We start from the raw sequence: 144,179 nt of genomic DNA, 5'->3' as shown, positions 1-144,179 counted from the left end.
TCTATCAGATTCCTTGTTTTTCTTATATCAAAGGTTTAGTGGCCTTCATCATTTTATTGTACTATTTGGTACTGAATTTGAATGTTTTCGTACTTAATTGGATTTGATAATGGATTGTTTTAGCTTAAGTATTGTTTTGAGTATGATAAAATTGATTTGCCGAGCCTTCTTTTTGAGGTTTAGGTTCTGAGATTGCGCAACCAGCAAATATGGATCAGCAAAACACCAGAGAAGCAGAGCCCGCTAAACCTAGTTCAACTCCATCAGTATTTGTAAACTCCCAACCGATGAGGGAAGAACAAGTTCAGAATGCTGTGAAATTTCTGTCTCACCCAAAAGTTAGAGGTTCACCTGTCATGTATAGGCGATCATTTTTAGAGAAGAAGGGCCTTACAAAGGAGGAGATTGATGAAGCATTTCGGCGAGTGCCAGTATGCCTGTTTTCTTAAAATTATTTTACCAGTCACCCAAAATTTTCTAGGTTGTTCTATCACAGGCAACCAATTGATTATCAGTGTATCAATTTCCTACATGTTCATTTGTTTTAATCCTTACCTTTGGTTCCAATCACAGGATTCAGCTCCAACTGTGCAGACAGGCGGTGTAAATCAAGGTGAAGTGTCTAATATTGAAGTTTTCCTGCGTAACTTTGGATCGAGTCAAATTGCATGTGAAATCTCTGTTTTTCTTTGAATAAATGAAGTTGTTTCTATGCATGGTTTCCATTATTTTGTTCAATGGGAACAAGAGAAAAAACATGACATGAAATCTCTGTTTACTTGATTTTCAATAAAGCTGGATAGGTATTGTTGGGTTTCACTTTGAACATGATTTATCGTAATACTAACAGATGGGCAACTGAAATCATCATCAAACAATCAGCAACAAACTCAGCTAAAAACATTGCAGCCGGTTTCACCTGCTTCTACTGGTGTTAATACTTCATCTGGAACATTACCACGGTCAAGATTTCACTGGTCCCATGCCCTTATTGCAGTTGGATTACTGGCTGCTTCAGGTGCTGGAACAGCTATAATAATTAAGGTATAACTCTTACCACGTACTGTCATGCATAATGTCAGATATTTTAAGGGGTGAGTACTTTTAATGACATTTTACATCCTTTCTTGTGCTTGATATATTGCTTTGTCTACAAGTTTTATCATATTGCTGTTTGATCTGCATATAACCTTCAAAGTTCACTTCATGTTTTAGAAATCTCTTCTCCCTCGGTTAAAATCTTGGATACGTAAGGTTGTCCTTGACAATGATGATGAAGAATTGAAGAAAAGTGATGACAAACCAACATTGATGGAAGAAGCTGCACAAGCTGCAAAATCAGCTGCAGCTGCAGCTGCCGAAGTGGCAAAAGTGAGCCAAGAAATTCTAGCTTCAAAAGGTGAAGGTGGGTTTATAGAACTTTAATTTGCATGCTATAAAATGTCTTTGATTTGTTTTAGTACTCCTACTCTCCTTGGGCTTCTTCTATTTATGAGAAATGACTGTAGTTATTATTGCATCTGGTGTTATAATTTGCAGAGAGGAGATACTTTGTGGATGTTGTGAGCCTTTTAGACAAGCAAGTACAAGAAATGAAGTCAATGACAAATGCCATAAGAAGATTGGAAGGTAATTGACCATTACCATTTAATCTATTAGACTGGCATAATAGCTTTTCAATGCTTTGAATATTTTATACAGGGTTTGATTTATAATTTTCCAAACTTGTATATTTATAACCCCTTAAGAGCCAAAAAAGGGGCTCATGGTGACCAAGAGTTTTGACAAATATTATGCACATTTTAACTATTCTAATTGGGTTCTAGCTTTATGATTCCCTTGTATTCGGCTTTCATCCAATTGTAATTATTGATGGCTTATCATGCCCAAAATTTTAGCAGATTTATGCTGGAGGTTTTAAACAATATTTCAGATTTTTTTTCCTTTAAAATTCTTATTTATCTGTTTGTCAATTTGTGAACAATATAACTTATAACGGAGTTCCGTCTCAGGGCAAGAAGATCTTCAAATCAGTCAAACAAGTTCAAAGGTCAGATATAAATAGACTTACATGGGACTGTCTCAGCATCTTTAATGAACTTTGTCACAGCTGATCCTCTTTTAAGTTGTTTTAAATAAAATTTTACTTTTGATGACTGCAACTTTTTTAAATATATGCAGCAACTGATTGTGAATGGCAAAGCGGATTATGACATGCGTTCAGGTTTTCATATTAATAATTAAGTCTCAGTTAAATTATTCTTATCTTCTGGACTATTTACCTATCATCAGAATATCATGTGCAGTGAGATCTTCATCTCCACCTGCATCTGTTCAACCATCAAGTGGTCTTCATCCAAAGTCATATATGGAGGTATTAATTATCTTGTTTTTTTCCATCCACTGCTTTATTTATGGGTCATATCAGAATGTTAATCGTTTTCCATTTTTGGTTGTCTTGTAGATTACTTGAATACTAATCAAAATATAAAGTTTAGGCATTAAATACTTTGGGACATGACTATAGCTTTCCTATTGTGGCCACTGACAGTGCTCAAGTCGGCACTGTTTATTTAGTGAACACATCTGATTTTTTTTTTCTTTTGTTGGATATCTTATTTTCTCTTAGCTGTATCATCTCTTCCGTCTCTAAATTTCTTTAAACAACTATCCAATTTATTTTGAATTTTTGCTAAAGTAGATAATTGAAGGAACAAAAGCCCATAAGAATATTTAGATGCTTTTTGTAGGAACTTCTACCCATCATATTCATAAATGTGAAAACAGAAACGATAAGTTATAGTGTAATTGTACTTATAGAGTTATTGACATGTCCTACGGTCCAAATTATTGAAGTTAACTTTTGCAAATGCTCATTAAGAAGCAAATTGGTACCAATGCTAGGAGGAAGAAATATACGATGCCATCAAATTGGCTGAATTTAGCTGGCTGGGTTTCTTGTGTTCAAAGGAGGAATGAGGTTGGAATTAGAGGGATTGTCACTGCTCTCACAGTAGAGAAGAGGACAAGTTTGTAAATAGTCAGGATAGTTGGCATGATGAGATTGGGGAGGGAATGGTTTGTGGGTGTAAAAGAAACTGAACAAGAAAGAATCTTGTAACAAACTGAATTGTATACATTTCATTAACATGTAAAAGAGGAAGGATACAAGTGAATTTATAGCTAACCTCCAACAGGGGAGATACCTGTTAACAGTAATTAAGAACTTTATTTAATTGATACAGGAGATAGTTGTTTGCAGTGGCTAAAAACTCTGACTATGTATACAATATTTACATACAAAATATAACTAAATATAAACTCTAATACCCCCCTCAAACTCAAGGAGAGAATTTTTCAGGAGAAAAACTCTTCACATTGAGTTCGCCTCTGTGAAAAGAAAAACGAGCTGGAGAAAAGGGCTCGGTCAGCACATCTGCCCACTGATCCAAGGCTTGTAATGTGATAGATGAAACGCAATTTGGTCACAATCTTTTCCCACACAAAGAAAACGTCAATCTCCATGTGTTTTGGTGTGGCCATGATGCGCCAGATTATGAGCAATTGACACAACATTCTTGTGGTCACCAAGAATAATCCGAGTAGTGAGTGAAACAAGCAACTCAATGAGCAAACCAAAAATCGATGTTAGTTCGATAGAAGTTTGAGCCAAACTTCTATACTCAGACTCATTATTGGAGCAAGTAGTAACTTTGTTTGCAGGACCACCAAGGTATTAAATTGGGGTCAAGATAGATGGTTGTTCCTGAAGTAATCATCAACATCATAAAAGGCTTTGAGTGACAGATTATGCAAGAGATGCAGGCTGAAGATGTAGTCCATGAAACAAAGTACCTTTAAGGCACCTTAGTAGCCGTTTAACCACAACCCACTGTGATTCTAGTTGTTTGCCCATACTTTGACAGAATTTGTTAACAGTGAAGCTAACTTCTGGTCTAGTGAGAGTAGCATATTGCAAAACACCTACCATTGAACTATATAGTGTATGATTTGAAAAGAGATTAACCCCAAATTTTAGATAGTTTGTAATTAACAGCTTTATTTAATTGATAAAAGAGATAGCTATAGGCCAACAGCTCTAACTGTGTACTGACAATATTTACAAACAAAATTAACTAAGAGGTAGGCATGAATTGTGAGGTTTTAGATAGGGAATTCTCTTTGCATCAGGGGCCCATTATTATCATTTTCTTTTCTGCATTTTTCCTGAGAATTATTTACTGATCTCTGAGTAATGGAGCTAGATCTCAATATATATATTCCTGTAGTTTCCAGTTCCCATCATTCTAAGGGTTTGTGTAGTGCATCCGTAATGCTGAAAACGTTGAATATAGACTATTATTAGCTATTTTCTGGTGAGACCCCCAACTTGTTGAAGGGGCTAATCCAGTCTGAGTGGTGCAGCCTTGCTTTTAAGAAAATACGTGCACTTTTTGCTGGCTCTAATAAATGCATCACCTTTTGAAAAGTCATCTACTCAAAATGATTTCTCTTGTTGTCTGTCATCTGGACAAGGACGTAAAGATTTGAAAAATCTCATGTAGAGCAGCTCTTGTAGTACACATGAAAGTGTTAATTGCCTCAGTTTTGAGAACTTCTTACTAGTAGTTAATGATTTGTTTGTAGTTTCTTCATATGTGATGGAATGGATACAGAGTGCTATCTATTTTTTTAAGATTTTGTTGAGTTTTACAATTTTTTCTTGCAGATAATGGCCATGGTCCAAAGAGGAGAGAAGCCTTCTAATACTAGAGTAAACCTTCATGCTTTTTAATCTAGATAAAATTAGTTGCTTAATAAATTATACACCTCGGGCACCATCAATATAAAATTATAAAATTGGTTGACTTTAAAGTTTGATTTGTGAGGAGAGGTGTTAATGTGGAGAAGACTATGGTGTGGAAATAAGATTACACGACAAGTTATGTTTATATTTTGAGTTTATTTCTCTCGAGACTATTAATGTCTATCATTAGAGAGATAGACACTGGATTTGAACATGCAACAATAGCGCCAAAAGATTTAAACATGACCCTGTCATACTAATTAGAATTTGACATGAGAGGATTCATTTCTACTCCCCTATATACTGAATTTTCAAATTTTATGTGGCCACTGTTAGTTTTATATAACATTGGGTTTTAGTGCAGGATATCAGTCATTTACCCCCCAACCGTAGTCAACAACCATCAAATCCACTCTTAGTGCCTAGATCCAAGCTTTATTACAAAATGTTTTGCGTTTCCTAAATATTTGAGGTTTATGAAATTTTTTATCTAACTGACCGACCCAAGTCTCAATATTTTTGAACTTTATTTTGGTAATCTGAGGATTTTCAATGAACCAATCTACAGCGTGGTAGTTTCCCGATTTTGGTAATCTAATTACGGGCCATATCTGTTAAAATATGTTCTGCAATTGGATCATCAAGGAAAAACTATTGATCTAGTTATAAATTAATTTCTAGATTTTGTTGTCAAGATCATAATATTTCAAACTTAAAGAAACTGAATTCTCTGGTAATTTTGTAATTATCTACTGTTTGAAAACATCAAATTACTGGGGGCAGTTCTAAATAGGTTTTTATATCTTTTAGAAATGAACTAAATTGTGTCGTAGTGCATGCCTTTTATACTTGGCCTCTACTTCTGGCTGAAGTTTTATTCAGGCGAAGATAGGAAAAAGGATTGGAAAGAACTGGAAAATGAATAATTTATTCGTTATATTTATGAAGACATGCCAAAGGCAGGTTTTTATGTTTCTAATCTGAAAGATATAATATTTGTTCCTTCTATTTAACCCATGCAACGAACATTGAGTAATGCAATAAAGTCACAAAAACATGCTTATGAAACGGTATATTCCTTTCTCAGTTGTATTATTTCAAATGAATCTGATTTTATGCTTCAACTTTTCTTGGTATATATAGCCTTGGGAGGTTGGTCAGGTGCAAAACACGTCTACTCAGATTCTTCAATCTCAAGTAAATGGTGAAGACCTGAATACCAAGACCCAGGATACGTCTCTAGTAAATGGGGATGACCCATTGCCCTGGTGGCAGAAGAAAAATGTGAGAATCACAGAGATTGACAATGAAAATGGGTCTAATGGAGTACCTTATGCTGCTGCAACCAGTCAGCAACCAGTTCAACGTGTATGGGTTCCTCCTCAACCTCCACCCATAGCTATGCCTGGAGCTGCAGAAGCAATCAGACGCCCAAAGCAGGTGGCCCAAAAGGAACAGAAGTCAGATAATCAGTCAGTGGCTCAATCTTCTGACACCTCTGATGACGTTCAAGGGGTCTCAAAACCATTGGAATCTGAAGGTGCAGTAGAGAGCAGCAATGTCAGCTCAGTTCCGAGCTCCAATGAGATACAAGAGGAGCATGAAGTCAAATATGATGAGAAATGAAGGTGAATCATAATGTATCACGAAAAACAGAAAGTTGGAACTAGCACTTGAAGTAGCCCGTGTTCTGAATAAACATGTCAAAATCTTTGTCAATCATATATATTTGTACTTTGAACTGGACATCAGCAAAAGATGCAAATGCACGTGTCTTTCTATGCAAGAAAAATGTTGTCTACGATTATGGATGCAGCCAGTCTCACAATCCTAAATACTTGTGGGGAATATGATGATATCATGTATTGTAATATTTAGAATTTAAAATATCTTAAAAACTAGTATTCTACTTGAACAGATCTTTAACAAACTAGCGGCAATTAATCTGAGGAGGAGCAAAGAAAATGTATCTTCACAGCTTAGGATCTCAAACAGTATGTTACCTCATAAGAATTTTGTTTCCATGAACTGCATCTTGAGTGGCAATTGGTGACTTGTGACATCGAAATTTGTGACGAGCAAAGATCGAGATTTGTGACTTGTCACATGTTGATATGCACTTTTAATGGAAAAAGATATATGTTGTTGTTTAGTGCACTTTTACTTGAAATAAATCTTAGTTTTTGGTGCGACAACTGATTTGGCAGTCATCTCCACATAACTGTGAAAGGAGATTTGTTAGGTTTTTCTATCTTCCTTCATTCTCTAGTCAAAAGTACTTAGTATGATCCCTAGTTCTTATAATTAGAACATCATGAATTGGATGTCTTTGCTCATGATGAAAGATGCATTTTATAGGTTTTGGTTGATTGTTTTTTGTTATCTGCATATAAATGGTATTCTCTATCTCTTAAAATGACATTAATTTTCCAATTGATTTCAAGTACCACAAGCAATTATTTCTATTATGTTTGCTTAAGATTATGGTAGTTTTATTGAACTTCTCTATTAATTATTACCAAACCTTGCAAGTGACTTGACATGTCGATTATATTTCCTTTTAATAAGTGGTTTAACTCTCTACCTATATACTTTCTTATGTAAACCATCCAGTCACAAGACAATTAATGGGCTAAGAGTAGAATAATGAGATTTTCTTTCTTCTTCATAATCTTCTACAAATTGTCTAGATGTAGAATATCTTTGTATTTTTGTGAGAATTTGTACGAGTATAAATGGGTTTTCTTTGAACTTAAATTAGACCTTGATTAAGACTCGGATAAAAAATCATTCAAAGAACACTAGAAAAACTCAATTTTTAAGCCATACATTAAAGGATGTCTTTTAACTAGAAATCTTATGTCTTGGTGATAAGATTATTCTTCTTTGTTTTCTTGCTCTTAGTGTTACTCGTATATTCTTGAAAGTTATAGACAAATTTATTCTAATACTTGTTGTTCTATTATTCAATTATTATTTAGTTATTTTGATATATCCCATTAAACGAACATATAAGAAAATTTCTTACAGTACCCGTTATATGAATTTGCCCGCGATAGGAGGGAAAGACATCTTTAGCCAACAAAGAGACATTGACCGGTGGAAGTCCTTTTGTTATTCATCTTGCTCATACAATAAAAAATATTTGTGCTGATTCAGAACATTGGAGGACCATTTTCCAGGTATGAAACCAAATAATCTGTAGCGTTCTCTCTCTTCTTCTGCAGTGGTGGTAGTGATGATACGGTGCAACGGGAAGGGTGTCCTGTAATTGTAGGGTGTAGTTATTAATTATGGAGGTGTAAGAAACAACAACCTTTATACTATACTCTATGAGTTTCTTACCTTTGTGTCTGACATGGGTCCAAATCATTGTTGACTGAAATCTTAAATGAGTTATTAACGACATAATCAGTATTAACGAAGTGGTTTTTGTGTAATTAGATGATTATGAATTATTTTAGAGATGTTGTAGGATTGAAGGGTAATGAAGATGTGTTCTCATGACTTGACTCATCTGAGTATCAGAGTTGTATCGTACACTTACATATATTATTGTAATACATATAACACATAGAAATCGGAATAGAAGAAAGGAGAAACATCATTTAATGGTTCTTTAGAAGCCTCTATTGTTGAACCAAATTTTACTAAGTCCATTTTGAATTGTCAATGGTTCTTTTTTTAATGTTCAATCATTTGTTTTTTGTTTTCCATTTTGGCTCCTCACTACAGTTGCAGCAGCGAATATAAAATACAGAGAGCCAGAACAATGTCAGCAAATTAATCTTTCTCAAACATGTGTATACTAGTACTGTTTTTTGTTTAAATATTGTGAACTAAAATTAATTTATTTATAATTAAAACTATTTTATGAAGATCCTAAAATAAAGATCTGAGAATGGCAAAGTCAAAGGAATAAACACATGAGCAAAAAGTTTAGTAACTTTTTAATTACACTGTGTTTGCACGGTAAATAAGGAGAGTGAATTAATACTTATGTGGATCTCTCTGTGCTCTTGAAAAAGTTTTACTTAAGTCATGTTTTCTGCGTTAGGAAGGAAAAAGTCCCTTCAGATTTCTATTTAAGAGGCGTAAATGTTGACATTTTTCGATTTGGATTGCGTTAAGAGAAATCCTCAAACGAAAAAAAATAAATAAATCTTACTATATTAAAACTACGTTGAATTCCTGGTTTCATGATAAAATTGGGTAATTTTGACCATCTCTAAGCAAGTAACACTAACCCACAGAATTTGATACATTCTATGAACATAAAATAAAGATGAATATATATAAAGCCCACTGTGTCGGCGTTCAAGAAATGCCGAACTATGAAGCATCTTTTTCGTTCTTAATTGATTTATTCCTTTGCTAACTTTTATGTCCAACAATTTGACCTTATAATAAATAATTGTAAGGAATAGTAGATAAGGATGCATAATCATTTATTTTAGTTAAAGGGTTTTACGATTCTAATCTGCTAAAATTTAAAGCTATACTTTGCTCAAATACATATTATTGTAAACTATTATTTTTAACTCAAATTTTAAAACTTATTTACATTTTTAAAATATTGCAAATGACTTCATATATACTATTATTTACTTAAATGTAGAAATACGTAGTGATTATGTTTTTTCTTAATAATAAATTACTTTAAAATACTTTCATAACTAGATGTAGTAAATGCGTCATCTTGCGAAATTACTGTCCCAAGATAACGCATTAATGTTTTCGAAAACGAAAGGTTGATAACGTATGTTTAGTTTGACTTAATAAAAGAAGTGATACAGAAATATCTTAAATCGAGGTCAATGTTTCTAATTAAAATCGATTTGAATATTATTATTGTTTTATATTATATTAAGTTTGAATTAGAGACCAGTTTGACAGTTTGAATTGGAGACCAATTTGAGGTATAAATTTGCAAATTTTATATATAGCAAAACATTTGACTTAGAAGTAATATATTTGAACTTTGAATGTTTACCACCACGACGTCGTTACGTGGTTGCTGGTATTTATTCAATCTTTATCCTGTTCTCAATATAATAATATAATAAAATGAGCGTTTTATTGTTTTAATTATGATTGATATTACATGAAAAAAGTCACAATTGATCATATTATTCATAATATTTTTTAATTACTTTATTTCTCATATGCTATCATTTTATTTTTATTTTAGGGTTAAATATGTTTTTGGTCCCTCAAATTTCAGCGAAATTTGGAATTAGTCCCTCATCAAAACTTTTGACCAATTTAGTCCTTCATCTTTCAAAATACGTGAATTTAGTCATTTTAATCAAATTTTGTTAAGTTTATTTGACGTTTCAAGCGCATTTCATGATAGTATTTAAATTATTTACACTGTTTGACACATTTTTGCTTCAATGTTAACTTAAATACTATCATGAAATATGCTTGAAACGTTAGATAAACTTAACAAAATTTGGTTAAAATGACTAAATTCACGCATTTTGAAAGATGAAGGACTAAATTGATATAAAGTTTTGATGAGGGACTAATTCCAAAATTCACTGAAACTTCAGGGACAAAAAACATATTTAACCCTTTATTTTAATATTATCTTTTTGATCCGCTACCTATCACTTGCCATATTATATGTATAACTGGTTAGATAAGTTTTCATATGTTAGGATAATATAATTTTACTTGTATACCAAGTTAAATGGTATAATACAATATATATATATATATATATATATATATATATATATATATATATATATATGAAGTAGTTATTAAAGCATGGGGTACTCCTACTTGAACATTTATTTTGTCAAATTTTAAATTTATCTTTTTGTTGGGATGCTAGCAAGCACCATACTCATCTTTTGCAGTGCGACAGTATCAATCATTGCATTACAACGATAGGAGTGCTCCAATTAATTTAAAAAAAAATATTGAAAATTAATCTTAAATGACTTTATTTTATTTTTGAATTTATGTTTTCAACTGATAATCTTGATTTGGAATTAAAAATAAAAAATTTAATTTGTGTTGTAGTTTTTATATATAAAATTATTTAATTTATTTATAAATATAAAAGAAAATTAAAATTACAAAAAAAGTATAACATATCTTTTTATTTAAAAAATTGTAACTTGTTTTGTGTATGTTTCAGAATCTGTGACAACTCAAATTTCTTTTAATATGTATATTCATTAAATATTCAATAATTATAAGGTTATTGTAATATTAATAGTTGGACATGAAACTAATTTATAGTACATTTTTTAAAGTTAGATCATATTGTGTTTTAAAATATATTTAAAATGAACTCATAAATATTTCAAAACATGAAATAGAAATTTAATATAATTTTGTTTAAATAAATTATCTAAGATATATTAAAAAGAAACTAATAAATACACAAATGTAAAGGTAAGTTAATGCATGAAAGAATGATTGAGTAATAATATACCAAAAATAGTAGTATATCAAACTAATTATGAATAATATCGAAATATATTTCATGGAAAATAAGTTTCTGAATTATCTTACCTTGTTTCTTCATATATTAGTATGCAAGTACTTACTCGGTAACTATTTTCTTTATAAAGACCAATATATAAACTCACATAATGCATTTAAAAGAATAAGCTTAATATAAAAATAGTAATAACTTATAATAAAGATTATCAAAATAATTTTTTGCTAAAAATCAATCATTAACTTGTCTTTTTTTTATTATTTATACAACTCCATTACTTAATTCCTAAATTCCTATAACTCATTCAACAATACATATTATTACATGAATCAACCAAAAATGATAATTATTTCACATTCATCAATTCAAATACCACTTATTAGTCCACATGGCTCAGTCTAATGGTTCAAATAAACATCATTCCAAAGCTAATCAATAACAAAATAAACACAAATATCAGTTCCAAAAAACTAGTGTATTGAATTGACTCATGAAACTCTGCACATGTCATGCTTACCACCATCTAATTCTTTTTCTACAACTTGTTATCAAATGGAACTCGCATATCTCATTCAGTCATGACATGGTTAACCTCACTAGCTCCTCTGAGTATAATCATCTTTCATATCATATCGTGTCCCAAGTGAAGCTTCTTTTGATTCACACACCTAGTTATCGTCCTCTATGTGAGTTAGATATTAGTAGAGTCAGGATAGTCTTATATAATAAATCTCTTCAATACATTTTGATTGACCCTATATTCATAGTTCCTCTTTGAAAATAACTAATTTAAACTACTATATCAGAACCAAAATATCTCAAACAAACATACATCAATGGACGCAACTCAACCCAAACATCATTTCAAATCGAGGTATGAAAGCATCATTATAGATTTCTCTAACATAAAATTATTAAATTCTAGAAATTTCTTGAAAAGCACGTGTTTGTAATCGATTACACTCGATATGTAATCGATTACCAGAGAAGATAACATATGTATCCATGTTCCTAATTAGCCCATCAATTAAACAAAATTTAAAAATCACAAATTCTAACTATGTAACCCAAGTCAAACAATGCCAAAATAAATTCATAAATTTCTCAACAATAGATACCTTAATAAACTTCATATTCCTTAATAATTCATTCCTCATATCTTTATATTCATATTTTTTTATGCTTCTACTCTATAAGTGTTACCCTTCATATAATAATAAAGTCATAAGTATAATGACAAGTATACTTCTCTTAAAAAGTTCTCATTTTTTTTGCAGCAACATTCAATCAAAACAATCATACCATCAATTAATATCTTTCCAAAACAAAAAATTAGATTATAAAAGAACAAAAATAGCTTATCTTACTTGATAAAGTTTATCTAACTCTGTTCTCCAAACCTAAACAATCTCACATGTGAAAAATCACTATCTATATGAAAGGCTTGATCAACGATCAAGGAAAATTTTTCATGATTATAAACATATCAGGATTCCTTAAGAACGAAAGAGGTAACATGAAATTGAATATAAGCTTGCATGCAAGGAAAAACAAATTTCTCTTTGAGAATGGATAAAATTTTTACCATTAAGAGAGATTGACTGAGGGTTTTAATAGGGTTCTTCGCGTAAAGTAGTTCAGTAGTGTTGATTCTTAAGGATGAAAGCTGATTCAAAATTTTGGAAGAGAAAGGAAGATTTTTGGGGAGATCTAAGTTTATAGAGAAGAAAATGATCCTTATAATACTAGTATGAAAGATTGTATTTAACAAAATAATAAATTCCGTACAAAAATTTAATGGTACAAAGTATAATTTCGTACAAAAGTTTAATTGTACAAAGTTATTATCGAGGAAATCTACTAAGAGTAAAATTTACATCCTAATCCTATCAAATTATGGTATATATTGTTGAGGAATTTATGAATTTATTTTGACATTGTTTGATTTGGGTTACATAGTTAGAATATGTGATTTTGAAATTTTGTTTGATTGATGAGCTAATTAGGATTATAGATACATATGTTATATTTTCTAATAATAGATTACATGTTGAGTGTCATCGATTACAAACGCGAGTTATTCAAGAAATTTCAAGAATTTAAAGATTTTATATTAGAGAAATATACAATGATGCTTTCGTACTTTGATTTGAAATGATGATTGGGTTGAGTTGTGTCCGTCGATGTATGTTCGTTTGAGAAATTTTGGTTGTGATATAGTAGTTTAAGTTAGTTATTTCCAAGGAGGAAGTACTAATCTAAGGTCAGTCGAAGTGTATTGAAGGGATTTGTTATACGAGACTACCCTGACTCTACTGGCATCTAACTCACATAAAGGAAGATAACTAGGTGACCAGTGGCGGATCTTCAGTCAATATGGTGGGGTTGCCCAAATTTTGGTTGAATTACTTTTTTAGTTTATTTTTTGGTCTAAAAATATTGGTCGTCTAAAAATATCAAGTTGACCGTCTAATGTTTTTTAGTCTCAAATTGGTTTTGATTTTTTAAAAATTTATACAATTTGATATTTTTCGTTAAATTTCTTAAAGCGGAGTAAAAAAATTTCACCAAGATTTATACTAGGATTATGTCAATTACACAAACAAAACAAACCATTCTTATTCACAACTTCAATTTTGATGAAAAAATATTGGTCCGATTCAAAAAAAATTATTGAAAATATGACAAAATTACATCATTTTTTTCAAAATCGGGATGAAATTAAGAATAAAAAAATTCGATGACTAACTTATTATTTTTGAACGAAAATAGAAACCAAAAGAGTAATTTTAAAATTTTTATATAAATTAATAAAAACATTGTATTTACTTTTTTTTATAATAATAAAAAATAATAAAATTATAATTATTGTTATCATTATAATTATAAAATTAAATATAAAATAATTTTTATTTTATTATAATTAATTTTCATTAATAATATTTAAGTTTGAAAATAATCAAATAAAAAAATATTAAATTAAATAAATAATCACTTAAAAAGTAATATTAATAAAAAAAATTATTTAAAAAATAAAATTGAAAAATAAATGTGAAAAAAAAACTATTCCTAATCTATAAATATAAATATATAAAGTTTATTAAATATAAATATATAATATATATTAAAATTTTAAAAATTTAAAAATTTTAAATATATATATATATATATATATATATATATATATATATATATATATATATATATATAAATATAAGAAAAAATTGGGGGGCCATGGCCCCTATACCTACACTAAGGTTCGATACTGTAGGTGGCCAAAGTCAAATGAAGCTTCACTCGACAGACAGACGATATAATATGAAAGATGATCATACTTAGGGAGCTAGTGAGGTTAACTCTGTCATGACTGGATGAGATATGTGACTTCCATTTGATAACAAGTTGTAATGAGACGGTGGTAAGTATGACAGGTACAAAATTTCATGCGTCCATTCAATACACTGGTTTTTCAGAATCGAGATCTGTATTCATTTTGTTGTTGATTCGCTTTGGAATGATGATTATTTTAACCATTAGGCTGAGGCACGTGGGCTGATAATTGGTATTTGAATTAATGGATGTGAACTAATTGTATTTTTTGTTGATTTATGTAATGAAATGTATTGTTGAATGGGTTATTGGAATTAAGTAATGGAGTTGTATAAATATAAAAAAAAGAAGACTAAGTTAAGAATTGGTTTCTAGCAAAGATATGTTTTGATAATCTTTATTATAAGTTATTACGGTTTCCATATTAAGCTTATTATTTAAAATGCATTATTTGAGTTTTTATGTTGGTCTTTAAAGAAAATAGTCACTGAATCAGTATTTGTGTAGTAATATATGGAGAAATAAGATGAGATGATTCAAAAGCTTATTTTTTTTATCAATATACTTCAATATTATTCACAATTAGTTCGATATATTATTGTTTTTGGTATATTATTGCTCATCATTTGTTTTATGCATTAGCTTAACCTTGCACGTGTGTGTGTTTTTTGTTTTCTTTCTAATGTGATGATCATTTATATTTTTTGGAAACAATGTTAGGAGCTGAAGGTGACAGTAGTGCAAGAACTGGAATGAGAGACTCAAGAATTAGTATAACAGTATCCTAGATAATCAATTTTAAAATAAATATATTAAGTTCCTATTTATGTTTTGAAGTAGTTATAAATTTATTTTTAATGTATTTTGAAACACAATATGATATAGTTTTAAGAAATGTAGTATGAATTAATTCATCTTCAATTATTAATATTACAAAGACAGTATGATTATTGAGTACTTAATATATATATATATATATATATATATATATATGAAGAAATTTGGAATATTTACTATTATTACATTTACAATAATAATAAATTTACAAATTATTATTTTAATAATATTTTATAAATATATTTATTAAATTTTGGAATATTGACAATTAATTTATTATATTTTTGTTTGACTATGAATTCCACATTTTTTTTATCAACTAGATTAAATTTCTCTCATAAAACTTTTGGTATGAAATGATAGGACCACAAGGTTAGAAGGAGAACTTTATAAATGAATTTAAAACGTGAAAAAGAAAAAGAGTAGGTACGTGGACTGCTGCATTATTATCAAAATTGAATCTCAATGTATCAATTTTCCGTATCCTAAAAAGAGAATATATTAAATGCAAACAAGTTTCATTGAAAATAATGAAAATAAAATAAATATACACACCGTTTGATTAAAAAAATAAAAATAAAAACAATAAATCTCATCATATTTTAAAATTATATTTTAATATATAATATTAGAAAATAAATTTTAAATTAACTCAATCCTAAAAAACCGTGTTCCAAGTTTGTATCCATAATAAAAAATTTTAGATATTAATAGTAATTTAAAAATTAATTTCTAACGATCAACAAATCTTATTAAATATGTTTTAAGGCTAATTTCAAGTCTAATTTATCCTCCCCAAACTATTTATTCCAAAGTAACTAAAATTTATACCCATTCTTATGTTATAAATTCGAAAACTCTAAATTGTAATTTTTTAAGTTTTATTTTGTTTATTACTCCTCGAATTCATGTCCAAAAACATAGTGTGTTGAAAAATGGAAACAACCATTGGTTGATCGGAGCTGTCCCGTGAATAGAAGCACGTGTTTTTGTCAGCCTACTTGTCACTTCGTGAAATGGACTTGTCTTCCGCTTAATTATGGCTAACAACCTTTTTCCACTCTCCTCACACAACAATTTTTTTTTCTTGTCTGTTATTAAAACATGTTTATCTTTTAATTATCATATTTTTGCTTCTAGAGTTGAGATTAACGACCTATTTCGATAAATAGCTCTAAGTTTAAATGACTACATTGCATTTTGTTTAAATAATTTGCAATTCAAAATACGATGATTGATCATTTTTAATGCTTTCATTTCTATTATAGGTATTACCTTCGTATTTTATTACCATTTAAACGCATTTGGAACTTTATTTGTATTTTTGTTTTATAATTAGTAAATTAAAATTGAATTTGAAGTATAAAGGTGAAAATTCATCTACCATTGGCTTGTATGAAAACAATTTTTAAGATATAATATCACTTTACCGCTTTACATATGGAACAAACACCTTAATTATTTGTTTAGATGGATGGAAATGTTACACTTTTTTTTCATTTGTTTGACAGAAAAATCGAAATGACATGATAGCATCTAATTTTGTAGAGTTTATGAAAGTTACTTCTATTTCAAATAAAAAGCCAAAATAAAAAAAATGTTCATTTTTTATTTGTGTTGAAAGTCTCCTATAAATTAAAGATAAAAACAATTTATTATATATAATTGAATACAAAAGTTGAAATTGAATTGTGTTTAAAATTTATTCTTAAAATGGCATAACAATGATAAATTATAACTAATTTAAAGTTCAACCATTTATTTTTTAAATTATAAATACCATTTTTTAAATAGTGAAAAATTATAATAATTATTATATTACAATAGATTAAAAAAACTATTTTCATACTTGTTATATATAACGTATTTGTTTACACTCTTTCAAACAAAAAGAGAAAATATTATGTTCTATTTACTTGTTTTCTTTCCCACATTTAATCCAAACCAAGCAACATATTGTTAACTATTCGTTTTACATGACACATATTTGTAACACTTTATTTGTATTTTGTTTAGAATACAATATTCTTTAAGTTGTAAAGAATCAATACGAACACCAAAAGAAAACTTTTGATTATTCGCAACAAATACATATCCAAAATTTTAATTTAAGGCCCCTTGGTAGTAAATTTAAAATATTAAACATAAATTATGATAAATAAAAGTACATAAGTATTTAAAGTTGAGACACGCATCAAAGGGCATCATTCGATAAAAATGTTACAGCATTTGAATTAAAATATCCTGATTAACGTCTCATTAATTATGTCAAATTTATTAAACCAATTAATAAATAGATTCATAGATGAGAAAATAATCAATTGCAATTTAGAACATTAATAATTTTTTTAGAAAAAGACAAACACCAATAAATATAAAACTAAAGTTATGCTTGTTCTTTAAATAAATAAATAAATAAAATATTAAATGTGAAATTAATAAATATTAATTCATATACCGGTGAACACTAGAGAAGTATAAATTTTCCTAGAGAGATTTGATAGTATTTGATTAATAGAAAATGGTGATATACCAAATTGTTTTTATCGAAGTTCTTATAAATTAGTTGGGAATAGTTATTTGGCAGTGAATAACTAAACTATGAATGGAGTGGAGGGGCGGCGAGTGTGGATTCCAATTTCCACTCATTCTTTGACACCCTCCTAACTCTCTTTTGTCCTTATCTCTTCCCTATTTTCGCCATCTTAAAATTAAACTCTTTCTTCATTATCTCACGTATAATTAATTATAATAAATAGTAATACTTGAAAATAATAAATAAAAAAAATAATTTTTCATATTGATAACATGTCTGAGACCACATCCACTGTTGTCTATTAGTATTAGTATAAAAAAACTCAGCAATTCCAGGCACCACACAACCTCCCTCTGCTGCCACCATTCTTGTTGCTGGAGATTTCAATTCCTTTTCTCCAAACTCAACTTCGGTGTATGTGATGGCGCTCAATATCTCTTCTCTGGCTGAAGTCAAGTCCCTTTTTTTCTCTGATTCCTTCAAGTCTAATTGTCTCACAGCAAAATTCCCAGGTTCTTCTTCTCTTCCTCTGTTCATTTAAACCATCTTTCCTTCCTCCTCTCTTCTGGGAATGTCAAAGTTAACGACTTTATGCAGAAACTCCCTCCCCATTGAATTATTGATTTCTTTTCTTTCCAGAAATTATGCTATTTTCTGGTCCTATACTGTTATAAACGACTTTGTTGATGTTACGGTGATGTTTTGTTTTGTGGAATGGCAATATTTTTTTTTTTTTGGAAAGGCGATATTTGTTTGTTGTGTTATGTTTTGATGTCAATTGATGGAGCATGCAAGGTTTGACTTTGATGGTGTTTTGAATTTGATGCTCAGGTGGTTTTGCTTTTAAAAGAAAAGATGGCGGAAGGCGAGTTAATTGCTCACTGCAGGCATCACCACCACCGCCACCAGCCTGGCCGGGACGAGCGTATCCAGAACAAGTTGGCAAGACTTGGGAGGGACCAAAACCCATTTCTATTGTGGGATCTACTGGTTCTATTGGAACTCAGGTATTGGTGCTAATGAAGTCTCCCTCTATCATCATAATCTGTACTAAGTAATATTAGAGTTAATGGCTAATAATAGTCTTTTACAAACATCTGGGTCAAAAGCTAGCTTAAAGAGAGGCATTTGGGGTTAGTCTTATAAAGAGTATTCGCCATTCGGATTTTATTCCTAACCAATGTAACAAATCTTAACATGCAAGATGCTGTTTGCTTGCAAACATTTGTTGGAAATAATTTTATATTTTGTGTTTCTGTACTCCTGTAAATCTTCCAAATGAATATTCGATTTTTTTCGGGGTGTTATAGATAGATGGATGATGTTTGCCCTTTGTAGATGTAGCTTAACTTGCCTTTGTCTCATATTTTTTGATGTAGTGTATCTTTTCCCCTGTATGCTTTTGTAGACTCTAGATATTGTGGCAGAGAATCCAGACAAGTTTAAAGTTGTGGCACTTGCAGCTGGTTCAAACGTTACTCTTCTTGCAGACCAGGTAATCACTGCACTCCCAGCATGGAATGGAACTGTGGATTGATTTGTGTCTATCTATGACCAGATTTAAATCTGAAATTTCACAACCTCAGTGGATTTACTTGACCAATTTAATCACAAAGCTAATTTACAACTGTAATTGTCGTCACATTAGTTGCAATGAGGAGGATCTTCCTGGTTATGTTTTCTAATAATTCAGGTGCAGCAGGCATGTTGTTCTTTTGCATTTATGTACGAAGGGAACCAATGAGTTCATATCATACAAAACAAAAGTATCTTAAAACTAAATTAACTACTATGGTCTAAGGTTCAGTTAATGTATCTCACACCTAGTCTCCCACGTAGTGGAATTTGAGGAGAGTACATATGCAGTCTTATCCCGCAAGTAGAGAGGTTGTTTTTAGGATTTGAGTCCAAGACTCACCTCACAAGGCAACCTTACTGTTGTTCCAAGACTCGCCATCATTTGTAGTATTTAATATTTCAATATAACAAGCACAAGAAAAAAGAGAATAACCCCTTTTAATATTTATGTTGCACAGATAAAAACATTCAAGCCTCAACTTGTTGCTGTTAGAAACGAGTCACTAATTGCTGAACTTGAAGAGGCTTTGCATGATGTTGAACAGAAACCTGAGATCATCCCTGGAGAGCAGGGAATCGTTGAGGTGGACATCTGCTTTATTCATTTGTTGTAATTTTGTTAGAGCCTTTTTTTCTCATGACCTATAGCTTATATAAACTCAGGTTGCTCGTCACCCAGATGCAGTCAGTGTAGTCACAGGAATAGTAGGGTGTGCAGGACTGAAGGTAAATTTCTTTTCCTTATTTTTGGCCTTTCTTGGTAACCAATCTCTTTGCTGTGCCATGTAATGTGGCCTTCTGTGTCCTTGCATCTTACATATCTAAAAATATTAGCAAGCTGAAATCCTCTCATTCTTTTATTAGCCTACAGTTGCTGCAATAGAAGCAGGGAAAGACATAGCTTTGGCCAACAAAGAGACATTGATTGCCGGAGGTCCTTTTGTCCTTCCTCTTGCTCAGAAGCATAACGTAAAAATACTTCCTGCGGATTCAGAACATTCTGCCATTTTTCAGGTAAGAAAGCACATAGTCTATTGAAAATCATGTGTGCAACAAGATCCATAGACATACTCATGCTATGTATTATCTATATATTCTCTGGCCTCTGCGCCTTTCTTATTGACTGCAAGCAATTATTTTATCATATGATCCACTTTTTACTGCAAAAGCTTAAAGGATTCTTTGCTGCAGTGTATCCAGGGGTTACCAGAGGGTGCACTTAGGCGCATTATTCTAACCGCATCTGGAGGTGCTTTTAGGTGTGTACATGACTTCATTTGACCCGTTTTGCATGTTCAGTGTAACCATATATCATTTTTATGTGTTTTCATTGGAAGAAAACTGAAAGAATATATAGCACTATAAACATTCCTATGTATATCTGAATGTCTTGTGGTGTTTTCTGTCAGAATTAATATTCTTTGATCATGGAAAACGATGAATTGTTGCTCTCTTAGTTTTGTTTCCGGATCTATATAATCAATTTGACAAGTCCCTTGGTGATTGACAGGGATTTGCCAGTTGAAAAGCTGAAAGATGTTAAAGTAGCTGATGCATTAAAACATCCCAACTGGAATATGGGGAAAAAGATAACTGTGGACTCTGCTACACTCTTTAACAAGGTTTGTTTCTCTTTTATGTCAACATATTGGATGAAAAAAACCTTTCTATTAATCTGTTTGCTTATGTAGTATGAAATTCCTTGGTAAAAGTTAAATTTGTTGCACTTCTTTGCAGGGTCTAGAAGTAATTGAAGCACATTACTTGTTTGGAGCTGACTATGATGATATTGAGATTGTCATTCATCCACAATCAATCATACATTCAATGATTGAAACACAGGTCAATACCGTGTTTTAATATCCATATATTTGAATAACCATACCCAGGCCCTTGCTAAATTAGCAAATGGGTGGGAGTAAACTCGTGTATAGCACAGGAGAAAAAGATCATTAAATATTTTTTATCATTATATAATACTAACTTATTTCTTGATTCCAGGATTCATCTGTTCTTGCACAACTAGGGTGGCCTGATATGCGGTTGCCGATCCTCTATACATTATCATGGCCTGACAGGGTTTACTGTTCTGAAGTCACTTGGCCTCGTCTTGATCTTTGCAAGTACTATACTTTTCCCTTCTGCTTACTTATTTCAACTCAAGACGTTATTATGCAAGATGAATTAGTTAATTTAATTTGAACTGTGATGGAATAGTTGTTCTTAGTTTGTCTGACATATCTGTCTTTGAAATGTGGTTATGTAGGCTTGGTTCACTTACATTTAAAACTCCAGACAATGTAAAATATCCATCCATGAATCTTGCCTATGCCGCTGGTCGTGCTGGAGGCACAATGACAGGAGTTCTCAGTGCAGCAAATGAGAAAGCTGTAGAGATGTTTATTGATGAAAAGTAAGATTCAGTTATTTTTCCTCGTTGCAAATTTTCACTGACATCTTCAAATCTTTAGGAATCTGTTACCTTGTTTGAAATTGTTCTTGTTCTAATGTGACTTTAGGATTCAGTATTTGGATATATTCAAAGTGGTGGAGCTAACATGTGAGAAGCATCAAAATGAATTGTTGTCCTCGCCTTCCCTTGAAGAAATCATTCACTATGACTTGTGGGCACGAAAATATGCTGCTAGTTTGCAAGACTCTTCCACCTTCACGCCTATTCTTGCATGAGAAGGATTATCAGAGTAGGGATATGGCTGGTTCCTCCCACAAGGCCCTTGAACAATTTATCCAATGTAGAATGAAGCATTCCCTTGATGATGAAAAATAAAAAGGTTTATATTTGTGGAATTTTTGGTCTCTCAACATATCTCAATTGATCTTATAGTTTTTGTCGTAATTTCATTGAAAAAAAAAAAAAAAACTTTTGATAGTCAAGAGTAGAGGATGGTTGTCCATGACTTTATCTTATTCAAATTTTACATGGCGTAGTCAAATGCAATTTTTTATTTCGCTTTTTTTAATAGAGGGAGACAAAAAAGCTGACCCATAAAAGGGTTCGTTGTAATGTTTTTACACGTATTCGTTGCCTGATATTACTGTCTGCATCATGGTTTTGCTTTTCTCATCGTTTGATTGTTAGCACATCATCCTCTAGAGTTGAGAAATTCTTACAAACATCACCTTCAGAAAAAAAAAATCTTAACATTTTTCTTACATGCTTCTTAAGAACCAACAAAAAAAAAACATTGAAGGCTTTTCCTTCCTGCACTCTCACAATTAATTTCTTCGTACCCCCTCCCCAGATTTTGAAAATGACTATTTTATTGTAAAAGTAACTTTGGAATAATATGTTTTGGAAACTTTTTAGAACAAGTTTTCAGGATTTTTTAAAGCGAACTTTTCAGAATTTTGGAAATGAATAAAATGCATTTCAGAGCAATTTTTTGAAATAAGATTTCGGAATATGCGTTTCAAAAATAACTTTCCAGAAGGAATATTTTTCCGTGTTCTCTCTTTTTTCCTCTGCAATGTTTTTTCTCTTTTTTCTTCCTCTACAGTAGTGGCAATGGTAGAAGCGGGAGCAACTACGGTGAAAGTAATTTTAAACTTTTTATGTTACTGTGAGGTTTAGTTAGTAATTGAGGGTGCAGAAAGCAATAGTGTATATTGGCAATAAACTCCCTAATTTTCCTTTTTCCAGCTTGAGCCACCCTCTTTACATGGGTTTCTTCCTGCCCCTTCAACTTTTCTTCTGCGCTTTTCCAAAATATCTTAAATGATCTTTGACCTTTTTTACTAGCACCCATTTATAGATTTTGAAAATTAGTTTACATAATACCGAATTTCGAAATTTCATTAAAAAAAATTATCGAACTTTCAAAAAAATTATCAAATTTCAAAATTTGATATATATATATATATATATATAACATAATAAATTTATTATTCATTTAAGTAAAATCTTCTTCTCTCAAAATTTAAGTAATTTGGACTCTTTTTAAGATTTTTGGTGATTTATTTTATTTTCTTCTTTCAAAGCACACGATTTGTAAGGTAATAAAGTTTAATGCAATATTTTTGTTTTCAGTAAGTCTCTCGCCCTCCTACCCTTCTCTCAACTTTCAAGTTTTTTTTTTTTTTTTATGTGGATGATTATTCTTTCAGATATGAAATTTAAGCTGAAAATATAGGTCTCTACTATTACAAAAGTTTTGAATTGGTTTTATAAAGCAAGTTAAGACACATTATATTTTAGAGTTAATTTTTTGTAAAACGAAAAATTTTGAGATAAGAGAAAGTATTATAGTTCAATTAAATCAAGTTGCTTTAAGAAAACTTCATGCTAGACAATTGAGGTTCATTGTTATTTTTTATTTTATTTTGAGTAAATAAAGTATTGTGTAAGAATATATTATTTTGATTCATGAGTGATTAATTTGATATGGATTAAATATTGAAATATTTGGTTGTTTTTTAATATTGAATGTTAAATATTATGAGATAGAATGATTTGAATCAATTGGACAAAAATATATTTATAATTTAAGTTGTAGTAAAATTTACTTTGCCGAGTTAGTTTTTGTTAAATTGGGTAAAATTTTGAAATGTTCTAGCAATAAGTTGGTTGCTCAGTTAAGAATAAAAAAAAAATTAAATATATTTGTAATTCCTAAACTTATATACACGAAATTGGAATTTTATCTTGTGTCAATTTTTTATACATTTTTATCCTTAAACTTTAAAAATAAATAAATATAATCATGTTAACTCAATTGCGTTAAATTTATTTTACGTGTTAAATGATATTTCGAACTTAAGCAAAAAATATAAGTCAAATTAATATTTGAGTTGTAACATGTTAAATGGATTAAACAGTTCACACGTATATCAAAAACATCATTTGATACGTGAACAATATTTAAAACAGTTGAGTTAGAAAGAATATATATATATATATATATATATATATATATATATATATATATATATATATATATATATATATTTTAAAGTTTAAGAATCAAATTATATCAATATTTAAGATAAAAATAAATTTTAATTTAGGATCAAATTTGACAACTAACGGTATATTTAAACCATCAAACAATGAGATTATGACAATGACCTTATGACATTTAATGCAACTACAAATATTCATTACTTAATACATAAGTACCAAAGTGGTAGTTTGAGTAGCACAATGCTCTCATTTGAGTTTTGATTACTAATGGATGAATGCTTTAGTGAAAAAGAATTCATAGTAATTTTCTCTTCTTAAAGAAATTAGTCGCGCAAACAACCAATTTAATTGCTTAAGTGTACAATTTGATGTTTAAACAACAAGTTGCTTAGTTCAAGTGGTCAATCTAACGTTTGAAAGAAAGTTAAAATCAATCTTTTTGTGATATTAAGAAATATCATTTTTGCGATATTCCTTGTGGTGTAGGGTGCATGCGTCTTATTCAATTTTTTTTTTGTTGAATTTACATAAATATGTGTGTATTAGTATTCTTAACTAAATTTATATGTGGTGATATGTGTTATGTTAATTTTTTAGCAAGATAAATGAAAATGGTAATAACCTAGGTGCTAATTGATGTAAGAATATTAGGTGTGATAAGTTGATAGAAAAATTTATATTTTTGCACTGATACTCATTACACTAAGTGAGCATAATTTTTTATGGATTGTTTTATGAAGGATAAATTCTTATTTGAGTCAAATGTTAATATATAATAAAATTGTAATATTTATTTTTCAAAACTCATTGTATTATATGACTCTAATTTTAATTAAGTTAACTTTCAAAACCCGAAATGAAGCTCAAAATGGGATCAATAAACAAATTTATAAGAAATTGATATTAATGAAAAATGAAATTATGTTTTAATTAAATCGTGTTCATTTATCTTGATTATTATAGGGTGTTATTATGACTCTGGTGGTAAGTAAGTAATGATTAAAATTCAAATAATCGTCTTTAACCAATATAGAAAATAAATAATGTTTATATGAAATTTAAATATATATATATATATATATATATATATATATATATATATATATATATATATTATAGGTATAGTTATGGTAGTTTATGGAGAGATTTCATTTTCCATCCTTCTAAAATTTGAAAGTTTTAATCCATATCATATTATTCATCAAGATAAATGACATTCGTTATATATCTTACTTTTGTTTTTTAAAAGACAGTACTTAGCTTTATTATATCACAACAATAAAAGACACCATTTAGAATACTTACTTGAATTTTCGTTCAACACATACACAAATAATAAGTATCACATAGTAATTAGGAATAAGAAACAACAATTTTTAATTAGATAAATTTTAAAAATATTACATATTAAAATTAAATTATCATTATTATTTTAAAAATATTAAAAACATATTTAAATTAAATTTATTATTTGTCATAAGTAACATTTATAGGACAATTTCTTCAAATATAATATTGAATGGCATGTGCATCGCTGCCAGAATTTATAGAACGTCCACAACTCACCCCTTACTGGACGACATAGTTGGGCCTCCTACAGCCTATTATATCTTCCTAACTACTATTTCTACATATGTAATTTTTCAAATAATTTTTTTATCATTTATGGTATTGGAATAAGAAACGACATTTACCAACTATTAGAAAAAAAAAACCATACTTGGGTCCAAACTATTCTCTTCTCTCTGGATGCTATTTGTCACCTTCCATTTTTCATTTTTATGATTTTAGTTCCTAGTTTTGACTGAACGGAGTTTTGGTTTTTTATTATAAATTATAAATCATGTTTTACACTTCCTTTGAGTTAATTTTTAAACCTAATTTTGTTCATTCCATCTTTATTATTCAGTAATCTTTAGTCTTTAAATGTTATGCGGCTCCTTCTTGAACAGTACATACATATCCTGTCAGACAACTGTTTATCTGTGGCTATTTTGCTTTTATTCGTAGTAGCCGTAGAAATGGATGGCCTTGGATTCCAAAATTGAGACTTCGGAAAAATATAAAATTCTTCATTTAACTTGTTTCTCCTGCTATTCTTTTTTCTTGTTTATGCATGCAAAGTACATTTGGAGAATAAATTTAGATATTTGTAACAGAATCTTTAAGATTTTGTTAATATAGTTATGATATTATGCAAGAAAATAAATTTTATAACCATATATTTCAGTAATGCTGTATTGTTTGAAATATATTGCACTAACCCTAACTGCGAACATGTGCGGTTGCTGTATCTGTTTGTGTTCACATTTTTTAATTTTCAAGAAATTTAAGTTAAGATCAATAATAAAAAGTTTTAAAATTTAAGTTTAGGTAAGATCAATAACAAAATTTTTAGAAGATATTTGAAGGTTATTGAGGTTAAGTTAACATCAATAATATTTTTTAATTTTCAAGAAATTGAAGTTAAGATCAATAACAAAATTTAAAATAGTTGTTAAATGTAAAATTAAAAAAATAAGATATGTACAAAAAAAGTTTTTAAAATAATAATTTAAGACAAAAGATTTTTAGAATAACAATTAAAAATAAATTATTTATAAAATAATTAATTTTTAAAATAATTAAGGGTAAAATTGGTATTATAAAATGTGGACACAAAAGAGAATCTTCTTTATATCTTGTTATAGATACTTCCACGCCACACAATTAATTTTTAACAACCTTAATGACTTTACCAAAGTTTATCTCAAATTATTATATTTGTGAGTCACTAACTTTCCTTTTCAATCTATTTTCTTAATTTTTAATAATATAATAACTTTTTTTCTTTGGTTTAATTAGTCAGATGGTACCCACTTTCGTGTTTGGATATATCAATTTGGTATCAACTTTGAAAAATATATCAATTGCGTCCCAACTTTTCAAAAGATGTCTCAATCAAGTCTCTCTTATAAAAAAATTATTAGTTAATGGTGTGTCACATTTAAGTCTATGATTTTTTTCATTTTTCTATTTTTTTAATTTTTTTATGAACTTTTTTTTGTTGCCACGTGTCAGGTACTATTATATGACCACATGACAAGGTACTACCACATGTTTGTGTTATTACCAAATGTCATTGTCATGATTTCAATTTAGTTCCCACATATATTTATTTGATTAAATTTAGTCTTTACATATGTCTCTTTGTTTCAATTTAGTTCTCACATGTCTTTTTTCTTCAATTTAGTTCTAATTCTTTTTTTTTTCAAAATAAGAAATATTGTCTCTCTTAAGACGAAATTTATTATTTATATAAATGTTATATTGATATTTGTCATTAAAAAAATGACTTACAAAATCAAAATATATATATATATATATATATATATATATATATATATATATATATATATATAAATTTAGTGATAAAAGAGATGAATAACAAAACATGAATTAACAGTTAAGAAAAAATGTAATATGTTATATCATTATTTTAAATACAAAATATGAGTATTATTGAAAATGTTATACTCATATTTTTTATTAAAAATGACATTATAACATATATTTTTTTAATTGTTAACCTATGTTTTGTTATTCATGACTTTTACCACTAAATTTCAATATAAATATCGGTAATTAATTTTGTAAGTCATTTTTAATAACAAATATCAATATAACATTTATATAAATGATAAATTTGGTTTGAAGGGAGAGACATTATTTCTCTATTTTGAAAAAAAAAATTGAGAATATATTGAAACAAATACACATATGTACGAATTAAATTGAAACAAATACATATGTGGAGACTAAATTGAAATAAATAGACATATGTGGAAACTAAATTGAAACAAATAGACATATGTGAGGATTAAATTGAAATCAAGACAATGACACTTGACAGTGACACTAACGTGTGGCAATACCTTGTCATGTGTCACGTGTCACACTAGAGACCTGACACGTGCAAAAAGAAAAACATAGAGACTGCCACATGACACACCGTTTCCGACATTAATAATTTTGTTGTGAAAGAGATCTAATTAAAGCAATTTTTCAAAAGTTTGAACGCAATTGAGACGTTCCTAAAAGTGTGTACCGAACTGACACATCCAAACAAAAGTTGGTACCATCCGACTAATTAAACTTTTTTTTTTACCTTTGTCTTTGGTTTACTTTTCTTCCAATTTTTTTAATTTGCTCTTTTAATCGTTTTATTTTTCTTTCCGTTCTATTTTTCGATATGCATTTAGGCTTCACATTTAAAGTTTATTTGCAATTTATTTTCTAGCGTAACTCCAACTCTTCAAGATTCATTATCTAAGCTAAATTCAACCTATATAAAGTTAGACATTTGTCTTTAAGTTTCGATATTGAATTAGCTTAAAGGATTCAATTTACATTTTCGAAGTCTTAATTTAATGCTTTGTGTTCACTAACAAATAGGGGTTAAAAGACCATGAGTTAAAAGTTATTATCAAAATACATTTGAACAAATTATTATTATTATTCTAGTATCTTAATAGTTAAATTCTCGACCAAAGATAATTGCATTAGTTAAAAGCACATCGGTAGTTAGTTGAAGAAAAGTGACACCCATAAGTAATTATAAGAAATCCATATATATATATATATATATATATATATATATATATATATATATATATATATATATATATATATATATATATATTACGAGAAATCATCTTTTCGCTAAAATATAATTAAAAAAATAAGAATTCCTAAGAATTCTCTACTATTGAAATTAGTTGTAAGTCCTTAATGATGGTCTCGTGAAGGGCTTAGTTAGGCTAATGGCTGGTTGTTTCACCCAAGGATTGGGAAAAGTTCCGTAAATGGATTAGCATTGACTTGGGTCAAATCAAAATATACATAGTATATAAGTATGTGAAAGTGACTCCAAAAATGTCATTACATTCATCAACCACATTTAGGAAATAATTAAAGTTTCCATGATGGAAATTAGATGGTGAGTATTCAAAGGAGGCAAACATTTTGAATTTATCTAATTTAGGTGAATAAGTGAAATTTAAGCAGTTTAATTCATGAAAAAAAATGATAATAGACTAAACTAAATAATTAATTAATTAAGCTAATTACACGTTAATTAGTAATTATGGAAAAACTTAATAGTATAATTAAAGTTAAGGTAACTATTTTTTATATAAGTTCAATTTTCGTTGTTAATTTAAATATCTTTATATTACTAATTGAATATAATTATTTAAAATACGATTTTTCAATTAAGTTTTATAAAAAAATCATCGGACAATCTGTGATTCCAAAACAGCATATAAAACTCTATATTTTCATTATATTCTGGTTAAATTTAAAGATAATTGTAATTTTTGGTTCTCATATTTCAAACAATCTACAATTTTTTTATTTTTTTTATTTTAGTCTTACATTTTAGGTATCGGTAGTTTTATTTTATTTTTATTTCCTTAAGAAAATTTAATAGTAAATTGATATAAAATTACATTTATGAAATCTCATTTAATAGATAAATTCTAATAAACAAAACATCACATATCATAAGCACATGACATAAATATATAAAAATCAACTTTTTACTTATCCGAAATATACTAGAACATGAATACCATGAACATAGAATAATGTCATCAATATGTCTTAAAATATAAAATAGAATGGCAAAAAATTGCTCAACAGAGTAAGGAATTACAAATAAAATTGTTCTTCAAGAAGAGCTCAACAAGGAGCAAGATCTAACATGCCTACTAACTAAACAACATCATCTTCATAATCATAGTGATCACCAGGAGTTTCCACATCTGCACACACCAACATTGGTAATCATTGCAAAAAGAAAAACCAAATAAGAAACAAACACAAAGAGAAAGGGTAAGCTAGAAAAAAATAATTTAACATGTAATTAAATAAGCATATTATAAACGAGAACAACATATGATAGCAAATAATTCAAAGACCCTCTAACTCAATTATCCGGATACATGTAATGAGATCAGATTCACTGGTTATCTGTACTTGTGGTGATCTTTACTGCTCTGCAGATCCATTGCCAATGGATTTTACCCTACCACACACAAGGTTAGTCCATGATCATCTAAGGCCATTATTTTGCTAGAGACTAGGACCTTCTGCTACTCTCACCACATGAACTAATATACTCTATGTGAGTATGACTGATTCATTAGAATATTAGGATGCAACCTTACTTGAATCCTTATTTTATTACATACACTACGATAACATCACCATAAAATCTCTTATGAAACTCATGAAATTATATCAAGCACGCATACATTATTATTCCATACCAAGCACAACAAATCTCAATCTCATTATAGCACACATAAAACATACATGCAAACTTCATGCTAAAAGGGGTAAATCATCCGATCATGGAAGCAATCAAGTAATTAAAACAATTCTGTTGTCAATTTCGCTCAAGCTAAAAAGCTATCGCTCAAGCGACAGAAATCTCTCGCTCAAACGTCTACGAGTTTTCGCTTCCGATTTCGCTTAGGCGAGATTACTCTCACTTAAGTGAAAGGCCCTCACTCAGGTGACAACTCGAGACAGAGAGCAAAGATGAGTTTCTGCTATTCTTGCTTAGGCGAGAGCTTCTCGTTTGGGCGAAAAACTCCTCACTTAGGCGAGGATAACAGATACCCAGATGCACTCACTCATGCAAAGCCAAAAACTAAAGCAAAAACAAAATACAATTCAATACAACCATCAATCCAGTAACAGAAAACACATACAAGGGTTAAAACAAGAAAATCATTAAGGAACGACATGTTTGCAACTTAAAGAGCTGATAAGCAAGAATAAAGGAAGACAAAAATAAGATCATTAACAGGAACAACGTGGAACCAAAGCTTCGGAATTGAAAAACAGAAATGGAATAGAGGTTGGGGATTGACTTACATGGAGGAGAGGAACATTAGGTTTGTTTCAATGAGAACTTCACAAGAGTCCCAATTTCAATGTTTGTTTCAAGTGATAGAAATTGAGTTAGAACTGAGGAAACTCGTGAAATAGAGGCCAGGAAGGGGTGAGTTTGAGAGAAAATGGAGAGGGGTTAAGTGAAAAAAGTAGAGTAGAAGAAACTAGAGAGTTCTTTTTCTGGGAGTGAAAAAGAAACAAGTGAAATGACTTGAACCTCTTTAATTAGACCAGACCCAAAATTTTAAAAACATAAGTGAGTTTTGCAACATTCATCTTCCTTACATATTTTTTCAATTATATAAAAAAGTCACTAGAGTATTACGCGTATTTCTCTTTATCTAACTATGTTTTGTTAAACGTAAGAAACCATTACATAAAATCGAACTAAATGTTAAAGAAAGATGTAGGTAATTAAATATTAAAAGAATAAAATTGTATAAAAAATGAAGTTCAAGTAACAAACTTATGAATAATTAAATACGGAAAGACTGAAATTTGAAGAAAAGAATTTGGTACTAAAATTGTGGATTTTGCAAAATAAAGGATAAAATTATTTTTAAATCTAAATTTTATGCCAACGCTAAAATGGGTTAACTCCGGCAAACCTGCGTACTAATCCATCACTCATTTAGCGGTAGGCTTGTATTTTTAGTATGTTAGTTTGTCCTAATTTGCCAACTTATTTTTTTTATGATAAAAAACTAATTTAAAGTATTAAAATTGTTATATTCTGTTATTTGATTTGCATATCCTATAGTAATGATGGGGTATGAGAAAGGCATGAACTGTGTGGATAGACCGTCAAGTTGACGTGGAAATGAAGAAGAAAAAAGAGATTATGATACTTTTCTCCTTCTATCTAGCCTTGATCCCTCCAATGTATTAAAAGCAAATAATAATGACATGTTCGCTACATGTCAATTTAAATCTCGCTCCAATAACTCCAACAATCCATCCTTAAACATATTTTCTCCTACTCCTAACTATTGTCAATTTTACCCCAACTCTATGCCGCGTGAGACCCACACCGCACCACACCGTTCTTTCCATCATAGATAGGATCGGAGCATACTCTCTCACTGCCACCTTCAGCATCGTTAACTCACCATAAAGGAGCATACTCTCTCACTTCCACCGCCTTCGTGTTCTAAGCGTCCTTTTCCTACCAAAACATCATCCATTCTTTTTCAATCACTAAGTTTATCACTTTTTTCTATGAACAAAACAATTTGGCAAGTTATGCAAATTTAACTTCATCTGCAAATTCTACTCATGCCTCTTTACACCTTATTTGACCTACCTTCTCACATTTTCCATAAACACTACGTTACAAAAGAATATCAACTTTAATCATTTTTATTAGATCTCACTGTAACTGTTACAAATGCTTAGTATAAAATGTAATATTTTCATAAAGCATCAACCAAAGTATTGACTTTGTAATTTTTATAGAAATCAAAATTGCAATAATTTCTTAAAATATATAATGACATAACAATGAAAATCACTAAATCACTAAATTCAGTGAACTACTTATAAGAGTGACTTGCCCACTATATTCATAATTCGGAATTAAACATTAACTGTAAGAAGTGAGTTAATCATTTCCGCAATTACAGACATTAAGCTAATGATTGAAAGATTATTTTCTCACTTTTTTTCTCTCTATGAAATGTTAAATCATCCATAATTTTTTTCCTGTAACAATAAACTAGATTAATTATTGACCAGACTAAGTACAAAGTTACCAAAAGAAAACATGTCACCCACTTCAATCTGTACTAACTTGAGAATGGTTGAAAATTATTCCGACAAGGTCCATTGGCGTTAGTGAAAAACCCGACCAGCTTTGCGGCGGCGCCACCATTGTTTTGGGTGGAGGCATGCTTAGGCACTACCTTGCTGGTCCTTTTAGACGGACCCACAAAAAGAAGCGAGTCCTTCTGACCACCGGTGTGACTCCTACGCACAAGGTCCCGAAACCTCCACCGCTTAGCTGATGCGGTTGTCTTCTTGCAGGGTGGGGTCCACACACAGTATGTTCCTTCAGCCACGCCTTCGAGATCATTGTTTCCGCCCACAGTCTCTCGCTCTTCCAGCATCAGCGTCTTCAAAGGCACACGCGGACGACTTGTGGTTTTGACGGGAATGGACGTAACGGAAGAGTGAGACGCAGCGTCACGGTGCAACGGAGCGTAGAAAGGTCTGATTTGGCCATTGCAGAAAATGTCGTCGGCGGAGACAGGGGAGGAGTCCGTGTGACCGAAAGAGAATTCGAAGTCATCCACCAGGTCAACGTCGTCGTTTTGTTTGCAAAGAGTGTCATCGATGTCGCTGCGGAGTTCGTGGACGACTCTAGTAGCGATGTGAGGAAAAGAGTCGGAGGAGTGAGCTCCGAAACTTGGAGAAGACGGTGGCTCTGTCTGCGTCATTCCACTATTTGTGTCTGTCTCTTCGTTTTCTTCTGTTTCAGAAGAATACAGAAAACAGAGAAAGGAGTTTGGTAGAAACTATGGAAAGTGTGTAGAGAGGCTCTGAGATGCTATATATAGACAGGGGAGTGGAACGGTTGCTCACTCTTGCTTATTTTATGTCACTTTTCTTTTTCCTCTATTTTCGATTTTCTTTTCCTATTATTTACTAACATCAAATTTTATTTATATATATATATATATATTATTTGTTTTTACAGTCATATATCCTATTTATTATTATAATAGTGTAATTTAGTACATTACTGTCTAATTTATATATAACTATTTTTTGTGTAGATTTTGAATACTCCAAATAATTTAATTTTATATCTTAACTTTTACATTTGTATTTTGTCTGTTTTATTATTCTATTATTTATTTTTACTTTCCTTCTTTTTATCTCCTTTTTACCTAAATTATTTTGCGAACTAGTGAAGTAAACCTGTCATTTTTTATATTTTTAATAAATTAATTTATTTACTGTTACAATATTTATTTTATAATTTGCTCTTTTTTTTCATTCATTTATATATATATATATATAAAATAAAATTATACTATTCCTTTTTATTTTTTTACCAATTTAAATTTAATATTTTTATCATCTTATTTTATTTTAAATTCTTTCCTATTTGTCTTGAAAATGAATTAATTAGACTTGGGGTAGCGGGGTCCTAGTCCCAAAGCTTAGTTTGTGGAGTGCAAAAAAAATGGTCTATCTTCTGTACTTACTGCCACCCTACACTAATCAATTATTAAGTGCTGATGTTTTATGGCCTCTTTAGTTTATTGCATGGGGTGATTTATGTTGAAATAAATTATTTCTTGAGAAAAATTAAGTTAAAGTCCACTCTAAGAAACATTTAAACTTCATCTGATTGGGTGCGGAAAGTTGAAGAATGATCTAGAATGATTATGAGAAAAATTGAATAAAACATAAAGTATTGTATTTAATGAAAACAATAAATTTAAATATAAAATTTATTAATATATATATATATATAATTAATTAATTTAATTTTGTAAAATTTACATATAGAGTATGATAATATTATAGTTACTTCCGTGTACATCTTTAAAAATATAAATATTTTGTAGGTAATATATATATATATATATATATATATATATATATATATTACACACGAAATAGTAATTCATATGATAATTTTCATTCACACTTTTTTTTTCTTCATATTACATCACTTTTTCACTTAATCTTCACAACAAACTATTTAAAATCCAATTGTATTTTGTGTAGTGTACTTCGTACTTGCTCAGTTTGTCTACTTATTGTTAAGATAATATATATTAATCACAGAAAATGGTAGTTGAGAGATTATTTTATTCCCGATTGAAATAACGTTAAGTGTTTAATAAAGCTGATTTGTTATTCATTGAAATGACTAATAACATTTAATTCGGGGATTATTTTATTATGGACTAAGATAACTTATTACTTATTTAAGAGTTTGTTTTATTGTTAACTCAGAACGTTATGCACTACTTAAAAAATAGTTTATTAGTAACTCACATGTCATGTACATTAATTGTTTATTTAGAAGATAGGATAGAAATTGAAAAGGAATAAGGAGAATTATAGTAGATAATGACATTTTTTTAAACTACGTAAAAGAGTGAAAAAAAAATAGGTTTAATATTTTATTATTATAAATAACTTTCTTTTTATGGTTAAATATGATTTTGGTTGTTCAACTCTTAGAAAAAATTGAAATTAGTTCCTCGTGCAAACTTTGAACTAATTTAGTTATCCAGTTTGTAAAATATGTAGATTTAGTCCTTTAAAACAATTATTTTTTTTAAGTTTATTTCACTTTTCTAACACGTTTCTGAGTTAATATTGAAACGAATATGTGTCAAACGGTGTAAATAAACTAAAATACTATAATGAAATGTGGAAATGTGTTTGAAACGTCAGATAAACTTAATAAAATCTGGTTAAAAAAAATAAATTCACGCATTAATAGAGTTGATGAACTAAATTGGTTCAAGGTTTCCAAAAGAGACTGATTCTAATTTTCACTAAAAATTGAAGAATAAAAACATATTTAACCCTTATTTTTAATACTTTTCTATACATAAAATATCACAATTAATTATAAATGATCTAAAAATACTTATGATCTCCGAGAATTCATATTTATATATTATAATTATGTGTGCAACATAGTTATTATATACACATTTTACAATATTTTACTCTTGTTTTGACTAGACGGAATTTGGAAAACAAGAAAAAATAGAAAAAAAATATTAAAAAAATGAAAAATAAAATATTTAATAAAAATATTTATTTATTATTAATATTTTATTTTTATTTAATAAAAATATTTTAATTATTTATTTTATTATAATAAAAATATATGTAAATTTTGATAAAAGTTACATATTTAGTTACATTAAAAACAAAATTCATTCATCTTCATAAATAATATTGATAATACACTCGTTGATGCTATCGAATTAATTCTATTTTACATTACCAATGTAACTCAGTATTTTCTTGAGAGTATTCAAAAATACTAATTAGGATAGAAGTAACTTAAGTTGTTTCTTAGAAATATAAATCAAATAATAAAAGAAAATGGTGCAAATAAAAATAAATAAAATAAATGTGCTAGAATGTTATACACAAATTAAATGAAAATAAATAAACAAAAATAAATGATAAACTGTCTAAATGCCTATCTATAATAAAAAGGTAGTTATATTCTTCCATGATTTTTATGGCATCACCTATAATGATTAAGGAATCATTCTCATCGCCGTCATTGATGAGATTTTACTTATTTATCCAACACGTTTTCATTAATGATGATGACGACAACTCCTGATCATGTAAGTGATGACATAAAAGTCAAAGAGCATAAAGACATTATTATCCACACGTTTTCGATAAGAATCAGAAAAGTCACTCATTATTTACCTTAACTACAATATCATTTTTATATTAATAAAAAAATCTCACATTCTTTTATATTAATCAAAAAATCTCACATTTTTAACATGCGATAATAAATAAGTAAAATGATAGAATAATATACCAAATGTAAGATCCACTTTTTTCTGCTCCTTATGTTTAAAGGCCTAGCCTTAACTGTTGGGCCTAAGGCCAGTCCATAGGGTGCCCAAAATCCTTTTCCTAACCTAAACCTCTCATCCTGCCCCCATTTCGCAAGACAATCCTTTCTCCTCACACACTCTTCTCTCTTTTCAGCACTGTTAGGGTTTGAGCCAGTTTCCTCTACGGGTCAATCAGAAGCCCCCTTCAAGTAAGTCGAACATCCATTTTCTTCTTTTTTGTCGTGTGTGCGCTTATACAGTACAAGGTTTATCCTTATAACCCTATCTTCGTCCTTGTATGCATTTTTCAGTTCCTTAATCAATTCCTGGAGCTGTAGCGCTCTTTCTTGGGGCACTATTACTTTTTCTAACATTTTTCAGGTAAGGGAAGTTAGGGCTTACTTGTTTATTTCGATTTTCTACTTATCTCGCTTCTGTTTTACGATTGTATGGCTTATGTGCCAGTGTGAACGTATGGAATACCTTGTTATGTTGTTTGGGTTGTATGTATGGTTGATGCAGGGAGAATAGTAGCGAGAACTGATACTCTCGCCCAAGCGAGCCTGTCTCGCCTACGCGAGACTAGCAGAAACATGCCCAGGTTCCTACTCTCGCTCTCGCTCAGGCGGAGAGCTCTCGTTTTGAGAGAGATACTATCTTGCACAGGCGAGAGGGGCTCGCCTAAGCGAGAACTCGTAGGAGCCAGATGCGTGTCGCTGCCGTTGTAGCCCAAGCGAGGAACCTCACCTTTGGGTGAAGGGTGGTCTCGCTCAGGCGAGGAGAGCTCGCCCAAGCGAGAATTCGCGAAATCCTACAGAGCTCTCTGTTGGCAGTCTTGCTTAAGCGATGGCCTGTAGCTTGAGCGAAAGACCTCTTTCGCATGAGCGAGGGTCCATGGCTTGAGTGAGACTGGTGCATGGATTTGCTCTGTGACTGTTCTTCCCTCTGTTTTTGGTTGGTGATCTTTTGTATGATTGGGTTACTCTGTTAAAGCATGAATTGGTTGTGTATTGTTTGTCAGTCATTATATGCTTTGTGGATGTATGTACGCTTGACCTTTAAATTGTATGTTCAATTGCATGATAGAAAAAAAAAAACAATTTTACTCTAGCTTACCTTTTTTGCTTGTTTGTATGTTCTATGTGTGGTTTACCCCTTTTGCGATGATCATCAATTTATTGATGTGAGCAGATGTGAGAACTCCTCGTGGTCATCAGGGTGATGAAAATTCCGCTGGTTAGCTCGACTCGGGTCGGATCCCGCCTTTCCTAGTTATCTTTTAGGGTTGTAGCTCACGTATTGTCTTACTCTTTGAGCATTTATTTTGAATACTGTCAAACTATTCCTCTACCGTGTCAATGACATCGTGGTGTGTTGTAATATTCCCCTTTAAGTACTCTTGGATAACTGTAAGGAGTAACTTTGACACTCCGCAACTTTGCCCTTTTATTATTCATCGTGATGTTTCATTTAATTAAGTTATTTATTAAATGGGACATAAAAAAAAATAAACAAGAGAAATATAATTAAAAACTTAATATGTTAACAAAAAAATAAAAAATGTTAATAAAAATACTCAAATTTTTGAAGATTTTGAAACTTAATTCAATTTTTTAATTACTTCTTCGTTAATAATATAAAACATGTTTTAGGAAAAATATTTAGCCTTTTATACAAGTATTTTACCATTTTAATAAATTTAATTGTTTATTTTTGTTATACACTTTATTAAATATATAATTATTGTGTTCTTAATTACATGATCAAAATACATTTTGGAAATACCCCATAAGGAGCATTCCTGAATACTCTTCTTTCAATATGTGATGTTCTCATTCAACTACCAAGCTATATAAGATATATCAGGTAAAGATATCTCTAATTCTGTCATACATTTATTATTAAAAAATTTATAATATATTTATATATATTTTTAAAATAATTTAATTAATTATTAAATTTGAAAAATATAATAATATTTATTATCACACTTTTACTTACTCACTGATTATTAATTAATAATTGTTACTAAATTTTTATTATAACAATTCTAACGAATTTAACATATGATACATTTTAGTTTTGTTTTTATGTGAGCTAAGGTGAACTACTTTGTACTTTTACATCACTCATTTTATTTGGTTGGTACTTTGCTTTCTTATTTTATTTATCAAATCATAAAAGTAATGAAACTATTCAACAAAAAGATATTTATGAAACTTAATAATACTTCAAAAAATTACGTTAACTGTTATATAAACTAATATTTAACATACAATTAATCTTACAAATCCTAAAATTTTATTTCTACAACATTCTCGAGCCAAATTATGAAATTAAGTTACAAATTTCTAAATATACATTCTGAAATTATTTGTCAGAAAGAATACTTTTATAAAAAAGGTGCCAATAAAATTCTTCAGCCGTGTGCGTTTGGCCGAAAAGCTGTCGTGCCTCCTTCAATCAATTTATTGAAAAAACATCCAAAATTGAAACCACTATTTAGTCAGGCAAATAAAAACAAAAAATGAGACAGTTCTACGTTATTCTTCGATTCAGATTTCTGTTCCCAACTTTGATTTTGATGCTTTCTAAAATTTGGTCAAACCAAGCAAAAATCCATTACCGTTTGCTAACGACTTTACATTACAATCTTTATTATTATTTTTTCCTTCTTCGCCAAGTAACTAAGCCACACATTTTGACTTTTTAAGAATGGCTTTCTGCAGTCTTTTAAACATCAGTACACCCCTTTTAATTCCTTTCTCAATCCTCTATCAAGTACCAAAAACTCCATAAATTTTCAAGCAATTTGCCACTGAGAAGAAAAACTACATTTATGAATATAATAACTTTTTGACGGTTAAACAGGACAAAATGAGCTGACTTACCATACTAAACCAATTATATTTCATAAGTTCAATTTTTTATCCGAGCATGGAAAGATCCGTCCTTCCACTCCATTAACAATTAAAGACTTTCATTTTGTGCATGCAGTCAAAGACTTTTGAATTTGAGTTGGCTAATTCAAGTATACAAGGTCAAAAAATTCTAAACCATGGAAACAGATGCGAGAAACAATTTGGATGTACGCATTAAACCCAAACTGAACAATCTCTTGAGTTGATTTTCCAGAGTTTATCAAACTACTTCAAAGAAGTCCCGTGTCCGTAGCCAATGAGCATAGATAAAGGAGCATTTGAAGTCGGCAAATTGCAGCCACCATGGTAAAGGTATATTTATTTCAACCAGTAACTGTAACTAGCTAGAAGAAAAAGAATCACCTATATCCCAGAATATGAGTATATCATCCTAGAAGCAAATTAAAAACTCTAAAAAAGTGATGCTCTACTTCTTACTCTGTGGTTTCACTCGCCCCCTCAATGTAAGTTTGGTTAGTATTACGAGCATTGTGTTTCTTCAAGTATTCTATTCACTTCGTGTAATAGCTAATAGAATTCATATGAACAATCATTGCGTTCATGCTACTGGCTGTCCCCTTGCTCTTCTTTCCCCTGGCCCTTGTTTCCCCTTGTTTGCTTTAGAGCTTGCAGGTGTTTTCTGAAAAACAAATTCAGCAAGGTAGGTTAGAATATTCATTACCAAAATAAGATAAGACACGAAAACTATCTAGTTCATACTGTAAAAAGGCATACGCAGTTTCGAAGCCAAGTTAGATTTTATCACTGTAAATGATATCTTACTTTCGCACTTCATTAGCCTGAAAAACAGGCTTGCTCTTGCTCTTAATAATAACAATACAGACAATATTTCATACACATAATTACAAAGAAGACAACGGAATCAACGGGACGAATTTTTGAATCAACTTTATCTTTCTTTCCAAAGGAGGGTGTTTTAAGTATAAAATCTCATTCAATGCCACTGGAAAGTGACTGCCTTCGAATAAATTTAATCATACATTCAAACAACTCATCATTTAACAATGTTGTTAAACTAATTCCAGCACTACCGCTATTCACTTTGAGCTAAATTCACTTCCAGGGTTTCCATAATAATACACAAGTAGGAATTACATTCATATCCTCATTGACCGACCCCCAACAATTCAGTGAGGAGAGAACCAGCAAAAATATGCACATTAACGAAGGACTAGGAGAAAGTAATGCCGATGAGGACCATTATCATTTCCATTTTCTACAGAACTTTGTCTGTCCAGCCTTTTGACACCTTAATTGAAGAAAATTACAGTCATTCATAATGATCTCTTTCTACAACTTACTTACAGTTGGTTTATAATAGTTCAAAGATAATTAGTATGAACCAAGTCAATACTTTACAATTTCAAAGCGTTTAGAAAACATAATGCAAGATGTCGTCTTGGTGTAATTAGCACAATGAGTATTATTAATTTCATTCGCAACAAGATCATTATGTTCAATGTTTTTAACCTCCTAGACAAACAAATCTGCCACCACAAACATTCTTTAAACTTGGGAAGAACATATCACAAAGAGGACAGGACAGATGTACCTTGGCTCTGAAAGATCTGATGATGGAAACTAGCAATTTGTCACCTGCTATATTTCTCACTCTCTGTATCATCTCATGTCGAGAAATTTTCAATTCCTGCAAAGCAGAAAAAGGCTCACTTAATATATGTATCGATTACACAAATTAGAGTGCAATGGCTAACTCTGGATTATAGCAAGATAGCAGTACGCGGGATGAATGCCATTTTAAACATTATAATACCAACTAAAATACTTTACACATAATTATAAACTCCGTAACAGATCACACAAAAAAAATCAAAATTAAGGAAATTCATGATAATTAGTAAGTCACAGTTCATGCAAAACACAGTCACCATCAATCTCTCAGAATAACATAGCAATGAAGTAAAAAAAGGTAAGATGACAGGTGAAATTAATAGAAAAACGAAAATTTGGCGTGAAGTGAAAGGAGTAGGAAGAAGAAAGTTCGAAACTAGGATAAAAATAGTCCTATAATGTGTGAAGGTCTAGATGTCAAACAGAGGCACATATGTTTTTTTTTTTAAAGAATATTTTACCTAAATAAACCCAGAAAAATATCTTTAAAGGGTAATGGATTTTTAAGCCTACATCAAGATAGCATTGCTATGGCGCGCCAAAAGCCACTAGTTTTGGTGGTGATTGCAACAGTTGTGGTTTGTATTGAAAAGTGCTATGTTATTAGAATCCTAAAACGATCGATGGCCACTTCACTCAACTATCCTGCTATACAGCTGCTACAGTGTGCCGTTGGCTAATATGCTCAATTTATAACCATTTCAGGAGAAAAAACTAGCCACGGTCTCAAACTCTAAAAGCACTTACTGTATAATCTTTGCGTATCTTGACAATGATGGCAACTTGATCCGCAGGCAAAATCCTCGAAAGCACCGAAACCAAAGCTGGGAATGGCATCCATGGCGAAGAGGGCCTTAAAGGTTCCCCAATATTCACATTCCCTACAAAATCAAGCACACGCAGAGTCTCAGAACAACATCAGGAATCAGTCACAAAACTGACAAAGGCAAGCACCACCATAAGAACTCCCAAACACCAAACCTTTCAAGGAAGGAAGCGTGAAACTCAAAACATATTCGGGCAAAACATGAGTGTTGATCCGGTTACACCAAATAACATACTCCTTGGGAGCCAAAAGATCGTCCACCCCAGAATCGTACTCTTCAGAACTCGAACGGCGTTGATTCGAGCCATGTGGTACCACCTCCGTCTTCCCCAAGATAACGCTACACAGCAACAAGTACCTCACGCCGTCACTGTCTACACCGGATCTCTTCACACTGCATTCCGCACATGCCAAAAACATAGCAAAATTCAGAAAACTTTCAAATTCACAAACCAATATTGGAACACACAACAATGAAATTAAATGGAAAAAAAAAATATTAATGAAACAGTGAAATGACGCGTGCCTTTGGAGTGGGCAATCCAGCGGAGAGAGACGCAGGCCGTTACAGTGCGCGTGGCCGAAACCATGTTGGGCGATATCAGCTATCTCTTCCTTACCGGACGCACCATACCAAGCGAACCTCACGTTAGCATGACCGCCGTGCAATTCCGCCACCGCACGAGCAGAAATCTGAAAGCACTGAGCACGCGCACGCGCCAAGACGGAGGAATGCGCGTTCTTGGCAATCGTCAACACCTCGGGCCTCAACCCGTTAAGGGCCAAGCTCCGGACGAATCTAGTCCGGACGTGACGGCCGTCTTCCGCCGCCGGCACAAAGGCTCCCGAAAACGTCCCCTCGTCACCGGAAACCCCGCTCTCGCAATCAGAAACCACTGATTCTTCATCCGAAACATAAGTACGCGTGTCCGATGAATGGTGAATTGGTCGGTCCATAATGCAGAGAGAAGAGAGGGGGAATTGAAATTGGGAAGAGGGGAAGAAGTGCGATAAAAGAATGGAAGAATTTGGGGAAATTAAAAGAGTTGGTGGCAGAATCTGTAGATCATGTTTATAGATACAGAAAACTTGGGGTTGAAGAAAAGAGGAACACGAGTGTTGTGTGTTTGAGATTTTGTGAGGGTAACGGTAACCGGCAGAGGAAGAAAAGAGAGGTTAGGGCGAAGGCGGTGGAAGAACATGGCTAATACCACATCAAATTTTTTAAGAACCGACCTTCGCATTCATCATGTAACCCCTCTTTGATTTTTATTTCGCTTTCTTTACCTATACGTGCATCCTTGGGCGTTAAGGCACTGGTCAAACTTTGCATCTATTTATATTTTTTATTATTTCTTAATTCATTATATAATTTGTCAAACCTATTATTTTATTTCCATGCTGATGATGCCGCGTGTCACCGCTTTCCCCTTTTAGAGCGATTATGCATCATTAACATTTTTTATGTTTTCTTAATTATCCCTTCAAGTTTACTAAAAAAAAATATGAATTTTGATAGATTTTTTCTTTTTCAATCAAAACGTTGCCAATACTTCTTATTTTTATAGTTTTCTTCAATGTTTTCAATTTATTTTATTTTAATTCGCTATCGCTTTCATAATGTGTAAACTAGATAGTTGCTGAGGTTTATTTTCTTAAGAGTGATTGGATGGAGAGAATGCTTAGTTTAGATGGTTTAGGAAATTATCTACGGTTTAATAAAAATGCATTCCTTGATCCCACCTCAGAATACTGAAAAAGACCCTATTTCTAAGGCAACCACAAAATACCAAACTTTAATTTAAGTATAGCTACTATTCAACCCAATCATTGTCTTTCTTGTCTTAATTTTTTTTTTCAACTTTGATGTATTGTGTTGAGTGGTCATGAAAAGGGTATTGGGCCGGAAAAATTTTGGATCGTTTTGGTTGACGTATTTAAAAGTCTGGTTAAGGAGGAAAAATCAATATTAAAATCTATCTATTGAAAAAATCATAATCTCCTTGGAATTTGACTTGTATCATTGCACAGCTTTGGCACAAGCAAAAAACAGTATTAATGAACTTATCTGGGTTATTGATCCTTTTTTCCTTTTATTTTATTTTTTATGAGAATATCTTTATTTCAGCCACTATTATTGTACTTCCTCTCTCTTCTTTACAATAAATTATGTTTTTTGAAAAGAAAAAAAAAAGAGACTTTGCCTATTGAATTTAATTAGGTAGAGGGTGTATAACTTATAGTGCAAGGTTTGTGACATTTATACTAAATAACTGAATAAGGAATCTATTCTAATGTGTTAGAAAAAGGAACTCCATTGTTTGCTCCTTTCTAGACTTTCGTTTTCTAAACATCGTATTTGGTAAATTGCTTAATGTGATCGAAGAGTATATATGCCTTTTCTATCTAAAATTTATAATGGCATCTTATTCACCTATTTTTATTTTTATTTTTTCCTAAGCATAAAGGGATTAGCACTAAAGAAAGTGAGGAAGAAAAAGTTTATGGGTTGTCATATTATGATCCAAAGTGAAGGTAGAGTATTCATCACGTGAAGGTTGATCATTAAGAAATGTACATGAGTAGGGTGAAGCTGAAGCTGAAGCTGAATTTCAACAACTTAACGTTTATTTCGTTGAATTCTACTTCTCTATTAAAGATTCAACACGTAAGCTTTGAAAACAAAAACGTATCTAGATATCAAAATTTTCATCTCCATTACCCTATTCTTATGTTGAATTATTGGGATTTGAAAGGAACTAAGTTATGTGATCGTGTTTTGTATTCGATAAACTTCGTTTTAGTTCCATTACTTGTTTAAGGAATTTCTATTGAAACATGTAAAGCAGTTTGAGTGTGAACTTGGGTTTGATGTAGTTGGCCCAATTATGTTTTAATACGGACCCAAAACTAGAAGGTCGTTGTTTTTGTTGAGTACTCATAACAACTTTGACCAAAAATAGATCAACCCATTTTACTTGCACGCCACCGTTGTTTTCTCACTCTTGCTTCGCTTGGACCAATAATAAAAATAGCCCACACCAAGTAGAGCTTTTATATTGAATTCTAAATTTTAACTAATATATATATATATATATATAATATGTTTATTAAAAAAATATCTTTATAATATTTTTGTTCCTATACTTATAAAGTTAAAAATAATTTCATGATTTTTTTTATGAAACCAAAAATTAACTAAGTTATAAATGAATTAAGAAGTTTAAGATTTTAATCAGAATCAATTAAATAAATGAGTCAAAATTGAGTTATAAATTCTTTTACATATTATGTTCAAGTTTCAATAGTTGAGTTTGACTTAACACGTATGTTCATTTTCATGGATAATATTATTCTTTTTTTTTTAATTATGTTGTAATATTTATATTTTTTCCAGTAATGCAACACAACCAATATATTTTGAACACTAAATTTAATATGAAAAATAAATTTAAATTGATGAAAGAAAGTGAAAAAAAAAAGTTTTATTTCTGAAAATGCATTTTGTTTCCTATAGCTTCCTCTTAATAAAACACACACCATTGTTTGGTTCCACTTAACACGAATAAACCGATCGTGAGCAAAATGAAAATATTCCTCATGTTGTCCTTCCTTTGTTTGAGAGAATGCATTACATAGTGAAATTAAGTATACATGTACAAAGGTTGTTCCTATGTGAATAAAGCGATGAAAACGAAAAGAAAAACTAAGAAAAATCCGTGTGAGGGGTAATAATTATTTGGTTAAATTACTCTTTTGATTATTGTATTTGTTTAGTAGTGTCAAATTGGTCCTTCAGTCTTTCTTTGTCTCAATTCGGTACTTGTTTTTTTTTAAAAGTGATTTAATTTGTTTATTGCCATCAATTTTGACCAAACGGTATCAAAGTCAACGTCACATGTCAATTCCTATTTTTTTTTTTAATTTTTTACTTGCGTCATTTCACATTTGGGTCACGTGTCAAAATGATTCAATTTGGTTCCTATATTTATTTTCAGTTTCAATTTAGTTCCAATTTTTTATAAAAATGAAGTAATATTATCTTCCTTAAATTGAGACTCAATTTACTTTTTGTATATCTTATGATGATCTTCTTACTAAAATTGACATTTTTATTTAATATTTGTAGAATTATTTTTAAACAAACTTTTTTGTTTTTAGTTTTATTATTAAACAAAGTTAAACCCCAAACCTAATTTCAATAATCAACCATTTTGTCATCATATATAAAAGCATCAAGTGTATCATATCATACAAGCTTAGTGAAGATTAGAAATCAAATAATTTGTCATACATAAGTTTAAGAACTAAATTTCAAGTTCAAAACAAAACCAAAGTTTAAAGTTTTGTATAGAATTTAAAATTTAATTTAAAAATATTTCTATAAATATTTAATAAAAACATTAATTTTAGCAAGAATATCATCATAAGATTTATACAAAAAGTAAATTGAGTCTCAATTTAAAGAGGAACAATATTGCTTCATTTTTACAAGGACTATAACTAAATTGAAACTAAAAACAAATATAGGGACCAAATTGAATCATTTTGACACGTGGTACAACTGTGAGGTGACACGTGTAAAAATTTAAAAAAGTTTTAAAAAAATAAAAAAATTCAAAAAAACCAAAAATTGACACGTGACGTTGACTTTAACACCGTTTGATCAAATTAACAGTAAGGACCAAATTGAATCATAGACCAAATTGAGACAGAAAAAAGCTTGAGGGCCAAATTGACACTACTTGACATATACAAGGACCAAAAGATTAATTTAACCTAATTATTTTTACCACATGAAATGGAATATTTTTACACATTTTCCATTTTATTTTCCATACAATTTGGTAGGATCGAGCTCTTACCAGTAGACCAAAAGTTATAGTCTCTATGAAGAAAGCGATGAAAATGAAAAGAAAAAACTAAAAAAAATCCGTTTAAGGAGTAATTATTATTTTTACCACATGAAATGTAATTTTTTTACACATTTTTCATTTGATTCTATACAAGTTGATAGGATGGAGCATTACCACTAAATCAAAAGTTATAGTCAAGTCATCACACAACTCTTTTTATTTAAGAGTGTAACCGTTCAAGTCCATAATTTGATTATGACTCAGTCTACTTGGACCTATGTCACGAGACAATTATGTCACCTGCAACAATTTCCCTCTCAACAATTGTCTTGTCTCACTAGAAATCTCATTTTTAGATTCGGAACAATCAGAAGAAATTGTTGGTTTTAACTCTTCCATTTAACCCTTACAAAAATTACAAGATTTGTTTGGTGAAAAAAAAAATAAAAAGAGATAAAAAGAAATTATAGGTTCAATTCTCTGACAAACCTAACAATTAAACATTTCTTCATAAAAAAAAAAAAAGGTTTTTTCTTTTTGTTTTTGCCCATCATTACTAAAGAGTTCCATGTTAATTTTTTATTTCCTTTCTTTTACTTTCCTTCCGTTTATCCATTTTGGGTTGCATTGCACCTGACATCCGAAGACGATGAGAAACGCGGGAAACTATTTGATGCAAAAATAGTGTGTGTGAATGAACCTTGTAAAAAGGTGGGTCCTTAAAGCTTAAATATGTCAGCAAAATAACAGATACAAAACAGTAATCATTATCCATGGTTGGGTGAGGTACCTCTATGGCTACCTACAAACACATGAAAGAGGGGACAAAACGAAACCAAAATGACTCAGAAAATAAAATATAGTCCTCTGCTGGTTAAAGATCCTCTCAGTCCCATAGATTCCTCCATCTACCTAAAACAACTCACTATTTTATCTCACACTACATTATCTTTTCTTTTCTTTACTCATTCCACTGCGCCGCAGATCTCCCTTCGCACTTCCCACTGTCGCGCATGCGCACATCATATCACAAAAAATAACCTACATTCATCAAATCTACTAACCCAGATCTTTATCTGCATAATTTCAATTTCACATTTTTAAGACTAGTTCAAACTCAAAATAATGTTTCAAATAATTGGGTGCTAGGGCTTTTCCGATTGGGTTTTGTTTGCATTTGCATGTGCTATAGCTCTTCGATTCTGAAGGAAAACTTTGGATGCATTGAAAAGAAGGTTGATGGTGGTGGGGGCTAACCCTTTGGATTAATTTGACCCACACAATTCCAAATTGACTGCACCCATTACGAGGGATCAGTGTTCCAATTTTTGACCAAAATCTTGCTGCGGACCACACATAGCTTATTAGCCTATTCCAAGCTTAATCATCGTCGTCATAATGATGTACAGAATCAAACTTCACACTTGTTATTCCTACAAACTTCTCGTAAAGTTTTAAGTGTTTGAAAAAAAAAAATCAAAGTACTTGTATCATTATCAGTGAGAAAATTATGGGGATGGGGTTTGTTCACATATCATTGGTCTATGTCTGTTAAAAGAAGACAAAAGAAATCATTACCAGCGAATTACTGTAAACAAGGCTATGATAGAGCAAATCATAATACAAACACTGCCTCACTGAACATTGTTTCGAAATTTAGACTATGATTGAAAAGGAGGTATATGTTTTACATGCTTTAGTAATTACTATGTATACCCTATTGTTAACAGAAAAGAATCAAATATTATAAGATAAAGAGGAGTATCAAATAGGAAAAAAAGAATACAGAATTTTGGAAGAAAAAAACAACCCTAAAAAATTTGAGCTTTAAATATTTTTTAGAAGAACTTCAGCTTTTAAATTGAGGAGGGATCGAGTTGGCCTTTCAGAAATGTCATCTTTTTTCAGTAAAAGAAGGAAAGTAAAAAAGAAGAATAAGAAGAAATAAAGCAAAATATAATTGCATCATAAAGATATAGGTAGCTTGAGATTGAAGGCTCTTGGCAGTTTTTAAAGTTTTCCCATATTTGAAAAGTAGGATTAGTGTGTGTTTGGTTCTGTGTGATTGATTTGAATTGATTTTTAAAAATAGAATCGGTATGTATTTGATTTCTAAAATCAATTAAAAGGTAAAAAATCAAGATGAATGAGAAACAACTAATTCTTATTTTTGTATTGGAAAATTTATTCAACTGGAGTCAATTCTCTAACATTGAACCAAACACATCCTTAATCATGTGTGCATCTGGTAGAAAGCCAAAGTATCTCTAATACTTAGTTATAATTTTTAATTAAAACACAAGTCTTATAAAAACATATTGATATCACATGATAAAATTTTGAATTTAATAATCGAATTTTAAGAATAAAACATATCTAACTCTATAATTAGATTACTTTTTTAAGTGACACAAAATTAAAATACAAATATATATAGCTATAAACATTACCTGGGGACATGTCATTCTAAAACTCATTGCATTCTAAAACGTTTTTTTTTTTTTTAATTTCTGATTAAATCATGTACGTACAGGGACCTTTCCCACCTTTACCTGGGGACATGTCATGATCGACTGAAATATTTTCCATTACAAAAGAGGAAAACAAAAACACTTTTTCTTTCTGATAAGTCCAGAGAATACTTATACAAATTTTGTCTCTTTAACTGCTTTAACTGTTGGCGAGAATATGATATTACTATATATATATTGGGTGTTGGGTAATGGTATTATGAGTAAACTTTATTATGGGTTAAATTTATTAAAACTTAAAACTAAGACAAAAAATTGTATTTTAATCAAGGGCTACTATATCTTTTTCTTTACAATTTTTAAGATAATAGAATAAGGGATACGTACTCTAATGCCCCTTTCTTAATTTTTTGTTTTCCAAACAAATAAAACATTTTTTTTTCATTTTTACATTAAAATTCAAGACTTGCATGCGTATATGATTGGTAATTTTGGATCCCTAGTCAACCTTTTTATACTTATCCTATTCAAAATTTTAATCATATGTTAGTTCAATTACTCGTATAAATCAAACTGATAAATTTTTAAACGCTCAATCTAATACGTTGGTAAATTTTAATGGTAAAAAAGAGAAATTAAGCTCACTTGATGAAATTATTAGTAAGTAGATATGTTAGGGGAAAGAAGAATATCACCTCCTCGTGTTTTTGTGGGCACTAAGTTCTTTTCTGAGTAATAATATTTTCACAACCACGATTTAATATACAACTATTTGATGATTTTAATGATATAAATATAAGTAAATAAGATAATTTTTTTTTACTATAAAAAGGTTATCTATTTGATTGTATTAGAACATTATTTTGTTTATTTGCTTATAATTATATATATATATATATATATATATATATATATATATATATATATATATATATATATATATATATATATATATATATAAACTAAAACCGTTCAAAACGCGAATTTAAATTTCTTTGAGGGATCCAAAATCACTTAAAAGTGAGTACCTCCCTTCCAACTCATTTTCTCCCTAGTATAAAAGTCATGATTTAAACTCCAACCAAATTTTAGTCTATGAGAAACTCAACCCATTATTGCTTTAACTAACCATTATGCGTATAAATTTGGAGACATAAAAAAATAATGATATTTTGATTTATTTTTAATGTATGATTTCAATTATTCTTAGATCATTATATTATATTATTAAAAAAATTAAAACAAATAATTAAAGAGTAATTGAAATAATATGTTAAAAGTAGGTCAAAAATTAACTACTGTTTAACCTGAAAACTAGAAAGTTTTTGGACATTCAGAAGACAAAAGCAAATAAAGAAACAAGACCTAGAATACACAGTGATCAAGGAGCAATGATATCATGCTGATGATTATTAAAATAGTAGTAATCCATTCATCTATCTTTGTACTATCTAGATGATTGAAAGACATAATATATTCATCCACAACAAACAAACAAACAAACACAAATACTCACTCACTCATGCATCGACAAAGCAAGAAGAGACGAGGTGTAGGAGGGTAACGTGGACTCACTCTCACTTTATTCACCTGACACAGAGTGTGTACTTGGGGTTTGGTTCCTGTACATTATGTTGGGTTGTGTTCCTCACTCACACCAATGCCATAAGTGGATATCATAAACTCCCACAGTACTATACCTTTCTCCTCCTTCTTTCACCTGTCACCCTTCACATACAAGTTTCTCAGTTTATTCCCCAAAACTTCCCTGGTCCAATAATATCCTTATCAGTTGAATGACATTACATTCATGCTCAAAACTAAAATAACATTGTTTTCATTATTTCAACATTGTATTACATAACAGATAAAGTAGTGACTTCAAATCACAAACAGGCTTGTAGAATGCTGTGATATTGATTAATCAGTACTAAAAATATGCGTGCTATCTAAGAAGATAATTGCTTTCATTTGTTTTGAAAGTTAATACAAATTAACTAGATTCAATCAAAAATCATGACTATAATTTAGAGCATGGAATGAAGGGAAAAAGAGAAGAAAAATAATGAGGGAGAATGTGGGAATATATCCCTTGCTTGTGGGAGGAGGGAGAGAGGGTCCAGTACTTTTGGGGTCCACAAGTAGAGTGCTCTTTCGGTATGTGTTCTTTTTCGAGGACCCAAATATTCTCACCTAGCTTCTGTCACTTCATTCAGACATCTCTGTAGTGCCAACTATGTTTGTGTCTGTCTTCTCTACCCATCACAGTTACTTCTCCAATCTACTCTAATCTAATCCACCACCAACGGCTACACTTTGCTTAATGCCTATCTCATTCCATACCAACCACTAACTGTGACGGTCACACTCAATATTTATCTGGTCAAGCTGACCTAAGCACCGGGGCCACATGTTATGAGGGTCCACTATTTTTTGTCACCGACGGGGACTTATCATACACTCTCTCTCTATATAAAGTACTATATCTCACCGCAACTCATTGCTCTCACCTTTTTCTTCCCAACTAACACTCACATTGTCGCACAACACAATCACACTTCTTCTTCACCTACACTTCCACTTACCAAACACCATTCTTTCGCTGTTCCATGCTCATCATAGGGCACTAAGATAGTAACAAACTTGTTCATCAGAACACAAGCTCCCATTTCTCCCCGCTACTGGATTTTTCTTGTAAATGGGTTTTTCCTCTCTCCACGTCTGCATGAACTCATCAGATCAATGGCTGCAGGTATGCATGTGTGTGTGTGTGTTGTAGTCATTAATTATACTTGGGCATTCCAACTCTAGTAGTAATGGTTATTTACTCTTAAGTCTTCATAGTTCACACCACAGTAGCGAAATACAACGGTTTGACGAGAGAGTTTTAGGCTTTTAGGTGATCAAGATTTATATTTAGAATTGTAAAATGTTAATGAAGAAGCTAGTAGCAGCATGTATAGTGTCAAGTTGCACTATGCAATTATCTGTTTAAATTAGAATGTTTTGGTGAAGGGGGAGTGGGAAACGGACAAGGGAAAGAAAAGACAGAAGAGTGAGAATTAGCAGAAGAATAAAGAGAAGGTCCCAATCCAAAATAAGACAAAATTGACAGTACGCAGCACATTTTCCTATTCGTTAATAATTGTTTCTTTATATAAAATGTCAGGGCACAATTCACGAGGAGTGCGGGGTGGATTCTTCTTCACCATCTGCCGACATGCTTCCATGCTCGAGACCGATGACAGAGAGAAGGCTAAGACCCTCACAAGAGCAAGCCCTCAAGTGCCCTAGGTGTGAATCAACACACACCAAGTTCTGCTACTACAACAACTACAGTCTCTCTCAGCCCAGGTATTTCTGCAAGACGTGTAGAAGGTACTGGACCAAAGGAGGCACTCTCAGGAACATTCCTGTTGGAGGAGGTTGCAGAAAGAACAAGAAAGTTTCAACTAAGAAACACAACGACCACCAACCAGCTATTAACGAAAACCAAACACAACCTGCAGGACCCTCTTATATTCATAATCACAAAGATCTTCAACATTCCTTCTTGGATGTGCAGTTTTCCCACCTCAATAATATACTTGGGACTAATGCTGGGGTACTGGGAAACCCTAGTTTCATGGAGAGTAAGTATAGCATGGGAATGCTAGAGAACCCTGGGCATATTGATTTCATGGAAAGTGGGTTGGACGGTATGAATATGAGTGTGGGTGGTGGTGTTGGGCTTGGTGATGTGAGTGGCTACAATGGATTGCCATTGAATTATCAAGGTCTTTCTAGTGCAGCATTTGGAGGCATGTCCCTTGATGGAGGCATTAGCAATGTTGGAAGTTATATAATGGACTCTTGCCAGAGACTTATGTTGCCCTATGATGGAGGTTATAACATCCTTAATGGTTCGGTTGATTTGAAGCCAAACCCTAAGCTGTTGTCCCTTGAATGGCAAGATCAGGGTTGTTCTGAGGCTGAAAAAGTGTCATTGGGATATCTTAATGGTTCAGGATCATGGAGCGGCTATGGATCTTCCACAACAAACCCTTTGGTGTAGAGCTAATGATTAATCATGGATCATGCAGAGATATATGATCAAAGGTGGTGATAACCTCTCTCCAGTCTTGGGAAATATGTTTAATGGGCTAATTAATCTGGTTCATATCCTATATAATTGATTATATCAAGTACTGGGAGGGTTGTTTATATGTATCTATGGTAGTGTTTCTTTCTGCCAAGTTGGTCTTTGATTGTTATTGACTTAACAAAAAGAGTGTGAACAGGGCCTTGGTGCATTAATACCTTTAGATTGTCATTGTGTGCGCAGAAGTTCTCTGATAGCTTTAGGATTTGTTGTAACATCGAGGATGATATGGTAGTCCTTTTCATGTCGAAGAAAATGTGCAGTAGTGCTATATTATATTTATTCCTATGTTTGTAGGCTTCCAATATGTGCCATTAACTACTCTTGTGCTCACACCTTGTAACGTTGGAAATTTGAGTAACATTCTCCATCGAACCTCAAATTTTCTTGGGCGGAACATCAGTTGTCCGGAGATTGAATGGCATTCATGTTTGATGAATTTGTTTTAATTTTTAAGAAATTTTAATTAGCTCACTGTATTAATTAAACATAAAAAGTATCACTATATTAATTTCAACCTATTTATTAGTTTATTTAAAACAAATGTTATAGTGTATTACATCAAAATATTTAAATAACAATCACCTTTAGACACAAAAAATAACTAGTCTCTATACTAATTAATTTAGATACTAATTTATAAAATAAAAATTATTGGTTTTTAAAATAATCATTATGTGAATAAAATATTAGTGACTAATTTAGACCCTAAATTGATTATTAACTATCAAAATTTTGACTACAGAATATTTTTTTATAATTAGAGTCCAATTATAATTAATCACTAAATTAGAGTATTATTGATCATTAAGATTTTATTCATAACAGTGACTATTTTAAAGATAATAATTTTTAGTTTATAAATTATTATCTAAATTAGTTGCTAAAACGATCAAATATTTTTTGTCTTTAAAATTGATAATTTGATTATTATTTACAAATTTTCTTATAGTTTATTATAATTATATTAAAAACATAACTGTTATAATATATATATATATATATATATATATATATATATATATATATATATATATATATATATATATATATATATATATATATATATATATATATATATATATTCAAAAGTCTTATAATTTTAATCTAGCAACAAATTCATCACTACCATAAATAAGCAACTTACTTAATTTAGCATCGCAAACAATGGCAAAAATAGTCACCGATTGATTTTAATCGCAAATTAACGACCGAATCCACAATTGATTGAATTATTAGTTACTTAAGTTCGATCAATGATCGAATAGCGGTCGAAAATGAAAGTCGCTAAATTGGCAACTACATCACAAAGTTAACAAATTACGCCTTTTCCCTAGGTAAACAAGAGATAGCCACTCAACTTGTTCGGTGACAAAATAAAATGAATGTTATGTTAATATTCAATTTTATCGGTGAAGGGAGTCCAATTACAACACTCTTTGTGTGAGTTTTGCCTAGATTGTGAATAGAGTGCATCACACCTATTTTTCTCTTATGCAATGTCTCAAAAGGTGTGGAAAATGTGTGATAGCTGGATAGGGGTGAGCTCAATGCATCACAACCAAGCTAGGATACACTTTCAACACTTTCATATGAGTAGCTTGAACACTAGGCAAAACACAATGTGGAAAGGAATGTGGCTGGCTATAGTTGGGGAAATTTGGAGACATATGAATGAGGTGATCTTTAAGCAAAAGAAAGTTGACACTGAAGAGATTTTTAGTCTTGCTCAAGTTAACACTTGGGCTTGGTTGAAACATAAAATTCATTCGGTAAAGTTTTCATATAGTGACTGGTACTTCGCTCCTATTGTTTGTTTAAAATCTCTATGATATGATGCTTTCTGTGTTTAAGTTGTCAGGTAAGCATGAAAAGGATTCACATGTCTAAAGCAATGAGCTCTTCATCAGTGATTTTGCACACTTCTTTGGTTACTCTGTAACAACCAAGAGAACATAGTCTCAGGAGCGCAATGAACCATGCATACCTGGTTTTGTATTCACTTTCTGTGTAATCTTGTAGACTGGTCGGGGAAGGTGCGATATGGGTGGCTAATCTTATGATTCCTATCCAGCTTGACGTTGGGAAGGCATAGCTCTAGCATTGAAAGTCCAGTTTAATTGTTCTGCCAGATTATTGTAGAAGCATAGTTTTGGAGATGCAGTGCATCTTTCTCTCATCTTTTTGTAAATGGGTTAGAGCACCCCTCAAGTGCTCTATTATTAATTTAATTTAATTCTTTGCCGATAAAAAAAAAAAGAGATTTGTTTTTAAAATAAAAAAATCTGTTTTTAATTAATAGCAAGTGGGGTGAAATAAATTTTCTCAACAAATTTGAATTTTAGCACAATATATATATATATATATATATATATATATATATATATATATATATATATATAATAAGTAAATAAGAAGAAGAAGTAAAATAAGAAAAGAAAAAGAAAAAAGAAAAGAAGGAAAGGAAAAACCCACTTTGTTTTTAATTATCATATCAATTCTCATGAACCAATGATTTTTATATATATTAGCATACACTCATACGTTATCGCGCATGTGTGTATGCATTTTTTAAATATGAATGATAATATGTTAATAGGTGATAATAGTGTAATGTTATTAAGTTAATATATAAAATAAATTTATATTTATTAAAAATAAAGTAAAATGAATAGAGAAATTAATTGTTGATGAATAAAAAAAAAGAAAAACAATTTTATAGAAAATAGGTAAAATAACCATTTTAAAAAAATTAATAATTGTAAAGGTTAGAATTGACATCATAAAATGTGGACACAAAAGAGAAAATCTTCTTTATATATTGTTATAGATTTCCACCCACTTTCTTTGCTATTTACACCTCCTCACAATACCCAAAAACCTATTGAAGGGGAGTTAGGATTCATTAACTCTAATGCCCCACATCAAGTAAAAAAACGAGTAAGACAACTAGTATAAGTAGAAAGACTCGTAGACCTATCTAGGGGGAGTTTGGTAAAATTAGATGTGAGTTTGAAGTTCCACATCGAATAAAAATGAGTAAGATTACTAGTATACATGTAGTGGGATCCCATAAACTTAATAAGGGAATTGTAGGGATTCAACATTAGCTAAAAATGAATAAGATGACTAATGGTTAGAGTTATGGTTATGGGTGAATAGAATTGGGGTTTATGTGTAAGAGTATAAGATTTAAGGTTTATGATATAAAAGAACAAGATTATTAGTATATAAGTAGAGGAATCTCATAAACTTCTTGAGAGGATTATAGGGATTTAACGTTGGTATGATTTTTTAGGTTTATGATTTTTTAGGGTGTATGTTTTTAGGCCTTTTGGGTTTACAGTTTAAGGTTTTTATGATTTCGGGTCAGTGTTTGTTAGGGTTGGGGTTAGGGTTTATTCGGGTTAAAATAAATTTTGAAATGCACGTCTTTGATGTGATGAATCTCCCGTAAATATAATATCCATGAAACAAAACCCCTTTGTGTGTTTATCAAACAAACAAAAGGCAAAAAAAAATTATGAAATCCTCACTATCTAAATATTATAATGGGTTAAATATGTTTTTAGTTCCCGAACTTTGATTCAAAATTGAAATTCATTCATGTCTGAAACTTCGATACATTTTAGTCCTTAAACTTTAGAAATAAATTAATATAGTTCTTTTAATCCAATTATGTTAACTTTTTTGACGTGTCGAATGCTTTTCATATTAGTATTGAAGTTTTTTACACTATTTGACACATTCTTAGTTCAATATCTACTGAGAAATATGTTTGACACTTCAAAAAAAGTTAATGTAATTGAATTAAAAGGACAATATTTATTCATTTTTAAAGTTAGGATCAAAATATATTGAAGTTTCGGACAAAAACGAATTTCAATTTCGAATCAAAGTTCAGAGACTAAAAACATATTTAACCCTATTATAATTTATAACATTCGGAATAGATATCAAACAAAAAGTAAAGCAAGTAATGATTTTTACCAAGTTTCGTAATTTTTATCTTCTGTCAGTTTTCACTTGATCTTACCCTTCTAATCTACAGCATATAGATTGAACAAATCGGGTACAGGATTTACCAAATTTTAATCGAACCAGTTGCTCCAATTTTCCAATCTGAGTTGGACTGCAGCATACTAAAATTTTGCCTCTTCTTTAGCATAATGAAATTCAAATTGTATAGAACTAAAATAAAAAGGAAATAGCTTAAAAGTAAAGCAATCCTTTCTTCAAAAGCACTCTAAGGGCCTGTTCGCTTGGGACTATGGCGCTTGGGACTATGGTACTGTTGAAATCAATTAGGAAGCGCGGATTCATAAAAATAATGTGTTCCATTGTATGGATTTAAACTGATTACCGAGTGCGGGTTTGAGGGATGTATCGTTTTCTTCATCCACCCTCTGATAAGCATATTAAAGAGTAAGGAGCGTTTATTCCCGATTTTGCCCTCGTTGTCATTGTTGCGTGGAGTTTGTGAATGCACCGGTGTTGTCAGTGTTGCAGGGACAGCAGGTGTTGGGGTGGTGAGCGAGGCTCTCGCGGTGGTGGTGAGGTGTTGTGGTGTTGGGGTTGGCACCGGTGGCATCGATGTTGTGTTAGTGAGGAGTCATGGCACCAGCGGTGCCTTGTTTTTACAAGGGGCGACACCGGTTACGACACCGGTGTCGTTGATTTTTTTTTTCTTTTTTTTTTTTTACGTTTTTCTTAACTTCTTTTGACTTTTTTTTTAAATTTTTTTAACTTTTTTTTACATTCATAAAAATTTAATTTTTTTTATTTTAAAATTTTATATAATTTTAATTTTTTTTTAATTCTTATTAATTAATGATAATTATTTTTATAACATCAAATTACAAATCATTCTCTTTTTTTACACAAGGGTATTATGGTAACTTAATAAATATATTTATTTTAACATATAATTTTATTTAATACATCAATCAAATCTTTCACTAACTTTCATCAAAATTATCTCCAAATCTACTCACTTTACCCTCTAAATCCACTCAAAAAAACAGAAATATCTATCCACCTAAATCTACACAAATCCATTTTCACACTCTCCCCCATATCCATCTACACAAAGGAACACACCCTAAATCATTTTTTACATGAAAGGTTTCCAGTCTTGTTTACCCATTGAACCAAAATAAAGAGAAGAATAATTTCTGGTTATAAAAACACATTCAAAGGCAGACCTTAATCATTTAAATTCCTGGGATGAAAGGTTTCAAGTCTTGTTTTCCCATTGAACCAAAATAAAGATAGCAATGATTGTTGGTTATAAAAAAAAAGCACATTCCTTACAAAAGGATTATAGTATGATTCACTATTTTACAAAATCAAAGTTTCAAAGAAAATGTTCCCGTAACCTTAAGCGCGTTTTACGTTGAACAGCTGAGTGTTATGGCAAACAATTCTGCTCCCAGAAGATTATTCGAGATCCCCTCCAAGGATGGATGCTATCGACACATTGGACTAGGAGCTCGTATGCTATAGAAGCTTTCAGTTAGCTGGCTCGTATTTACAGATACAGTCGTATATGTTCCCTTTAATCAGCTTTTCAGCAAATCTCTGATTTTTCACCATTGCAAGCTACCAAAAATAAAAGAAAAAGGGAGGGAAAGAGATGTGTCAAAGCAGCCCCTTAGACGTAAATCCATTCTATTAACACAATAAGGGACAGTGATAGGCTTCGTTAAAAATATAAAGTAATTAAATGGTGCAGTTTCACATTCATATTGACGTACAATAGTTGGAAATTCACGACTCTAATACAGAAGTTATGAATGCCATAGCAATGAAAGAAGAAACCATTAAAATGTCATAAATCTGAAGATATGAATGTGCAATATAAACAATGATGATTGGATTAAGTACTGTTCAGAGGCGGATGCGCAAAAAGAAAGAACTAAAAAATGTGAGTATGAGAAGACTGACAGTATATGCATATTCACAGATATGGCAGCGTGACAAAGACTTTGCATTTAATGAATCCTAATTAGTTCAGGAATTCACGCAACAACCAGAGCAGATGAGTTTTTCAACATAGGACAATGGTCATGTACAAGAGAACAAAAAATCACAGAGAAGCATTAACTCTGTAACTATACCCTGAAAAATGCCAAATTGAAATTCAACTGACTGACAATAAGTATAAACTACATGACCTTACCTTCAAAGCATCACACTTAAACCGCGCATTGAGATTGGTATGAAGAGCTCTACCCATCCCTTCCAAAATTACCTGTTCAAGAGAGATAGTTCAATTATAATATGCATCATGATATTATTAAATCCGTAGTAATGTTATTAGATAAACAGAATTGTTCTCCCCACCAAATCGGCATCTTTTGCAGCAGCTGCCAGCTCAGAGCTGACCTGTCTAAAGTCTATACAAGGGCTACCACATCCGTTCTCAACAACCATCAAGGGAACGGAAGACGAATTTCCTCTAGGACTGTCCAAGGTAGTACTCATTGCATCAACAAGCAAGCCACCAGATTCAGCAGCTCGCCTAAGAATGTCACAGTGCTGTAAGATAAAAAATTAGTTCACTGTTTAAACCAATTCATGATCATCACGGATACTGCGGTTGAGGTGAAGTAAAGAAATTGACAAAGAAAATTAGGTCAATGATATCAGAATCTACCCATTAACACTTAATAAGATACCACAGCAAATATTATCTTTTACCAATGATGCTGAACGAGAAACACTTAAGTTGACACTGAGAAAATGTTCTATAACCATTGTTGTTTAAATCACGTAAATGCTGACCTACTTGATCATTTAACTTGTAATAGAAAATCTACAGGACTAGAAAAAAAAACAAAAATTGCATTTTATAAATTTATGCAGCTGTTTTAGATTTTAGAATACAAAAATTAAACGGAAGATCACGAAGTGAAGAAGGAAAAAACTAGTCAACTAAAATATGGCAGCGCTACAAAGGCAGATGTTTACATAAAATGCTCGTTAGCCGGAAACTGTGGTTTACATAACTTCATTGCATGCCAAATTTGTGTTCATAGAGATTTATATCCTAGGAATTTAGTGAGCATGAAATTTTACCTGGAAAAAATAATAAAAAAAAAATGGTAACTAATTAATGGTAAAGACATTCATATAAATCTTACAAGGGAATTCTCCAACGTCACAAATATTACAGAGACCAACAGGTTGAAGTTCATGAAAATACACAAACCTTGGCAGCCTCGGCAACAATGTCCGGAAGCTCCATTGCAGTCACATCATTCAAAGCAGGAAGGGAATTTGCAACCAGGACCACCTGCACTCACCCATTATATATTCGAACTACACACTCATAGGCATAGGATAGGACCAATTATATGAATATTGATTTGATTCACAATTGCATTACCCGTTTACTTTTCTACCTACAGAACAAACGTAATTATTTCACATCTATACTAAATCAAGACACCATTATTAAATTCATGGTTCACGAGTAGTTCAAATTCAGATGAGTTCATTTCCTGCGTGAAAATTCATTCCATTATACAAATGCAAATTTTCTCCAATTAAAAGCTCACTTCAGTTCCACGACGGAGGAGTTCTCGTGCCAGGGGAAGCATCCCAAGAACAATATCAGCACCTGAATTATCCACAAAAAGTAAAGCTCTTTTATGTGGGGGTGGTTTCTTGTCCCCAGTTCCTAACATTCTCTCCTTAAAGACATCAAAGTCATCCACCTAGATGGAAAACAATTAGCTTAATATTCAACAATCAATCATGATAATAAATTAAGAAATCAAATACCCTCATCATGAATATGTTGAACAAAACCTACTCGCCAGGGTCTCTGCATTTTGTTGCGACTCATTCTGTAAATTTCAATAATAGTTCCTTTATTATAGAGATCCACACATGCACGAGATCCCCAATCAAAAATGTTTGCAGCAAGAACACCTTCAATTAGAGTAAGTAGTCTTGTTTCCTGAAACAAATAAGACTTTCAACCAACATGATTTACGAGAAACAAGGGTGACTTACGAACATTGATTCAGGTACATTGTCACGTCCACTCACTTGAAAATGAATGTTAGTTGCATATATCATCCACTACACTAAAAAGAACAAACATTGACTCCTACTACCAATTTTTATTCCTAGGATTGTATTATTAGTAAGGCATACCTCATCCAGACTATCAAGCTCCATCAACAAATCAGGTAAGACTGCAATTGATGCCTCATTTTCCCTATGATAGATATAAAAATAACAAATTTAAGTGATCAAGAATAAGGACGTTAAGAGGATAATGTAGGTCTAATGATGACATTAACAATGTTAACATTGATAGTAGGGAAGTCCTCTTTTTTTATATTAGATTTGTGAGTTGTAAGCCTAAAGCTTCTATCTTTTACAATGCAGCAATGTGCGATTAGATATATAAATCAAAAGACACTTTAGTTTTTATCTTGAATTAAATCCTTTGCAAATCCATCCGTATAAACTATAAACAAAAGAAAAAATCAAGGTTTTCATGTCAACTCTAGTCAAGATGGATCCAATCAGGGTTTTGGTAATGAAACACAATACATCTAACTTTTTTTGCGAAAACTAAAATAAGCCAAATTCTAAACAAGTTCCAATAAGGAAAATACTTTCAATTAAGAAAGTAAGGATATGCAACGAAAGCATGATAGATGTATTGTGAGTTGTAAGCCTAAAGCTTCTATCTTTTACAATGCAGCAATGTGCGATTAGATATATAAATCAAAAGACACTTTGGTTTTTATCTTGAATTAAATCCTTTGCAAATCCATCCGTATAAACTATAAACAAAAGAAAAAATCAAGGTTTTCATGTCGACTCTAGTCAAGATGGATCCAATCAGGGTTTTGGTAATGAAACACAATACATCTAACTTTTTTTTGCAAAAACTAAAATAAGCCAAATTCTAAACAAGTTCCAATAAGGAAAATACTTTCAATTAAGAAAGTAAGGATATGCAACGAAAGCATGATAGTGAGATCCCCAGGATCAACCCAAAAGAGCATATTTTGATTTCCAAATGTTTTTATGATGTTTAGAATATTCACATTTTTAAATCGGGATGCCCCGGATGATATTCGGTTCGGGTTTCCTTTACTTGAATTTCTAACTTTAAATAAGTTTTACATTGTGATAATTGTTTTGTTGAACATTTTATATTCTGATTTGTTTCGGTCAGTTTAAATTTCAAGTAAATCCAAGATATTTTAGGGATTTCAAATTGTTATAAGCCTACACTTGCATTCTCATATATGAATTTGAATGATTATTTTCCTTCATCTTTAATCTCTGGTAGGTTAGATATTTTTATTTTACAACCTAGTGATTTGTAAGCTCTAATAATTACAAAGCTAACAGACAAATTTCATGCAAAAGAGCAAAAGGGTCTCAATGAGAACTGGTAAAATGATTGAAAGAACCTATAGAGCGAAATATAATGGCAGATGTTTTCCACAATCATCCAGCAACAAAGGGAAAATTGAAGGTTCTTCTACATATAAAAAGGAAACTTTTTTTTATCTGTTTTCATTGCCAAAAATCTAAGCATAGGGAAGAAGAATGCTTGTACAAAGATAAACCTTTTCTCACTGTAACTTTTGCAAAAAAACTTGGTCACGGTGAAAAAGTATTGCAACTTGAAAAAACAACCTGAGTAATAGCCCATATGACAGGAAAGATTGATTGAACAAAATAACAATGATGAGTATTTATTTGTGGCATCAAAAGAATACAGTTCGCATGGATTGAATATTTGGCTTATTTGACGTAACTGCACCCATCACATGACAAATGTTTATTTTATTTTTTCCTCCATTGACAGGTCAATTCAACCAACAGTCAAGTTGGGAAATGGCAAATTTGTGCAAGCCAAAGGAAAAAGAACAACTTTTATATCAACCAAGAATTGTATGATAACTGTCACAAATGTTCTCTAGATTCCAAAACTGGACAAAAATTTCCTTAGTGTTGCACAATTGTTAGAAGTGAATTTATGTGCATTGGGATATAATTGAAGATCATGACTCAATGGACAAAATTGATGAAAGATAGTGTCACATAAACTTGACATCATTAAAGTTCATGCAAGATGAATTTGAGATGACATATCTTGGCGGATGGTCTTTAAAGACAGGAGCTAAATTAAATTGATAATAGTTTAAGTCAAAATATTTATTGGCAACTTGCTAATAAAACATTTATGATCTGGGGTTTGAGAGTTCAAACTCGGAATTTCCATGGCAAAGTTCAAGGAGGAATGTACAATTATGGGAGTTTCCTTTACTTGAATTTTTTAATTTTAAATAAGTTTTAGATAGTGATTTTGGTAGTGTGGAAGATTATTTGTTTCAGATAGTTAGTTTAAATTTCAAGTAAATATGACGGTAGGTTAGATATCTTATGATTTCAAATTGGTTACACATAAGTATTCTCATTTATTAATTTCACTGAGTATTTCCTTCATTTTAAATCTCAGTATTCTTCTCTGCAAGTTACACTGTTTCTATATTTTTATCATACAAAATATTTCCAACATAATATTGAGTCCTAGCAGTACCAAAATCCAAGTTCACAATTTGACCTCTGAAAGAGATTTTGATTTTTGGGTGGATTTGTCAAGAGACCTCTCCCAAAGAACGAGTAAGAAACAGAAAAAAAAAAAAGTAGCACACCATAATTATACTGAAGAAGTTAAAATTCAACACCATCTGCTTATATAACCATTTGGTAACAGTGGAACATGCTTTCTACATAAAATTCAGTGAGCCAGAATAATGCTAATGCATTGCATCATGTCACACAATTAGCTGACAGACACTTAAATCTAGAATCCAAGTAAAGATCTCATCCATATGGCTCAACGAAGATAAATGAGAAAAATAAGTAAAACCCTTTCCATAACACACTTCCCAACAAACCATTATGGGATGAAATATATGTAATTACACTAAATGAAGCAAGATCCACTCCTTATTTTATAGAAACTACTTGCATTGCGTCAAATAATAAAAACATGTTGGAAAAGCACATGCCAGAGAGTGTATTTATAGCATTTTTCAAATATAATTACCTCTGCTTTATACTTATATAAGCATCAAAAAAATGGAATTCCCTCAGGCACTCTTCCCTCATTTCCAGTAGTCTGGCCAGGCCTAACTTGCCGTATGCAGCAGGTTCCTCCATTAACCTATTCAGTTGTTGTGTAGAGTTAATCAGGTAAAAGTGTATTGCCAACCAAAATTAATAGTTTTAAATACTTAGTGATCTCAATGTGTGTGTTATGTTGACAAACATGGTACAAAAATGCATCCACATGTAACTGAAATTTAAAGTTTTTATTCCAGATATGTCATAATCTACAAGAATAAGAGGGTCAGAGACTAGTAAACTTATCAGGCCTGGAAAAGTGACAGAAAAATAAGTTATTCATAAAGAGAGAGTAATGGAGCATAGATGGAAACAATCATATAGCTGATCGCATGAAGACTATAAAACATACTAATCTGACGATGCTTAGAATGCCATAGAGGTAGTATAAAATGAAAGTCAAAACTTAATTTATCATCATCGGAAAAAAAAAAGTAAATGATAACCATCAAGAACCAAATAGCATGTTATGCATTAAAAATATCATTTCCTTAACTTATCATTTTATACTCAACCAGGTCTTTTTGTTCACAGGCTTTTATTAGAGAAGTGTTGGTGGAGAGTTAAGATAGGGAAAGACCAACAGTAGAGTCAGGGAGTTCGGCAACCAAAGTTGCTTTTAATATACTTTTTTCTTGATGAGTTTCTGAAAAACCATCAATTACACTGGTGGAAAACCTGACTCACTAAAATCCTTTTAAGTTAAAACTAATCAAATTGATTCCGCAACAAGGATCAAATAAATGTTTTTTACAAGAAATTAAAACTAATGCCATTTATCAACCATAAAATAATTAAATAGTAATAATAGGAAGGAAGCCACGAAAACAGTAACGTGATGTCAATATTACCTAGTCAGGTGGGCAGAAAATGCACGAGCAAAAGCATCACCCCTTCTTTTGGCATCATCAGTCCCACCTTCACTTGCGACGGCCTAACATATTTTAGTAAGGGTATCAGATGTATGGATTGAGTATAATCAAATTGAATTATATTGGATGCGTTAAAAATAAACCATCATCCATAATCCATTAAAAAGTTAAGTTCATCCGTGACTTGTCTGATAAAAAACTATCCAACCCATTCATTAACCACTTCTATAGATGGAAATCCAATCAATCCATTTAAATTATATTATATCATATTCCTTCAAAAAAAATATTTTATAAAATAAAGTTCAATATTTATTCACAATTTTGTATCAAACATTGCGGAAGATTTGTTCCTTATTCCTTCAAAAAAATATATATATTATAAAATAAAGGTCAATATTTATTCACAATTTTGTATCAAACATTGTGGAAGATCCGTTCCTTGGAGACTTACGCTCAACCAATGAACTTTGGACTACTTGACTCAATGAATTACAAAAGTATGTTGACTGTCCATCTAATAACAAATAGTGATCCAGTCCAACTAATCCATTGGTTTTTGTTCTATATTTGGAGGATTGGTTAGATTACAGATTGGATGGTTAGTGGATTAATAGATTGAATTGTACTTACATTATATATTGAATATTGAATATTTTTCAACTCTTCAAGATGTTAAATGTGTTTACTTTTTTATTCAATACTTTCTTTATAAAAATGTTATGAGGATTAGTGGAAGGATATAGTAATCATTCAACCAAATAGGTTAGGTGTTTCTATCCAACCACCAACAAGCACAACACACTACACAAGACTGGTACCAGAGCAACTACATTAATCACTCCATACGATTTCCTAGAACATTGTGAAGGCCAAAGCTCGAGTGATGACATTTAACACCAATAAAATCATAATTACTAAACAGAATTTATGTTCATAATCCACAACAAGCTTTCTCTCGTAGTTTTTAAGTGTTACACTCATTCTCAGATTAATAGTCATATCAGACATCGTATATGCCCAGCTATTAGATATATGTAAACTTCCTTGGCATTTTTGGCAAATGCTCCTGTCGCTAAATAGACAAAAAGAAGACCAAAGGAAGCACCAATAAGAAGAGTAAATTACACAGTTTTCAATCTTGTGAATAGGAGAGAAGGAGGTCAAAAAGAACTTTGAAGGGAGTGGTCAAGAGAGATCTCAGCGCAAGTAATGTTCCTAAAACTTTGGCTTTTGACGAAGCCAAATGGCATCATATGATCCATGCAACCAACCTTATCTAGTGAGATAAGGTTTTGCTGTTGTTTGTTGTTAGTCTTGACATTCAATAAGCTTTGAGCATTATATATATGTTAATGATGCGATCTTTGGATGAGTAAAGAGGGGAAGATTCTTTGGCACTTGTCAGTTAATAATAACAACAATAACATATATATATATATATATATATATATATATATATATATATATATATGTGTGTGTGTGTGTGTGCGTGTGTGTGAGAGAGAGAGATAAGGTTTTGCTGTTGTTTGTTGTTAGTCTTGTCATCCAATAACCTTTGAGCATTATATATGTTAATAAAGAGGTTTCGGATGAGTAAAGAAGGAAAAATTCTTTGGCACTTGTCAGTTAATAATAACAACAATAATATATGTGTGTGTGTGTGTATGTGTGTGGTTTATGGGTCACGCTAACAAGCCCTAAGGGCATTGACTAAATGCCTTAACTTCACATTATCAAGTGCTTCTAATTATTTGGAAAACAGATATTGAGTATTTTTGTAGTTTCATCTTTTTTATATAACAAATGTCCTTTTTTCAATGACAATTTATTATTATTATTTTTTTTCCAGTGCCTTAAGGATACTAGCATTTGTCATAATTTATTTCGTACCCAAACTACTTAGAGAGGAAAGCAAAGTCTAGTTACATTTTATATATATATATATATATATACACACACACACACACACACACGTGTGTGTGTGTGTGTATAGCGGACAAACCTCACTTCATGAACTATAGCTTTTGGGGAGAATTAAGCCCAAGTTCAAATTTTACGACTTATATTGATCCCTTTTTTATGGGGCAGAAGGATATTTTTTTCTTCTTTGCTATGCTAATTACGAAGGTAAGATTTGTCAGGCTTCTTATAGAAAGGTTTCAAGGTTAGACATGAAAAGAGACTAGAGGAATGTAAAAATACAAGTAATTGGAGATCTTGAAACTAGGACTTGACTTGTGAAAAAGATTAGATGTTCAAGTTTGACTTATTTATTAATAAGCTTAAGTGAAAACATAGAGTTGCCTTGTTAAAAAAAGTAAAATATAGCTTTTGTTTATTCAGCCAATGTATAACTTAATTGTTTTTGCCTTTTACTTTAACATTATCATTTTTTGTTTAATTTTAACTAAAAAAAGCTAAACGATAAATTAAAAGTTGTTTTTAATAAAAATTATTAGTAGAAGAATATATAAATCTGTTTTCGTAAAAAAATATATAAATGTTTAAAACTTGAGTCCGGTTATTTTAAATAATCAAGTCCAATCTCAAGCTTAGGCTTTTTATTTAACTAAACAAACAAGTAATTCACGAGCCGGACCCAATTAGTTCGCAAATAGATAAGGTTCGTTTCACCCTTAGGTGAGACTAAGCTTTGCTTGGTAAAAATTTGCCTTGATGTTTATGTTCATGGGTTTGTTTAAAGAGGAAGCCCTGCCTCATGCTCTGCTTTGTACTTTTCTTTCTTTATTCTCTTGTAAATTTATATGATATATTGACATGTGTAAAAACTATTATTACTCATTTAGTATCAGTACAATTACAGGGATACGTTTTAACTTTTTCATATGCAGAACATACAGTTATACGGATAGATTTCCTCATCAGGTGCAAGGATATTCTGTCTACTGCCATTGCAACATATGAAAAGACAAAAGATGATAGAAGTCTAGTTGTTTTAAGACAGAACTATTACCTTGGCCACAAGATCAGGCAAGTTCTCCGATAAAATTTTGAACCAATACCTACACAGATGCAAATTTTGCATTAGCCACAGAAGCCAAGCACTTGAGACAATTGAAGCTTTGATTTGCAATTAAACTAAAAAAATTACAATACTGTGCTCACTCTAGTTCACTGTGATCTGAGAGATCAATGGTATTAGGTTCATATCTGTGGAGATATAAGTCACGTTAAGAAATAAACCAATACAATACTGATAACAGAAAGCCAATGTGTTGAGTATGATACATACATTTTCGGGTCTGCTAATAATGGAAACACCTCTAAAGTGGGTACTAGATGAAGGACACCAACATTTAGAGCGCTAGCATCAGACCGCAGAATACTTCCTTTCGACAAAGGAACTTCAAAACCCCCAAGTCCAGTGGTGCCAGGACGAGTCATTGGCACAGGGGCAGTGATCTCAGTTCCCTTCTGCAGAAACTTCTCCATCCAAGAAATCTGCACTTCAATTTCTAAAATTATAAAATTTCCTGATAGATTGCGCTGCTTCCACAAATAAGAAAAATAACAAAAACAATGCCTCTGGATGGCATATCAGTTTCTAGGACCTCTAAATTCAGTCAAAATCATGCAATCAAGCTGGCAATGGCAAGTATTCAAAGTTTCTTACCACCTATAGCTTTATTAATTCATTCATTCAAGAGCTTCAAAATGAATCGTGGCACAGGAAACTGATAAACTTCCAAAATAGAAGACAAAGGAAAAGACACAATAATACACACACCTCATAAATGTCAAGAACCAAAAATTTTAGGGATTTATAAGAACAATAATCAAATTTAAAATATAAGCAAAAGCAAAAAAGTATTTTTCACAAACTCAAATCATCATAAATATTTACTAACTGCCAAGGATGTTACAGTTAACAAATTTTTCACTCCTTTCTTTTTCACATTATAATGGCTATCTCTATATTTAAAAAGATTTTAGTGTCTTTAGTGGGTAGACAAATATTCCAATTCCATTGAATATGATTCCTTCCCATGGATTGTCATCCAAATTTGTAGATTCTACATTTTCTGAAAAGACAAATTATTCAGAGAATCTCACTAGTGGACTTACTTTATTAATTTCATTATTGCTTTAATAGAAACTTGAGTCCGAACACAATATATTGGGACATTCTTGATAGTAACAAGATTGATAGCAAAAAAAATAATCCTTCCTATTAATCTAGCATCAAATTTACACCATAACTAAAAGTTAGAACACATTTAATTGGATCATTTTCTCAAACAGGTGATCAGCAAACATTAAGGTTTTCCGATTCCTCTCCCTTGCCTTCTCATTCAAATCCCTAAGTGGGGGACCATGAATATTGCCTCCCGTATATGGAGCACCCATTGGGAATCTTTCAACTAATTGATGCACCATGAGATCATCTAAACCATGCTTTTCGTAGCTCATAAATGCACCTAATGCTCCCAGAAATCCTTCATGTCGCAAAAACATTGCTTGTGCAGCCCCATTAGACCTGAATGACAAATATATAGATCTTGACAAAGTATAACAATTAAATCAAGAGCAAACATATAAAAGATTTTGCTACGTTAAGTCATTATAAAATTTATGTACCAGAAATGAATTGCAAAAGAAATAGCATCCATGGTATAGGCATGACCCCTTATAAAAAATCCTCCAAAAAATATTCTCTTCAACCCAAATCGCAATGCATTTAAGTACGCTATCTGCACAAAAGTGACAAAAAGAACACAATTGGTGAGTTAAGAGATGGAAGAACAAATATATCCTGAAGCATGATCTAGAACTAGTGTCATGCATCATCCTCGTTATTAGATACGTGAGTGTCCCTACTCATGTCTTTTCTCATAGTAGGTGATCAAAAGAACATTTTTTAAAAAAATATTTCTAATAAAAAGAACATATTTCAAAATCAGCATGCTGCCATTTACCAAATTAAAGATCTGCGGTTTCTGAAAAAACTAATGAATTTTTTTAACATAAAATGACTAGTTATTTCACAACAAAATATAAATGTTTTAAGTACTTCTATGGAGAAACTCTGTAAAAGATACATGTTTTCATTATTTAAATTGATTGTTAACAATATTCAATTAAGAACACACAGAATTGCATATTGTCTGTGCATCTAATATTTCCGAAAAGTACTCAAGTGTAGAAATAACAAACTTACAAACATGAATAAGCTGAATGAAACAGTAAAAACATGAGCTCAAATGTATCACAAATTGCATGCACTTTTCCAGCTTGATTTATTGCTGTAAAAAAGATAAAATTCATTACAACTGTAAGCTCACTTGGGCAATATTGTATGATATCATTCGCAGAAGAGAGAGTGATATATCTTCAGGTCTGTAATCTTCGAGCCCCTTTTTTTCTGAGGTAGCCTTGCCAAAACTTGAAGCAATGGTAGAAGCTGATAAGCCGATCTAGGGTAATTTAATAACAGTAGTAAATACAGAGTTGTGATTGATAAAAAAAGAATATTAAATGACTCATATCAATACAATCCAGAAGTTAAGTAAATTTAGACCACTTTTTCTTTTACATCGGATAAATATCATGTGGCAATGATCAATTGTAAAATTTACCTTAGCATAGTCCATGCCACCATAAATGTCCCCAACAAGCATGTCAGTATTTCTATTATCTCCTTTCTGACTCAGCTCAAGTAATTCATCAAAGCTGGAAGTCATTTTAAGAAACCCTTCTGTAATAGTTCAAATATAGAAGTCGATAAAGAGTAAAAAACTGGAGAATCATCAGAAAAATGACCTCTCACACTTTGTTAACAGCCTGCCCAAGCCCCAATAAGTACCACCACCAACATTAGTCCCACTGATCCTCTCAAATTTTCCATCCCCATCAACCTGTGTTTAGTCGGATTAAGATAATGGATTACCACCAGTTCGTCATAAAAAACACACCAATGAAATCAGAAAGATAAATAAAATGAGGAACTAAACAAATATACCTTGATCATGCTAACACCAGATCCAATATTAACTAGAAGATATGGAAACAAATCATTAGGGTCAATTTGAACAAACTCTTTCTGCCCCTCCATGTGCGTAAAAGCTTCATGGCGAATCGCCTACTAAGAAGTGATACAGCATTTAATTAGTAATCATCAATTATGGCATAGTCATATGCTCCAAAGCATATATGACTTTATTTTAAGAGAGAAGAGAAAAAATAGATCTCAAATACAGAAAATAGAGTTGTCAGCCAGCTATAGCTATATAAATTAAGTGAAAAGTTCAACTCTAGTCTTATTTTCCTTCAACTAATTCACTAATAAAATAATGAATCAATGAGTGTGAATAAAATTTAGATAAGGTTTTCCCACTCTGGTGGAAGTGATAGCATGCCAATCTTGGCAATTGATCGGCTCTCTCTACCTTCTTAGACAAGGGGAAGTACTATAAACTGTCTAAAGAAAGAAATGTAAAAGGATAACCTTTTTTCTTCGATTATTTATCAGAATAAATAACGAGTACCTAATTGCAGTGGTCTTATCCTTTTTATAACTATCATGCAAGGAAAGGAAATTATGCATATAGACTTGACCTGCAAATACATTTCAACTCACAAGATGGTCTTGTCACTATCAAGATCATTCTTAAACAAATACAAGAGAAACTGATAATTTCAAGAGTTGGATCCACCTTCAGCAAGAAATTTGCCCCTGCCACAAGACAGCTCATTTCATCTTCTTTGTCAAGAATAAGTCCAAGTCTTTCTTTGAAGAGGTCGGCAAATTTGTGTGCTCCACCACCAGTAGCCTTTGTCACAAGATGAATCCATTAATGGAGTAGTTCAATTGCATTAACACCAAACAAGCACTAAGGAACTACACAATTACAACAACAGCCCTTTTAAAATCAAGTGCTATAAGCAATACCGGAAACAAAAGGAAACATCTTTGATGTTCATTATTATACAAAAGGGAGGATGGAGGAGGCTGGTTATCATTTTCACAATAACTACTTTCAAATGTGATAAGCAAAACATAGATTATAGCCGTTGTGCATGCAAGCACAAGCCAAATGAAACAACTTGTGTTTTGGAGATTTACTATATCCCTCCAGCACAAGAAAAAATAGCCGAGCTTCTGAAAATGTAAAAATAGTCAGAGAATCGAAGTTACCTTAATTATGGCATTTAATTCAGTTGAGCCATCAGAGTAACGAGATTCCCCTCCTGTAAACCAGAAAAATTCGATAATCTTTAATTCATTCAGTTCTGAAAGTAATTGAACTAACAAATAAGACACAACAAAGTTACAAGATTTAGCAATCAAATGAGGTAGAGAAGACATAGATAAAACATAAAAGAAGTAAATTGAATAAGATAGTAATACCACCGAAGTGAAGCTTTTTTGAATAAATGAAGTCTAAGCACTCGCTAATCTTCCGAGTCTCAAACTTCACAAAATGAAGCCTTCCACCAAGAATAGGATAGCTTCTCCTGTTACTGGGAAATCCCAAACGATTCTTAACATTTCTCATCCTTTTATCATTGGTCGATTGATCTTGGTGTCTTGAAAAGTACACCAACTTTATAAGAGATCCTGCCCATAGAATTTCAATAATCATAAGTTCCAGCCATACTTCAAATACTGACAACCTTTCTCTCTGAAATTAACAAGAAATCTAGGACTAGGAGTGCACGTCATTGGGGGAGAAACTACCATTGCTACCGTTCAATCATTTTTTCATCATTTGTTTCCCCTCGGAAAAGGATGATATAACATACAAAGAAAGATTGCAAAGAGCTGATTACTTTCAATGTTTTTTAAGATATCATAGGTATCCTCCACAGCGGAGACAATCATCTTTGAACTGGATACAATCATTACAGGTGGCAAAGCTCTCGCTCCAAAACTTTATAATTCAAACTTGAAGGCACTCCGAGGAAACTTTTGAGTTGAGAGAGAGAGTTGAGCATAAATTATAATTGTTTTACATAATTTACAAAACTGGGTATAAAACATAGAAAGCATTGGACAAATAAAAGAAAGACCAAAGCCACCACTATCATCATGCTTCCACCACCATCTATCACTTCACATCAAATATAACTAAAACGAAATTAGGAACAAGTTCTAAATAAGGAACGGAAACACGAAAAATGAATCTAAACTAATTATACCTCCAATGTCAAGAGCGAGGTACGATATATCATGAGACTGATTGGGTAACAAAATAGATGGATACTTCTCTTCCTCGTTTCCTTGAATTTCTGCTTTGCTGAGATCCAACAATTGAGGCCGTGAACTCGACCCGTGCATTGAACTGTTACCTGTGTGCGCCATCTCTTTCTCGCACACTCTCTCAGAGTCTCAAAGTTTGAACGACAACTTCAATGTTTTTTCTGCTCATGAAACGCACGGGACTGTCACTAACAGATGACCCATTCCACTTGACCACGTAATGAAGTCAACCCCACCAAACCACTACATCCTTAACCTACCAACCCGCTACCTTAATCAAGCCACGTGTGGACGCTACACTGGATCAACAAACGTAATTTTCACCCCCACCATGATAAAATCTTAAGTCTTATTGCTTCAAATCCAATTAATTATTTTATGTCTTGTGGGAGTTGGATTCTTTTTCACCACAGCATGAGTAGGAGTTGGATTTGGGAAAGAAAAAGGACTAAAAGAAAACTGTCATTTTTAATATATGTTAATTCAAGATTTGGATTCTACAAGAAAATACAAATTGAAGTAATTAATAATATTATGTGAAAGTTATACTTAATAAAAGTTCTAAAAAACAAATGTATTATAATAAGAGTTTAAATTGACAAATAAAACATAAATTTCTATAAATAAATTTAGATATACTTATTTTATCAACTTATTTAAATAAAATCATTTACACAAGTAAACAAATTATGCAACTTTTAAAGAATAAATAAAAGCTATTAAAAAATGAAAATAAAATTATTTAAAAACTATAAAATCATGATTACATAATAATGTATTTTATATACAAATAAATAAATTTTATCTTATTATGTTATTTTGTATTTGTCAACTAATTTATTGAAACTTTGTAATGTAATAAACTATTTTATCTATTTACAACTTATATAGTAAGTGCAAATTTATTGTCTAGTTTTGCAATTAATTTTTTTAGATAAACTCTTTGTAGGGAGTGAGATTAAAAAATATGGGTGACAAAATTCATCTTATTTGTAGAAAAAATTGGGGTAGGTTGAAATGTTAAATTCACTAGCCCATATAGGTCCGTTAGTTTGTTTAACAAATCACATAAATTTAGTGACATAAAGTAGTAGTGGTGGTGTGGTAAAAAGTTACCAAACTCTTCTATGCTATTCTCCTTTTTTTTAACCCATTTTGTATGTATAATTATTGTAATTATTTTAGTTTTCGAATATGGAATATATTTTTAAGCATTTTTAGGTTAACAAATTTGTACATGTCTTGTAAGATAACATGTTATTATTTATTGTCTTAAGTTAATTAAACTGATTATATTTATTTCAAAGAGAAATGAGAATTAATTATGAAAAAAAGTTATTTTGTTCACTACAAATGCAAGTCAACCCGTGGGCTAGCAAGTTAGGCAGTAGGACGAAATAAACTTTGAAATAAACTCATTTTCAAACTCAAGATGGGTCAGTTTGGCTTGTACTTTGCAGGTCGAAACGCAAGATAGACAAAAATGGGTTGGGTTGGTCTGTTTTGTCATCCCTTATAAAAATGAAAGGAAAAAAAATAAAGAATAAAACAATATAGTTTGAGTTAAAAGAAACTAAATACATATAATTTTTTTTATCACAAATATAACTAATATGATTAAAAAATAATAAAATAAATATCATATAATAATTTATTGATATGTTTTTAATTTTATTTTATAGAGTAAGTTGCATTATTCTATGACCTTAAAAATCCATCTTGCTTTTATTTTGTGTCGGTTACTCCTATGTATGGTCTTGATCCTCTTATGATTTTTCCCTAATCCTTTATTCTTGACACTCGTAATTGGATTCTCGATTTTCGATTCTCGACATTTGTCATTAAACTTTTGATTATTGATTCACCTGGATATAGGCCAAAAAAGTTCATAAGTCAATAAGGAACCAAATTGGAAAGTTAAAATATTACTAGACTATATTAAAAACTAACCTTTTATCCCTCAATGTCCCTCTATTTATATGGATGAATGGCAAGCTTTCCATTCTTGATGGATTTGTAAAGGTTGAATCATGCATTAACCTTTTGTTATATTGTTTACTTACCATTAATTGTCATCATAATTAATGTCCCCATTGATGCTAGGCCAAATTTAGACCTGACCGTAGTTACATAGTCTTTAAGAGTTAGCCACTAAACATGGCTGACTCATCTAGCAAAATATGTTTTATTCGGATTTTAAGGTATTGACAATGTAATCAATATGTCCTTGATAGTTAGGGTATGGTTTTGAAAAAAAATAAAAGCTTGGTGATCGTATATTCCAACTGAATAAAAATTAAATCAACCTTTTAATTAATTATATATCCTCAATTTAATTTTAGTAGGAAGTTATTTATTTATAATATTATAAGTAACATTTAAATTAATTTGTTAACAACATCTCATAAAATTACATGAATTTTAAAAAAATTATTGTTAACATAATCTTATATTTTTTTCATGAATCTAACTTATTTTGTCAATATTATTTTACAAAAATAAAATAAAAAATCATTAACTAATATTATTTTAGAAAAATAAAACAAATTTAAATACTAATATTTTTGATAATTAATACATAATCAAAGTTTTGTTACCTAATATCAGTTAGTGATTAATTTAATGTTTGTTATGAATTAATGATTGTCCATTGATTTGATACATTTACCTATCAATAATAAGATACAAATGAGTTGCTCCTTATTCTCTATTCTCTATTGTTTCTTCTCTTCTCTATTATTTGTCGTCATTTTCTATGTTATTCGCTTTATTTCATAACACGTTATCAGCACGATGCTTCAACCAATTGAGGACTAGTGGAAGCTTTTTCTCTATAACGACAGTGCTCTGCGTGTCTCAATCCAGGCTCTTTCTAATCCTTTCTCTAATTGTAATTTTAACTTATATTCTTCCTCTTGCGATAAGAATTGTTTAACTTTATCAATTTCCATCTCCGTCTTATTATTTATTTTTATTATGACGATAATTATTATTAATATTATTATTTTGATGATGATTATTATTATTAATATTATTATTTTATGTGTTAGTTCTAAACACGCGAAACGTTGCAAAATTTGGATTTGTGACCCTTGATATTGCAAGGAAGAATTCCTTATATTGGATTTTAAATTTTGAAATACATTTAGATGCAATGGATAATTGGATACCATTAAATCAAGAAATAAAGCATCTAAGCAACTAATTTGCTCATGCGACACAAATATTGTGAAAAAGGATTCACAAATATTATGAATTTATTTCATGCCTATGTATGGCTGGCTGGACAAAGCAATAAAGCTTTTGATGAAAAATCATGAGATCCGTCTAATCTGTTCCATTCCCAGAAGTGAATGCAACAATCAATATTATGAATTTATTTCATGTCTTTGTATGGCTGAAAAAAAGCAATGAGCTTTTGATAGAAAATCATGAAAGTTGTCCAAATTGATTCTGCTCCATTCCCAGAAGTGAATGCAACAACATTTTATTTATATTTTCATGATCGTGATCGTGATCTTGATTATGGACATGGTTATAAAGAAAATTTCAAAGACACATTTTGTCACCAGAAGTAGCACAATAATGTGAAAAAAAAAAGGGAAAAGGAAAATGTGAAAATATTGACAAAAAGATGAAAGTATATATTATCATTATGGTGGTAAAGGCCATTTGAGTTGTACTTATTGTACACCAAAGCATCTTACAAATAATGAGAAGAACATAGAAACACATTTTGCTTATGAAGATGGTGATTCTGATTATGGCCATATGGATGCTACTCATCTTAATATTGTTATTTTCTTTGCTAAAGCAAATGAAAGCATTGATCACCTAATTGATTATGAGAGTGTTGAAAAAAAAATCTCATATTGATATTTACGTTTATATGAAAAACGAATGTTTTGCACTAGTACCAAAAGATATGCGTCTTATTGATAGTACAACAACTTATACAATTCTCAAGAGTAATAATTTTTTCTCTTGTTTGATAATGTGAGACATCGATGTTAGTATTATTTATAGTACTACAAATATATTTGAAGACTCTAAAAGAGCTACTATACTTCTACCAAGAAGTTGAATAGAAACTTATTAAGTTTCAATGATATTTGTCTGAATGGATATTATATTGAGACAAACAATGAAAAAGATATGAAATATCTTTATATCTCTATGATTGAGTTGAAAAAGAAAGTGTATTGGAGAAATTATCAACATTCTCTTATAGTTTGTACTACAAGTTTATTAGTAAAATTTAAATGCATGTCATGGTAAACCAGAAGTTTACAAATCAAAATGATTGCCTTGTTTGACATGATCATTTATTATGATGCGAAAAAAAAAAGGGTTGAAAAACTCATGTGAACACGTTTGAAGCGTGGTAGACCTATTGGTTCCAAAGATAAAAACTCTTGAATGAGAAAGGGGGCTAATATGCAAAATAACCTAATCGAAAAGGTTGAAATCCCAAAAGATTCATTTGACATAATTAATGATTCGGTTCAAGAAGAACCTCAGGTACCTGAAATGGTTGAAAATGATGAGATCTCAATAAATTATGTCATGAATCATATAATATGGAACCAAAATAAAGTTAACATTGACGAAACTTTTACTTATAACATAGCGATGAATGCTATGAATGACAATGAGGATCAATAAGCAATGATCATTGAAGATTGTCGGCAAAGAAAAGATTGACCAAAATGAAAATATGCAAAGAAGCATAATTATATTTGTTTGCTAAACGAAAGGTTTTTGAACATATAGTTCGCACACTTGAAGTTATGAAACCCGTTGGGTACATATGAATTTTTGCGCAAAAATCAAATTAAGAATGATGAAATTGTTAGATACAAAGCACAATTGGTTGCTCAAGGTTGTTCACAAAACCTTGTATTGATTTGTGAAAAAACATATTCACTAGTATTCACAAAACCTTGTATTGATTTGTGAAAAAACATATTCACTAGTATTGGATGCAACAACATTGCAATATTCGATTATCCTAGTTGCACAACAAGGTTTGCATTTACATCTAATGGATGATGTTACAACCTATTCGTACGATTCTTTTGAGAATCATATTTATATGAAAATCCCTGAAGGATTTTATTTGCCCAACAAGACAAATTCTTAAGAGGGTTATTCAATAAAATTGAACATGCTCTTTTATTGATTAAAGAAATCAAGACGTGTGTGGCATAACTGTCTTATTGAGTACTTATTAAAAGAAGGATATAAAAAATGATCCTATTTGGTCTTGTATTTATATGAAAAGATCCAAATAATGAATTTGCCATAATTATTGTTTATGTAAATGACATAAACGTCGTTGAAACTACTAATAAGCTCACAAGGCAATTGAAAGAATTTGAGATTAATGATCTTTGAAGGGCAAAATCTTGTTTGAAATTAGAAATTGAGTATTTAAATAAAAGTATTTTTATACGTCAAGAGGCTTATATGATTAAGGTGCTTAAAATGTTCTAAATGGACAAGTCATGTTCATTATGCACTCCAATAGTTGTGAGGTCGTTAGATGTTGATAAAGACTTTTCTTAGACCTCAAGAAAATGATGAAAATCTTTTTGGTCTAGAAGCACCATATCTTAGTGTCATAGAAACACTAATGTATCTTGCGAATTATACTCGATCTAATATTGCATTTGCTATAAATTTGTTAAGCAAGATATAGTTCTTCAACTACAAGAAGAAAATGGTTTGGAGTAAAACATATACTTCGTTACTTTAAGGGTACTACGAATATATTCCATCCAAATGATTCAAATTCAGACCAATGGGTTATGGATATGCATGTTATTTTACATATTCTTACAATATCACAATGGTTGATCACAAACAAGATGTTTGTTCAAATGTGGTAGCACAATGGTTTCATTAAGGTATATGAAACAAACCATAGTAGCAACATCGTCTAATCATACAAAATTACGAGGAAAGTTGTGAATATGTTTGGTTGAGGTTTATAATTTAACATGTGCAAGAAACTTGTGACTATCCCCGAGAAAGATGGAATCAACAACCATATATGAAGACAATAGTATATTGTTCAATTGAAAGGATGATATAGATATCCAAAAATTCGTTCATCTGAAAATATGACAAGTCTATTTGTAAAGTTTTTGCCAAAAAAAACTTTTGAGCAAATGACTCACAAATTCGGACTCTGTCACCTTAATGATGTAAGTTTACATGAGGGGGAGAAATAGAATATGTGATAAACAATATTGTATTAAAGAATACAGAATGTTGTAGTCTTTATGGTAGATATTTGTATTAACTAAGTTGATTTGTTTCCTTTATGGATTACATATTGTATTTATAAATAGGACTCTTCCTATCAATAATAAGATACAAATGAGTTGCTCCCTATTCTCTATTCTCTATTGTTTCTTCTCTTCTCTATTATCTGTCGTCATTTTCTATGTTATTCGCTTTATTTCATAACAATGTTTGATTTATAAGCGAATTATAATTTTGTAATCATAATAAAAATTATTTTAAATAAAAAAATTATAAATTTATAAGTTAGTATTTAAAATATTTTCTGTTAACTAGTTATTTATGTCTCTAAAAATGTTTGTTATTTAATAATATTTTTTTGTTTGGAATTAAATGTGATTCAATGAAATATATAATAATTATCTTTGATGTGATTTTATACTTAAATACTCTTTCAATATTTTAAATGCTACTAATTTTACTTATATATGTATTTCAAAACGATCTCAATATTTAATTTTACAAAAATAAATGAATTATATATTTAACAAAAAAACATATTTATATATCCCTTTCTATCAGACGTAGTTAAATATAATCATCATAATAACAATTTTGTTTTCTTAAAATTGCAATATATTAATATAATAAAAATGGGATAAAAAGAAGGTTAAAATATTCTCTTGGTCAATGTTTTTATTGAAAAATCTGAAATAGGTCCTAAGATTTTTTTTAGTCTCAATTAGGTCCATATTTTTGAAAATGTGTAACAATTAGGCTCATTCCGTTAGTATAGAGTTGACGATGTTAAGGATATGCCACGTGTCAGCTTCTCATTTTTTTAAATTTTTTATTTTTTTTGATTTTTTTAATTTTTTTTTGAAAATTATTCATGCCACGTGTCACATCAATATTGTGTCACGTGTCAAGTCAATAAGGTGATACGTGTCAAATCATTGTTTGAATCTCAATTTGGTCCACATATTTGTTATTTTAATTATATTTCAGTCCATTTTTTTTTAATTTTCAATTTCATCCTTTCCAAATTGAGATCAAATTTAACTTTTCTATAAATTTTATAATGATATTTTTATTAAACATTTTAATAATATTAAGTTTATTTTATATTTTGTTTTAAAATTTTAAAATATTTATTTTAACTTGTTACAAAATTGTTTTAAATAATTTATATACAAATGTTAGAGTTGGTTTAAAATTAACAATTTTATAAATTTAAATATAAAATTTTAAAATAATTTTGTAAAAAGTTAAAATAAATATATTTAATTTTTTTTTTTAAAATGGACTGAAATGTAATAAAAATAACAAATATATGGACCAAATTGAGATTCAGATAATGATTTGACACGTGTCATCTTACTGACTTGACATGTGGCACAATACTGACGTGACACGTGACATGAATAATTTAAAAAAAAAATTCAAAAAATAAAAAAAAATTCAAAAAAATTCAAAAAAATGTGGAGCTGACACGTGGCATATCCTTAACACCGTTAACTCTATACTAACAGAATGAGCTTAATTGTTACACATTTTCAACAATATGGACCTAATTGAGATTAAAAATAATCTTAGGACCTATTTGAGGTTTTTCAAAAAAACATGGACCAAGGGAGTATTTTAACCTAAAAAGAAAGGAGCGACTTGTACACATATAAAATTTAATAATAAATTCAACTATTCTCATAATTTTGTTTATCACAACATTAATATAAAGCAAATAAGTGGTTTTTTATAAGATCAAGAGACGAATAAACAACCAACATTAAGATATGATATTTTTTATTGTATATATTTAAATTTTGGTGGTATATATTATTTTTTATCGAATCAATTGTTTCATTTCATTTTTTATTGTATTTTTTTATAAATTTTATATATATATATATATATATATATATATATATATATATATATATATATATATATATATATATAACTCTTTCAGAAACATATAAGAGAACATTATGAAATCATCAAACTTTTACAGTAATAAGTGAAAATACATGTGCGGAAATATATGCATAAATGATTACATTAAAATAATATAATTTTAAAATTATATGTAAATTTATTATTTATATGAATACTAATTAAAATATATAATTATATATATATATATATAATTTTGTAAAAGTAAAATTAAAAACTTATGTAACTGTTATTTTTTTAAATAAAAAATTATTTAATTATTTGAAAATAGTTATTCTCCTGAAAAAAATAAATTATTTCTTCATATATAATTTAAGGTAAATACATGCAATATTTCGCGCACACATTTCTAAATATAACGATGTAATCTTTAAAATGTGTATTTAAATAAATTGAAAAGTTTTCTAAATATTTTGTAATATATATATATATATATATATTTATTTATTTAATTATTTGTTGTGATGAATTTTAATAGTTTTTTAAACTTCTAATCTTTGAAGGAATTCTTTTCATTTTTTAAAAATTCTGAATGGGCAAGGACTAGCAAATCAAAACTCAAAAACCCCATACCCTTTTCCTTAAACCCTAACGAAACTTTCACTGAATCACTGTAGCGGCATGGAATCTCTCAGATTGAAAACCAACTACCGCTGCGTCCCAGCTCTGCAGCAGTTCTACACCGGTGGCCCCTTTGTCGTCTCATCGGATAATTCCTTCATCGCCTGTGCCTGCGGCGAGTCAATTAAAATCGTCGACTCCGTCACAGCTGCCCTACGCTCCACCCTTGACGCCGACTCTGAGTCCGTTACAGCGTTGGCACTCAGCCCCGACAACCGCCTCCTCTTCTCTTCCAGCCACAGCCGCCAAATCAGAGTCTGGGATTTGTCCACGTTCAAGTGCGTCCGCTCATGGAAGGTACCGTACCTTATAATTCTTGTTCTCTTCATCATCACTGTTTGTTTTGGTGTGATGAATAGTGTACTGGGATTGCTAATGTTCGCATCGGGTGTAGGGTCATGATGGTCCAGTTATGTGCATGACTTGTCATCCTTCCGGAGGGTTGCTTGCTACTGGTGGAGCTGATAGGAAGGTTCTAGTGTGGGACGTGGATGGTGGTTACTGCACTCATTACTTTAAAGGTCACGGTGGAGTGGTTTCTTGTGTTATGTTCCATCCGGATCCTGAGAAACAACTTGTGAGTACTGTGCTTGCTTTTTCATTTGATTGCGTTCTGCTAGTGAGCATTTTGAGTACTAAATCAAACCAAGTTTTATTCGATTATGCCTAGGGAACCAAAATTTAAAAAATATTTTATAACTGATTCATTACATTATAACTTTATAAATATGATATCAATATTTACAAGAAGATGTTTTACAAAAAGTAAATATAACATCTTTCTATAATATAACCAATTTTGGTCATCTGTATGAATAGAAAGCATCTTAGGTGGAACTCAGAACAACTATTGACTCTATACAATGGCTTACAATTCATAGGCATCATCACTAAACTATTGTCTTATGCTGGCTCTATCATTCTCCTCTCTTTCTTTACCATCATTCATAAAAAACACAACTTTTAGGTTTGATTCATCAACAACTAACTTTGTCAATACTACGAGTTTAACACTATCATCAAGTGGACCATGCTCCACTTATGTTCCACATTGTTGTGTCCTGATTTTATACAATTACATCCTTCATCTTTTGTATACACAAAGTTGGAAGTTGGAATGCACATAAATAAAATATTCACCCTTTTTGGCATCCATTTTGTTTATCTTGGAAGGATGAATAAATAAGTATGTACTCTACTTCCTCTCACAGTATGAGGAAGAAATGACAACACCCGAAGTTTTAAATGTAAGCTTTTTGGTGTATTTGGATGTAACTGAGCCATATCTTGAGAGGAGAAAAAATAAAATCACTGGAAAAGGAATTTGGATGCTTTTCAAACACATCTGAGAAGTATCTAGAAAAAAGAAAGAAAAATAAATATTTCTAACTTTTCGAGTGTGGAAGTATCCAAGAAGTATCAATATCTGACACTTGTATGTCTGTAATACTTTTTTACTTCTGGAGTATTTGGGTTTCATAGGATTACACTGTGCCACTGTACATATTCATGATAGCATGATGCCTTGCTTAGTACTGTCTGAACCATATTATGTGCTTGTACATAATTAGATTGGAATCTTTGACCACTGTTATATGAGTTACATACTATTTAATTGAAGAACTGGGCTTTTTCTCTTGTTTTTTTGATGGATAAGTATAAGAACACATGTTATGATGTAAAACAATGGATTTGTGTGAATTGAATCTCAAAACATTGTGGTGAACATAGTGACTGTTGATGGTGCTTAGGGGTTGATTAGAATTCCATAATAGAGTTGATACAAATGCAATATGATTTATTACTTGTAGTCCTTTTGATGCAATTGGGATTTTATTTATTCTTACCCTGTTCCTCAATTTTAACTATTCCCAACTATTGATTTCACCTTTTCACGTCGTATATTTAACTGATCATGGTGAGATTGGTGCCCCAGCTTTTTTCTGGAAGTGATGACGGTGGTGATAATGCAACAGTAAGGGTTTGGGATGTTTCCAAAACCAAGAAAAAGAACTGTATTGCTACATTAGATAATCACCGCTCAGCTGTGACTTCTTTGGCAATATCTGAAGACGGCTGGACACTACTTAGTTCTGGAAGAGACAAGGTTGGCTCTACATTTCTCTGTCCAACTTTTTGTTTTAATGGAGTATGTTAATTAGTATAGTCCAATAAGTCACCAAATTGGTGTGCTGGTTGTTGGCAGGTTGTAACGTTGTGGGATCTTCACGATTATAGCAACAAGAAGACTGTCATTACTAATGAGGCAGTTGAAGCTGTCTGTGTGATTGGTTCCAGCAGTCCCTTTGCTTCATCTCTGCATTCATATAAGCAAGATGCAAAAAAACGTAGTGGTTCCAAAGCATTCTATTTCATTACAGTTGGTGAACGTGGCATTGTACGCATATGGAATTCTAAAGGGTAAATATCTGAAGATTTTTTCAATCATCAGCGTAAATATTTCTAATATTATGACATTTTGCACTAGTTGCACCTGGGTTGGTTTGTTTAAGCTTTTAAAGAAGTGACTTTAAAGCTATGCTCTGCCTCTTGTTTTTTTTTTTTTGTTTTCTTTTTCCTATTGACAGGGCAGGTTCCATCTTCGAGCAGAAGACTTCAGATGTTACAGCCAGCATAGATGATGATGATGGATCACGTAGGGGTTTCACTTCTGCTGTTATGCTTCCCTCTGATCAAGGACTGCTTTGTGTGACTGCGGATCAGCAGTTTCTAGTTTACTCTCTGGAATGCACTGATGAGTTGTTACAATTAAATCTAACCAAAAGACTTGTTGGATATAATGAAGAAATTGTGGATATGAAGTTTTTGGGGGATGATGAAAAATTCCTAGCTCTTGCTACAAATCTTGAACAGGTATGGGGGTGTGTGTTTTTATCTGGAAATTAGTAAACTGTTGTGATTTAAATATAGTTCGACACTTTCAACCCAGTCAAAATTTGAACATATACATTTTGGTGTGCATTATATATATATATATATATATATACACATATATATACACACACACACACACACACACACACTAGAAAGCTAAATTTTCTTGACTGCAGGATGTTGTTCTTGTTTAGTTTACAGTTTTCTGTTGTTTGTTCTCGTCGCTTTGTCAATATAGTTGTAATTTGTCAGAATATAAGCACTTTTAGAAGATTTTTATACGTAGAAAATTTGCGGATGGGATTTCGTTTATAGATATATTTCATTTTGCAATTAATTACATAAACTTTGTAAATAAGTCCATTCTGAAATCTTTAGTTCACAAGGCGAATGAGTTATAGTTGTTTCTAAGATGATTTTCCAATGTTATTGTGTTTTGGTGATCTGTGACATATGAAAACCCATTGATCTTTTGATTGTTTTTTCTTTTGGATGAACATCACATGTTTACAGCAGGAAGGATATTGAGGTGTTTGTAATGTCCATTTCTAATTTTGCTTTTCTTCTCAAACAGTTTTACATATATCTCTATCCAAATATTATCTAGTTGTAGCTTCTTAGTGAATCTAAATTAAGTCATTCAGCAAATAATGGAAACATTAAGAAAAAAAGGAAGCTAAAAAAGGAAATCGTAGTCAATAGTATGTTGACAAGACTTGCATATCACACCAACAAACTATGCCCTAATTTTTTGAAACTGATTATCAAATAGAAGTTAACACTTGACAAGCAAAGGATTGAGGCTAGGAGGCCCCTTAGAGCACCTTCTATTTTCAGCATAGTTGAGGAAGTGTTGTGTGATATGATGGGATGAGAAAATTTAATATACGTAAAAGCTTTTTGGTTGGGAGGGATACGGGGGAGATTGACCTCTTGCAATATGTGGATGGTACATCTTTTTGGGGAAAACCACCTTTAGTAATGTCAAACTTGAGAGTTTATTCAAATGTGACAAATCTGAAAACTCGACTCAAATCTAAAATCTAAAATCTAAAATCTAAAATCTGAACTTACCAACTCGGTCGTAAACCAGTAGTTTGTCCTTTTTAATCTAAGTTTAGCACATTCCCACCAAACCCATTCAAAGATTCTACAAACGAGTTAAGACTAAATGGGATAGTGGACTATGAGTTCTATAACCATGATGATGGGGTGGGTTGAATTTGTGTCTGGACTTAAAAGTATTTTTTCGAGAGTGAATTTGGAGGTATTTGGTTGGAGGGGAGCACCTTGGAGAGGTTTGCTAATTTCTTAAATTGCAGGGTTTTACATTTTCCTTTTATTTATATTGGTGTACCTTTGGGTGCTAATCCCCTTCGAGGGGTTGATTGGAAGCCTATTCTAGGTAATTTCTCTTAGAAACTGGCACCTTTGAAACATAGGTCTTTTATCTTTTTGCCGGGAGGTTATGCTTAGTCACTTATGTTTTGTTATCTTTATGAATCTTTTTCCCGTCCATTTTCAAAATTCCGAGTGGGGTGTGGAAGAAAATTAGAAGATGCAAAGAAAGTTATTGTGGGTATGTTAAGAATAATACATTGGGTTACTTGGGAAAAAATATGTAGACGAAAAAAATATGGAGGGTTTGGAGTGACAGATACAAAACTGTTCAATGAGTCATTGGTAGTAAATGGATGTGGGAATTATTTGAACACAAAGCAGTATTGTAGGTTAGAGTACTAGAATTAAAATATGGTGCTTGGAAGGGTAGTGGTAGGGGAGGACATGCATAAATGTATCATTATGGTGGAGAGGCCTATGTAAGGTGCGTGGGGGCAAAATTTACCTTGGTGGTATGACTATATGATGGAATGGAGAATTGGAAATGGGCGAGTTGGGAGGTTTCGGGTAGATAATTGGATGCGAGAAGGTGTCCTTGCATCATGTTATTCTAGACGTCATGCCAATTTAAAACAACAAAAGGGGGATTGTTCTCCGACAAACATTCTGATCACAACTCAATCATGAACATTATTTTCTATACATGGATGTGGGTGGGAGGATATATTCCATCTTGCTCATATTCATATTCCGAGTAACAAGCTCAGGTGAAACTATGCTTGAAGGATGCCAGTAACAAATGGTGGGCATAAAAGAAAGGAGCATGGCTTCAATTGATGGGGTGGAAGTAGAAATGAACACCACATGATTTACCTTGGGTAATTATTTTGGTATGTAAAACAGAAAAAAGGAACTTGCGGGAGCGTAATCAGATTTACATATTGATGAATATAGGAGATGGGGATGTATTATTTTGGAGTCTGGTTAACGTTTATTTATATGCCGCAGCATTGCATATAAATACACTATAACTAGATATTCATTGTTTATTTACTTTTTGGTGATATGTATGTATCGCTTTTAGGTTTAGGTACCTCCTGTGGTACCATTATTATTATAGAATATCTTTCTATGTTCAGCAAAAAATTACCTTACTGCTTGATGAGTATAAAATATTCAGCATTTGATTCTAACTTTAAGGTTCTTACACGTTTTTCATTCTTCATTTTAGCTATGATCTTTAATTCACAAACCTACTTGAGCTTTGCAGGTTCGGATTTATGACACTGCATCTATGTCATGTTCATATGTCTTATCTGGTCACACTGAAATTGTTCTATGCCTTGACACCTGTGTATCAACTTCTGGGAAAACATTGATTGTAACTGGAAGTAAAGACAACAGTGTAAGTATTCCCCCCTTTGATCTTATGATTGTTGAAAATACTTTAAATTTTATTTTATGGGAAGAAGTGCTTGAGGTGCTTCAGTAAGTGTTAACAACAGGTGCCTTATTAACTTCATAGCATGCTTATAGTTATGTACTGGGATTAGTAGTTTAAAACAACTGTCTGCTTGTCAAACAGGTTAGGTTGTGGGATTCAGAAAGTGCAAACTGCATTGGAGTTGGTATAGGTCATATGGGAGCTGTTGGAGCCATTGCCTTTTCCAAAAGAAAGCGAGATTTCTTTGTTAGTGGCAGTAGGTGAGTATTGATGCATTTATTCCTGTTTTGATTCTCAATAGCAAAAACTTGTCTACTTTTTTCTTTTGTGCATGTTCTAGGATTTACGATTTTGTGATCCCTTATGATTCCACCCATAATATCGATTTTAATTACCTTGTCAATACACTGCATAACCATTAAACCCAACATGAAATGTGATACGCCAAGGGTTCCTTCTGTGTGGTTTTCACTTTTGAAGATAGTAGAATTGGAAACGCAGACAAACTTCTCACTGTTAATAGTATAGTTTCATTCACCTTGTTTTAGCATCAGAATCAGTATTAGAAAATTTGTGCTGAATTTAATCTCTTATTCCTTCCCTTTTCGAGTTCACTGAATCCTGCAAGATGTTTTGCTACGCATGGATCATTTTACCCAGATTGCAAATGTGGCCTTCCTTTTTATTCTACTATATGAACTGTATTTAGTAATATGTCATTGAGTGTACTGTTGAATTCATTGGTTCTAATCCTGCTAGCCTTTAGATGGTCCTATTTGTTATTTATTACCTTTCATTGTTTTTTCAGTGATCATACTCTTAAAGTATGGAGTATGGATGGCCTCTCAGACAATATGACAGTGCCATTTAATTTAAAAGCAAAAGCTGTTGTTGCAGCTCATGATAAAGATATCAATTCTGTAGCAGTTGCTCCAAATGATAGTTTAGTATGTAGTGGTTCTCAGGTTGGTAATTATATGTGACTTGCAGCTTACTTTACGCCATTATATCATGTTTTCTAATTATTTTCAGAAATAATTACTGCCACTTGTGCTTTTCTTGTTTTATTCTTGTAAAGTGTCACTAGCTACTTACACTGGCTTCTTTCTTTTACTTATCTTGTTACTTTTTTTCCGTATTATAGTGTTTCCACTGTAGTTACCATTGTCATTGAGTTCCACTTGTATATCCCATCAGGATCGTACAGCTTGTGTTTGGAGACTTCCAGATCTAGTATCGGTTGTTGTGTTTAAAGGGCATAAAAGGGGAATCTGGTCAGTAGAATTTTCTCCTGTAGATCAGTGTGTTGTAACAGCATCTGGTGACAAGACAGTAAGGATATGGGCTATATCTGATGGCTCCTGTTTGAAGACATTTGAAGGACACACTTCAAGTGTGTTAAGAGCATTGTTTGTTAGCCGTGGAACACAAATTGTTTCCTGTGGTACAAGGCTATCCGTTGCTGATTTTCTTTATAACATTTTTATTTTGTCAGTGTGATCACTTAATTAATTTTTCAGGTGCTGATGGTTTAGTAAAGCTGTGGACTGTAAAAACCAATGAATGTGTTGCTACTTATGATCATCATGAAGATAAGGTGCCAGTTGATCCTTGATATTTCTTTTCATCTAATTTCATATTTTTCTGTCTATAATTGTATATACCTGAAAATATGGTATAAATTTGTTGCATGCTTTTTTTCTTTTTTTTTATTGGCAAATTTGTTAAATGCTTAATATTTGTTTAAGCGTAGAAAAAAGTCATTCTATGGTACACCGCTGTTTTGAGTTTTTTTTCTTCTTTAGAAGATACTTTTTTAGGTACCAAGAAAATAACTAAAACAGCTTTTTATAATATCTAATTATCATAAATTGTTGAAAGCATATGTTTTCATTGAAAAAACCGACATTTTGGAAAACTGAAAAATAGGTTAAATTCACCAAAGTTCAGGTTCCTTGTACCTTTTCTTTTGCTGACTAAATTTGACATGCAGGTTTGGGCCTTGGCTGTAGGCAAGAAAACAGAAATGCTTGCAACTGGTGGTGGTGATGCTGTTGTCAATTTATGGTTTGATTCCACTGCATCTGACAAAGAAGAAGCTTTCCGTAAAGAGGTGAGTTCAACCAATCATTCACTACTGATACCCTCATATCCTGAAAATTAAATCAAAGGTTGTGTTTCACCGTGATTCTTGATATAATTGTTGTGAAGATCTAATTGTTCCTATTGCATATCATACCAAATTTATGTTGCTCTTTCTATGAATTTAATGCAACAATGAAGGACCAAGAGTAGTCACAATGTTGGAAATCATCTGAATGGAATTTCTATCGGTAAAACATGCAATATTAGGATTTTATGCAGTTTTTAAATTTTAATTGAAAATACACCGCAATACCTCAAGTATATCCTGAATTAGATAATCAAAGCTGTTTGATTTTACTTTTTATGTTGCAAGTGTGAAATCATGGTTTACTTTTGTAACAAAGTGGTAAAGGGTGGTCTAGGGGTTGGGTGTTTACTTTTCTGAATATTGAGGTTTAGTTAATGGTTATTAATTTTCCCAATAACTTAGTTTGTTTTACATAGTTTATTATATAGTTTCATAACTAGCATAAAATAACCTGGGCATCAAGTGTATGTTTGGTCTGAAGATTTATTTTTTGGGAAATATGCTGTTTTTTCAAAAGCTATCAGAAAGCTGAAAAATGGCTTCCTCAAAATAAGCCAAACCAAACAAATACTAGATCAGTTGCAATGGTAAGCAACTCTTCCCTCGTGCATTTTTTTAATTCTATATCATAAATTCACTCGCAAACAGACAAAGTTATCCACTTCGTTTTACTTCATCGTGGAATAGTTTCAGCTCAAGGATATTTACTTTAGTGACATCGAGAAAAGGGGATTCAAGAAAATTGTCTATAAAAATCTTTTTCTTAAGTTCAAATGGTCGTCCAGATATATTATTACCTGCCCCATGTTTTGTTTTTAGGTTTTTCATATACTCTTTCAAATCACGAGTGCCCTGTGTTTTAGAAAGCATTGTAATGTCTACTTTCAATGCAGGAAGAAGGAGTTCTGAAAGGTCAAGAGCTAGAGAATGCTGTCTCAGATGCTGACTATTCGAAAGCAATCCAAATTGCATTTGAACTGCGCAGGCCACATAGGCTTTTTGAGTTATTTTCCGAGCTTTGCAGGTTAGCAACAATCATTTGGTTGCCTGAATTTTGTTAGCGTAAACTTGACTGGTATTTCTGCAGCAGGAAGAGAGAGGCCGAAGAGCATCTTGACAGAGCACTCAAGGGCTTGGGTGATGAAGAGCTTCGCATATTATTTAACTATGTTCGAGAGTGGAATACAAAACCAAAACTCTGTTATGTTTCACAGTTTGTACTTTTCAGAGTTTTCAGCGTCTTTCCTCCAACTCATATTGTTGAGGTGCGTTTTCTTAACCCTTTTAAGTTTGAAGTGGCGTTGAGCATCTAATCATGCATTTCTTATGTATTATGTATGATGGTTAATGACTGAAATGCTTGGCCTGATTATGGAATATGGTTTTGTACAAATAACCCTTCTTACATTTACTTGTTTTGTTATTGTACTATTTCTATTTTCTTTTTACATAATTTTGCATTGATTTCAGCCTACGTGTAATTGTTGGAATGTTTTTCGAGGAAAGAAAGAAATACGATTTTAATTAACATTTTTTTATTGGTTATTTCAGATTAAAGGGATTGGTGAAGTTCTTGAAGGTCTTATCCCTTATAGTCAGAGGCACTTTGGCAGGATAGACAGACTTGTTAGAAGTACATTTTTGTTAGATTTCATTCTATCAGGAATGTCAGTTATTGAACCAGAAGCTCAACCGACAGAATCAAAGACCAAGTTACTGTTGCAGTCCGATATCCACATTCCGGACACAGAAAATGACATCGAGGAGAGAGATGACTCTCCTGAAATTACCGCTTCAAAGAAAAGGAAATCAAAAAGATCAAGACATGGTTCACATAAGAAAGTTAAGAATGTAGCTTTCAATAGGGTCGAGTCTATACCACTACAGGCATAGGATTGGTGCTTTGGTCGTCGTCTGATGTATACATAATGTTTATTGGTCGATGGAAGAGCAGTTTTGATTCATCCAAATTTTGAAATCTTACCGTCATTTGATAATATGTAAGCGTAGCTACTGTAATTGCATCACTATTGGTTCTTCGAGTAGATTAGTTTTCCGGTCTGCCCTCAATATGTTATAGGAATTCTGCTGTGTAACGAAAGAAAGTTATTGTTCTTGAGAGACTGCTGAGTCGCTGTCAACTGTTGTATGGAAAAGGTAATTTCAAAGGACTTGCACCAAATTTGACCCACAATTCTTATAATGTTCAATTCCTTGTTCCTTACCTTAAATTTAAAATACAAAGGAAAAACCAGCGTTCTGAAGGAGTACTATCGATTTCCTTTATGTTCTGAATGTTCTATTTTATTAAGTCTATGGCTGCCAAAAAATATCTAGTACATGTATTTTATGTATTTGTGCGTCTGAAACAGTGTCTTGTTTCTAGTGCTAGGCAAAGATTGTCATGGTCAGGTCATGGTCCTGTCCTGTTTTCATCAGCATTGTAATACACTGATTAGATGGATTCAGATATATAATGGGTAAACATTGTATGCTGATGACAGTTTTTATCTCTTTTGGTAACCAGAGATGAAAAGCGTAACAAAAGCTTTTAAATCTGCGAAGTGCGAAAGATCGAAAGCCTTCAGTCTACTTAAAGAAGATTATAATTACTATTGGATAAACTTTTAGTATTTGAAAAACAGTGATTTTTAAATAATTTTCAATTTTAAATACAACATACTTCCTTTATTTAACAATTAGTGAAAATACATTCACTGAGATAATGAGAAAAAATCAATATTATAAATATCATAATAATTATAAAAAGATAACAACATATTCTATTTATTTAACAACTACTAAAAATACGCGTATATGTATTATTTTTTTCATGATGAAAATAATAAAATTATTATTGTTGTTATAAAAGTAAATATAATTAAATTCTACAATTTTATTGTAAATACTTTTTGTTTATTTGGTAAGTAATTTTTTTATTATAGTTTGTTATTTTAGTCTCAAATAGTGATTAAATATAAAAAGGTCAAATACAAAATTAAATTTAAAAATAAATGGTAAAATTGGTAAGATCATTATTTTAATTTTAAAAAATCATTATTTGAAAGATAAAATAGATAGAAAATGTGTACATCGAAAAAATTATTCTTTTATATAATAGTATGCATTTATCATAATAAAATATTTTAATAAATTTTTATAATATTTTACATTTTCTAACAGCACGAAAAAAATCAATTCAAATAATATGTAATCGTAAAATATTGGCTGTAATAGTTCAAATTTCATATTAAATTTAAATTGAGGAAAACTAAACAAAGGTTGTTTTTTATTTCAGTGTTTGAAGAGACAAACCCTGCTGGATAAGAGTCTCTTCTTGATTTGCAGTGTTACTCGGTTCTCACAGAAACCAGACATGTCTGAGTTTGAATCGGAAGTTGCAGAAGGTGAGAGGTACCGTGTGGGCTACGCTCTCCAACCCAAGAAAGTGGAAAGTTTCCTTCAACCCTCCCTCCTCGATCACGCCAAACAACACGCCATTGATCTCGTCCAAATCGACCCTTCTACACCCTTAGAACAACAAGGTCCCTTCCACTGCATCATCCACAAACTTCACACTCCACAATGGAACAAACACCTCCAACAATTCTCAGCCACGCATCCAGACACCGCAATCATTGATTCCCCCGAGTTGGTGACTCGCCTCCACGACCGAGTTTCAATGCTCGAGGCAGTCACTCGCTTGCAAATTTCCCTCCAAAATGCCACCGTCGGGGTCCCGAACCAAGTGTTGCTAAACGAACCCAAATCCCCCGATTTCAACAAAATCGAAGAACTGGGTCTGCGATTCCCCGCGATCGCGAAACCGTTGGCGGCTGACGGCGGCGGTGGCTCTCACGAAATGTGCCTGGTCTTCGACCGCGAAGGACTCAACGCGCTGAGCGCTCCTACGGTGCTACAGGAGTTCGTGAATCACGGTGGGGTCGTGTTCAAGATTTACGTTGCTGGGCGTCACGTGAAATGCGTGAAGCGCAAGTCTTTAGGTGATATATCGGAGGAGAGGCTGAGATCGTTAAAGGGGGAGGTGCTGCCGTTTTCTCGTGTATCGAACTTGGGCGTCGAAGACCAGGGTGGCCCCGTGGAGAAAGCTGAAATGCCGCCGCAGTGTGTGGTGGATGAGTTGGCGAAGGCGTTGAGGGAGGCCTTGGGACTTAACCTTTTCAACGTGGATGTGATCAGAGATAGTAAGGAACCAACAAGGTACCTTGTTATTGATATCAATTACTTTCCCGGCTATGCAAAATTGCCCTCTTATGAGCCCTTTATCACTGATTTTTTGTTGGATGTTGTTCGCACTATGGCTAATTAAGTGAATTACAAGCCTGAGGATGATCAATAATGTTAACAATACTGCGTAATCATTTTTGTTATGCTGTTTTTCAATGCTTTCTCTTTTGTATGCCGTTTTGGAGAATGATTGGTAATGTCACATTATATTCCACCTGCACTTTGCACCTGTTATATCTGATTGGGAAATGCTGCTCATTTAAAGTTCCACTAGTCATCAACTGCACTGTGCAGTGCCCTTTCTTGAAATCTGTTTTTTTCCGTGGTAACTTAACTGTATTGGTATGAATCCTTCCCTTCGCTTTGGACTCAACCACTCATTCTCATTTTTTAAAATACTATTTGACAACAAATACACCAGTCCATGAAATTGCGGGAATCTTATTGTGATTTTTAAGAACGATAAATGTCAGTCTCATTAGTTCGTAGGCATCGGTTTTTTAGGATCAAGAGTTTTTCCTCTCCAAAGCTATGCGTCCTCCATCAAAAGCATTCATGGACAAAGTTAGGGTTTTATGAATGAAACAAATATAAACTGTGAAGAATTCATATTTGTTGAGGGTGGATGGTGCTCGCCTCATTGGCCGTGTCTTTATTGATATACCATAACTCGGAGTTGCTTCAGAATCTGATTCTATGCTCTGGTACTTTATGAGATGCTTTATTCTACTACACATTAACAACTACCATAAATTTTAATTTGTGTACAATGAAAAAAAGAAAAGAAAGATTCTGCCATGCATTGAAGGACAATATATTAATTTTATGATGACGAAGTCTAATTACAGATTCACCAAAAGAAAGTACATAAAACATGCGACTCAAAGAACTAGATTTGTGAAAATATCACGATATGTTTTATTGTATATGCGTACACAGGTCATAATGGAGTACTACTGAATACATAGCAAGCAGATAACAAATCATAACCGGGGTCTCAAATATTTACTTCACATAATCTGAATACTCACTAGCTGAATAACTCCAACAAAATGTCTCAAGTGAGGGTGTATTCTTCGTTTGGTAACTGATTGACAGAATTAACAAACAAACAAACGGTTGTCATCATCATCATTGTATACACGAAAGTGATTATGCAGTGGCCCGCGTCTCTTCTGTTGCTGCCTCTCCGCTAGCAGTTGCCTTAGCACGCTTAGCTTCATAATCCTTGACAGCCGCTTTAATGGCATCTTCAGCAAGCATGCTGCAGTGGAGCTTAACCGGTGGAAGTGAAAGATGCTTTGCAATCTCACTGCAGGACATCGATTATGTCAGTTCAAGATCTCATAACCGAAGCTATGATGCATAATTACAATAAGTGTATCTAATACAATATGCACATGGCATGATCATTCTAGAAGTATATAATATACTATATCTTTTAGCCAAGAGTTTAAGAGATTCTCCAGGTTAGAGCATTCAGTAATAGTGTTGTCTTATACTGGACCTAGAGCTCCTTAATTATAATTGGTCATTTCTTTTAAAATTGCAATTAAGTTTCTTTGATTGATTAGGGGTCCATAATCCTTATTTTCCGTTATTTTCCTTTTCTACTTGACCTGAAAATAGTAACTCTTAAAGGGTTTTGATAATTGTCTAGATTCAGTCATTAAAGGATCTTGATAATAGTCTAGATTCAGTCTTTAATTAACATTTAAAAAACGAATAAGGGTTTGTTGATCATAGAAGGAGTTCTCGTGTTGATCTACTGATTTCGAGTGAGTGTCATCTGGAAGGAATTTCCATTTCCAGTTCTATTGTGGTCATTAATGAGGTTGGTAGAGAATTGTAATTCTGCAAGTCCAAATTAATATGTACTACTTAGATATTACAAAACAAAATAAAAATTATAAATCATTTTCATAAAACACTCCTCATAATCTGCAGATACGAACAATATTAGTATCATTTCTTTCTAGAAATAAACCCCAACGAGGACAAAAACCAGTTTTCATTCATCAAGGAACAGAGCTTCTATGTTTCTATATACTATTGGATTTTCACAACTTTTTAAAGTTAGGTACTTCACATACATATAAATATACCGGTGAAGTATCCATGGTTATCGGTATTAAATACGTATCCAATGTGAATATGTGAAGCAAATTAAAGTCTATTGTTCTTCATGAACTATCCGGCAAGATTAAACTCCTAAAGGCAGTACATAACAAAGAACCAGCACAGATTAAAGTACAACACATTTCCAACACTAACCATTCCCTCCACAAAAGATTCTTCTTTCACTTAAAAGGTAAGCTGTCCTATTGCCTTGCGCAGAAACTTAGCACAACATAGCTCATATACATGAAAATAATATATATATATATATATATATATATACACACACACACACACACACCATCCAGTGTTTTCCAATGAAGATATACGATAGGGCTGATATATTACGCAAAACTGCAGATAATGGTAGGTACACTTACGTATTTTTTATGGACAGAACTTCCTCCATTTGCTTTCCCTTCACCCACTCAGTAGCTGAAAATAAGATATATACATCAGAAAAGTGGTAAATGAGGATAGGACGGAATATAATGAATTGAATCAGGAAACAGAGAGTGATGTTTGTGTTTGGGATTACCAACGGAGGAAGAAGCAATGGCAGAGCCACACCCAAAAGTCTTGAATCGAGCATCGACGATTTTTCCGGTTTTGTCGTCGACCTTAATCTGGAGCTTCATGACATCACCGCAAGCCGGTGCCCCCACCAAACCCGTCCCCACGCTCGGGTCGTTCTTGTCGAACGATCCAACATTCCGGGGATTGTCGTAGTGATCCACAACCCTCTCGTGGTACCACCGCGCGGGAACCCTAACGCCCAACGACGTCGTTCCCAAAACCCTCTTTGCGCCCACTCTCAGCATCTTGATTTTCCCCTCCACCCGACACCAGAGAGACCCAACCCAAGAAAATTGGAAAATATTAATAATAATTCGCTTTTTGTTGGTCCTCGTTTTTGTAGCAAAATCTCAATTTGGTCCTCGTATTTTTATTGGTCTCAATTAGGTCCTCATTTTTGTAAACTAGTATCAATTAGGTCCTTTCCGTTAGTAGAGAACTAACACCGTTAAGTAGGTGCCACGTGTCAGCTTCTCATTTTTTTGATTTTTTTTGATTTTTTTTGATTTTTTTTAAAATTTTTTTTTAAAATTTTTTTAAAAAATATTTATGCCACGTGTCACTTCTGTAATGTGCCACGTGTCAATCTAATATGGTGACACGTGTCAACTTAATGTATGAATCTCAATTTGGTCCTCATATTTGTTAATTTGATTTGATTTCAGTCCCAAATTATTTTAAAATAATTTTAATCTCCAAATTTAGAACAAATTTAATTTTTTTATAAATGTAATGATGATACTTTTATTACAAGTGATATTTCTATTACATATTTTTAACAACATTTAATTTATTTAAATTTATATTTTACATTAAACTTTATTTAAATTTTATTTTAAAATTATAAATATATAAATTAATAAATTTATATTCGAAATATTTGTATAATATTCAATATCAACAATATTTTATAGTTAGCTTAAAAATAACAACTTTATAAATTCAAATTTAAAATTTTAAATAAATTTTATAAAAAATTAAAATAAATATATTTAAAATTTTAATATTAAATATAATTAATATTATTAAAATATTTAATAAAAATATCAATTTTAATAAAAATAATCATAACATTATATAAAAGTAAAATTTGGTCTAAATTTGGATTGTCCGAAATTAAAATTTTTTAAAAAAGTTGGGACTCAAATCAAATCAATTTAACAAATATGAGGACCAAATTGAGATTCATACATTAATTTGACACGTGTCACCATATTAGATTGACACGTGGCACATTACAGAAGTGACACGTGGCATAAATATTTTTTAAAAAAAATTAAAAGAATTCAAAAAAAAAATTAAAAAATTCAAAAAAAAATTAAAAAAAAATTAAAAAATTGGTATAAATACACATTTGGTACCCAAACTTTTTCGGAAAGTTCAGTTTGGTACCCGAACTTTAGGAATGTTCAATTTGGTACCCCAATTTTCTAAAGAGATTCAATTTTGTCCTCTCCGTTAAGTTGGAGTTAACACCGTGTCCGTACAGGACACGTGTCAAGCCATGAAATTTTTATTTTTTAAATTTTTTTTTTCAAAAAAATTAATTTTTTTTCAAAAAATTAGAAACTGCCACGTGTCAGTTTATCATCGTGCCACGTGGCAGCTTACAATCATGACACATGACAGTTGAATAGCTGTTTTCAATTTAGTACCCCAATTTAAATTTTTGGTTCAATTTAGTACCCCAATTTTTTAAAATCATCCAATTTCGTCACCTTCCATTTGAGACCAAATTAGTAAATAAGCTTAATTACAACCTATATATACATGTTACAATAACTTTTTCTAATATATACATCAAATCATTTCACCTAAATACTTAAATTATTTTCTTTTTTACATTTTAACCTTTGTAATTTTTTATACATGAAATTTTTTACACTTGTAAAAAATAAAATAATTTGAATATTTAGGTGTAGTGATTTGATGTATAAATTCAAAACAATTATTTTAACATGTTTATATAAGTTATAATTAAGCTTATTTACTAATTTGGTCTCAAATAGGAAAGGACGAAATTGAATCATTTTTAAAAATTTGGGTACTAAATTAAACCAAAAATTTAAATTAGGGTACTAAATTGGAAATAACTATTATACTGCCACATGTCATGATCGTAAGCTGCCACGTGGCACGATGATAAACTGACACGTGGCAGTTTTTAAATTTTTTGAAAAAACAAATTAATTTTTTTGAAAAAAAATATTTTAAAAAAAATAAAAATTTCATGGCTTGACACGTGTCCTGTACGGACACGGTGTTAACTCCAACTTAACGGAGATGACCAAATTGAATCTCTTTAGAAAATTGGGGTACCAAATTGAACATTCCTAAAATTCGGGTACCAAACTGAACTTTCCGAAAAAGTTTGGGTACCAAATGTGTATTTATACCTAAAAAATTCAAAAAAACGAGGAGTTGACACGTGGCACCTACTTAACGGTGTTAGTTCTCTACTAACGGAAAGGACCTAATTGATACTAATTTACAAAAATGAGGACCTAATTGAGACTAATAAAAATACGAGGATCAAATTGAGATTCTACAACAAAAACGAGGACTAACGGAGTATTTTAACCTTAATTAAAAGTAAGAATGTGGATGTCGACTAGTAAGCCGGTTTGTCAAGGTATTTACTTTCTGCACCCCATGATTTTCTTTACATTTCTATTTTTCTAAAATATTTATTTTCTTATTTATGAGTCATATATATATATATATATATATATATATATATATATATATATATATATATATATATTCTCTTTTAATCACTTGCTCTTGTGAACATCTAGGTTTTGATAAATGATACTGTTGAAGATCAAATCAAAGTTTTTGTAAAACTTGAACTCAAATAGTTCATGTAGCAAGTATTAAATGTTTTTTCACCGTTTACGAATGGTAGCGATGTTTTTGAATTGAGAAATCTAAAAAAAAGTGTACTTTGAGATTATATAATTTAAAAGTTAAATTATGGATTTTGGATTAAACAAATTATAAGCAAATATTAAGAATAAATTTATTAGTTTGGATTATACAATATAAAATACAGATTTTATATTTGATATTGTCTACTCTAGAAGATAAAATTTGTATTTCAAACCGATAATTCATAATAAAAAATTTATTAGACAAAATGTATTGACAAAATATATATATATATATATATATATTTTGCTTAAAGGTTGTTATAATGATTATTTTTGAGAGTCAATGATGATGAAGTTTGAAGTACAATATCAAAAAAAGTTTACAAGGATAGAATTTTTTATATAACGAAAGCCGACAATTAATTAGAAAGAAATTATTATATTTAAGCCTTTACAACATTGTGTATTAAACAATTAAGTTGGAATCTTATAGTTGTAAATTTACAAATAAGTGAGACTCAAATTCCTAATACCAGGAAAATGTTTGTATATTTACATTTGTTACAATATAAACAAAGTTACTTGTAATATTACATAAAATAAAAACTATACAAGAGTGTGAACTCATCATTCAGTGTGATAATCATTCCACCAATGATGTTGGTCTCCCTGTGTCACGGTGGTGAACAAAATGAAGACACCAATTTCTTGTTTGTTGTTTCATAACTAATGTTGTAAAGGGATCCCAAAATTGTTTAACTTTCATTTACGGAATACAAACTTTAGCTATCATATGATCCTACAAATATAAAACTCAATACACAATATAAATATTAAAATTGTATAACTACCATTTTTTACTTTACCATCCCACACAATCCTAGTAACATGATCATTACGAGGGGATGTATTCATTAATTTCCTTGTGCATCCTCTACGTTAACACCACCTAGAGTGGTCTCTCCTAATTTACCCACCCATCAACACTCACTTCCTCATACTTTTTTTACGATCTAGAGAAAAAAAATGTTTAGGGAAGTAAAAGATTTTGAAATCTAACTTAGGTAAGTATCAAATTTTGAAATCTTAGCGGATTTCGAGATCTAGTAAAGGAAATTATCATATTTCAAAACCTAGTTAAGAAAATTATCAAATTTTGAAATTTATTATCATTACTAACTTGAAATATATATATATATATATATATATATATTAGTTTTTGTTTTTTATAATGTATTAAGAAAAATAAATAAGATTAAAAAAAATTTTAAAAATAAAAAAATTGAAAATTGAAAATTAAAAAAAAAATATAAATACATAAATATTTTTTGTTTTATTTATTAATTTTGTTTTTTTATATGATGTGTTAAAGAAAATAATATTTAAAAATAAATAAAATTAAAAGCCAAATATAAAAAAATAAAAAAATAAACAAAAGAAAAAATTCAAATATATATATATATATATATATGTATATATTATTTTTGTTATTTTTAATTTTGTTTTTAATTTTTTTTATTGTTAGGGTAAGGTTTGCATTCACTTATATATTATGAAATTATCTTATCTTTTGTCGACGTCTCGTTTGTGAGACTAGACATTAATAGATGATCAAATAGTGGGTAAAACTATATGCTCAACAAACATAAATCTCGCTAGTATAGGTTTTAAATTATGATTTTGATACCGTTTTAAGAAGTGAACTTTGAATTTAACTCACCTCCACAAAACTGACTTGTAAAGTGAAGTTTCACTTTTATATATATATATATATATATATATATATATATATATATATATATATATATATATATATATATATATATATATATTCTTATTTTTAGTTAAATGTGAGACTTCCAAATGCACCTATCTCGTATTGAGGTATATACATTTCACTTTAAAATCCATTAACTATCTTAAATGGATTTCGAAATCCAGTAATTATCTTAATTGAATTTCAAAATTCGATAATTCTCTTAACCAGAAAGTATGAGGGAGTGAGTCTTGGTAGGTGAATAAATATAACAAGAAAAAAAAATTATTTTTTATCTAGTCAAAAGGTCAAGAATCATTTTGGGAATTTAAAAAAATATTGGAGGTACAGAAAGAAATCCCATTTCATTGTGACTTTCGGAATGGGCTAATGGTTCACATTGCTAATATCCATTGACCTAAAGAAAAAAAAATGTAAACTTTAAAATTTTATACAACATCTTGAACAGTCAAATGGTAGAGACTATGCATTCAAAACATAATTTAAAAAATAGACAAGAGTGAATTTATGGACAAAACTTGAGTTGCAGATAAAAACACCGGCCGACAAAACTCCATTTTGCATGTACAATTTGTAAAATGTGTAGATAAATACAAAATCAATAATGTTCCAGGTTCAGCTGGAAATCATGACCTAAATTTCTCCTGAAAAAGACGAATTATGAATGAGTAACTAATACTATGATTGTAAGATTCCTTGAATTATAATTAACGAATCTTAGAAATCGTATTCCCTAAAAATGTCCTCCACGCCACTTTGGCTTATCCAAATGTTGGATGAGTGAATGAACAAGCAAAGCAAAAAAACATCATTACATGCATGATTAAGTCTAGCTACCTTTCTCACTTAAGCTTATATGCATTTTCTTTTAATGAAAACATTAAATAATCCTACCCCCTTACCATGCATGTCAGAAAATAATTAATTTTAAACTTTAAAATAATCAGCATTGTTATTTTCATGAATTAAATTAATATTGCTTTAAATGTAATAAAGAAGCAAATCTTATTAGTCTATATATATTTAACACTACTTATCACTTTACTCAAACTATGTTCTAAAAAATAACAGGAATTAAAAGTTGTTAGCTTGATTCACTCAAACCTTGATATTATAATATACCAAAAACAATGATAACATTTTGCAATTGACACCATTAACAACAGTTTCCCCAAAGATGTTTCTTTTTCATTAAAAAACAAGTATATTTTACTCTTGAGATTTAAATTCAAATTGAAGAACGACAACTTGTGTTAAATTTAGTTTTAAATACTAGAAAAAAAACACTGTTGACATTCTTTATACTTGTACTACAAGAAGATCAACAAAAATATTAAAAAACTGAATAAATTATTGTGAGTATTTTGGGCATGAGTGTATTAGGTACTTGTGCTCTTCGCACCTAACTTACATTATTTTCAAAAGTCACTTTTTGAAGATGTTCATAATCAGAGTATAACTTACCATAGATCTCAACTACAGAATTACATGGAGATTGAGTCCTTCTAGATACATTTTCAATTTTTATATTGAAATCATTGAAAGAGGAACCTTTATGGCTTGAAATTTAGGCAAAAGAGAAGAATTGAATCTCATACCTCCATGTTTGATGGGATTGGAGAACAACAAATTCTAATGTATTTTAGTAACTTTAATTTAATGAGTGAGATCTTCATCACCTCTACTTGCACTTGTCACCAGAAAACATGCATGTGTTTTGAAACACATGATACTAGGTAAGAGATTTTGAGATGTTCAATCAAAGATATATAAATTACAACGATTTTTATACTAGTAGTTATATGGAATATGGAAGTGGAATCATGTTAGGTATTTTTTTTTTTTTAATTAGTAAAGAAAGAATGGTGAACAGTGGAACCTTTATGGCTCCGAATTTAGGCAAAAGAGGGGAATTGAATCTCATACCTCCACATTTGATGGGATTGAAGAATAGAGGAATCAAAGATATTATCACCAGAATTTAGTTATTCACTGTAGTTTTTAAGTATTGATGCTGTAAATTATCTATTAATGAAATGTAATAAATATAATATTTTAATAAATCTCTTCATTGATATTGTTACTTGATGAGATTTCACTTCTATAACCAATATTTTTCTAGTCTTTTTACATGTGTTATGATTCACTAATAAAAATTTAACTAAATTTTCCTTTTGTCAAACAAAAATGAAAGTTTAAGAAAAAATAACACGTATAGTAATTTTGATGACTTTTACACCAACCAACTTAAAAGTAATTCCTCGTAGATTTTAAACTCTAAATTTGTGTAATATAAATATTGCTCTCTATTGATCAATAAATAATTATATGAGATCTGTCTCTTAAGAAAAATAAACACATTTATTATACATCACAATTTATAATTAAGTGACAAATATAAAAGTTTTTTAAATTATCAATAAATTTAAATTAATTATTTTTTTAATCCCTTAAATTGAATAGTAATAATAATAATAATAAAAGTAATTAATTTCTTGAAAGCATAAAAAAGACCCCAGCCAATGAAATTAGTAAATTTTGACTAGAGAATAATACTTGAGCTACAGCTTTTTTTTTCTTAAGCTGAGTATATCTTTTCTAGAAACTAATGCTTTCCAAAGTAAAAAATATTTATATATGATAAAATTAACTCATTTTTAGAGTTTATTCTTTTCATGAATCAGACTTAAGTTAAGATCTCTAAAAGATCGATACACCCCTTTCACAAAAGAAGAAAAAAAAAAGAGAGAATTTGTTTTATTAAAGATAATTATTATGTTTGAAATGAAATATTAAACTCACATTTTTAATAGGAAAAAGGTGATTTGATACCATTTGACGATCATTTGATAATATATACAAGAGTAAAATAGTCTTAACAAAAGTTAACTTTTATATTTTTAGAAGAAAAAAAAAGTAAATAGTTATGAGGATATGAAATGATAGGAAAAAAAAATAGAATAGTGTCAAAATACTAGTGTTCTTTAATAAAAGGAAAATAATTTTTTAACTGGATTTGGAAGATTGAAAATGAAAAAAATAAAAATAAAAAACCATTTAGTAGATTACACCTAAAGTTACAAGAGAAAGTTGTCAAAATATCATTTTCCTTATTTTAAATAAAATATTGAATCTTTAAGTAAGAGATTAACTTTGTCTCATAGATTCAACCACCCATTAATAAAGTACGGAAAACCTAACGGGTTGCATTTTTTAGCTGCTAATATAAAATAAAAAATAATAATCAAAATATTCCTTAAACATAAGACTGAAGTACCCTATTTTGTGTGTTTGAGTGAGTAGTGGTTACTGACTGGGAATTGCTTTAAAAGTTACGAATATTTTAATCGAATTTTAATAAAAATGTGTTTGGCAGGAGTTCTACACACTATAATGCGACGTGCGTTTCACAGATACGTATCGGATATTCGAATTTGGGCTTTCTTTTTCAAAACACTGCTTTCGTACGGATTACCTAATTTTGCTGCCAATAACGTCTCACTATCTCATCCATCTATGCATGCTTACTTCTGTAACTTCAATTTTAGAACATAAAAATACCAGTAATTCAATATAAACCGATTTATGTTGGATAGTGATTTTCTTACGGTGTTAGCATTAACTGGATTTGAATGTATATAGATGACTGTTTTTGAATTCTTTAGATGCCAAGATATCTCATTCTAACTTATATTCTAGCATCTCCAACTACAGTTGTAGTTTGGCAAGAACAGTTCTTGATTTAGTTTAGTTTACCATCGAAGAAAGATGGCAAAAATGTCATGAGAAAAATCGGTTCTTACATTGCTTTGCATTGAAATTCTGTTATTACTTAGTTTGAGCGAGTTTTTTCGAAATTAATATACCAGCTCTGTAAAGTGTCAGAGTAGGTCGAAAAATGAATGCGCATATATTAAAATATCTTCTTCATGTGCTTCCGTGTTTGCGTCACACTTCCATTTACGGTTTTTTGATTCGTGTTACTGCTCCTTCCACTGCAGTTTTCATTCAGGAAACACAACTATATATGCATGAGGTTGCTTCACACACATTCTCACATGTCACACAAAAATCTTCCAACTTTACTCAGCGTTCTTTTTCTTCCTTGTTTCACAGTCTCTGTCTCGGAAACTGTTACTTCTTCTTTGCTAGCGTGGGTGTTTGAACGTTATTTACTTTACCATTTTCACTTCTTCGTTAGTACCCTCACTTTAATGTAACTGCAATCTTCTTTCTGTGAAAAGAAAAAAGTAATTTTAAGATTTGATAAACGCTCAATTTCTCTTTCATTTAATGTTCAATTTGTCACAAGTCTTTTGAACAATTACTTCTCATCATGGTTTCAGTCTTGGAATCTCGTTAATCTTGCCAGACAAACCCATCTGGGTCTAGCGTTTCATATTCGACAACTCTGTTTGTGTTCTGTCGTGTCCATTCTCTCAGGCGTTTCTGAGCTGTAACCAGTGCAGCTTGGAATGATGGGGTTCCGTTAATTTCTTTGGATTGTTCTCCAAGGCCATACACCTTTTTAGAACTCAATTTCGGTTTGAATGTGACTAACGTGAACTTCCGTTTAACGTTCACGTTTGCTTTCGCGGAATGACGATTACGTGGAAGGCTCATGTGGTAAGATAGTGAAAAAGATTTTGGTTCTTGAACTCGTCGTGGTTGAACTCTACTCTTCATATTCAGCTTATGGAGAATGCTCAGTTTTCTGTTACTCTCGAATCCAACTTGGATATGCTACCCGATTGTTTATTATTCATTTACTAATTTAACTCATTCTTTTGCTCACTCATAACAATATATCCAAATCATTTTCATTGTCATTGCAAATGAGAATTCGTCATCTGAATTCGTTTATTCGTTTTCTGGCCTGGGGTGCTGCTACAATATAGATGAACATCCATTTTTTTTTTCTTGCTTTCCTATGTAGGAAGATTTAGATATGTAGGTTTTCCATCTCTCTGCTCAAAGTTTGGTTATAGATATTTCTTCTAAGCAACTTTAATCACCATTTGCCTCTAGAGTCCCCTGAAGTGACTCACTATCTTCCACTCAAGTCTTCTGCTTCATTTCCTGCAAACTAAAACTCATCTCTTCACATTCCAATACCTTCATGGAAGAAACATTTGTTCCCTTGCGTGGGATCAAGAATGACCTCAAAGGAAGACTTGTGTGCTACAAACAAGATTGGACTAGTGGATTCCAAGCAGGCATCAGGTTCGTGGTATAAACTTTTAGATTCTGATATTTCAATCTAATTATGGATAAATTTTTCCATAAATAAACTGTTTTTATAAATTAAAATTAGTTTACCTGTAAATTAATTTTAAATTATGAGTTTTTTGTTTGCCTTCATACTTTCTTTTTCTGTAAGTGTCTAATTATGCAGAAAACTATTTAACATGCCTAGCTGCATCGAGTTTGAAACCAAAAGTCACCCATTTCAAAATAAATAAATAAAACACATAGCTAATGCAAATGGAACAGCTAATTCACAGTTAGCCTCATGAAACTTACAAGAAGATTTCTTAAACTTTTAATTTTGATGTTGTTTAATATAGGATCCTTGCCCCAACTACATATATATTTTTCGCTTCAGCAATTCCAGTGATCTCTTTCGGGGAGCAACTGGAGAGAAACACAGGTACAACTAAAACTTTTCTGGTTCAGTGTTTTTTGTTTTTTTTTTTGAATTTTGGTGACCCTTTTCCTAAGAAATGCTTCATTGGTTATATTCTATAGATGGAACTCTAACTGCAGTGCAGACCCTTGCATCAACAGCACTCTGTGGCATTATCCATTCAATCTTAGGAGGGCAGCCCCTCCTGATACTTGGTGTAGCTGAGCCAACGGTTCTGATGTATACATTTTTGTATGACTTTGCAAAGGATAGAAAAGATTTGGGACACAAACTATTCCTTCCTTGGACTGGATGGTATCTCTTGATTTCCTTGAGTGGTGAGTTATTTATTGAAAGGAAATCACTGTTAATTTGAAGAAAAAATTCTCCACCGTTTGATTTTTAGGGTGTGTGTTTGGACTGCTGCGTTGCTCTTCTTGCTGGCCATTGTTGGCGCATGCTCCATAATCAACAGATTCACGCGCCTTGCAGGTGAACTATTTGGTCTGCTGATTGCAATGCTCTTCATGCAGCAGGCGATAAGGGTGAGTACTTTTTGTTAAGTAATTTTGAAAATTGGATATTGGGATCATATATAGGTGTCCTTTATTTACAATTACCAAAATTAAAACTCCTGTTTTGTAATAAAATCAGTAATCTCCTTCTTAAAAGGGACTTGTGGAAGAGTTCGGTGTGCCCCAGTCCCAGAGAGAAGGTACCAATCAGATTGCACTCCAATCTTCTTGGCTGTTTGGAAATGGAATGTTTGCTTTGGTTTTGTCATTTGGCCTTCTGTTTACTGCACTAAGAAGCCGTAAGGCTAGATCCTGGCGATACGGAGCAGGTAGTGGTTATGCTTCTGAATCCTGATGAAACGATTCAGTAGGGAATTTCATGCATTGCAAGATATACTACAACTTTGATTGTGACATACTAATATTCTGTTCTCAGGTTTTGGCTACAAGTTACTTTCTGATAAATAAGATTGTGTTCTAGGTTGTTTGCGGGGATTTGTAGCTGATTATGGAGTCCCACTAATGATTCTGGTGTGGACTGCTGTGTCTTATATGCCAACCAATAAGGTTCCAAGGGGAATCCCTAGGCGACTTTTCAGTCCAAACCCATGGTCTCCCGGTGCATACACAAATTGGACAGTAATTAAGGTCTCTGATTATTTAATGTGGATAATATTCTCACAGTGAATGATAGACAATGTCTCTTTTCCTTGAAATGTGTAGTTCTTTGCTCATTTTTTCTTTTACTAGCAGGAAATGTTGAATGTGCCTCTCATCTATATTATTGGAGCTTTTATACCAGCGACTATGATTGCCGTGCTTTATTACTTTGATCACAGTGTTGCTTCACAACTTGCCCAGCAAAAGGAGTTCAATCTAAGAAAACCCTCATCATATCATTATGACCTTCTCCTCTTGGGCTTCTTGGTATGTTATTTCTCTGAAATACTTCTGAAATTCATTTGCAGTATTAATGAATGGCAAATGACGGCTTTGTGTATAGACATATACCAAATAGTTTCCTTTTGAAATCTTATTTAAGTTGTTTGCCAGACCATTTTGTGTGGGCTTATTGGAATCCCTCCATCCAACGGTGTGATTCCTCAATCTCCTATGCATACTAAAAGCTTAGCGACTCTAAAACATCAGGTAATATAATTTTCTTTACTATTTCATTACTTCATATTTATGGTTTTGTAAATGTCTTGGATACTATCTAATGCATGGTTCTAGTGAAAAATATCTATAAGTTTCATTCTGAAACTAAATCTGTTTCACTAGACAAACTTGTATAGTCCATGTTGCTAAACTTTGCTTCTTCATAGCTAAACTACTTGACAATCATTGGTACTTGTTTTGTTTGGAGAAGATATTGCGTAACAAAGTTGTATCTGCCGCACGGAAAAGCATCCAGAAAAATATGAACCTGAATCAGCTATACCAAAGTATGCAAGAAGCATATGATCAAATGCAGACTCCCTTAGCCCACCAAATACCACCTCCCTCGGTATATATAATCCTATCATTTCCCAACGATTTTAAATTTGTGATCTTTCTCACCTTTATCCAATATTCTGTTATTCAAGCAGGGGCTAAAGGAGATGAAGGAATCCACCATCCAACTGGCTCAAAGTCATGGATACATTGACACCCCTGTTGATGAGGTTGTTTTCGATGTGGATAAAGATATTGACGACCTTTTACCTGTTGAAGTAAAAGAACAGCGCCTCAGCAATCTGCTGCAGGCATTAATGGTTGCACTTTGTGTTGCTGCTATGCCTCTTTTGAAGAAGATACCAACTTCAGTGCTTTGGGGTTACTTTGCTTTCATGGCAATTGAAAGCTTGCCCGGAAATCAGTTTTGGGAGAGAATATTATATCTCTTTACTGCTCCAAGTCGAAGATACAAGTATATCTATCTATGCTCTGGACTCCTACAACATTATCCATGTTAAAATTAACACTTGTTTGCATATCATGAATGTCCATAGCTTTATCATTGCATTTTATAATGTTGAAGATGATGATTCCATTTTCTTTTCTCTTTACTAGAGTGCTGGAGAAACACCATGCGGCCTTTATTGAGACCGTGCCTTTCAAAACGGTGGCCATGTTTACATTATTCCAGACAGCTTACTTGCTTCTCTGCTTTGGTCTAACCTGGATACCAATTGCCGGGGTCCTTTTCCCAATGTTAATCATGCTTCTTATCCCAGTACGTCAATATTTCCTTCCCAAGTTTTTTAAAGGAGCCCATCTTCAAGAATTGGATGCTGCAGCATATGAGGAAGCACCTGTTGTCAGTTTCAACTTGTCATTCGAAGTAGGTAGTTTCAACCATTATCATATCATAATTAGGTTTATACTAGGATTGATTTTGTTTTTCAAACATCTTCGTGTTCTGATTAGAAAATGGCTTTCTCTGGACTTCTGGTGGGTGGAGTACAAACTCAGCTTGCTTAGCTAGACCACAAAATATTCATACTGCATAACATTATATTACATATATGTATCTGTCGAAGATGTTGTTCATAGATTGATGTTTATATACCTCACAGGATTCAGGTAGTCAGACAGCAACAGTCAATATTAATAGTGGGGAAATTCTTGATGAAATTATTACAAGGAGTCGTGGGGAGATCCTCAGTCAGAAATCCAGGAACTCAACTCCAACATCACGTGGACATACCATTCCTGCTTATGCAAATAACTCATAGGATTCAATGCTCTCCAGTAACTCAAGTGAAGATCAAGAGAAGTACTAATTCACAGCCAATGTTTCTTGGACAAGATTCCAGTGGTTCACCTTCAAAGCTAATAGGGTTTCCTTGAAAATAGTTTTAAGTAGCACACTAGGTCATGAGCTTGTTTATGAATACACGTTATCTTATAGATGTTTATCTTTGACTCTTCTTTCCTTTCAATCTTTAACCATATTGACTTCATTTTACCTTGATACAGAACGAGCAGGGGTATTTTCAAGTTGATGGATTGATGGTGTTGAATCTAACTTTAGGTTTTGCTTATGTGTAGTGTATATGGAACTGCAAAGGAAAAAAAAACAACAACGAGGGGATTTTGAAACAAAGATCTGATGAATATTTATCTTACTCCTTACTGCTAAATAAAGCATCGTATGAATGTATAGCTAGTTCGCAGTGTATCATAGACCTTGCCTTCAACCTTTCGTTGCCAAATTTACTGCATATGTTCTGTGGTCCTACTTGAGTTGACACCATTTTTTGTTTACTAAAGTTATGAGGGAGTTAAGTGTATTTTTCATGTAGGGACCAAAACGGAAACTAGTCATGTGCAGGTGTACCAAAATGTACGGAAAGAAAAAATGTGGTGTGTTCATTTTAAGGTGGGCCTTAATATGAAAAAAATAAATAAATTCAACTATAGAGACTAAAAGAAAGTTGTCAAGTGTATACATTAACTAAAATTAAACCTTTGTAAAACTATAAAGCCAAATTGCCGTCAACATTTGATAGTGCGCTTCAAACAATTTGCTTTTTCCTGTTTAACACTATTAAAACGCAAGTTCATGTAGGGGATTGTTGGTGCATAATTTCAAAGACGCATTTAATCACTTTTTTCATCGTAGCTTACTTTAAAAAGAAATATAGTGATTTCGATGCCTATATGATATGTATGCTAAATAAAGCTAATTTGGAGAAGTGCTAACAAATAAATAGTGGGAATGAAAGCATGCGCAGTACTATGATATGTAGAGTTTGCGTTTTCTTGGTTGGAAAACTTGTGCAGAGAGCATTAGTTTCAAATCGTAACAAAAGTGAACCTCTGGTCCTACATTTGTCACTCAACTCATCCTCAAGTTAAGCCCTTCTCATATAAAATTTGAATATCTTTCAATGTAGGGTCATAAGATCATCATGTTTACAGTCTTAACCAATTTCTATGTGACTGTCATATTTTTCAATTTAAGAGAAATAGTAAATAGAACCTAACTACGACTTACATATAGAATCACGAGTGTACGGTCCTAAATCATGCAATAACTTGTCATTCTTTAATGCTGTCTGACAGGGAATTATGATCATTGTGATTGTCTACTTTGTAAAAGATGTGATTTCGTGGAGATATTTGAAAAAGAGTGTTTCCTCGAAGGAGATGAGAGATCGTGGCGTTCTTGATCCATGATATGGAACATAGCTTAGTGGAAATCTAACTCTCTTTGCACTGTCTTTGATACGCACTACACTATCACTTATCCAACATACTCAAACTGTGTTCTATCAAGTTGTAATGGTATCATTGCTCAGAACGAAGACACACCATGGGAAACTCAAGAAAGTGATACCAAAGATGCAAAGAGAACACGTGTGATTACTTTCTTATAAAGTACTTGCAAATTTGCCTATTCAAAGTTAGAACTTCTGACATGAGAGACCCTACATGTGAGCAAGTAGCAACCACAACTTAAGATATTCGATTTAGAAATGTTCTGTATAAGTGCAAACACAACTTAATATAAATCATCATTCTATATAAGTGAGTCATATAAATAGGTTTAATTTCACAAATCACATGGTAGCACATTCTAATTCTCATTTACTTCACTATTTTTTTTTTCCAACATCGATTTCGGTGGAAGAGACCTTGTAAGTGTTTTGATTGGACTATATGAGATTTGCTAACTATTAAAGTATGGATTATCAGAGGAATCCTGTTTATAATTAGCATTGGCAATATTAAGAATTTATTTTCATATCTGTTGAGTGTATATATCTAAATATAGTAATGATATTGAGAATAATATTTTCATATTTAGCAATTTAATGTTATTTTTTCTTACAAATACTATATATCAAACACATATTCAATTATATCAATTATTAATAAAATTCAAACCAAACTAATAAAATCTTGTATTTATAATAAATATTTTATATAATAATACTGTTTTCTTTTTTATTATTAAAAAATTCTTATATTGATTCGGATATTTACTCTATATATAGTTTTATTTAAACGAGTGCAATTCTATTTACTATAAATATGTTTTATTCTCAACTTTTAATGTTGGTCCATTTTATCTTATAAATGTTGTGATTTTTTCTTTTCTGACTTATTTTTATGAAATTTCAAATAACAATAACACTTTTTAACCATTCAAAACTATCAACAAGAGAATGCTCTTATGATATACAACTTAGTCAATGAGATGTTATTGTTCTTGGTAGGTGCATACTTTATGATGAACTTGATTTGGAACCTCTAAACTTTTTTTAAAACGTTTCTGAACTTAAAAAAGAAGAAGAAGCAGAATAATAAATAAAACATAATCAATTATCACTAAATATTGTTAAACATTTATAATACAGTATAGGCATATAACCAATTATTAATTTAAATAGTCAATTAAATTATTCATATAAAATATTTAATTAAGTTCATTTTAAAAGTATATAAATAAATTGTTACAACTCACAAATTTTACATAACACTTAGTAATACTTATATATAAAGTATCTAGCATTAATAAGGTATTTCAAGATAAATTTACATTTTATAATTCTTATACTAGATAATGAGATAGGAAAAGAATGCAATTAAAATGAACTCATAAATACTATACTTCAAAAATATAGATTACGGAACTTAATTTACATTTTTTTTTAAAACTATAATCCATCATTCTTATAATATTTTTATCCTAATCTTTCATTTCTCTTGTCTCAATTCTATAGTGTCATTATCACCATAAATTCACGTGTATATATATATATATATATATATATATATAACAAACGATTACGCAAAAGATAAGAGAACACAAGAAATGTAAGGGTAAGTTAATGTATAAAAAAAAATACCATAAATAGTAACATATCAAAATAATTATGAAAATATCAAGTATATTTGATTGAAAATAAACTCTTGAATCTTAATGCCATCCTATTTAAGACCAACATAAAACTCACATAAAAAACTTTTTTTAGAAAAAGACAAATTTAATATAAAAGAAATAATAACTTAGATAAAGATTATCAAAATGAATCGTTGCTAGAAATCAATCCTTAAATTAAGCCCTTCTCATTTTCTCATTGATACCACTTTACTACTTTAGTCCAACAATTCATTCAACAATACATTTCACTACATGAACTCGTCCAAAAACACAAAATAGTTCACATAAATAGACTCGTGAGACTCTGTACTGGTTATACTTACCTTCCATTCTTCTTTCAAAACTTGTATCATGAATAAACCAATGTGACTCATCAAGTCATGACAGTTAACTTCACTAGCTTCCTATATGATCCTTTTTCATATCATATTGTCTGTCAAATGAAGTCTCATTCGATACTAGTTGAGTTAGGATAATCTCACATAACAAACCCCCTTCAATACACGCTAACTCACCATAAATTAGCATTTCCCTTGGAAATAACTAATTTGACTATTAATATCACACCAATTTTCACAAACATTCTTATATTAACCATCATAGCTCAATACCAGTATTATTACAATTTGTGGCATGAGAAGAATATCTATATAGTAAATTATAAATCATTATTCTAACAAGTCAAAGTCTTCTAATGATTGCAAAGTTCATGTAATCAATCCATATCAGTACCACACATAATTCAAACCCTTAATTCAATACCCTCATTCTATTCTAATTCAGTTACACAAATTCAATAATTCTTAACACATTCTCATTATTCATAATCCAATTAAGTTATACATATCTAACCAATTCAAGCCAACCAATAACTCAAATCACATATATCTAAACCAAATAACACCCACCCTCTCAATACCTTTCCATCATCATTCAAACCAACCAACAAGTCACAGGATATGTAAGCCCAACATAACTCACCCTCTCAATATCTTTCTATCATCATTCACGCAATACAATAGAAATTCAATATAAACTCTTAGTACAATCACATTCAACAATAAAATTTCATCATTTATTTCGCAGAACCCATTTTGCGAAAATCACATTCACTGTCAAGTTCAATAATAATTATAAAACAAATCTCTATGTCATTGGTCTCATTCTTTTTCATTGTTCTCAATCCACTTACCAAATTTATTAAAAAAAGAAAGAAAACATGCAAAAACATCAACTATATTTAAAAAGGACTAGCTTCCCTAACTCTGTTCTCATCCTTAAAGAGTGTCACACAAAAAAATCACTATCCACAAAATCAAATGTCCATTAAGAATGATTAGGGCAAAATTTTCAGGATCATAAACAGAGAGAGATTTATTAAGAACGAAAGAGACGACATGAAACTGTATATGGACTTGCATGCAAGGGAAAACAAGTTGCTCCCAGAGAATGGGTAGAATTTTCGAACTCACTATTAAAAGCAATTAATTGATTATTTTGATAGGGTTCTTTGCAACATAAATTACTCTAATAGTGTTGATTCTTAGAAAAAGAATGGAAGCTGATTGAAATCTTTAGAAGAAAAAGGAAGATTTTATGGAGAACTATTATTATAGAGAAGAACAAAGTTTTCTGAGGAAATTTTAGAATTCTCACATATTTTATCTTTGTTTAAATTTTTTTTAATACTTTCTATGATATTTAACAAAGCTAAAATTTATTATTAATGTTAGGGGTAGTTTATCAATAAACACATATAATTATTTTATTAATATTTTAAAAAATATTAGAGAATTCCAAATTTTGAAATCTAACCATTCGTTCATTTTTTTTAATTTATAATTAAAAATAGTAAACATTAATAATTAAAGAATAACTGAGATATTTTTGAGCTTGAAAGGCATAGTACCAGGGCAGTGAAACTAGTGAATGGAATCGGTGGAAGAAAAGAAAAAAGGCGATATTTGGGTAACTAACGATTCATCTTGTAAAACGTGTCAGATTTAGGTCAATAATTTAATGTACAGAGAGATCATCTTAGTGTTGAATGGTGTGGAAGAACAGTGAAGACAACGTAGAATCGCGTTGGCGCGTGCGAACACGATGGTGAGGCCAAAGATAGTGTTGTTTGGAGATTCCATAACGGAGCAATCCATCCAACAGAATGGATGGGGTGTTCCGCTAGCCAATGCGTATTCCCGCAGGGTAACATTTCTTCTCAGTCAAACACTCTCACGTCAGATCCGTTTTCTTAAATTATTAATATATGTCACAGTTAATGATCTGCATATTCAGGCTGATGTACTTGTTCGTGGTTATGGTGGATACAACACTAGGTGGGCTATGTTCTTACTGAACCACCTCTTCCCTCTGGTATCTTATTCTCACCTAAATCATGTTTCTTCCCGTTGGTGTCTGCACATTTGCCCCTTTTTAAAGTCCAGTAACTACTATGGGTGAAACATGCCTCGGTATAACATGATGAGATCAAATAATTACTTTTATAAAATATAGGTTGCTTAATTAAGTTTTAAATACTTTATAAATTTTAGTATTTTGAACTGAGGTCTCATTAAAAGTTTTTGTTCTGTTGAGCGTATTTATTTAGGAAAAAATGAAAGGAAAATTGGGCACCCAATAAGACAAGAATTCTAATAAGGACATCAATTGATAATACCAAAACTTAATTAAGCCAATATAATTCATTACTTTGTTTTGTCAATAGGGTGTCTGCGAAAACTTCAAGAATGTTAGGTAACAAAGTTTTTGCATATGAACTTAACTGATATCTTGAAATTTGTAATTGAAAATTAATCTGTTTGAGCATTTAGGGTGGTGGACCAGACTAGAAAACCAAATTTGATTTGACAGAACTTCTCATAGGCTTACATAACAGTTTTGGAATAAGGGTCCAGCCAGATCACCAAGCCTCCCCTGCCCCCATCCAAAAAGAGTCTTCTATTGCCTAAAATAAGGCCTTTGTTTTATTTTTGCAAATTATTTTATTGATCTTGTGAGTTTTTAGTTGTTTGGAATTGGATGACTTCATCTGCAGGACTCAACTACACCACCTATTGCTACCACAATTTTCTTTGGTGCTAATGATGCAGCTTTGTTAGGAAGAACAAGTGAAAGGCAACATGTACCTATTGAAGAATTCAAAGAGAACCTTAGAAAATTTGTTCGACACTTGAAGGTTACATTTAGTTGTTCAATATTTTTAGATTTAAATTTCACCAGTTTCTGAATTATCCGTCCAACTTTTAACTCTAATTTTTCTGTGTGTTATCTGCAAAATTTTGATTTCATGTAAGCATTGAACTCATCGAGTGATTCTGATGATTTCTATCTTGTGCTTTAATGGCCCATGGTTTCTTGTAGCTTTGTTGTTGTTTTTCTTGTTATTTTTTTCACTGAGTAGCCTATTGTTGATTGTTTTAGTGCTTTGTATGGGTAAAACGGCTGGGCATTTCAGGACATTTGAGAACGTGTTCAGCAAGCTATTTTCACATGAAAGATTATGTCACAAGTTTTACCATTAAACTTGTTGAAATAAACTAAAGAACTTATAGGTTTTTTTTTTCCATTGTTATGAGTCCTCCAAACAAGCTCCGTTAGAAGCTTTCCCATTTTCCTCCCAAGTGCTCATTAGATCATCTGTTGTTGATGTAAATGTGATAATTTGTTTCAGGAATGCTCAAAAGCTATGCAAATTGTGCTCATTACTCCACCTCCACTCAGCGAGGAAGGACGCCTGGCATATGCAAGGTACTTGTGAATTGCTTCTGTTAGATTTAGTATTTATAATCTGCCTTCCTTTATAGACATTACCTTATGTGCTATTATGTGCTTGAATATTTATGACACCTGCCTCACCGATACCATCAAATGGAATTGTTCCTCCTGATTTAGTAGGTTTACTTTTTGGGTAAATCCCTATTTTAGTCCCTGAGGTTATAATCGCAGGTTACTTCCTACCTTACAAAACTCTCACTTTAGTCACTGATTTTATCAAACATTATGTACTGTAGTACTTAATGTTGGTGGAAAATGATTAAATTGGATGAGACTTGCACGATCAAGAACTAAAATGATCCACATTTACAATCTCTGGGGCAAAAATGGAGGGTGTAATCCTTTTTTTACAAAATAAATGCAGTAATTGTTACATCCATAGCCATTATAACTGCTAGTGTGCCCGACTCCATCTTTTCCAAACATCCATTTGATTATTTATGTTCATGTCATATACACCTGAAGTACATGCCATCACTATCGTAGTCTATTGCTATACCACCCACCTAATCTCACAGTATGCTAGTGACTGTCAGTATCTAACTGGGAAAGATTATGCTGTAGATAATACGATTAAAGCTTCTGTATTGAAACTGTGTCACATTACTGTTTATGTTAAAGCTTATGTTAGTTTACAATTTACATTTTCATTGGCTTCTATATGTTCAACAGAAGTTAACTTCATGTTTGAGATGATTTTGTTGGGTCTTGCAGATCCCAATATGGTGAGAAGGCTACCAAAGTGCCTGAAAGAACAAATGAAGTAACTGGTCAATATGCTAATGCCTGTGTTGAGGTCGCAAATGAAATAGGCGTGTGGTATATCAATCTGTGGTCCAAAATGCAAGAAACAGATGACTGGCAAACGAAATTTTTGAGGTTTGTTACAACCTGGACTCTAGAAATATTGACTCTGACATAAGTGTGACCGAGTTTTAGTTAGATCTCGATTGTATCAAGGATGACTAAGATTTCTTCATAAATACATTTAGGTGAAGAAAATAAAAATAAAAAGTAAAGTATTTTTTTCCATAAACTACAATTAGCTTATGTATATGTTGAAAGCCATATTTTGGAAAAGTTAATCCGAGAGGGTTTTATACAAACTAATTTTAACTGATGGAAAATTTTATTTTTTCTTATTTTATTCTCTTAGAAGTGCATATTGAGAAGTCTGTCTTGATAGACCCTAAGTCTAAATATGATAATTTGATCTGTTATCTTGTTAAGGGCATCATGAATTTACTTTTTTAGTCTGTTAACGACATGGTAAACTGCTTTCTTATATTTATGTATGAAAATTCCTCAGAATTGCTTAATGAATAAAATCAACTCCAATATCTTTCTTGAAAATTATGGGTGATTTCACCTGACATTGATGTTTTGTTGTGTAAGGGATGGGTTGCATCTGACAACAGAAGGAAATACAGTACTTTACAAAGAAGTGATAAAGGTGTTCAATGAAGCGGGACTTTCCGCTGATAACTTGCCATTTGATTTTCCTCACCACTCAAAAATTGATTCGGAACATCCTGAGAGAGCCTTCCAGCAGGTTTGTGATGTCCCATTGTGATACTCTGGTCTAGTCTTGCACTCTTGTACTCTGTTGTACTTGGTGATCTAAGATTTTCTTCCAGAACTGTATTTGAGTCCAATGCTTTAATGGAACCACAATAAAGAATATTTTTCCAAATGAGGCTGTGAGATTGATGTAGTTGTTCTCATAATGGGATATAATTGTTGTTGTGATACTATAATAAATCTATCGTTGTAACAATACTCACGTTGTGCGATGCTTATGCAATGCGTGCAAACATTTATAATTTGATTCCGTATTTTTGTTGGGTGATCTTGATCTGGTATTTATGAGTGCTAATAACATTTTTAATATTATATTTCTAATATTTTTTTTTTCAGTTAAGATTGATTGAAAATTACAGATGTTCAATTGGTGATATTATTCATAAATAGTTTGTAACAAATTTTGGTTAGTAGTACTGAAAGTGTTCTAATTTGGGGTATAGGAAAAGATTTATGGAGATGCAGGAAGAAATTGCCACCTAATGCAGTTCTACACCTTAAATTTAAGGTTTATTTGTGATGGTTTGAAATTTAGTTTTTGATTAATATAAATAGTCACAAAACATAATATAATTTTTTTTGTTGATTTTAAATAATTTGGTTTGACAATGGCACACGTGAGAATGAAATGATATTTCGTCAGTTGCAAATTTCACGTGCCAACATTCATTAAGTTCCGATAGACCAATTCTTCAAATTGAAAACAAAACAAGTATGGTTTTGCATATGTAATAAGCCACTTAAATTCTTAATTTTACATGGGAAAATATAGTTTTGCATATGCTATTATCATTGTAAAACAAATTGCAAATTAAAAATATATTAAAGATGAGATTGTTAAAAAACGTTAAGTTAATAGAGTTGAACACACCATTAAATTAAATTGTGAGTATGATAATGAATGTTTTCGGGATATATTATTATTTTATATTGTTGATCAAATTATTCACTTAAAAGAAGGTTTGAGTAATTATATGAGGATGTTTTTCAATTCTTGCTTAATATTGAAATACTTAAATTATTTCCTAATCAAAACATGAAATTATGTTGTAAACATATATAAATATATCTAAAATATGATAATTCTTATAATTTTGATGTGTGAAATTGTTTGAAGAATCAAAAGTTATAAGAGAGATTATATGCAGGTATAATTAATTTATAGAATATTTGTAAAATACGAAAAAAAAAATACAACAGGTTCAATTGTGTTTTTAATGATTTTTCAAACATTTTCGCTAAAAAGGAAAATTTGTCTACACTTTTGTAATGATAAAAGATAAGACTCCGAGTTTAATATGTGCACAAATGAAAAAAAAAAAAAAAAGAAGTCCAACATTTTATATCAAATTAAACTTTTTTTTTTCAGAAATGGAAAAATATAACTTTATGATTAGACAAGAGAAAAGAAAGAACATAAATATTTTATAATGATTTGTCTCTGTGTGATACTGCCTCCAACTTTTTTTTTTACCAAACCAATCAAGTTCCACAAATATATGTTAAAAATACAAGTATTCTCAAAAGTTACTCCATGTACTATACGAGTATTTTTAAAGGTTACCCTCATTACAATATAAGTATTTTTTTTACTTAATTTCTCAAACTAATTACATGAGTATTTCTTTCATAAACAAGTCAATTATGATTTACACATAAATGTGATTTTACATTGAGATGGAAGTTTTGTTTTCTAAGCTAGAATTAATAACTTAAGATAAGAGCCATATAAATTGTAACACCCAATTTAAATAATTATTTTAATTAAATGACATGTCACACAGATAATATAAGAATATAAGAGACGAGTCCTGGAGTAATACCACTGATCCTTACAATATCCCAAAAATACTTAGAGGAAAACCGAGGCACACCAAGATGCCAATGCCAAACAAAATTACAAGAACTTGACAGAAGACAACATAGTACTAAAGGACAAAACAGTACATGGGCCTAAGCCCTATGAGAAAGCCCAAAATAGCAGAATCCAGCCCAGGTAGGCTATGCAATGAAACCTCCATCACCCTGATGACCACGAGTGTTTCTCACATCTGCTCACATCAATAAATTGATGATCATCGCAAAAAAAGAACACCGCACATACAGAACATACAACAAACAAACAGAAGGGTAAGCTAGAGCAGAAAACAGTTTATCATACAATTATATACATCTCCATAATCCAAAATGCTAATATCATCAAATCATGTTATGACTTGCACACAATACACTAAGACTCGAGACACGACTCATCCAAATACATATAATTAGTCGGATTCAGCGGATGCTTGCACTTGTGGTGGACTTCCCTGCTCTACCGAGTTGCTCTCCCGAGCTAAGTGTTACAATGTTTCATTCCCCACACACAAGGTTAGCCCTTAATGAGTTTCAAGTTTCCTGCTACTCTCACCACTAGAGTGAGTACACTCTATGTGAGACTAACTGACTCTTTAGAGTGTTAGGATGCAACCTTACCTTGAATCCTTACTAAATTATATAGATGGGGCACCACCATGAATTCCCACTAACAGGAGTCATGGAATTATGTCCCGACCAACTGAGGCACCACCATGAAGTCTTACCTAGAGGCTCCTGGAATTACGTCCTAACCATACCAATAACATATTCCATCCATTTATATTATATCTCATACCAACACCATGCCACTTTCATTACCAACCATCCCATTTGTTTTACATGCCAAGATCATACAACACTCCCAAAAAATTCATAACCTCAGATATTTCATGCATAATCACATGCCTCATACTTTAAATAAAGCAAACCAACCAATCAAACAACCAATAACAACCATGTGAGGAAAATAGTGTGGCCTGCAGCAGATCTTGCTCAAGTCAGAAGCCCTCACTCAGGTGAGAGGAGTCCTCTCGCTCAAGCTGCAGACTCTCGCTTAGGCAAGATCGCGACAAAGGCCTTGAGAAATTTTTCGAACGCTCGCTTAGGCGAGGCCACCCCTCGCCCAAAGGTGAGGTTCCTCGCCTAGGCTAAAAGTGCAGCGACATGCTAAGGCTCCCATGGGTTCTCGCTTAGGCGAGTCCCTCTCGCCTGAGCGAGATGTCACCTCGCTCAAATGAGAGCTCTCCGCCTGTGCGAGAGCTCGAGTACGAACCCAGCCTGTTTCTACAAGTCTCACCAGGACGAGAATCTTAGTTTGCAGTTCAAATCTTTTATCAAGGTTTGAACTGAAATTAAATTGAAAGAAAATTCAGGAACATATAAGACATTAAAAAGGATTAGTTGTGTAGAAAATTGTATTGTTCCAGCAAAGTTAGCAGTGACAATACTGTTATTAGGAAGTTTTATATTAACAGGTTTTATTCTGAAAAAAGTGGAGAAATTTTCTTTGTTTTGTGCAACATGATCAGTTGCGCCAGTGTCCAAAATCCAGATACTTTTACCTTGATGAATCTTATCAGAGGAATTGGTATGTTTTTGTATCTGATTGATGCTGTGTCCAACTTCATCAGATTCGTTCAAGAGCTTCAACAGTTTCTGCATTTGTTCAGATGTCAGGCCCTTCATTGCCTCATCTTTCACATTCTGATTGTCATTTAGTTCTTCCTTTATATTCAGATTGCAAGCTTGTTGCTGTTCTCTTTTATCCTGTGTCTTGTTTTCTTGGGGATTGTTTCTGTATTCATTCCTTTGTTTGTACCAAGGGGGAAAGCCATGTTTAGAGTAACATTCCTCTATAGTGTGATTCATCTTATGGCAATACGAGCATTGTTTGCCATGGTTGGGATTTCGACCTCTTCCCCTTCCTTGGGTCCTTGAACTAGAGCCTCTGCCTTGACCTCTCCAGTTGTTTTGTTCTTGAGACTTGTAATGCCTTTCAGATGTATTAAAGAGGATTTTACTATCAGTATTCGCTCCAGCCGTACCTTTGTTCTGCCCTTCTTGTTGCATAACGAGGGAATAGACTTTATTCATGTTGGGTAGGGGATCTAACAACAGAATTTGGGTCTTTACAGTATTATAACCATCATTTAGCCCTTTTAGAAAACATATCACATATTCCACTTCCCTTTGTTTGATAAAAGATTCTAGCAAGATTGCATTCACAAGGCTTACCGCAAATGCAATTGGGAATGGGCCTTAGAAATTCTAATTCTTCCCAGATGATCTTTAAATCAGTGAAGAACTGAGTGATGCTCCTTTCTCCTTGTCTAGCAGAGTGCATCTCTTGAAGCAGGTCTGAGATACGAAAATAATCCCCTTTTGTGAATCTTTCTTTTAGGTCATCCCAAATATGTTTGGCTGATTCAATGTAGATAACACTTTCTGCAATTTGGGGAGAAAGAGTCCTTATGATCCAAGATAAAATCATAACATTGGCCCTTTCCCAAGCTTCATAGATGGGTTCATCCCTAGTAGGCATTTTGATACTTCCATCAACAAATTTTAATTTGTTCTTGGACATGAGAGCCCTTCTCATGTTTCTGCTCCATGAGCTGTAGTTGGTTTCATTAAGAGAGGGAGATACAAGAACCTGTCATGGGTTCTCTCCTGGATGTATGTAATATGGACTGGTAGGGATAAGAGATTGATCAAGATCCAATCTTTGCAATTGCTGACTTGCACTGCTAACCTCTGATTTGACTTCTTTGCTGTTATTGTTGTCTTCCATGGTGCAAGATCCTTTCTTGCACGCTGCTGACTACTGGGACAGAGATTAGAGAGGGCAACGGAAACAGAGCAAGCTATGAACCTGCTCTGATACCATATTGCAGCCCCAGCGTCATAAAGTGAGAAAGCACAAACCTTGGCACCATGGAGCGGGAGACAACACTCGAGAGCTCCTGGTTTCTTCAGAACAGAAACCCTAGAGTTTCAAATTTGGGAAAAGCAGAGAAAAAAGAGGAGAACGAAAGGCGTGGAAGAAGAATGGAAGCGCTAGTAGAGGTAAGCATGAAAGAAATTTTATTCTGAATGATTGTGTCAAAAACCTACTGAAAACAGAGAGGGAAGATCTCTTAAATAGATCCCTTTTTACATCTCATAATAGAACAACAACCTTTTCTAACTTTAGAAGCTAAAACCTTAAGTAGTAGGGTTTCAATAATTGGAAATATAATTGTCTAAGAAAAAGTACACTCCAAGAAAGAAAACCTTATTGTATATTTTTATAAATTATCTATAAAGAAACTTAATGAATACAAAATAAATATTATAAAAGAACTAAAAATATAAAAAAAACTCAATTGATTTAATTAAATCTCATGAATTCTTAAAAGAAATTCAATACAGCATTAAAAGACACATTGATTGTGATATGAGAATGAGTTGATCAAAGAAAGTAGAAGTACACACGCAATATAAATATCTTCTTTCAGAAAAAAAATAAAATAACAATTGCGAGACTTTTACTTTTGTAAAAGTTTTAAAATATTATCTGAAAGTGTTTACAAATCAAATTACTAAGGTATTGCTCAAATTATACATTTCAAACACATTTTATATATATATATATATATATATATATATATATATATATATATATATATATATATATATATTTAACACCGTTATCATTAGTTAAGATTTATTAAAACATTGTAAGTACAATTAATTGGCACAAAGAATATAATATTAAATGAATTTTAAAAAATAGTAATAAGTGTCTTAAAAATGTATTAAATAGTATGTTATTAGCACATTTTTTTGGGACAAATTAACTTTAATATAAAAAACAGCCCTTGGCATGTTCCCTTCTGCATAATCTATGTTACTGAAGTAGTAGTTGCTACCTCTTTTTCCATCAATTACCAAGAATCACTTCAACACCAAGTTGCTACATATATGGAAGAGGCATGAAAGAATCAAGAGTTATTAATTTATAAAACTATAACATATAATAACTTAATATTTTGTAGAGTCTGTGAAAGAAAAAGATGACACAAAAATTCATCTTTATGTATATATTATACCATTCGTAACAAGCATAACCCTGGATTTTATTACTACCTTTATTTTCTCTTCTGGAAATGAGTAAATCCTTCCTTTCTCTTCCATTGTTGTGCATGCATATAATGGTAGCACTATGAGAGCTGATTCGAAGCTCTCTTATATAATAAAAACTCCAAAACATGAAATGATGAAATTATTTTACATGGAGATTGTATACTATAATGGAGGCAATAGCTTATATATCACTACTTTCATTAACGTGGTGTGACATCATCTCCACCAAATCCAGTTCCTTCTTAACTTGAATCCCCATAGTTGGTGCCATCATCTTAGTCTCACGATGCTCATCAATATGAACATGGTGATGAGATTGTTTTCCTTCCACAGTAGGAGCACATTGTAGTTTTCCATCAAAATCTTTGTCATCCATAGTAGAAGCACTTTGTATATCATCTAGCAGAGAATCAATGCTACACCCCTCTTCAAACAAGTTTTCATCCAAACAAAAATCTGGGACCTCGTTAAAATCATACTTTGCCACCAACTGTCCATTGGGACAGAATTGATCACCACACAGGATCTGAGCTGCTGCTTTGCCGTTGTTGTTTGTCTTTGCATTGCCATTTTTAACAGATTTTTTTCGATAGTCCATTGGTGGATTTTGGTCTAGGTTCAAGCTCTTGATATATTCCTGAAGAAGAGAGCCTCTAGGGTACTTTGAACGACACTTTCTCTTTGAATATTGTCTTCTCTTTGTTGCGTTCCAATGGTTTTTGATGGAATTCTCAGTTCTTCCCGGCAATTTTTTTGCAATCTCTGCCCACTTATTTCCTATCTCTGCATGAGTTTGGATCAGTATTTTATCCTCTTCTTCAGTCCATATGTCCTTCTGCAAAATACCACAATGAATTTCAACAGTATAATATATTTAAAAGTATCATTATTATTTTTATGACAAATAAATCGAAACCTTAATGTCTGGCCTTAAATGGTTATGCCATCGTTCTCTGCATTGTTTCCCTATTCTCCCAGGCAACGCCTGAGCTATGTGTGACCACTTCCTCACTCCATATTGGTCCACCAGTTGAATCAACAATCTGTTTATGGAAAGCAATGTGATTTTTCAACAGAAACAGGTCAAATCCGTAACGAGATTATTATATAAATAGCCAAAAGCAAAGGTTTAAACATGGGAATATTATGCACCTGTCTTCATCTGATGTCCATTGCCCCTTCACTATGTTGGATTTCTTCCGAGCTTTGAAAGTTCTTCTAGTGCTTGGGGATTCCCTGAGGTTTTTATTCAAACCAACTTTCTTATAATAATTATTAGGTGGGGATATGCATGAGACTTCATCTGGTGCAACAAAATTCAAAGGTTTGGTTTCTAGGGCACCGAAAGGAAGGTATCTCTGGTTTGCCACCACCATATCCATTTGATTCGTCCGAGGAAGGTTCAAACTATAACCTACATATTGGAAATTGTGCATCAGATGAGCATGCGCACTACCATTGCTCTCAGCAAAAGGCTTGCACTCAAAAACCTCAAAATCAGGAGGTGCAGACTCACAGTTTACATTGTGATCAAAGGGATCGAAATTTGGAGTGTGTACCCCGAAAATGGGATTGGATGAGGAGCCATTATTCGCAGGAAAGTGATCAATATGATGAAAATCTTGCAAGAAACCCTGCGAGGAAGAAGCTCCAAAAGGAAGCTGATCCCCCATGCTGGGTTTCAAGCAGTTTTCTTGCACATACATTGGCTGCGAGCCATAGTTTTCTGTGAGGTTTGCTTCAGTGTCCATGAGCGGAGTAACAGAAAGTGAGGGATAACAGAAACTGCGTTTCAAGCCATCTCCGTTTGTGTTCCTTAATAGGAGAGAGAGATTGAGAATGCATTAATTGCATGGCAATTCATATGAAGCATCAAATGGCCAAGATTGTTTCACATCTAGATACTTGACCATATGTTACAGTTCAAGTATTATAATGCTGTTGCGGTTACTTCATTGCAATGGTTATGGTCAAACTTTGCTCTGTGACTAGATATTATGCAGTTGTGTGCAATTAATCCATGAATTCTACAAAGCCCACATTAACATTCATAATTTCACTCCATTTAGATTATTTGTAATATTTGTTATTGTTTCTCTTGTAGGGATAATGTCCAAAAAACATTAAGGCTCTGTTCACTTGAGTGGATGGGTTTGAGAGAGATGAAATGAATGGATTTGAATAGATGTAAGAGTAAATTGTGTGTTGTTTTTTTTTAAGGGATTTAGAAGTGATTGTGAATGAATTTGAAAGTAAAGTTTGTGAGAATTTGTGAATGATTTGATTGATGTAATAGATTAAAAAAATGTTTTAATTAATAAAAAATGAAATATTACCATTTTGTCCTTAACTATAAAAATAATTAAAAATAAAATATATTATTATTATTATAACATATGTGCATATTTATATATTTTTTTCAACATTCTTTATTTGAATATTAATGAATTAAGAATTAAGAATTATATAATATATATGAAGTAATATGAAAAGTAAAAAGGTAACTGCAGTATAGAATAAATGAAAAAATATAAGTAAAAAAATAGGTTAAAAAGGTTATTATTGTAATTTCATGTAAAAAACTGATCTTTCTTCGCATAACTCCTCGTTAGTGCGCGGAATGAATGAATGCTATATCCTCCCTTTCCCTGTTTTCACATCCACCTAAATTGTTGAAAACGAACACAACAAATTCTCGCTTTTCCTTCCTCATTAATAGTAAATAAGTTAAAGCGAATATAGCCTAAATGTCCAAAAACATTTCAAGCTGTTCTTGTTTTTAGGCTTGAAGAGGGCAAGTCCTAAAAAACACACCTACCAGAAAAGTCCTAGAGGGACAAGTTTTGGCTATGATTATTGAGAATGTTCTGAAGCATGAATAACAAATTTAACATGTTCCTAAACCCTAATAAGGGAGCACTTTCACTCCACTGATACGAGAGCTTGATATTCTGAATTTGCACTCATTTATTAGTTTCATGATGTCAAAGACTAGGTACATGCTCGTATCTGATTATTTTTTAGGATTTTTTTTAAAGAAGAAAACTCTATAAAGTTTTAATCATGCAAAATAAATTAATTCAAATATAGAATGAACATTTTCTTAGTGAATCTTTTTGGGGAAATAAATCTAGTTAACTTGAAATGTAGTTGGTTATAATGATATTTGTGCATAAAATTTACTGCACCTAACATATGGTTAATTTTGAGTTAACACTCCTAACAGTTGAACCCCGTTCTTTCTTACCCACCCAATACATAATAATAGTCTTACCTGAAAAAAATCTTATGAAGTAACTGACTATAGTTAACAACTTCTATTTAATTTAAGGTTTAAACGTTGCAAAAAAAAGACAATTAATGGCGAAGGATCATTCTCATAATAATCAGCTTTAAATAGAAATAAAATCACCAAAGAAAGATCCAGTTTCCCCGAGAAAAGTCAGAGTAATTTTTTATTATTAAACATGTGATTAATTGATTTAAGATTATTTCAGCTACTTTAGTCCACACTAAAAAAGTACCTACTTTACGAATATTATTTAGTTTATACTATATTTTTTTTAAGGTTATATTAATTAGTCCATTCAGTTTTAATATTAAAAAAAATGTATTTTTGCAAAAGTAAAATATTTAAATAGAAGACCAGTACAGATTTGTGAGCCATGCGGAACCTCAATAAATAAAGATTCTACGGAAAGGGTGTATATACACATATTGTTCTAAGGGTTTGAAGGGAATTAAAGACGACCTAAAAAAGAACAATACTTTATTTTCCTACCTCTCAAGGAAGACATTTTCATTATTAATTACCATTTTCCACGTTTCATATACCAAAAAACAATGATAATAAATTTTTCATTATTTTACTTGAGAAATAAAAAAGTGGTGAAAAAAATATGTCTGTTGTTTCCGTAAGAAAATGTCTGATCACGTTTTCTACAAGAAACACAAATAATATTAACTAAAATGTTTCTACTTTTTGTGTTGGATGGAGATTCACACCCATATCACTATAAAAAATAATGTATGTTGTAGTGTTTTTAGTAAAACGTTGAGGGAACTACCATAAATGCTTGTGTTCTTTTTTTCTTTTTTTTATAGTTTGTCGTAATAGAGACTAAGCACACGTCAAGATTGAAACAAGTAGCAATAACTTTAGTTTTACTTTGTAAATTAGACAGGATAAAATACTTGTGATACGAAATATTTCTGTGCTTGTATTAACTTTTCTGTTTAGGTGTACTTGAACTATTCTTAAGGAAAAGAGACGGTAATTTGAAGGTGTTAGGATCGAGCGCTTACCACTAGGCTAAAAGCTATAGTCATTAGTCAGGGCACAACCCTTTTCTACTTAAGAGTGTAACACGACCCACTTGACCTCTGTCACGGGACAATTAATGTCACTTACAATAATTTCCCCCTCAGTAAATGTTTTACTAGGAATCCCACTCTTGGATTATGACTTAGCTCACCTAGCCTCCGCCACGGGATAATTGTGCAACTTGCAACAATCTCCTCCTTAACAAATGCCCATCAGGAATTGAATTCGTGACCTTGGCTCTGATACCAATTGTTAGGAATCTAAGTGTGAGTCTAAATCTCACATTGGCTAGAAAGGAGAAAGTGGAGCATTATATAAGGATAAAGACCCATAAACCCATTGTCTTAAGGTTTTGGGTTGAGAGTGATGTTAATGTCTTATGTGGTTTGGCTCCGGTCTCATTGGTATTGTGTCTTCCTAGTGAAACCGCCTTTGTAAGACCTAAGACGAGTGCAAGTCCCTGTATGGAAAGTCTTCCTGACAAGCAGTGGCGGAACTTGGATAAAAAATGTAGGGGAGCCAAATAGATTTCTTATATATAATTTTTTTTAGTTAGAAAAAAAGCTATTCATCTTTTCTCTTCATTTCCTCTGCTTAACATAATAGTAGAATTCAAAAAAAAAATATTACTATCATTCATTATTATATCATGCTATTATTTCATGATACCAAACCATGAATATCATTTTAAATAAGTACTTCGTACCTTATCAATTTGATTTTGTGGTATTGTCAAATTTGAGGCCGTTTTTCTCGCGTTATAATGAATTTTTAAATTCATTATATTATAACTCTAAGAACTTTAGATATTTGTTTTTTATTGTCTTGAATTCATGGTTCTCATGAAATTTCTCAAGTTTAGTTAATATGCATTTTTTTTATCTTTATCACAAACCTACCTCTTTAAAAAAAAGAATCAATTTTTTTACTTTTTATCATAATCTTTCTAATATAAATTTATCATCTCTTGCCTATATGAAAAAAATAAAATTTATATTCACAAATCACAATTATCACAATGCAAAACATAACAAAACTCATATCACTTTAATTAAATAAGCAACACGGTATGAATTCAAAACTTAAAAAAAAATACCATAGGCAGCAAAAACCACAAAATCCCTAAATTTTACAATTAAGGATTATAATAATATGAGAAAAATTATAATTAGGTTCATACCATTTTCATAAAAGAATCCCTAAAATCATAATTAGGGTTTTATTAATTTGGGATAAACATTCTAAATAAATTTAACATACATAAATCATGATAAAATACTAACCTTGATATGAGAGATCATGCAATAATGTATACTTCAATCTCAATTTATGTGTTTTCCAACCTCTATTTCCCGATCTATCTCTTTGTATTGATTTCTCATAATTTACATGGTGGAAAGATCTTGTAGCGAGAAAAAAAAAATCTAATCTCTTTTATAAATCAATGTCTTCATTAAATTTTTTTATTTTATCTTTTATTATAATTTTTCATAATATAAATAATATATAAATATAATTTAAAATATATATAAATATATATAAAAAAAATTCAAAAAAAAAAAACTGGGGGAGCCACGGCTCCCCCCTGTCACCACATAGGTTCGTCCCTGTTGACAAGAAGTGTGAGTCTAAGTTTCACATTGGCTAGAAATGAGAAAGTAAAGCATTATATAAGGACAAAGACCCATAAACTCATTGCCTTAAGGTTTTGGGTTGAGAGTGATGTCAATGCCTTATGTGGTTGAGCTCAGGTTTCATTGATATTGTGTCTTCCTAGTGAAACCCTCTCTATAGACCTAACAAGTCTTTATACTTAAGAGCGTATGAGTCCAAGTGTCATGATTCGATTGTGACTCGGTCCACCCAGCCTCCGCCACTAGGCCAAAAAAACTATAGCCATTAGTTAGGGCCAACTCTTTTTTACTTAAGAGTGTAACACTAACCCAAACGCCACGATTTATTCAATTATGACTCGACCGACTTGGTCTCTATCATGGGACAATTGATACTATTTACAAGAGAAGAAGTACTAAGTGAACATAAAATATAGTATTGGACAAAATGGCTAAACTGCTCTAAAAAAAATCTTATGTCCGAGTAACTTTATGCTCTAAAGAAAATCTTATGTCCGAGTAACTTTATGTATGAAGAACATAATATGTCAAAATGTATCAACACACAAAATCACCTACCTTTCTAGTTCGTGAATATATTTCGAATAAAGAATCGGAAAAGAATTTCTAAAATAATTAACTTCAAAATCTTTATATGCACTGATGGTTTAACTCAAAACCTTTATATGCACTAATGTTTCAATCCCACAAAACTAAATTGAGTTAAGATTTGCATCCGTATATAATGTCAAATGATTTTTATCTCTTTTTGAAGTGAGACTTTCAAAATATATAATACAAAGATTATCTCACTTTTGTATTTTAAATTTTTTATCTCCAATATTTGAGGTTGGTTAATTATTTGATTGAATAACTAAAATAATATTTATCTAGATTGTTTAAAATAAATTATACCTAGTTTAGAATTATCAGAAAAATATAATTAAAATAACATATTATCATAATTATGGTAAATATCATACATGTTGGAATACTCAATTACTTATTTATAAATATATAGTTTATTTTCTAGTAAAAAATTTCTACTAGGCTGAACTTATGTTTTAGAATTACATCAAGTAAAAATTTCATCCATATTCCAAAGAAAGCTTATGCTTCTATTGCTAGTTTTTATGTGATTTCAGGCTCTAGTGGATTACAAAGTCATTTCATAAAGTTTTACATAGTATGACAACAAAGTTTGGGTAAAAAGAACATTTTCACTCAAACTGCAAGTAAAAAAAAACACTCACAACCATAGTTTTTATGAGAGTGAATTTTGTTCTATGTATTTATTTTTCCCTAGGGTGGCATATAGAGTTAGGGATGACAATTCGGAGCGGGTCAGGCGGACTGGCCTGCAGCCCACACAAAAAAATACGGGACAGGCTGAGATGTTGAACCCGCTGGCTCGCAATGGCCCACCCCGCATAGGTCCGTAGTCCGCACAGACTAAAAGCGAAACGAGGCAGACTGACCCGCTTACAAAATTATATGTTCTATGTTCTCATTTTTATAGTTCTCACATCATTCATCATGTTGTTTCTTTTAGTTCCTTTTATTTATTATTATTATTATTACAACGTTTATGTATAATCATTGTATATAAGATAATGATTTTAGTTCTTGAATATAGAATTTTTTTTATCCATTTTTAGATACATATCTTTTGTAAGATGATATGTTACTATTGTACTTTAGCTATAATCTTCATTGTTTTTTTTTTGTCTTTGATTAAATAAACTAATTGAAATTATTTCGATAAAAAATGAATATAAATTATTATAAAAAAAATATTTTGTTCAACACAAAAAAAAATCGCTTATCACACATGTGAGCAAGCCCGCAAGTCCACGGCCCAATCCGCGCTAATCCGCCTTTCTATTTTTTATATGTATAAAATATTATAAAATAAAGGTTAAATTAATTTAGATCATTTTATTTTTATTTGTTTCTGGACTCTCTTTCATTAATGTTATACTAACATTATTAAAAATGGGTCATGTTTCAATTTATATTCTTTTTTAGAAATAAAAAAAAATCATAATACATTAAATTAGTCTCAAATTAGCGTCATGTCACATAATAATAACGATAACGATGTAACATGTCATTGTTATATTAAATATCATTATTTTAATCTTATATTTTATTTTGATTTATGTATTTGTTATTTTAAGTTGATTTAGTTTTTTTTATATTTTCAAATTAAGATTAAATTAAATTTGTATATAAATATTATATTAATATTATTATTAAATATTTAAATAATATTAAATTTATTTAAATTTATATTTTACATTAAACTTAATTTAAAATTTATTTTTAATAAAAACTAAAACTAAATTTGTAATAATTTTAAATAAAAACATTTTAAAAGAATTGAAGTTCCTAAAATAATTCCTCTTGAATTTTCGCATCCCGCTACCAATTTAATTAAATTTTTTAAAAGGATAAAAAAAGATAACATTTTTTTAACAAAAAACTTAAATTGTCCTATTTTTATAGATTTTTTCTGTTTGAGAAATACTTACATTATTTTATATAGAGATGTTGACTTCCTTTATATTTTATCAAATAATTTCAAAACTAAGTTCTTAAGAGTAGGAAATATTGAAGAGAGCATATCATATATGAATTGGTTTTAAAATTTATATTTTATATTAAACTTTATTATTGTTAGATATTTTATTATTGTTTTTATTTGAATTTATATTTTAAATAATTTATATTTTTAAAATATGTAAAATTCAAGAATTTTTATACAAATGTTATTATTGGTTAAAAAATAACAATTTTATAAATTAAAATTTAACTTTTTGAAAAAAAAAATTAAAATTTTAAAAAAATTTCAAATAAAGTTCAATTTAAAATATAAATTTTAAAAAACTTAATCTTCTTAAAAATTTTAATAAAATTGTAAATTTTAATAAAAATATCAGTCTAACACATTTATATAAAAATTAAATTTGGTCTCAATTTATAGAGAGTGAAATAGTTCAATTTTTTAAAAAAGTAGAAGTTAATTAAATCAAAATAACAAATTCAATGACAAAATTGAGATTTGGATCATGATATTTGGTAGGACGATGACATGTGGTACTGTCATTGTCACATCACATTGTCACTGTCGCGTAACATAACGCTAACTTGACACGTGAAAATTTGTATTTAAAAAAATCACAAACCAATACCCCATCTTTCACGTTGTAGTACATTACTAAAGGAAATGATCTCATTGCATCAAATTTTCCAAAATAAGAACCAAATAGAAACGTATGAAAATAAAGAGACATATTCAAGATTTTTTTACAAAAATGAGAATGAAAAACATAATTTAATATAGAATAATTTCTTAAATTAAAAATAAAAAGGATTATAACTTCAAACATTACAATTTTGTGCTTATGGTACTTGAAGGATGCAAACATAGTATTATATAAGTTTTGATTAATTATTTTTAATTGATTAATTTAATGTATAAAAATAATAATTAATTTTATTTATCTAATTAATGTATTAATTACCCAATTAGGATTTTAAAAATTATATATATATATATATATATATATATTCACAAGAATATAAAAAGTAAACTTTTAAAGAAATATAATAAAAGATTTTCATTTATTTATATACTTGTATATCATAAAATTATAAATTTATATTATCTTTAGTATCGGAGATCGCATCCTTTGAAAAATCTTTTGAATCATATGATCAAGGTTCGGAGATTGCATAAACCAGTGAAACCTGGAACAAGTCCTAAAAACATTCATATTCAAGTTGTTTTAATGTGACAAACTATCTGAATATTTAAGGATTATATTTTATGAAAAATGATTTTTTGACTACTAAATTTTGACAACTTTCTCTTATAATCTTATGTGGCATATTCTAAATGGTTTTCTATTCCTCTATTCTCTCATTCTCAATATTTCAAAACCACTTAAAAGATGACACATCATGTTATAAGAGAAAGTTGTCAAAATTTAATAGTTAAAATATCATAATCCATATTTTATATACTGGTTCAGTAAATAATTAATTAATTTCATTTGTTTACTTATGGGACGCTGAGAGAGAAGAAGAGGGATAAAGTAAATTTGTAAAAACTTAGTACTCTTGTGTATTATTGTTCACTTGAGCTGATACATAATTCTCACTGCTAGTAAAGTCGATATAGTGTATACCAATCTCAATTCATCGATAAAAGTATACTATCGATGAGCAGGCCAATCGTATCTGATACATGAACCATTAGCGCCACTCAAACATGTACAATAAAATCGGATACCTAATTACCAAAAAAACGTGAGGATCAAGAACTCTCAATTTCTATCTGACCTATTAAGAAATTTTCAGAAACCTAATTATCAGATTTCTCTTGCAACTGGAAAAATTTTACGCTGATATTTAAATGGTCTTTGGCTTGAGTCACTTCACCCTAGAATACAGGAAAACACCAGCAAGAGCTATAGCAGTGCCTGTAGAGGAAGAGTGTAAGTACGATATGTAGGGATATTGATAGTGGGCCATTTTACTCGAAGCCCATTAGAAGCAACACCAAACCTAAATCACTCGAACACTATGTTTGACTGCTCTATGACAACTGCACACTGTTGCACACTGTTTTGTGTTTTAGATAAAATATATAATTTTGTTAGAATATTGAGTAGTTGTTACACTAAAAATTATTTTTCCGTGTAGACTGTTCATGTAATAAAAGATTTTGAATGAAGAAAGCTTCTTTTTCCCTTTTCTGGTTTACATTATTAGCATATCAGATATGGTTCAAAAAGTATAGAATACTTTTCAAACTATTATATATAGTTGGAACCAGAAAATAGGAATTTTACCAAGTGCGTTAATAGGTGATACTGGAGTTCGGAAGAAAATGACTGAGCTCACGATGACCACAACCCTTTTCACACAATTTCCTACCGAATGCGTAACAGGTGACACCTTCTCCAATATCATATAAGCAACCTGCAATGAATCCAGACAAAATTATCCCTACATTACATTTAAGAAGAAATACAAGTAACAACAATTTTGAATAAAAGGTGGACGAGAGAAGTGAAGCATGCAAACAATTTTTGAATTAAAAAAACTTACTTGCTGATAGGCATGGAAACATAGTGCAGCAAGAAGACATCTGATGTACACTTCGTTAACATTTAATCCCTATTAAAAGAAAAAAAAAATGACATAATAATCAATAGTCTGATCAACATAATATATGTAGATGGTTAGATGTGAGAATGTAAACAGAAATCCTATTATTTCAACCATAAAGAATTCAAAACACTTACAGAAGATTGCAGGTAAGAAGGGGTAAATTTAACGCCCTCTATTAACAAAGTTACAGGTGCGGATATAAAGAAGGACATAACCGTTATGATTGAGAAGAGAGTTATGTTGTCTATAGATTCCTGATGACAAAAAAGAGCACATTATTTTCTGTTTGTTTAAAAAGATGAACTGTTGTAATGTACAAGTATCATAGAACTCTGCAAAAAAAACAACTATCAACAATCAAACAAAATGCCAAAAATTTCGTCCTTTTTAGCAGAACATATTACCTCCGTGTTAACCATAAGCTTCTTGCTAAGAACATTACGAGATTGATTGGTCAAATTGGAAGCCATTGCACTCCAAAATCCAACCCTGTTAAAAATTCCAATAAAGAAAATTCCACTTAGCGGAACACAATTACATCTACCTATCATATGTGTACTGCAGTACAATTTGTTAATTTTCCAATTATTATTAAAAGGTACATAAAAACACATTATGGTTGTTGAGAAGATTAAGAGGATTGATATGTGAACTCTATAACCTTTAAGGTATCATACACCCTATCAACGCCTACTATTTCTGCCTTCTCTTTTTTCTATCATGTCTTTTCCTTCTTATCCCTATGTTTCTCTTTATTTCTCACTTTAGGTGTTAACTAGATATTGCTTTTCAACAATTTTTTTTTTTCATTTTGCAACTATGGATGCAATAAGACATGCATTGTAGGAGATGTTACATTACCAATTGAAAGAGGCCTCGGTGGCAGATGCTAGCGCTACCCCACCAACAATAGGCACAAGGGAACCAACCACCCATGGGGTAGGATTCTGTCGGAAAACAAAGGTTAAAGAAACGAATTAAGCTCACCAAAACCGATTCAGAAACTGATCATAAGTCTTGTTTAAAAGAATCAAATATACCGAACAAAATTAAGGAGTTCTAAGTTCTAACCTCTCCAAGAAACATAGCAGAAAGGAGCACTGAAAAAAAAGGTTCCATAGCTTTTATTGTATGAGTGAAAGACACAGCAACCTTCCCAAGGCTCATGTTAGTAAAAAGATTTCCTAAAGTATGAACCAAAGCCAGTGGCCATATCGCTGCAAGCTGCAACCCAGGAAATCAACGACCAATACAACACAACAATACAGAACAAAAACTGAGTAAATGGTAACACAAACATTAACAAACCTGCGCGCCACTCAGTTTTGGCCTCTTGTATAGATTAAAACCCCACATGAACGCTACAAGGAGAGCCCCTACGGCAAACTGAATCGTGCTAACGGTTAAAGGCAAATGGTAAACTTTTAAGACCTGTTTGTTATAGATGTTAAAGTAGATGTTGAAGAGGATCCAGAACCCAAACAAGGAACCCATCTCCAGAATGTTAAACAGACTGTTAACCCCAGGAAACTCGGCGGCACTGCCCTCCGGCACGGAGGTTGGTCCGGCATGGAGCAAGGGAAGAGAGGGAACAAGTTTGAAAGAAGAAGGAGAAGATGGTTGACATGGGAATGAAGAAAAAGAGGAAGAGGAAGTGAGAATGTGGTTGAGTTTGGCTGTGGAAGGAGACAGAGGAGTGTGAAGTCTGCGGAGAGAGACCAAAGGAGAAAGAGAAAGAAGTATGCTCTGCATCTCGTAGATAGCAAGAAACCCAACTCTGAAACAGAGAAAACAGAGTTTCAGTTGGTTCTTTTGTTGGTTCTGTGCTTCAACGCAATGGTTGACCGTGATGGGTAAGAAAATTAATGCTAATAAATAATTAAATAAATAATAATGAATAATGAAATAATAGTATTTAAGAAGAATGATCGTTGCATGAATCTGGATTCAAATGTGGGATATTCCATTCTAATATGGATGGACCATTAGGTTATGGTAGCACCACTTTTCTATTATTGCCTTTCTCTTTCTGTCTTTGTTAGGAGAAACGTTTCAACTTTGGTCCTCAACATATTTATATTCAATTCTCTGAATGTGCATACTGACTCACCACACAAAAAGGTTCATACCAATCAAAGAGAAAATAAAATATGCTTTGATGTTCGTGTATTTCTTCAACCAATACCTAGTTGGCTGCTTTAAAAGGAAACAATAAAGACAAAATGATTCAAACAAGAAAAAAAAATATTATAGTAAATTAAAAAAATTACAACTATATTTTAAAAATAAATAAATAAACTTTTATTTCTATAATATTCACAGTTTTAAACCAATAAATTGAATCATTTTAGTATAAAAATCAAGTAAATTGGATGAAAACTTTTGAAATGAAACCGTCCATTCATTTTAATTTTCAGAATTCATTCATGGGCATAAAACCGATAAGAGAATAAAATTATAATCACTTCAGTTCAGTACATTACAATATAAAAGAAACATTAAACTATTATAATTATAAAATGAAATATTAATTCTTTTCATAATTTTACTATAAATATTTAATTTTAAAATTCAATCAAATAAAAAAACAGAGAAATTTAAAGAAGCAGTTAAATTTATAATAATAAAATTGATAAAAAAAGTTATTTTAATATAAAAAATTATATTTAAAAGATAAATTTAATATATATATATATATATATACTCTACGCGTATTCTGTGAAAAAATAAAATATAATTATAATTATAAAAATTTTATAATTTAATTATAAATAATTTTTATTTATTTAATTTGGGAAATATTAAAATATAAAAAATAGTTAAATTTAAAAAATCTGTTAAATTTAAATAAAATGTTAATTTGAAGAGTAAAATTGAAAAAAAAAATTGTCAAAAAGAAAAATCCATTATATATAAGTATAAGTATAAATATATAATAATAAATATATTATTAATTACGTTTTTAACTTTACTTAAGATTTTAAAATTTTATTACAAGAAATCATGATATCTTGGTGCACTTATTAATGAGTATAATTTCACTACATTTATCATCTATTAACCTACCAGCTGAGTATAATTTAAATTAATTTCTCATCTATTAACCTACCAGCTGAGTATAATTTAAATTAATTTCTCATTTATTAACGTACCAGCCATGTGTTTGTAATTAATATATTTGATGATTTCGCTATTTAATACATTGCACATATTTCTCACAAAACATTATTAGACATATTAGGTCATTATAATTTCATTGATACAATCTTTACTTTATTTTAGGTAAAAATATATTTGATTTAAGTATTAATACTAAGAACACATTTATAACATTTATATTTACCTAATCATAACAAAAATATTTGAAATACTTTAAATCATGCATCAAACTACCAGAAAATATGTGTCATTTAAGTAGGCATTTTTTAGAATGAGAGAAAATTTATTTGGTTTTTCTACTTTGGATTAGGCTTTTTGGAGATATAACTCATGACTTAGTAAACAAACTCTTACCAGATAAATAATTCTTATCATTTTCTCTTATTTCATCCATAACTAATCACATATATGAGCAATTCATATCAAAGATGATGGTTAGGACTTCTGCTAAACTTACTAATTAGGATTTCAGTTTTAAGAACCATCTTAAGAAACCACTCATATGTTTTTTTAAGAGAGACTTTATCGCAATATCAGTGTTTGAGTTTTAATTGAAACCAATTAAGAGTTTGGGTGAAATGTGCTAACAACTCAACAATTTCACATAATTGAACCAAAATTAATTATTTTCAAAGCACAACATTTTCTCCCCGTTCCAATTCAAAATATATTTGTTATAATGAGATTCAAATTCTTTAAATCCACCTCAACTTAAAGGTTGAACAATATTACACACAACCAAATATTTAAAAATAAACCTACATGAAATCGATCATCAAGACAATAATTATTGTGATTATCTAGAATTCACTATCACTAACTATAATTACTTAAATTCTCAAAGAAAAACAACTTACAAGCATGAAAAAGGTAAAGAAATATGATTAAAAAAATAAATAAATAAGCATGTAGTTCAAACCAAGACTATCAGATATTAATTTCATCTCATCATATAACATACTGGTTCGTTAAATTTGAGATTATCTTGCGAATGATTCATATAATTGTAAATCATGGGATCGTAATACATATTGTAGATTCTACTTCTTATACAAACATAATATATATCACCAAACATACATCCATACCAATAAAATTAATCCATTGTCAATATTTAATCAAACTTTATAAATTCATCATTTTCTCGATACTTCATTAAACTTAATTCATCTAATATAAATAATTCAAATTAAAAAAATATAAAAATATCTTCATTAGATCTATCTCCTCTCTTCCTTGAAAAAAGAATGGGATAGCAAGAACATCATCTTCTTCACCACCACTTCGAGTTTAACCTCATCTCCATTTAATTTGGGAGCATCATTTAAATCTATATTTTCATTCTCTCCTCCTCCTTCAACATTTCCAGAATCCATTTATCATCATGAAATGCCATCAAGATTAAACTCCTCAGGTGACATTCTCTTACCTTCCTTCTTCTAAGCTAATTTGGAATTCGCCATAACATAAAAAAACATCATTCAAAATAACTACATGTCAAACTTGTAATTACGTGAATAGCAAATCTTTGAAGTTTTGGGAGCTAATCTCCATAAGATTCCCACAAAGTTACTGGAGTCTTTTTCCCCATCGCCTTAGTAGCATTTGTCAAACAATTTTTCTTATGTCTTGACAACACTCCAATTGAAAATCAATGAAGTGTTGTTACTATGAGTTAGACATCATCTGTAGTATACATTGAAGTAGAACAATTTTAACTTCTATTATAACTTTAAAATTGGAAAAATAACGCAATTCAGGATTGAAATACTAGCCTGCAACGTGCTAAGACCTATGGAAATGGTTGTGTTAGAAGTCCCACATTGACTAAGGTGATTTCAAAGTGTATAAGTGGATACAAATCTCACCTTACAAGCCGATTTTGTGGGATTGAGTTAGGCTTAAAGTTCATTTATCTAAGCATTTCTTACTTGGGTGTGTGTTAATTTATGTTTGTGTGTATTTGAATTTATTGTTTGTATGTACGTGTATGTTTGTTGGTGTCTATGTGTATGTGTATATATGTGTTTTCTTTGTCTCTATGTATATTTGTGTCTTTATGTGGTTGTATATTTGGGTGTGTACAATTATAACTTAAAACATTTATTATTCACTCATATTAAACTCTCGTATCCGTATTTATAAAAACATATCTTATAATCAAGTCAGGTTAAAGCTCATATACATATTCTTAAAATTAAAAGATAGAACATAAAATTAAAAAAAATTAAAAAATAATAAACGGACACGTGACTTATTTTGATTGTTATTGTTATATGGTATGATTTTATTGTTATTATTATTATAGACGAAAAACATTGTTATTGTTATTATTATTATTATTTTAAAAAATTGAAGAACAACTGAAAAAAAAAATTCAAGTGAAACCGACTTGAAATTTTTGACCTAAACCTAACCAAATGATTAAGTTAAATATGAATAAGTTTCATGCTCACTCTTACATAACAACTTATTGAATTAATGTTTAGATATATGAAAGATTACTAATTCTAATTCCTATCCATATTCCTTTATAAATTATTAGTTCGATCCAAATTAAGAATATATATGATATTTATGATTTAAATGAAGTCCCACATTATTTTCTTTAAAATACATATTATTAATAAACTTTATAAACACACTCTACTATTAGTTAAAATTTATTAAATATAATAAAATTGTGTTCCATTATTGTAATCCACTCATTATTTTTATAATTTCAATACAACAATTAATAATAATTAATATTAAAATATATTAGAAGTTACATCCCTTCTCTGAAGAACACCAACAAATTCGTAAATTGGATTTATGAAAATAAATATTTATAATTTTTTTAAACGTAATCTTTATTATTACTTTTTTTTGTTTTTTTTTCTGATGAGAAACAGTAATATTTATTTTTCTTTACAAATATTCAAAAAAATTAATAAAACCAATAATTCTTGAACAAAAGTAAACTTATTTTTTATCGGTATTTCTTAAAATAAAATTACATTTATGATGTTAAGATTAATATTCATTTAATATTATATTTAATTATAAATTTTCTAAAATTTAATATATATTAATTATCTTTAATCTGATTAACCAGATCCAATTTTTAATTAACTGTCACTTACTATGTTGGTATGAATTTTAATGTAATTAATGAATAGCCTGGGGTGCAGGAGAAATTCTTGGAGATATATGAAAAAGCCCCTGGTTTTAGCTACTCCTATCACAATTTTTGTATTTTTCTTTCTGCACCCTCTCTCTCTCTCTTTATGCTTTTTATTTATTTAACCTTCATTAATATGTTAATCTTCTTCCATTCCTTTTATCGTAACATTTTTATTTTTGAAAGTCTTCTCTATAACGATTTCTTTTTTAAAAGAATAGTTAAATTTTCGCAAATTAAAATGAATAGTTTAGAAAGTAATTTATAAACATTCTTTCATAGGATTTTCTTTCTTTTTTTCTTTTGGAAATCTTTCCCATTAGCCGTCTCTCTTCCTACACGTGGCCTCGAAAGATGATTCGTTTCACTGTACTACTAATATTTTATTATCTATTCTCACATGCATAAAACCTAAAAACGTAAAAAAAAAAGAAAAAAAAGGAAGAATAAAAACTAAGATGGTTTTTTAGGTTATTTAATCAAAGGAGGAAAGTAATCATGCATATAAATGAACAAAAATGGTCAAAATTAACAAATAGTACTGATAAGAAAAAAAAGGAGAATCTGTTACATGGATCTGTAAGAGTGTAAGAGGTCCCTTTATTTCAAAACTTTTGACGAATTATTTTTCTAAAATGAGTCCCACGATAAAATATTTATCCAGTTTATTAATAGTATTTTCATTAAAAAGTTAATTTGACTCCATCTTTAACAAAAAATGACATAGTTTTTATTTATAAAATTCAAAGGGTTAACTTAATAAGTTGATACTCAATTCCAAATATGGTTGATAACACGTGTCCACTTGCAACTAATATAAGATTACATTAGAGAAGATCGAGAATAAGAAACATGCAAATTTTTTATTCCACTCCCTCAAAAACCCACCACAAAATATCTCATGATAACTATTTGCGACACATGTGTTTTTCTTGTCCATTCGTGGGAAATTTGGATAGGGGTTCAGAGTCTTCAGATTTCAGAATATC

General features: G+C 31.0%; 13 protein-coding genes, 1 long non-coding RNA gene and 1 pseudogene across 21 annotated transcripts in view; 8 read left to right on the top strand and 7 right to left on the bottom strand.

Moving 5' to 3' along the window:
- PEX14 (peroxin 14) overlaps positions 1 to 6,835 on the top strand; it is a 9,282-nt gene extending 2,447 nt beyond the window's left edge. The window contains exons 2-12 of one of the 3 annotated variants that reach the window (XM_085670531.1): positions 184 to 431; positions 574 to 613; positions 851 to 1,044; positions 1,216 to 1,405; positions 1,540 to 1,629; positions 2,013 to 2,050; positions 2,182 to 2,224; positions 2,307 to 2,374; positions 4,730 to 4,774; positions 5,172 to 5,261; positions 5,951 to 6,835. In XM_085670531.1, coding sequence (XP_085526657.1) covers positions 184 to 431; positions 574 to 613; positions 851 to 1,044; positions 1,216 to 1,405; positions 1,540 to 1,629; positions 2,013 to 2,050; positions 2,182 to 2,224; positions 2,307 to 2,374; positions 4,730 to 4,774; positions 5,172 to 5,261; positions 5,951 to 6,433 — 1,529 coding nt within the window. In that variant the 3' untranslated portion in view covers positions 6,434 to 6,835. The remainder of the gene's footprint in view (positions 1 to 183; positions 432 to 573; positions 614 to 850; positions 1,045 to 1,215; positions 1,406 to 1,539; positions 1,630 to 2,012; positions 2,051 to 2,181; positions 2,225 to 2,306; positions 2,375 to 4,729; positions 4,775 to 5,171; positions 5,262 to 5,950) is intronic. The other 2 variants (XM_028061097.2, XM_028061099.2) reach the window with 2 other exon arrangements.
- An 11,417-nt stretch (positions 6,836 to 18,252) lies between these two features.
- On the top strand, positions 18,253 to 22,356 carry DXR (1-deoxy-D-xylulose 5-phosphate reductoisomerase). Its single transcript, XM_028065460.2, has 12 exons — positions 18,253 to 18,482; positions 18,802 to 18,977; positions 19,379 to 19,465; positions 20,007 to 20,132; positions 20,212 to 20,274; positions 20,413 to 20,562; positions 20,740 to 20,807; positions 21,059 to 21,170; positions 21,286 to 21,390; positions 21,550 to 21,671; positions 21,815 to 21,961; positions 22,068 to 22,356. The coding sequence occupies exons 1-12, from the start codon at positions 18,392 to 18,394 to the stop codon at positions 22,234 to 22,236; spliced, it is 1,416 nt and encodes a 471-aa protein (XP_027921261.1). The 5' UTR covers positions 18,253 to 18,391; the 3' UTR covers positions 22,237 to 22,356.
- A 10,616-nt stretch (positions 22,357 to 32,972) lies between these two features.
- On the bottom strand, positions 32,973 to 33,929 carry LOC114179787 (uncharacterized). Its single transcript, XM_028066244.2, has one exon. The coding sequence runs from the start codon at positions 33,844 to 33,846 to the stop codon at positions 33,196 to 33,198; it is 651 nt and encodes a 216-aa protein (XP_027922045.1). The 5' UTR covers positions 33,847 to 33,929; the 3' UTR covers positions 32,973 to 33,195.
- A 3,113-nt stretch (positions 33,930 to 37,042) lies between these two features.
- On the top strand, positions 37,043 to 38,399 carry LOC114175655 (uncharacterized). Its single transcript, XR_003602873.2, has 3 exons — positions 37,043 to 37,181; positions 37,284 to 37,353; positions 38,164 to 38,399. It is a non-coding gene; the product is annotated as an uncharacterized LOC114175655 (long non-coding RNA).
- A 1,642-nt stretch (positions 38,400 to 40,041) lies between these two features.
- On the bottom strand, positions 40,042 to 43,676 carry LOC114179004 (putative inactive poly [ADP-ribose] polymerase SRO5). The gene is made up of 5 exons (XM_028065186.2): positions 42,899 to 43,676; positions 42,528 to 42,766; positions 42,294 to 42,427; positions 41,467 to 41,562; positions 40,042 to 40,533 (listed from the first exon to the last, which is right to left on the bottom strand). Exons 1-5 carry the CDS (start codon positions 43,327 to 43,329, stop codon positions 40,453 to 40,455), a joined length of 981 nt encoding a protein of 326 aa, XP_027920987.1. The 5' UTR covers positions 43,330 to 43,676; the 3' UTR covers positions 40,042 to 40,452.
- An 8,519-nt stretch (positions 43,677 to 52,195) lies between these two features.
- HCA2 (Dof-type zinc finger DNA-binding family protein) lies at positions 52,196 to 54,279 on the top strand. The gene is made up of 2 exons (XM_028062037.2): positions 52,196 to 52,451; positions 52,869 to 54,279. Exons 1-2 carry the CDS (start codon positions 52,398 to 52,400, stop codon positions 53,751 to 53,753), a joined length of 939 nt encoding a protein of 312 aa, XP_027917838.1. The 5' UTR covers positions 52,196 to 52,397; the 3' UTR covers positions 53,754 to 54,279.
- Positions 54,280 to 59,067: 4,788 nt separating this feature from the next.
- On the bottom strand, positions 59,068 to 74,420 carry LOC114177701 (pantothenate kinase 2-like). Of its 2 annotated transcripts, XM_028063177.2 has the most exons (22): positions 74,048 to 74,403; positions 73,257 to 73,466; positions 73,044 to 73,096; positions 72,562 to 72,678; positions 71,868 to 71,987; positions 71,669 to 71,763; positions 71,485 to 71,578; positions 71,191 to 71,322; positions 70,487 to 70,599; positions 70,193 to 70,385; positions 69,141 to 69,349; positions 69,014 to 69,058; positions 68,862 to 68,910; positions 65,864 to 65,946; positions 64,936 to 65,052; positions 62,007 to 62,070; positions 61,660 to 61,806; positions 61,403 to 61,561; positions 61,054 to 61,137; positions 60,186 to 60,380; positions 60,022 to 60,093; positions 59,068 to 59,441 (listed from the first exon to the last, which is right to left on the bottom strand). In XM_028063177.2, the coding sequence occupies exons 1-22, from the start codon at positions 74,208 to 74,210 to the stop codon at positions 59,352 to 59,354; spliced, it is 2,604 nt and encodes an 867-aa protein (XP_027918978.1). In that variant the 5' UTR covers positions 74,211 to 74,403; the 3' UTR covers positions 59,068 to 59,351. The 2 variants fall into 2 exon arrangements, 1 of the variants encoding a protein (XP_027918978.1); XR_014993763.1 differs by lacking the exons at positions 59,068 to 59,441; positions 60,022 to 60,093 and adding an exon at positions 60,813 to 60,920 and having other exon boundaries at positions 60,241 to 60,380; positions 74,048 to 74,420.
- Positions 74,421 to 82,840: 8,420 nt separating this feature from the next.
- Positions 82,841 to 92,978, top strand: TOZ (Transducin family protein / WD-40 repeat family protein). 2 transcript variants are annotated; one of them, XM_028064059.2, is made up of 14 exons: positions 82,841 to 83,228; positions 83,326 to 83,508; positions 84,868 to 85,038; positions 85,138 to 85,352; positions 85,520 to 85,805; positions 88,438 to 88,572; positions 88,753 to 88,871; positions 89,420 to 89,576; positions 89,809 to 90,055; positions 90,132 to 90,208; positions 90,605 to 90,724; positions 91,678 to 91,808; positions 91,872 to 92,049; positions 92,336 to 92,978. In XM_028064059.2, exons 1-14 carry the CDS (start codon positions 82,932 to 82,934, stop codon positions 92,675 to 92,677), a joined length of 2,658 nt encoding a protein of 885 aa, XP_027919860.1. In that variant the 5' UTR covers positions 82,841 to 82,931; the 3' UTR covers positions 92,678 to 92,978. The 2 variants fall into 2 exon arrangements, with proteins under 2 accessions (XP_027919860.1, XP_027919861.1); XM_028064060.2 differs by having other exon boundaries at positions 82,842 to 83,228; positions 91,875 to 92,049.
- A 1,095-nt stretch (positions 92,979 to 94,073) lies between these two features.
- On the top strand, positions 94,074 to 95,266 carry LOC114178345 (inositol-tetrakisphosphate 1-kinase 2-like). Its single transcript, XM_028064185.2, has one exon. The coding sequence runs from the start codon at positions 94,161 to 94,163 to the stop codon at positions 95,112 to 95,114; it is 954 nt and encodes a 317-aa protein (XP_027919986.1). The 5' UTR covers positions 94,074 to 94,160; the 3' UTR covers positions 95,115 to 95,266.
- A 564-nt stretch (positions 95,267 to 95,830) lies between these two features.
- LOC114178346 (iron-sulfur cluster assembly protein 1) lies at positions 95,831 to 98,016 on the bottom strand. Its single transcript, XM_028064186.2, has 3 exons — positions 97,689 to 98,016; positions 97,531 to 97,585; positions 95,831 to 96,344 (listed from the first exon to the last, which is right to left on the bottom strand). The coding sequence occupies exons 1-3, from the start codon at positions 97,969 to 97,971 to the stop codon at positions 96,185 to 96,187; spliced, it is 498 nt and encodes a 165-aa protein (XP_027919987.1). The 5' UTR covers positions 97,972 to 98,016; the 3' UTR covers positions 95,831 to 96,184.
- An 8,114-nt stretch (positions 98,017 to 106,130) lies between these two features.
- On the top strand, positions 106,131 to 111,543 carry LOC114178416 (putative boron transporter 2). 4 transcript variants are annotated; one of them, XM_028064298.2, is made up of 12 exons: positions 106,131 to 107,599; positions 107,944 to 108,026; positions 108,125 to 108,340; positions 108,495 to 108,547; positions 108,675 to 108,717; positions 108,999 to 109,165; positions 109,271 to 109,444; positions 109,571 to 109,666; positions 109,887 to 110,024; positions 110,104 to 110,426; positions 110,570 to 110,840; positions 111,076 to 111,543. In XM_028064298.2, the coding sequence occupies exons 1-12, from the start codon at positions 107,496 to 107,498 to the stop codon at positions 111,232 to 111,234; spliced, it is 1,827 nt and encodes a 608-aa protein (XP_027920099.1). In that variant the 5' UTR covers positions 106,131 to 107,495; the 3' UTR covers positions 111,235 to 111,543. The 4 variants fall into 4 exon arrangements, with proteins under 4 accessions (XP_027920099.1, XP_027920098.1, XP_027920097.1 ...); XM_028064297.2 differs by having other exon boundaries at positions 106,137 to 107,599; positions 108,125 to 108,317; positions 108,409 to 108,547; XM_028064296.2 differs by having other exon boundaries at positions 106,137 to 107,599; positions 108,675 to 108,846.
- A 4,762-nt stretch (positions 111,544 to 116,305) lies between these two features.
- On the top strand, positions 116,306 to 120,036 carry LOC114175633 (SGNH hydrolase-type esterase superfamily protein). The gene is made up of 6 exons (XM_028060402.2): positions 116,306 to 116,597; positions 116,688 to 116,765; positions 117,448 to 117,588; positions 118,084 to 118,160; positions 118,902 to 119,066; positions 119,583 to 120,036. Exons 1-6 carry the CDS (start codon positions 116,496 to 116,498, stop codon positions 119,758 to 119,760), a joined length of 741 nt encoding a protein of 246 aa, XP_027916203.1. The 5' UTR covers positions 116,306 to 116,495; the 3' UTR covers positions 119,761 to 120,036.
- Positions 120,037 to 122,727: 2,691 nt separating this feature from the next.
- LOC146887968 (uncharacterized) lies at positions 122,728 to 124,116 on the bottom strand (annotated as a pseudogene).
- A 104-nt stretch (positions 124,117 to 124,220) lies between these two features.
- Positions 124,221 to 127,501, bottom strand: LOC146887967 (transcription factor MYB98-like). The gene is made up of 4 exons (XM_085670479.1): positions 126,903 to 127,501; positions 126,667 to 126,793; positions 125,966 to 126,585; positions 124,221 to 124,611 (listed from the first exon to the last, which is right to left on the bottom strand). The coding sequence occupies exons 1-4, from the start codon at positions 127,499 to 127,501 to the stop codon at positions 124,221 to 124,223; spliced, it is 1,737 nt and encodes a 578-aa protein (XP_085526605.1).
- Positions 127,502 to 135,792: 8,291 nt separating this feature from the next.
- On the bottom strand, positions 135,793 to 138,718 carry LOC114176411 (triose phosphate/phosphate translocator, non-green plastid, chloroplastic-like). The gene is made up of 8 exons (XM_028061454.2): positions 138,177 to 138,718; positions 137,940 to 138,092; positions 137,730 to 137,815; positions 137,273 to 137,357; positions 137,003 to 137,122; positions 136,806 to 136,874; positions 136,547 to 136,676; positions 135,793 to 136,174 (listed from the first exon to the last, which is right to left on the bottom strand). The coding sequence occupies exons 1-8, from the start codon at positions 138,618 to 138,620 to the stop codon at positions 136,125 to 136,127; spliced, it is 1,137 nt and encodes a 378-aa protein (XP_027917255.1). The 5' UTR covers positions 138,621 to 138,718; the 3' UTR covers positions 135,793 to 136,124.
- Positions 138,719 to 144,179: the final 5,461 nt, after the last annotated feature.

The sequence above is a fragment of the Vigna unguiculata genome, chromosome 3 (assembly GCF_037176805.1).
Source record: "Vigna unguiculata cultivar grain cowpea cultivar isolate G323 ecotype 2 chromosome 3, ASM3717680v1, whole genome shotgun sequence".
NCBI lineage: Eukaryota > Viridiplantae > Streptophyta > Magnoliopsida > Fabales > Fabaceae > Vigna > Vigna unguiculata.
This window is presented reverse-complemented; position numbering and strand designations above follow the sequence as displayed.

Coding starts and splice junctions, on each gene's coding strand:
- DXR (XM_028065460.2), top strand. CDS start 18,392: ATGGCGCTCAATATCTCTTCTCTGGCTGAAGTCAAGTCCCTTTTTTTC. Junction 20,563..20,739: donor AACATTCTGCCATTTTTCAG/GTAAGAAAGCAC, acceptor TCTTTGCTGCAG/TGTATCCAGGGGTTACCAGA. Junction 21,391..21,549: donor ATTCAATGATTGAAACACAG/GTCAATACCGTG, acceptor TCTTGATTCCAG/GATTCATCTGTTCTTGCACA.
- LOC114179787 (XM_028066244.2), bottom strand. CDS start 33,846: ATGACGCAGACAGAGCCACCGTCTTCTCCAAGTTTCGGAGCTCACTCC.
- LOC114179004 (XM_028065186.2), bottom strand. CDS start 43,329: ATGGACCGACCAATTCACCATTCATCGGACACGCGTACTTATGTTTCG. Junction 42,428..42,527: donor CACGCTTCCTTCCTTGAAAG/GTTTGGTGTTTG, acceptor TTGATTTTGTAG/GGAATGTGAATATTGGGGAA. Junction 41,563..42,293: donor AGATACGCAAAGATTATACA/GTAAGTGCTTTT, acceptor TCTGCTTTGCAG/GAATTGAAAATTTCTCGACA.
- HCA2 (XM_028062037.2), top strand. CDS start 52,398: ATGGGTTTTTCCTCTCTCCACGTCTGCATGAACTCATCAGATCAATGG. Junction 52,452..52,868: donor CATCAGATCAATGGCTGCAG/GTATGCATGTGT, acceptor ATAAAATGTCAG/GGCACAATTCACGAGGAGTG.
- LOC114177701 (XM_028063177.2), bottom strand. CDS start 74,210: ATGGCGCACACAGGTAACAGTTCAATGCACGGGTCGAGTTCACGGCCT. Junction 71,579..71,668: donor CTGTTAACAAAGTGTGAGAG/GTCATTTTTCTG, acceptor AATGACTTCCAG/CTTTGATGAATTACTTGAGC. Junction 59,442..60,021: donor TTAAGTGTGATGCTTTGAAG/GTAAGGTCATGT, acceptor TATTTTTGGTAG/CTTGCAATGGTGAAAAATCA.
- TOZ (XM_028064059.2), top strand. CDS start 82,932: ATGGAATCTCTCAGATTGAAAACCAACTACCGCTGCGTCCCAGCTCTG. Junction 85,039..85,137: donor TTAGTTCTGGAAGAGACAAG/GTTGGCTCTACA, acceptor GGTTGTTGGCAG/GTTGTAACGTTGTGGGATCT. Junction 91,809..91,871: donor TTATTTTCCGAGCTTTGCAG/GTTAGCAACAAT, acceptor GTATTTCTGCAG/CAGGAAGAGAGAGGCCGAAG.
- LOC114178345 (XM_028064185.2), top strand. CDS start 94,161: ATGTCTGAGTTTGAATCGGAAGTTGCAGAAGGTGAGAGGTACCGTGTG.
- LOC114178346 (XM_028064186.2), bottom strand. CDS start 97,971: ATGCTGAGAGTGGGCGCAAAGAGGGTTTTGGGAACGACGTCGTTGGGC. Junction 97,586..97,688: donor CATTGCTTCTTCCTCCGTTG/GTAATCCCAAAC, acceptor TCTTATTTTCAG/CTACTGAGTGGGTGAAGGGA. Junction 96,345..97,530: donor GTTCTGTCCATAAAAAATAC/GTAAGTGTACCT, acceptor GATGTCCTGCAG/TGAGATTGCAAAGCATCTTT.
- LOC114178416 (XM_028064293.2), top strand. CDS start 107,496: ATGGAAGAAACATTTGTTCCCTTGCGTGGGATCAAGAATGACCTCAAA. Junction 109,445..109,570: donor TTCTCCTCTTGGGCTTCTTG/GTATGTTATTTC, acceptor GTTGTTTGCCAG/ACCATTTTGTGTGGGCTTAT. Junction 110,841..111,075: donor GTTTCAACTTGTCATTCGAA/GTAGGTAGTTTC, acceptor TATACCTCACAG/GATTCAGGTAGTCAGACAGC.
- LOC114175633 (XM_028060402.2), top strand. CDS start 116,496: ATGGTGAGGCCAAAGATAGTGTTGTTTGGAGATTCCATAACGGAGCAA. Junction 116,598..116,687: donor CCAATGCGTATTCCCGCAGG/GTAACATTTCTT, acceptor CTGCATATTCAG/GCTGATGTACTTGTTCGTGG. Junction 118,161..118,901: donor GGACGCCTGGCATATGCAAG/GTACTTGTGAAT, acceptor TGGGTCTTGCAG/ATCCCAATATGGTGAGAAGG.
- LOC146887967 (XM_085670479.1), bottom strand. CDS start 127,501: ATGGACACTGAAGCAAACCTCACAGAAAACTATGGCTCGCAGCCAATG. Junction 126,794..126,902: donor TGGACATCAGATGAAGACAG/GTGCATAATATT, acceptor TTCCATAAACAG/ATTGTTGATTCAACTGGTGG. Junction 124,612..125,965: donor CTGGATTTGGTGGAGATGAT/GTCACACCACGT, acceptor TTGAAACTCTAG/GGTTTCTGTTCTGAAGAAAC.
- LOC114176411 (XM_028061454.2), bottom strand. CDS start 138,620: ATGCAGAGCATACTTCTTTCTCTTTCTCCTTTGGTCTCTCTCCGCAGA. Junction 137,123..137,272: donor AGCTTATGGTTAACACGGAG/GTAATATGTTCT, acceptor TTTTGTCATCAG/GAATCTATAGACAACATAAC. Junction 136,677..136,805: donor GTTTCCATGCCTATCAGCAA/GTAAGTTTTTTT, acceptor GATTCATTGCAG/GTTGCTTATATGATATTGGA.